The 123,675-nt window shown below is 38.5% G+C and overlaps 5 protein-coding genes across 7 annotated transcripts; 2 read left to right on the top strand and 3 right to left on the bottom strand.

Annotated features, from left to right (window-relative positions):
* Positions 1–2,465: 2,465 nt before the first annotated feature.
* On the bottom strand, positions 2,466–3,944 carry LOC129749475 (uncharacterized). The gene has a single exon (XM_055744449.1). The coding sequence runs from the start codon at positions 3,942–3,944 to the stop codon at positions 2,466–2,468; it is 1,479 nt and encodes a 492-aa protein (XP_055600424.1).
* A 12-nt stretch (positions 3,945–3,956) lies between these two features.
* Positions 3,957–6,557, bottom strand: LOC129749472 (uncharacterized). Its single transcript, XM_055744447.1, has one exon. The coding sequence runs from the start codon at positions 6,555–6,557 to the stop codon at positions 3,957–3,959; it is 2,601 nt and encodes an 866-aa protein (XP_055600422.1).
* Positions 6,558–26,323: 19,766 nt separating this feature from the next.
* LOC129749932 (odorant receptor Or2-like) lies at positions 26,324–29,168 on the top strand. Its single transcript, XM_055745064.1, has 7 exons — positions 26,324–26,777; positions 27,632–27,862; positions 27,923–28,326; positions 28,399–28,498; positions 28,561–28,662; positions 28,746–28,856; positions 28,916–29,168. Exons 1-7 carry the CDS (start codon positions 26,697–26,699, stop codon positions 29,015–29,017), a joined length of 1,131 nt encoding a protein of 376 aa, XP_055601039.1. The 5' UTR covers positions 26,324–26,696; the 3' UTR covers positions 29,018–29,168.
* Positions 29,169–34,861: 5,693 nt separating this feature from the next.
* On the top strand, positions 34,862–36,277 carry LOC129749931 (odorant receptor Or2-like). Its single transcript, XM_055745063.1, has 6 exons — positions 34,862–35,173; positions 35,232–35,635; positions 35,693–35,792; positions 35,853–35,954; positions 36,013–36,123; positions 36,176–36,277. Exons 1-6 carry the CDS (start codon positions 34,862–34,864, stop codon positions 36,275–36,277), a joined length of 1,131 nt encoding a protein of 376 aa, XP_055601038.1.
* A 341-nt stretch (positions 36,278–36,618) lies between these two features.
* LOC129749929 (uncharacterized) lies at positions 36,619–99,062 on the bottom strand. 3 transcript variants are annotated; one of them, XM_055745061.1, is made up of 2 exons: positions 99,043–99,062; positions 36,619–42,949 (listed from the first exon to the last, which is right to left on the bottom strand). In XM_055745061.1, the coding sequence occupies exon 2, from the start codon at positions 42,869–42,871 to the stop codon at positions 37,799–37,801; it is 5,073 nt and encodes a 1,690-aa protein (XP_055601036.1). In that variant the 5' UTR covers positions 42,872–42,949; positions 99,043–99,062; the 3' UTR covers positions 36,619–37,798. The 3 variants fall into 3 exon arrangements, with proteins under 3 accessions (XP_055601036.1, XP_055601035.1, XP_055601034.1); XM_055745060.1 differs by lacking the exon at positions 99,043–99,062 and adding an exon at positions 58,760–59,517; XM_055745059.1 differs by lacking the exon at positions 99,043–99,062 and adding an exon at positions 47,814–47,834.
* Positions 99,063–123,675: the final 24,613 nt, after the last annotated feature.

Raw genomic sequence — 123,675 nt, 5'->3', positions numbered from 1 at the left:
CTTATTATGTAACTTTTCATTTATTTGCAGAAATTTTTTTAATTCAATTTAAAAATCATTCAAATGTATTTTTAAAATAAAATTGCTATCTTTTTTAATTTTGTTATCTTAATTTTATTTTTTTTAAAATCCGTGTTTAAATCGTTTTTATGATTCTATAACTTATGTCAAAATATTTCTTATAAATTAAATCTTCGGTGTCCCTTTTTAATGTGGAGAGGGTCTCAAACTATCATTGAAACATTTTTTGTAATAAAATAACGTCACGGCACACTTATTTTACCTATACATTTGTTCTAGAATTATAATATAAATTGTGAGAGTGACCTCCTCCCCCATTCTTATATCCCTAATGGAAGGAAGGGGGATCTCAAAACATCAGAAAAACATTTCTTGTATACTAATCCGATCCCATCTCATATATGGCTCCATTCTCGATAAGTTCTCGAGTTATTCAAAAAATGGGTGACTCTCTCTCCACTTTATACCTCCCCTGGTAAGAGAAGGAGGTCTCAAACTATCGAAGAAACATTGCCCGTACAAAAATATGCTCCCATGCTAATTTGATTCCATTAGTTATAGAAATCTTTTTAAAAAAAAGTGAATGCGCGACTCTCTTCCCACTTTTTATCGTTCCACTGAATGGATTGTGAAGTGCTAAACCACCGGAAAAACATTTCTTGTGCTCAAATACTCTGTCATGACAAATTCTATTCGAATTGCTCGATTGTATGGTTGTTCCCATGTCATATTTGGTTCCATTTGTTAGATAAGTTCATGGATTATGCAAAACAATCGTATGTGAGCTCCCATCTTCCCTAACTGTAGGAAGGAGAAAGAAGTCTCAAAAAAGCTAATAACCATTTCACGTATCTAAATGCTTTTCCATGCCGAAATTGTTTCCATTTGCTCTGTTAGGTCTTGAGTTATGCGAAAAAATTTTTAAGAGCCCCTCTCTCCTTCCTATCACCCCACTGAAAGAAGGCAGTAGTACCAAATATTTACAGAAACATTCCTTGTGCTCAAATACCCTGCCAAGCCAAATTTCGTTCCATTTGCTGGGTGAGTTCCCGAGTGATGAACGGAATATCAAAAAACACATTCTCGTAATCAAATACATTCCCATGCCAAATTTGGTGCCATTTGTTTGATTAGTTTTCCAGTAATGCTGAAAATTGTAAAAAAAGCCTCCTACCCACCTCTATCTTCTCACTGGAAGGAGGGAGGGGTACCAAATATTCATAAAACTATTTATCGTATCCCAATACCTTTCCAAGCCAAATTTGGTTCCATTTCATCGAATAATTTTCAAGTTATGCAATAGAAAAGGTATGAAAGCTCCCCTCCCTCTTTCCTGTGTATCCAATGGAAGGAGTAAGGGATCTAAAATGATCATAGAACAACTTCTCCTATTCTGTGATGGTCCCTTAGGCCCATTTGGGTGCTTCCTCCACCCCTTACGCATCTTTAGAAGTGGGAGGGACTGTTTATGTCGAAGCCCCGGGAGGGCAGTGGACAAAATCCGGAACCACTCAGATGAAGATTCGGTGTACCGAATCTGATTTCGTTGCACGAAATAAAAGGTCCGATTTATCACTTATCGCACGGTTTATTCTTCTACCGTTTTATTCACAAGTCCATTTTGCATGCTAAACACTATTAATAATTAAAGTCCAATTTGCATGCTGAACACTCTTTAAACTTAAAGAACTTTATTTGGACTTAATATTATATTTTGTTCTTAAACTATTAATACAGACTTAAAACTAGCACTTTAGAATGATGAAGCAAGTTCCAGGTTGATTTGGAAAACTTGCATGCGAATGAGATGTGCAGACGGCTGCGAACGAACGAAGACTGTCGGTTGTTAGTTTGTTCTCCCAGCGTGTGTAGAAAATCGTTCAGCACACAATCGACCGAAATTTTGTTGGTCTATTGTATGAAGCTACAAAACCTCACCGGCACGCCGGCCGGCGTTTATTGTTCTGCTGCAATCTCGGTCGAAATGATGACTGTTGATGATGGTTCAATAGGGTGTCTCATCATCACACGCCGATGGTTGAACCTTTGGTGCGAATAATTTTTCGATGCACATTGTGAATCGAACATCCTGCCCCTCGTAGAAATAACTATTTCTGGAACGTTGAATCGTTGACCATAAGTAGTTGTTGGATGATGCTGTCTTCGGGAGAGTTGACTACGTTGACGATGATGGTACCAGCGAAGCGTTGAACCCAGTTGTCGTCTCGATGTCATCTCCAGCGGTTTTTCGTCGATATGAAAAGAATATATAAGACCCGGTAGAGGGTTTCAAAAGAGTAAATTGATTGGAAAGGTCCTCACCTGGACCCTACAGTTTGTGGGCCTTGTATTTTAAATAAGCTGTGACGTTGATTGATCCGCCCATGCGGAAATCCGATGCTGACGTGGTTGATCCTAGTTGGAAACCGTTGAAGTCACAGTCCTTACTGTGATTCGGAAATTTTTGATGAATTTTGTTCTTCGGACGGCGATGGAATAGGAAGAACACATATTTTCGATGTTGAACGGGTTGTTTTTCCGGTGGGTGTCTGTAGTGATACGACTCGAACTACTCCATCGGAACCAGGATGTAAATCGACGATTCGTGCCATTGCCCAGCGCATTGGCGGTTGATTCTCGTCGATAAGGACAACGAGCTGGTCCTTTTTCAGCTCCACCGGAGGTTTGAACCATTTGGTACGAGATTGGAGCGTGTGTAGATACTCCAGATTCCAGCGACTCCATATCTCCTGCTGCATTTTCTGGATTTGCTGCCATTGTGGAAGCCGGTTGTATGGAATGTTGTGGCAATTTTCGTCGGGAACAGATTTCAGTTCCTCGCCGATCAAGAAATGGCCGGGCGTTAACGGCCGTAAATCCGTAGGATCGTTTGTGAGTTCGGTGAGCGGACGCGAGTTCAGGCAACACTCGATCTGAACTAACAGGGTCTCCATGTCGTCAAATTCTAATTTTCGGTCCCCCACAACTCGAACAAAATGTTTCTGGGCTGATGCAATGGCAGCCTCCCAAAGTCCGCCAAAGTGCGAAGCTCTGGGTGGGTTGAAATGCCAGCGAATTCCGTTGTCGGAGCATTCGCGGGCAACAGAATGTTGAAAGTCTTTGGTTTTTAGAAGGCGACGAATTTCATTATTAGCTCCAGTGAAATTCGTCCCATTATCGGAGAAAATATCAGAGCACAAGCCTCGACGCCCAACAAATCGACGGAGAGCTTGGAGAAATTTTGCTGTGCTAAGGTTCGTTACAATCTCGAGGTGGACGGCCTTAGTGCTAAAGCACACAAAAACGCACGCATAAGCCTTAATAGGTGCATCACGACGGTGACGAGGTTTTAGGTAAATTGGTCCCCAGAAATCTACACCGGTGATAGAAAATGGTCTTGATGGTTTTACGCGTGGCGATGGCAGATCAGCCATAAGCTGCTGTATGGCTTTCGGCTTGGCTCGAAAACAAACTACGCAGGAGTGAACTATGAGCCTTGGTGTGGTTCGACCACCGAGAATCCAGAAACGTAAACGAAGTGTGTTAGTGAGTAATTGGGTTGCGGCGTGCAATAAACGTTCATGATAAGATCGTACCAGAAGTGTGACGAAAGCGTGAGATTTTGGCAATATTATTTGGTGTTGCGATGCGTACGATTGAGCCGACTTTCCCAACCTACCGCCAATTCTAAGAACCTTATCTGTGGCAATAATTGGGTTGAACCAACGAAGTTGAGATTTGTTCGAAACTGGTCGTTGATTTTCCAAATCCTTCCATTCTTCGGGAAAACTATTTCGCTGAACAAGCTGAATCAAAACATTCTCAGCTCCAAGGATTTCTTCTGTTGTAAGTGGTTGAGATACGACCCTTTCAGACTTCGGCAAACGACGATTGGTGAAATACCTCCTCCAATAAGCAGTCATTCTCAACATGTGCTAATAGTTGGAGAAATTGGCGATGTACGTGTCCACAAATGTAGGTGCAAGTGCAGCTGACGTTAGCGCGCTTCTTTTGCGCTCATGAGCAGACTCTTCCGTAAGCTCAAATTGTGCAGCATTCACTGGCCAGAAACTCCTCTCCTGAGCGAGCCAATGCGGACCCTCCCACCATAGTCTGCTGTCGAGTAGTTTGTTTGCGGGAAGTCCTCTGGATATTATGTCCGCCGGGTTTTCAACTCCAGCTATGAAGTTCCAGTCGCATTTCTCTGTCGCTGTTTGTATTTTCGAAACCCTGTTCCCTACAAAGGTCGACCATGACGAAGGTGTTGCTGCCAACCAGCTCAAAACCGTTGTAGAGTCCACCCAGAAAAATGCCTTTGCTGGAACCCTGAGTGACTTCGAAACCTTGCTGTACAACTTAGCCGACGAGAGTGCTCCACAAAGCTCTAGACGTGCGATGCTCTGCTTCTTCAAGGGTGCCACCTTGGAAGACGATGTAAGTAGTGCTGTTTTGATTTCGCCCTTTGAGTTGGTTGACCGAACGTAAACGCAGGAACCGTATCCATTTTCCGACGCATCGGAGAAAAAGTGTAATTCGAAGTCGACAGTGCTCGAAAGCATAACGAATCGATCGATTCTAAGCTGATTCAGAAGCGAAAGCTCAGCGACAAATGATTTCCAGTAAATCTGCATATCTTCTGGGAGTTCACGATCCCAGTCCCAAAGTTTGTCGTCTTCCTTCAAACTCCAGAGAGCTTGCATAAAAAACTTGGCCGTTACCACTACGGGCCCTAGTAACCCTAGAGGGTCGAATAATTTTGCGATACAAGAAAGTGTTGTTCTTTTTGTAATCGTTGAGGTGATGTCAGTTTGTGAATCGAGAATAACATATTTCAAACGGTCGGTGTTGGTTTCCCAGTGCAGGCCTAACGTTTTTATTGTTTGATCCTTATCAAAATCTACTGTCGACTGGAGAGCTCTTTTCGATTCAGGCAACTGCTCCAGGACTTCCGGGTAATTGCTTGCATACTTGCGTAGCTCCATGCCTGCTGAGGAAAACATGCCTTCTAACTGCGTAATAAGCTCGATTGCTTCGTTGACTGTTGTCGTACCAGAAATAAGATCGTCCATATAAATGTCTCGACAAGTCGCCTTGGACGCGATTGGATAATTTTTACTCTCGTCGTGAGCCATCTGCTGCAAAACTCGAGTAGCGAGAAAAGGTGCTGCAGCAGTACCGTATGTTACGGTTTTTAATTCGAAGATTTTAACTTCTTGTTCGGGATCTGACCGCCAGAAAATTCTCTGAAGAGGTGTGTCGTTTGGATGGATTTCAATTTGCCGGAACATTTTGGCAACATCGGCAACAATCAAAATGGGATGAATTCGAGATCGCAAAATAATTGACCTAAGGTCATCCTGAATGGTCGGACCGACCAGCATAGCATCGTTCAAAGAAATACCTGATGAGCTCTTACAAGAGGCGTCGAATACGTCCATGAATTCACGATACTGAATTGCTAGTTGAGGACTTCGTTTGAGGCGACCTTCTAGAAGACGAAATCGATGCAAAGCAGTTCTCCGATTATCGCATAAATTTTTCAAAACATCTTGCTTCATAGGTAAGCGAACCATATAGCGACCGCTGGATGAACGTGAAACCGATTCGACGAATAATTTTTCGCATAAAATTTCATCGGGCGAATAAGCAGGAGAATCATCAGTTTCGAGGAGCCAAAATCGTTCCATATCTCGATGTAAATCAGCTGTAGTCGCTACATTGCAAATTAGAGGAGCGTTGACCTTCCTTTCAGGAACCTTTCCCGAGATTATCCATCCGAACACAGAGTTTACCAGATGTGGCATTGAATCACCCATAGAAATTCGTCCAGGAACGTTGAAGAGGTCAAAGAAGACATCAGCACCAAGCACCACATCGATTTTAGCTGATTCATAAAAGGCAGGGTCGGCTAGTTGAATTCCTGTAGGTATTTCCCATGCGGAAGCGTCTATGGAAATAGTCGGCAAGTCTACGGTAACCTTCGGCAAAACGAATAGATCAACGGTGGCCTTGAAGCTTGAAATCCGCGACTTGAACGTTGAACGGAGTTTTGAACGAACACATGTTGACGACTGTCCTATGCCTGCAATAGGAACATCCACTCTATTCCGCTGCACCTTCATACGCTGACTAACACGCTCGGCTATGAAGCAACATTCGCTTCCAGAATCCAATAATGCACGGACGGGGTATTCGTTTCCGGTATCATCAACCATTAAAATGACAGCAGTAGCAAGAAGCACTTTACGAGAGGTTGAACCATGCGAACTGCAACTAGTGACTCCAGAATGGGCAGCGGAAGTTTCAGATGCTGGGTTATCAGGTTTCGGAATGGGTGGACTAGGTTTGTTTGATCTAATGTTTTGAGCTGGTTTATTTTCGAACCTTTGAGGCGAACAGAGTTTGGTATGATGACGACTATTACAATTGCGACAACTAGACTCAGAGGAACAAGTTTTGGCTAAGTGCCCACGGCGCAAACAATTTCGACATAATTGATTACGGCGGACAACGTTTTCCCTTTCATCGACGGACATATTGTTGAATGAAGCACATTGATAAATGTTGTGCTGACCCTACCTACCTACCTAAGGGTCCAGCGCCGATTGTCCGGCGCATAGGGCTGAGATAAAAGATCTCCACTGCTGGCGATCCGGAGCCAGCGTCTTCACTTGCTGCCAGCCAAGGTTCTCGTCAACTGTGCGGATTTCAGCGGCTAGACTTCGCCGCCACGAGCTTTTGGGCCTGCCTCTTCTTCGATGCCCATCTGGATTCCAGTCAAGCGCCTCTCTGCAAATCTCGTTTTCATCTCTTCGCAGCGTGTGCCCAATCCATCTCCACTTACGTTCCCGAATCTCGATTTCTAGCGCCTTTTGATGACACCGGCGATGAAGTTCAACGTTTGAGATCCAGTTGCCAGGCCACCAAGCGCGGATGATGTTCCGCAGGCAGCGATTCACAAAAACTTGCAGTTTTCGCGTCGTCACCGCATATGTGCACCAAGTTTCACACCCGTACAGCAATACGGATTTGACGTTTGAGTTGAAGATTCGGATCTTAGTTCGTAGAGAGATCTGGCGTGACCGCCAGATGTTTCGGAGACTCGCAAACGCAAATCGGGCTTTTCTGATCCGGGTTTCGATGTCCTTCTTGGTACCACCATCAGGCGTAATCTGGCTACCAAGATACTGGAAGCACTCCACTGTCTCAACCTGTTGTCCAGCTACCACGAAATTGGAACGATTTTCTGTATTGATTTCCATCGACTTGGTCTTTCCGACATTGATTTTGAGACCTGCTGCCTTGGAGCTTTCGGTGAGGTCGTCGAGTTTGCTCTGCATGTCTTGTTGTGTTTGGGCGAGCAAAACAATATCGTCTGCCAGGTCAAGGTCGTTCAGTTGCTCCATGGTTGAAGGATTCCACGGCAATCCTCGGTTTGGTCTACAGTCAATCGATCCAGTCAAGATCTCATCCATTACGATGAGAAAAAGCAGCGGTGACAAAATACATCCTTGTCTCACTCCAGCAGTTACCGGGATTGGTTCGGACAAGACACCGTCGTGCAAGACCTTGCACGAAAATGCCTCGTATTGTGCTTCGATGAGATGGACTAGTTTCTCTGGGACCCCTCTTCGTCTAAGAGCAGCCCAGATGTTTTCGTGGTTCAGTCGGTCAAATGCTTTTTCGAAATCAACGAACACCAGCAGAAGAGAGTCCTGGAATTCGTTGATTTGTTCCAGTATTATTCGTAGCGTTGTGATGTGGTCCACACATGATCGTCCGGATCGGAATCCAGCTTGTTGCCGTCGGAGTGTAGCGTCGATTTTCTCCTGGATCCTGTTCAGGATCACTTTGCAGAGTACTTTAAGGGTTGTACAGATCAAAGTTATGCCACGCCAGTTACCGCACTCTGTTAGGTCTCCTTTCTTTGGGACCTTTACGAGGATACCCTGCATCCAGTCGGCCGGGAATGTTGCAGTATCCCAAATGTCAGCGAAAAGACGGTGCAACATTTGTGCTGACAAGGCAGGGTCGGCTTTGAGCATTTCAGCAGGAATGCAATCGATTCCAGGCGCTTTGTTGGATTTCATGTCCTTGATTGCCGCTTCTATTTCAGCCAGCGAGGGCGCTTCCGAGTTGACGCCATCAATGCGACTTACTGTGGGCGCCTCGAGCTGCGGGTTCTGTTGGCCATTGCTATTTGTAACTCGGAAAAGTTGATCAAAATGCTCAGTCCAACGCTTGAGCTGATCTGTTCGATCTGTCAGCAACTGACCTGCTCGGTTTTTCAGCGGCATTCTTGCATTAGTCCTTGCACCACTAAGGCGGCGAGAAATATCATATAATAATCGGATATCTCCAATGGCGGCGGCTCTTTCTCCCTCTTCGGCTAGGGAGTTTGTCCAGGCTCTCTTGTCTCGTCTACAAGCTCGTTTAACTGCCTTTTCCAGCTCCGCATATCGTAAGCGGGCGGCTGCTTTGGCTGACCCGGTACATGCCTGCTCAATTCCGACTTTCGCCTTTCTCCGATCATCGATCATCCTCCAGGTTTCATCCGACATCCATTCACTTCGTCTTCCACAAACTTTACCGAGAGTACCATGGCTCGTCGTGATAAAGGCATTCTTGATTCCACACCACTGTTCTTCGACTGTTCCGTCTGTCGGCAGTTCCGAGGCTCGGGATTCTAGCTGTTCAACGTATGCCCTTTTCACCTCTGGATTCTCCAACCGGCGGACGTCGTATCGACACCCGACTTTCTCCTCGCGCCGTTGGACACGCGCAACCCTCAGTCGTATCTCGCCAAGGACGAGGTGATGGTCGGATGCAATGTCTGCGCTTCGTTTGTTGCGGACATCAAGAAGGCTCCTTCTCCATTTTCGACTGATGCAGATGTGGTCAATTTGATTTTCTGTTCGGCCATCTCGGGATACCCAAGTGACCTTATGTGCTGGTCGATGGGGGAAGAGCGATCCACCGATCACCATGTTGTTGTTGCCACAAAATTCTACAAACAGCTCTCCGTTTTCGCTCATCTGTCCTAGGCCATGGCGCCCCATGATGCGCTCAAGGTCCTGATTATCGGAGCCAATCTTTGCGTTGAAGTCGCCTAAGTGAATTTGAATGTCACCCTTCGGAATTCTCTCAACCACGCTGTTCAATTGACTGTAAAACTGCTCTTTCTCCTGCAAATCGGCAACGTCAGTTGGCGCATAACACTGGACCATTGTAAGGTTTCTAACCCGTGTTCTGAATCTGGCTACGATTATTCTTTCGTTTATCGGTTCCCATCTTATGAGGGCCGCATGGGCCTGCGGGCTTAACAGGAAACCAACTCCTCGTTCCCGAGTAGCATGTTCTCCTCGTATGCCAGAGTAAAGCAGTACTTGCCCGGACTGTGTCTTGTGTTCTCCAGTGTTAGGCCAACGGACTTCGCTCAGTCCCAATATCTCTAGCTTGAGGCGGCTAGCTTCTCTAGCAAGTTGAGCCAGCTTTCCTGGCTGGGCAAGGGTCAAAACATTCCAAGTTCCAATTCTAGTCCGTGTTTTCATGCTAAAAGTCGTTGCCAAAGTTCCAATTCGGTTATTTCTTCTCTCAGTTTCTGTAACAATACAAGGTATCAGGAGCAGTAGGTTGTTAGCCTAAAGTCCCTATCCCGCGATGGGGCTGCCATCTTGGACTTAGCTGGCGGGAGCCGCATTTCATAAATTCAGCCGCTTGCTGCAAGACAGACGCTGTTTGAGCCGCCCCTGACCTGGAGAACAGACGCTCGGTTGTTGTTGCACGCCGCCCCTGACCTGGGGAACAGACGCGTGCGGCCACCTTCTCAGTCTGCATGCGACCAAAGCATCCACCGGGGTTGGGTACCCGATCTCCGCTTAGGTTACTCGCACCCCAGCCGGCACCGCGGGGAGGTAGAGATAGGAGTTGTGAATAAGAGGTGATATGACCACTATGGGGTCTCGTGTTGCACATTATCCACCGTTTACCAGCCAGTTGTGCTGACCAGAGCAGACGAAACAATTGCGTTGAAATCCACTATTCTGTACACTACCATAATTGCTAACTCGTGGAAAAGCTGGCTTCTTGGCTGGGAAACTAGGTTGTTGCGACGTAGAAGGCTTAGTGGAAACTGTTTGCAGGACGTTTACCCTACGTTGGAGAAACTCGACAAGCTTAGGGAATTGATCAATGTTTTCATTTTCCGCATATTCTTCCCAATCCCTTCTAGTAATCGGATCTAGCCGAACGCTAAGTAGATGGATAAGTAAGGCATCCCAATGTTCAGTTGTCTCGCCCAACTGTTTCAATATTTTTACATTTGCCTCAAAACCTTCGATAAGTGTGTGTAATTCTGCTGGAGACTCACGTTTCAGGCAAGGGAATTCAAATAGCGATTGTACATAAGTGCGTTTCAACCTTCTCGGATTCTGAAAATGGTCCACTAACATTTTCCATGCAACTTGGTATTGATCGTTGCTAATAGGTATAGTTTGTATAATTTTGAGCGCTTCGCCAGCTAAAGAAGAGCGCAAATAATAAAATTTTTGTATCGTTGATAAGCTCGTTGAAGAATGGATGAGCGAAACGAATAAATCGTGAAAATTTAGCCAATTATCAAAATTGCCATTGAAAATTGGGATTTTCACATCAGGTAGTTTAATGTTCATTTGGTGGGAGGGTTCCGCAGAACGACGAGTAGTGTCATGTAATTCAGGGGACGGCTTAGCATACAAAAGCAGAGTACCTTTGATCCGGTAGTAGTTCCTCTCAAAATCCGTGCGCTCCTTGAGATACTCCTGCAATGTTTTGTCGTCTCCAGAATCCTCCATTATCTCGAGCTCCTGCTGAACGGCATTGAACTCCTTCCATAGTTCAACAAGATTTTCCAGCCTGACTGGAACCTCGACTGCATCGCGTTCTTGTTGAAACTCGTTGACGAAGTTAACAATTCCAGCGAAGGAAGTCGTGATGCTGCGTTTGCGATTTTTGAGACCCCGCAATTTTCTTTCGGCGGCCGACATCTCGTTCACGGTGTGGATCTAAAATCAAAAGACCGCGTAGACTGCGCAAATCGGCGTATATAAAATGGAACCCTAATTACCTGGGCAAGGCTTTAAATATGCCTTGTATAAATATTGCCTCTGCACCAAGAAAGGGCCGTAAGTATCCAGGAGGAATTGTCGACTCTGGATAATGAGCTCGAAATGCACCAAATCGTCTTCAAAATGTCCGTTTTGTAATTTGGTTGTTAATTGGACCACGTGGTTGTTGTATCAGCTTTCGATTGGCCAGGTTGAAGAAATTGCCAGAAATTGATCTTCCACCTCGGCGTGTAAATATCTCTCGAAAGATATTTAGTATTGGTTGTAGTATCCCTTTCGATTGGCCAGGTTGAAGAAATTGCCATGAATTGATCTCCCACCTCGGCGCGGAAATATCACTCGGAAGATATTCAATTTCGAGCGATGATAGTTCGTTCGCAGGTCACGTATAGGAACCAGGATTCATGCAAAATAAAGATCCGGTAGAAAAATAACGAAAACGTAGGTATTTGGAACCGCACTCACCTATGTGAGGCATAAAATATGCCTTGGATATATTAAAATCAGCAAACAGCAACGTGGTTCCAAAATGGCGCAGCAGCCATTTTACAGATAGATTCCGGATCCAAAACGTGTTTTCCGGTCAGACGGATTCCTATCGACGTCTATCCGGCTCGAAGGACCATGTCGAAGCCCCGGGAGGGCAGTGGACAAAATCCGGAACCACTCAGATGAAGATTCGGTGTACCGAATCTGATTTCGTTGCACGAAATAAAAGGTCCGATTTATCACTTATCGCACGGTTTATTCTTCTACCGTTTTATTCACAAGTCCATTTTGCATGCTAAACACTATTAATAATTAAAGTCCAATTTGCATGCTGAACACTCTTTAAACTTAAAGAACTTTATTTGGACTTAATATTATATTTTGTTCTTAAACTATTAATACAGACTTAAAACTAGCACTTTAGAATGATGAAGCAAGTTCCAGGTTGATTTGGAAAACTTGCATGCGAATGAGATGTGCAGACGGCTGCGAACGAACGAAGACTGTCGGTTGTTAGTTTGTTCTCCCAGCGTGTGTAGAAAATCGTTCAGCACACAATCGACCGAAATTTTGTTGGTCTATTGTATGAAGCTACAAAACCTCACCGGCACGCCGGCCGGCGTTTATTGTTCTGCTGAAATCTCGGTCGAAATGATGACTGTTGATGATGGTTCAATAGGGTGTCTCATCATCACACGCCGATGGTTGAACCTTTGGTGCGAATAATTTTTCGATGCACATTGTGAATCGAACAGTTTATCCTATGGATAATTTTGTTTGCATTAGTATATTCAATTTCAGTACGACTAGTAGATAGGATGGTAACATTCCGCTCTTCATTTTATAAATAAAAATCAAACTGTTATATGCAATCCTCTGTTTGGCTGACAACCATTGGAGAATATCGAGCATTAGTGCACTTGGAGTATATCGGTAGCATCGTATCACTACTCGCATTATCTTATTTTGAGTTCTCTGTAGCCGTTTCGTTTGTGTATCTGATGCATGAAGTAATATTGTAGCACAGTAATCGAAGTGCGGCATAATAACAGATTTCACGTAGATTATTTTTGACCAGAAAGTCATATATCTGTTTATTCTACAAAGTACGCCACATTTCACAGCAATTTTCATGAGTATGTAGTCTATGTGGGCTATGAAGTTCAATTTTTCATCAACTTGTATTCCTAGGTACTTGACTTGACGAACTCTTTCGATCTCACATCCATCAATGAGCAACTTTGCACTAACTCCTATTTTGCGATTTCCAATAATCATCCAACAGGTTTTATCGAGATTCAGGCACAATTTTCTTTGTTTCAAAAAATCAGCAATATTTTTCAAATCTGCATTTGCTTCTTGAATAACGAGTCCTATGTCCTTTCCACTCCAATAGGAGACTGAATCATCTGCAAAAAGTTTTAGATGTCCGTGATGTAAACACCTTTTCATGTCATTGATGTATAAGATGAATAACAAAGGGCCTAATACGCTTCCTTGGGGAACTCCCAAATTGTTTTCACTGTATCGTGAGTACGATTAACCATGTTTTGTTCGTTGCATTCTGTTATCCAAATAATTCTTGAACTAATTTAGAACCGTCCCAAGCAACTAAAAGTCTCATTAAAAAGGTCGAACACAGCTTTATCAGCATAATCAATGTGCTGAAATTCGTTTTATTCAGCCCAAAATTTAAGTTCTTATTGAAACTTTGAAGTTGCATTACAGATTTGAACGGCCTTCTATTCAGTTTAATAAGCGAAAACAAAAAAATAATTTTCCTCTCCTCTCTCGCTTTGGGGGATCACCACCAGCCCATGTGGTGCTGCCGGTTTCTCAGCATCCATCTTTATTCCTCCCAATTGATCTTACTTAATTGCAGCTTTGTTTTTAACTTTGTTTGACACATGCCAGCACGTACGCTAGTTCTGCTACACAATTATTTGATTCGCTTACTCAAGCAATCAAACAACCTAATGGAAAAAAAATAGTCCTAGTACCAGATTTGAACCCGATCCTCCTAGATGATAGCCAAACACGCTGCCACGACGCCACCCCTAGATGATGCCTTAGTGGTTATAAGCTTCCTAGAATACCCGCACGGGCAGCCAGCAGCCAGCAGCAAAGACGCATGTTGATTATGACTATGAAACATTACGAAACGGCGTATAAATCAATCATCCGTTAAAATAATATCGGTTTAAAAAAATGGAATTCCATGTTTATAACTGTTAAGCCAAGATTTATACAAATTCTTGAGTTTATCTTGATATTTAATTGATGAATTGCTTCAACTGACTTTCAATGTGTGATAAATTCGTGGTAAATAAATACAGTTGGACGAAATTTTATAAAGTCAAAATATTTATTCTTTTCAAAAACAATCATTTGCGAGTTAGCTTTAAGTTGTTCTGAGTTGAAGTTTCAATATAAATTATACATTTCAACAATTTCCAAGCTCGAAAAAATGATTTATTTACTATATGCCCTTTTGTGATGTTCGTTCACATTTCATATTTTTGAAATGGCGGACATGTCTCAAAAAAGGCTATTTGGGGAACTTTTTGGAACTTCGAGTCCATAGAAGGCTATTTGAGACCCAATTTGAAACTTTTATTCTGAATAATGCAATTGACATGTCACAAAAAAGGCTATTTGAGGATATTCTTGGAACTTGAAGTTCACAGAAGGCTATTTGAGACCTAATTTGTAACTTTTATACTGTGTGGGTGCGATTGACATGTCACAAAAAAGGCTATTTGAGGAACTTTTTGAAACTTGAAGTCCACAAAAGGCTATTTGTGATCTAATTTGTAACTTTTATACTGCGTGGATACGATTGACATCACAAAAAGGCTCTTTGAGAACTTTTTGGAACTTCAAGTCCATAAAAGGCTTTTTGAGGAACCTTTTGTAACTTTCATGCTCACATTCGATAAAATTTGGTACCAAATCCCTTTGAAACCTTTGTTCAGCGAAATTCGAACTTTGGAGGCACGAGTTTAAGTAATATTGTAGCACAATATATGAGACTTTTGGTTGCTTGGGGTACCATTGATGCCAATTGTAACCAAGACTTCTAAGAGTTGTAGCCGATCAATTGTCTCAAATGCTCTCTTAAAGTCTAGAAACACAGAAACTGTGTAGTTCCCGTTCTCGATGTTTATCTTCCAATTCCGGAGTATAAAGTTCACTGCGGATTCTGTTGAATGCTGCTTTCTGAATCCATACTGTTCAGCAATCAATATGTTTTCAATTACCCTCCCATGCCAAATTTAGTTTCATTAGCATGATTAGTTCTCCAGCAATATAGTTCATATCAATCAGATTTCACAGTTAGATCATCATAATGAGTAAATTTTCTTCAAAAGGTATTAGTAGTAGAATCCAAAATTATGATATACAAATGATGAATGAGAACTATAATTTGAACTACAACTTCAAAACAGTTCGGAAAATAAATCAGAATCTTAATGCTACTTAAGACACTTAATGTGCACCACAAACCACTGGAAAAAAAAATTATTTTCGGATACATCGAACTCGCTTTAAGATCAAATGAAAAAGAAAAAGAATACTCAGCTTTCGTTTACTTGAGTTTTTCCAATTTTAAGAACAACACTTTGCCTCGCTAGACTCCCTCACTCGCTCTTCGTAATTCCGGGAAGAGCAGCATCGGAATACGATGGCCTTTAAGGTTGATCCATCTCCACTATAAGAGGAAACTGTCCTATGTAATTTTCTCCTTGTGATTGAATAACATGGAAATGAATTCTCCGACTACGATTTTGACACACGCGGAAAAAAGTATACGTCCGAACCTACCAACGCCTACTACACTCCCTAAGTTTGTTACTTTTTTGACGCAGTGGAAAAACTTTAGTATTGAAATTTCCTTCAACTTTTAAACATGAATATTTTTTTGAGAATTTAACAATAATTGAATAAACAAATTTAAGAAAAAAATGAAAACAGAAAAAAATCTACTAAGAAAGTTTGAATAAATCTTCTCAGTATTGCAGTTCGAAGCGGAAGTTCTAGGTCCCAATTCAGAGAAAAATTTTGAAATTTTTAATTTTACGTACTGATAAAAATATAAATAATTTTAAACGGTAATGCAAAGAACACCGGGACAGCTAGTAAAGTATAAAATTTGCTATGTATCACGAAAAAAATATTGAAGAAAATAAAAAAATCAACAATTTGACTGAAAGACCGGTTTGACAGAGAAATAATAAACGATTTTTTGTCTTTGCCGAATTGAAAAAAAACCTTAAAGTTATTCACGTTCATCGAACGTCATTCTAAGTCGAAACGCAAAAGAGAAGAACACACCAAAAGTTGCCAAAAACATCTAGATCGTTTCTCTCATTTCTCAACACTAAGGTCAAGCTTACTGGAGGGCTGTATCCGAATAAAGTCGAATTTCAAGTAGCTCAGTTTAAATTTGCACCGGGGCGCGATCAGATGTTGTACGTCGCCGTCGTCGATCGTCAAGCGCGGTGAATGTTCCGGTAGGGAAATTAAACGTTCATTGTTATGCGCAAAACGCAATTCTGTTAATGATGGATAATGAGCTTGTGGCCGGTCACGTGAAAGATGAGCTTTCGGACGATGCTTTCGTGAGATGTTACAATCGCCAGCTGGAGCTGGAGATCAAGGGCGTCGTGATACCGGATGATGAACGGGTCGCGCATCGGTACAACTTGACGCGATACTGTTTGCGTCGCCGATTTGTCCCAAGCAAAACAGCAAGGTCAACGACTGATTTTTGGACCGATTCGTTGGAGCGTTTTCGGGAATCTCTCAACCAGTTAAGGAAACAGGTCACTGTGGACGGACTGTTTGAGGTCAACGATGAATCATCACTTATGCTGCGCTGCATTGAAGGGAATTTGTTTGATTTGGTTCGAGGCTGCCCGTGGATTAAACGGATGAAGAAAGTTCCACTTAAGGAAATGCGATATTGTGCATCGGTTTACTGTAGAATAATGAAAGGAGAACTTTATTCTATGTATCGATTGCTATTAAATCCGATGAACATGTTTGGTTTCCTTAGTGCTATAGACGATGCTATGATAGCAGTTGAACTGGCTAAGCCATTTCTCAGACAGACAAAAAAGCGACTTAATGAGCTCAGATCCGTTTATCGACGGGTGCGAGATCTTTTCTACGTCGAAAAGCTGCGGAATTGCTCCCATGCCGTAGCCAATGATAAAGTGTGTCCCGGAACAGCGGCAGCTGCGTTAAGATGGATCGCGTGGGAAGTTCAGCAACGAAAACCTCCAGGTTTCAAAGACCCGTTACTAGATTTGCAGGATGTTAGGCTGGATGTATCGGAAAATGTTAACCTTGAAGTCCTATTCTTCCTGATTGTTAAAGTAATTGTTATAGAAAAGCTTTGCTGCTTAAGTTTATTTTGGAGAATACACAGTGCTTACGGTTATTACCTGAAAGAATTGCAAAAATGTCAAACGATTTCAAAAGTAGCTGTCTTATTGAGTAATTTGAACTTTGATGAAATAATCAACTATCAAGAAGAAGCTTGTCAGAGTGTGTTTGACTTTTACGATAAAAAATCGGCGAAGTTTACTGAAAAATCGAAAACACTTAAAACCTTAAGCTGCCTCAAGCTGGGCCGGAAACTTTTCAATGTTAGGAAAATGTTAATAATGCTATCTCACAGAGAAGATGGTACAAGTTTCAGAAAGCTAGTTAAGTACGAACTTTTTCAATTCAAAAATAATTGTATGAGCTTAAAATACTTAACGAAATGGACAGATATATCTGATGAAATTTTTATAGTTACAAGGAACCATCAGTTAGTGTTGAGTCAACCTATTGCTGATTTTGTCCACAGTGAAGTAAATGACCCATTGGAATGGTATCTATCGAATTTGAGACTAATCTTGCTTGAAAATGATTGCACCAGTTTGAAACAAATAGTTAAAAGGTTCAAATCGACTCCGATGTCGATCCTGATGGCCCTTCACTACTGGCAAAAGTTGACTTACGATTCAATTAATCAAAAATTCAACCTAGATTCGATTAAACTAGATCTCAAAGTTCTGTGTGCAGGTAGATTTCACAATCATTTGAACAATTGTAACGATCCGTTGTATGAAATTTTACCTTTGAATACTCTCATACATGCTCAGCTTATGACGGAAACTTTCCTAATTGATTTTGTCCCGCTCGAAACTTCGTTCCCTGAAGGATTGAAGAAAATGCAAATTGATGGCTGCGAATGGCTGGAGCTTCAAAATAAGCTAAAGGAAGCTGCATTAGAGCTGAATTGCGAGGGTGTGCAACAATGTCTCAAAGAGGGCGCTCTGTTGAGCTCATTCCCCTTGGATGGTTCTTCGGTAGTTAATCGAGTTTCTTTAGCACAACTCGTGGCACGGAAGTACTTCAATCAACTTAACAGTCCCGATGATTTGTTGGAGAAAACTTTAGATGCCATTAGCACTGAATGGCGTCAATTGTTTGTCACAAACAAATTTAAACTTTCGGTTGCACTCGAAACAAAACAGTTTGAGCAAGCTTTTGAGCTACTCGAATGCGAAAATGTTCGTAACTACCCGGATGAAATTTTCCAATGGTCTTATTTCGTTCAACAATGGAACGCAAAATGGAAGAATCTAAACAGTTTGCTTACCGATGAATTGATTTATGTGCGTAATTGTCTCGCATATTATGGGAACATACAATCGATTGATTACCTCTATCTGTCAGTCGATCAAAACTTCCCACCAGATGTCGTCACATTGCTGACAGTTATAGGTGCAGATGAGGAAAATATTTTCCTCCGCTTGATCAAACTTAACCCATCGATTGGCAGCGAAGTTTTTCCCGCCGCTGTTGGAATGCAATTTAAAAGTTCGATTGTGTCCTTGCTGCCACAGATGGATCGAACAACAGTTGAAGCCGTTTTAGTCAGCTCAGTGAGACATAATAATCTTTACGTGATTAATCGTGGAATCGCTTGCTTAAACTTAGCTAATAAGGAAGATTCTATAATGCTGGAGAAAGTTTTCAACTTATCTATCGAACTGGAACGATTGAGTATACTTCGAATATTCGCAAAACATTTCGGATCCAATTTTTTCCCAAAGTTGATCCGGCGAGCGATTCAAGCGAATAGATTGCATATTCTGAAACAATATCCCGGCATTGTTAACCAAATTTCAACTGTACCTGATGCTCTATCGCTAGCCGTAAAAATAAACTCAAAGGAAATTACAAAGTTTGTGTTGAAACACGGTCTTTTTCTGTCTAATGACCTTGAGGAAATTTATCAAGCAGCTGATTTGAATCGAATTGAAGTTCTCAAAACTCTTTTTGCAGAAATTAAGCTGGAATTTAAACCAAAGCACACTGAAATCCAACATTGGAAAAAATGGTTCGCACGTTGGCAGCACATCGAACTTTTGGAACAAATTCTGAAACGATGCATCAATGGAAGTGTTCAAACTCGCGAAATCGTTGAAACCAAACTGCAGGAACTGAAATGCAGTGTTGATAAGATGTGGTCCCTTTACACGATTCACTCGAATCTAGGAGAAGACGAAACGTGTTGCGTTTTCGAAAACGCAGCGTGCCTTGGAAATTTTGAACTTTTAAACACTGCCATCGTAATCCAAGCAATCGGTGAGCAGCTTGGACTTTTTGATGCCGATGCAGTGGAACGCCAATATTTGATTTACGCATTTGATGGCGGAAACGGTGGGAGCTACGCCTACTGTGACTTGAAAGTCTATTGCGAAACTATACCGGATGAAATGGGCGTAAAAGAAGCAACAATCGAGCCTAAAGTTTTGTGCATTGCTTCGCTACGAAAACAAATTGAATCATTCTTAGAAAAAGAGGGGCATCCGGTCAGATACAGTGGAAATGTAAATATTTTCACGGAAGACAGTACTGAGCTCAGATTTCAAGTGCTACAGCTTGAATCATTTGGCTGCGTGGTTGAATTAAAACCGAAAGATAAACCGCATCAAGATTATCAATCATTTGTCGTCAAAGAAGTGGAATCAGCTCTAGAAAATAGTTTGCAATCGAAATATGAATCTATTCTTTCGGAAGTATTCGGCAGATCTTGGTTGACTTTGGCCCTAGTGCAGCAACTTGTGTCAAGTGCCAATCTTAGCCCCAAAGTAAAGCTGCAAGTCGTTAAAACATTTTTAGATGCTGAACTCGATTTTTGGAATTCGTCTGAAGGATGGATCTTTTTCAGAACTGCCTGCGGCTCCAATATTCCAGATCTAATCAAGCTTCTTCTCAGCGATATCCGTTTAAAGTTTACTCAGCATCAAACCTTGGCACTACTTGCCCGATACGGTACCATCGAAGTCATTGAACAATTTTTGCAATCGGAAAACCTTTCCCCAGAAGATGAGTTTCATCTTATTTCGTCCGTCTGGTGGGAGTTTAATGTCAAACAAATTGTGATGCTTCGAGAATGCTATACGTTTCTTTTGTTCAAGCTGCAAAAGTACGGATTCGAAAGGTGCTGTGTTGACATTGACGTTCCCAAAAACCCACGGGATTGGATTGATTCCGTTGAGAAAATTGTGAAATGGGCTAAACAACTGCAAATCCGTTCCGACTACCTCAGCTATACGGCAATCGATAACGAGGTTTTTCTGTTGCTGCGACTAATCCATCGTCAGTTGTTTATCATCAAGGATAAACCACATCTAAAACAGTACAATATTCAAGAGTTTGTTTTTGTTCTGGCGAAATTTCTTTCGATCTTCACAGTGTTGCCGAGCGATGATCTAAACAGAAGCTCGCGGGAAGTTGTTTATAAGATGGTGCTGAACAAACCTCAGATTATGTCGTTTTTGGAAGGGATTGTCGAACAACTTGAATTCTATGTGCGAGAATTTCAATCATCCTTGAACAACTTGGAACAACTGCTCAGTAATGGAAATTTCAACGGCGATGTTTCAATATTGAAGACAAAGTGGGAATCTCTCGGCTATCAACTGCTGTTGACCGATCACCAGTGGAAACAACTTTCGTCAGGATCAGGTCAGTTGCGAGATCGCATCAGTAATGTTCTTCTACAGAATAGGAACAACTTGAACATAGTCCTTTCGAAGGAATTCGGAAGTAAAAAACATCAACTGAACGAGCTCTTCTCATTGATCAAGTCGATGCATTCGTTGAATAAACTCTACCGAATTCTCAAGAGCTTCTCTTTGGAGCATTGCTCGAAAGCCATTCTGGTAGCTTCGATGGAGCGATTCGTACAAGTATTTGGAGAAACCATCAAGGATACAGCCCAATCGCCGAATCTACCTGGCTTATTAGGGATCCTACTACGCAAAAAGATCACTCAGTTGTCAATTCACCAATGGACGCGTAACGTCACCTGTCATGGCTATCCGTTGGAGAGAAAATTGCAAACACTGCAGCAAAAGTTTAGATACTTTTCCAATGCTGAGGACTACCTCAAGAAAGCTAAAGCAACTGTCGGATTACTGCTGGCGGCTGCTTTATTGGAGTATACCAGCTTAATGTACCAAACCTTGCTACGGTTCAAAACTTTGAATGAGATGAGATCATTCATGACCTACCTGGGGGATCAGACAGACCCGCTGAAGGGAGCTAACCAACTTTTTAATGAAATTTTATCTTTTTTGAACTCAGTCGATGCCGAAATGAGTCGTTTTGATCCGCAAAAGTTAAGCGACGAGAAAAAGAATGCTTTGCAGAGGATACAATCGGAGCAGGAATACAGACAAAACTCGCTACACCTGTTCCAATTAGCAACTTCGCATGGGCAACTGTATAGTTTTCGAGAGCTCCAGGCCGTAGTTTTTGGAGCAACCTCCGTTGAAACTGTTCACCGAATGGTGGAGGCTCTTCTTGAGTATTTACCGTTGAAGATCATGAAGTCCTACCTACGTACCGGATGGTCTCCATTGGAAAGTGACAATTATTTTCTCGGGGAATCAACGCTTAGTCACGAGATGAAGATGCATTTTTCGTTGATGAACCTAATTTATTCACCGAAATCCGTTACGGATTATCTAGCGCTGCAAGAAACTCGTCGATCTATGAGTTATTTCTGTGGAGAAGATGAGTTAGACAGTCCAGAGAACACCAAGTTGTTGAACGACTTGTACAGTAGTTTAAACACCAGAAAGAAACGTGGAACAGACGAGCCTTATTACACTGATATATTTGATCTGTCTAAGAAGTTCGATAAAATCGATAAGGTATTACGAGCCAAGAAAGGATATGAACAGGCCAAGCGGGCTCTCCAGAAAGACGATGAAACAGAACTAACCGAGATATTCACTGGTATCCAACAATCGATCAGCGATGAGCTCTCCAAATGCAATTGTCAGACGATTAACTCCATAGCTAAAAACTTCCACTTGATTCCGATGTCAGTGGTTCTGGCGTTGGAAAATTGGCAGCTACAACTGAGTGAAATTCTCAAAACAACCAAACAATTTCGAGATAACTTTTACACGATCCGTTATGGACTGCCGATCATGTGTGGCACTAACTATCGTAATTACCTATCGCATGATAATCTGTCGTACGATCTATTGGCGGGAAGTTCTCGAACATCGAAGGTGATCATTAATGCTTTCTTAATGGCAGCTAAGGAATGGTGTCTGTTTGAGGTTCCCAGGAAAAGATCAGTAATAGACTTGAATAAAACCAACTTAGAAGTTGATGGCCCTCGATGGATCACTGAACAGCAAAGCTTCACAGGTAGGTTGTTAGGACACGATTGGAACACTTGCGGACTATACGAAACTGTTAGCTTGATTCCGGTTGAAGAGCTTCAAAAGGCAAAACTTACTAACAGCGATCGTTACGCCAAGCAATTAGAACAGTTTGAATCGGCTTTGGTTGGAATGGATTTTGAAGCTATCTACAGAAACTTTGCACGATTGCTTCTGAATTTCAAGTTCTTTGAATTAGGAAGTCTTGTTGCTCGCATGTTTCAGAAGCTCAACAAACAACAAGTAATCGATTTCGTAGCTTCCCACAGCAATACTTCCATCTTCACCATCATCAATTGCGCTGGATCTCTCAGATTGGATGAGGTCGTTTTGAAAAGAGAAGTGCCAACTGAAACCACCATAGTCGATACGATTGTAACCAACAACTTGGAGCTATTGCAGTATTTCATCGAAACATACGACAAACACATGGATGAAGAGATTATTGCGAGTATCGCTAGGCAGTGTGTGATGCGTGGTCGATGCGAAATGGTCGAATTTTTTCTCGTACGATTCCCGGAACTGTGGAATTTGATTGACGATATGCTGCTCGATGCAGGCACCTACCAAAAGTGGAATATGGTAGAATTTCTTATCGCGAAAGGTGCGACTGTTACAGTTGATTTGCTTCTGCTAGCTATAATGGAAGGGAACGTCTCGGTTTTGGAACAGGTTTACTCCAAATGTTCTGAGCATCCACATCAGCTGCTTACTGTATGTGCTGCTGAGGGAAATGAAGAAATGTTTCACTGGCTAATAGAAAGAGGTCTGGATCTCTGGGAAGCTCCTGGTGTTCTATCTCGAGCTATCGAATACTCTCACAGTAGCATCGCTCGAATAGTGATCGACCAACTTTTCGATATGGACGACTCCAACATTCCGTCAACGAGCAGTGGATTGTTACAACGATGGACTAGAATTCTTTTTGATTATCGTATTTACTTTTTCATCAAACTTTGTGGTGAGATGAATATTGAAATTTTGAGTGATCTATTGCGGTACAACGTTGACCTCGGGTTCATATTGCTTCGCAAGTTGGAACACATTGACAAATTTAGCGAAGATTGTTTTCTTAAGTTTGTAGAAGTCTTCAATATAGAAAACTCAGTAAAACGTGTAACAACCACCGCTGCTTTACTGCTCAAACTGAATATTGTCATCAATCATCTGAAGTCTTTACCCAAGAGCATCACTGAAAATATAATCCAAAAAGATATCATCTATTCAAATGGAAAGGCTTCAATCGAGCTTACCTTTTTCACAGAAAAAGAAAAGCTAAATGCAACAGAAAACGAACTTTCGAAGCAACTAGTTCAAATCGAGGAGTTTTCTCTTGAACAGTTGTGTAGCGACATCGAAAACCTAGCTCGTTCAAACAATCCGTTGTTCGCTTGCAACGTCACCATCGAACAAAACTCCACTGAGTCGAAATACGTATTCTTCAGCTTCAACTCTACCTACATAACATTCGAGACGAGCCGACTTCGAGGATCGCCTCCGTTGAAGAATCTTCTCAACAACGTCGACATGTCAGGCAAAACAATCCTGCATAGGATGCAAGAAATCAACAACGCCGAACTTTTTCTCTTTCTCATCGAGAACGGCGCAGATTTATGCAAACAAGACGTCTTGGGAAGGACCGGACTGATCGTGGCGACGGAACTTGAATTCAGCTGGAAGGAGATGGAACCGATTTTGCGATACTGTCAAAAGCACGACGTGCGAGATGCCGACGTCATTCATGTCTTCCATAAAACCGGAGTCAGAGGAGTTTCACTGCTGGTCAATGCTTTCATATTTGGCTGCAAAGAAACTATCGAATTCCTTCTTGACGTTGCAGGTGTCGATACGAACCTGACGAACACGAACGCCTTTCTTCCATTCGGATTGGCCATTCAAAATAAACGGTACGATGTTTTGGAGTTTCTCTTGAAGAAATATCCCGAACACATAAATTCTCAAGATCCGCCTATATTTACTGCTGTGAGCTACAATTACGCTCGAATGGTAGAACAATTTCTAGAGGCCGATGCAGACATCACGATTCGTGACAGTTCGGGTTACAGTATTTTCGAAGCGGCTATCTTGAACGAAAGCAACGAATCTTTGGAGGTGCTACTGAAGCACGCTGAAAATCGTTGCTTGAACGTTTCCACAGTTCATTTGCCTGTTAAGCTCGACAATGTAAAGGCGTTCAAGCTCATAGTGGAGCACATTGTTGGGTGCCCTATTGACGATAGGATAAAAACGCGTGATTTGCATGCTCTAAGAAAACTTATAAATGGTGACCATGAATTGGCTTATGGTAATTTAAGTAATCTAGCAGAACGATTCAAAAGCTTAAGTATCATTGGATTTTTAAAGGTTTGTGATTATCTGTTGTTGAGGTTAAACATAACAGATGACCAACTCGATTGCTAATATTGTTAAAATTTAAAAAAAAAAAATATGTTGATTTTAAGCAAATTTGTGCAAATCAAAATAAATTTGTAGTAATTCTACTCAACGAATAAGAAAGAAATGAAGATTTTTTCTCAAGTCTTATATGATGTAGAAATTGATAGCGCTTAAGTATTTTTTTAGTTATTCATTCCACATATATTTATATGTAAATTATTACCGAAATCCTTCTAGGATTGAATTAAAATTATAGGTACATTATATAACTGAGGTTAAGCTATGGTTAAAACATATGTAGGTCATTGAAATAAGATTAAATAAATACGAATTAAAAATTAAAATTTCCCACTCTATTCATTAGCGGTAAGTTTATCAAAAAAAAAATCAATTTCTTATCGACAAATCCAATAATGTTAAATAGTTTCTCGGCGATTTTAGTCTCAAAAAACTATAAAAGAATGTTGAAAACACTTGACAAAATTGAAAAAATTGACCAAATTGACAAAATTGACAAAATTGACAAAATTGACAAAATTGACAAAATTGACAAAATTGACAAAATTGACAAAATTGACAAAAATGACAAAATTGACAAAATTGACAAAATTGACAAAATTGACAAAATTGACAAAATTGACAAAATTGACAAAATTGACAAAATTGACAAAATTGACAAAATTGACAAAATTGACAAAATTGACAAAATTGACCAAATTGACAAAATTGACAAAATTGACAAAATTGACAAAATTGACAAAATTGACAAAATTGACAAAATTGACAAAATTGACAAAATTGACAAAATTGACAAAATTGACAAAATTGACAAAATTGACAAAATTGACAAAATTGACAAAATTGACAAAATTGACAAAATTGACAAAATTGACAAAATTGACAAAATTGACAAAATTGACAAAATTGACAAAATTGACAAAATTGACAAAATTGACAAAATTGACAAAATTGACAAAATTGACAAAATTGACAAAATTGACAAAATTGACAAAATTGACAAAATTGACAAAATTGACAAAATTGACAAAATTGACCAAATTGACCAAATTGACAAAATTGACAAAATTGACAAAATTGACAAAATTGACAAAATTGACAAAATTGACAAAATTGACAAAATTGACAAAATTGACAAAATTAACAAAATTGACAAAATTGACAAAATTGACAAAATTGACAAAATTGACAAAATTAACAAAATTGACAAAATTGACAAAATTGACAAAATTGACAAAATTGACAAAATTGACAAAATTGACAAAATTGACAAAATTGACAAAATTGACAAAATTGACAAAATTGACAAAATTGACAAAATTGACAAAATTGTCAAAATTGTCAAAATTGTCAAAATTGTCAAAATTGTCAAAATTGTCAAAATTGTCAAAATTGCCAAAATTGTCAAAATTGTCAAGTGTTTTAAAATTGTCTTAACAGCCGAAAATGACGAAATTATCGATATTGTTGAAACTATAAAACCTTTCAGTTGAAAGTTTCAGAAAAAAAAACTGTTTAATTTTCAAATCATCAACCTTGCAAGCATTTTCCACGCTTTTGGGGTGTGCTATAAAATTCCATCGCACGCGGCTTTTTAACCCTCAATTTTCCGCAGCATTTCACAATCGCAGCAAACCGGTCATTAATTGAAGTAGGAGTACCTTTGAGTGCAGTTCGAACATGTGCATCGCATCCCAGCCTACTTGGTTAGTTGTGGGCAGTTGTAAATTCAGCATAATCGAGGGTTTCCCTGTCTACATCTGGCTCGTGGCTCGGGATGGTCCCTCTCTCTCTATTGCCCGCCTAATCAATTTGGTTGATTACAGTGATTCCCGGAAGAGGGCGGGAATCGGGACCAATTCGGATAGTACAAAAGCATTGAGGCGACGAGGCCGTTCGCATAGAGTTCGACAAAATGTTGATGGAAAACTGTCCCATTATCAGTGTAAACGTTCGAGTTTGGCAATTCTGGGGCTATCTGCAGCGGCCTAAGTGGTAGGGGAAAAGTTCATATAACGCCCCATGTGGCTAATACGCGCCACTCTTGTTTTGAAGAATCTGAAACATTTTAAGCCAGCAAAATATTACCAATTTTTTTTAAATGCTGTGATTGGTCATGGCAAGTATGAATTTTTCCTTAAAATGCCCCTGTGTCGTGATAATTTCACAATTTAGATTTTTCTTCATTTGGATCTAAATTTTAAAACACTTTTAGTAAGGTGTCACCAAGCAGAGAAAAACGAATAAGACAATATTTTCTGACACATCGATAGAGGAGAATCTAAACTATGATTTTATGCTAAAAAATCATACTGAACTCGCTAAGCTATGCTTTTTATGGGTATGTTTTATCACGGCCCATGCGCTCTTTATAACGCGCCAATCGTAGTAGGCTGAAAATAGCATTAATTTTTCAAAATGGCCAATTTTCATTGAAAATGAACAAAAAGTCTAAAACCATATTTTGAGTGTAAATTCAGCCCAAAAAATCTATTTTCCTTTTTTTTTTAATTTTGATTAGTCCATTTTGATTTTCTTTTCAGTCAAAGTGTCTGTAAGTATTGGTGTGTTTTCGGTCTTCGGCTGCTCTCGGGTGTGTTCGGCTGCTAGGCGCATATTGAATACACAGCGGCGCGTATTTGCAACACAGTTTTGTTCTGTGGCTTTGAATATGGTTTTTAAAAATCAAGTTTTTGAAGCAACTATAGCAATTTGAGTAATGAAAAATCATAGGCATTTGTAGAAAATACTTTTCTTCAACGATTACACCCATTTTTAACACAATTAGTACGTGGAATACATAGAATATCAGCGATTCGCTTAGGTGGCGCATAATAGGGCATGTTCCCCTACATGTACTTGGTCGGATGCGTCCCGGTGACGGTCCTAAATGCGTTTATGTTCGCGAATTTGTTCAATGTTATTTTCTCTGGGCAAGGCGACATGAATACAATCATCATCGATGGCTATTTTACGGTGCTTTATTTCAACCTGGTGCTGAGGACCACTTTTCTGATGATCAATCGAGAGAAGTTCGAACAGTTCTTGGAGGAGATTGCTGATGAATACTCAGTCTTGGAGGTGCAGCTTAGCTGGCTGATTAGTTGATTACTCTTTTACATATCAGATTCTATCCAACAGAAACGGAACGACGTTCGGCTGCTGCTGGAACAGTTGACTCGGCGCGGCCAAATTTTATCGAAATCAAATCTTTGGCTCGGGGCGTTCATTAGTGCCTGTTTCGTGACCTACCCGCTGTTTTCGCCGGGCAACGGCCTGCCTTATGGGATGTTTGTGCCCGGGGTCGATGTCCATGCCAGTCCCATCTACGAGATTGTGTTCGCGCTCCAAATTTATCTCACAATTCCGGCGTGCTGTATGTATATCCCTTTTACCAGCTTCTACTGCACCAGCGCCCTATTCGGACTGGTCCGGATTTCCGCATTGAAACGGTCGCTGGAACGGATCCAACAGTTCAATGACTCCGAAAGTTCGCTGCTCGCCAAACTGAAAGAATGTTTCCGAAAGCATAAAGATGTCATCAAGTAGGCTTTGAATTTTTCTTTAGCTTTTAGTTCACTCAAAAAAAAAACAACATGGCTTCCGCTTACATTCAGATACGTTGCTGATTTAAACGGACTGGTAACCTACATTTTTCTGCTTGAATTTTTGTCCTTCGGGTTGATGCTTTGTGCTCTACTTTTTCTGCTCAGTATCGTAAGTATAAGTAGATATGCTTCAATGCCTAACTTATGTTTACTAATTCTCATGTTATCCAGAGCAATCAGCTGGCCCAGATGACAATGATTGGCTCGTACATATTCATGATTCTGTCGCAGATGTATGCTCTCTATTGGCATTCGAACGAGATTCGTGAACAGGTAAGCTTTTGAATAGATTTACAGTTGTTAAAATGATGTAAATTTACTTTTCAAATGACTTTTTGCGGCGGTTTAATTCGAAGAGTTTGGAAATCGGTGATGCGATGTACTACAACAGTGCCTGGCTCAACTTTAGCGTACCGTCTAAAAAATCAATTATGTTTATGATAGCTCGTGCTCAACAACCGTTGGCGGTATCATATTCACTTCTTCAGATCGTCAAATCAAACTTTACGCCTTCTTTTTCTTCCAGATCAAGGTGGGAAACGTTTTTCCGATGACTTTGGAGATGTTCCAGGCCCTGCTGAATGCATCGTACTCGTACTTTACTCTGCTAAGGCGTGTTTACAATTAGAGTGGACACATCTTATCTCAAACAAATACACTCACTCAACATATTTGTTGGTCTGCTTAAAGTTCAACAGATGTTTATGTCTGAGTCAGACTTTAAAGGTTTAGTTAAGCACGCCACAGTTATCTTACGCGATAAAATAAAATTCATTCTAGCTTGCACCGCAAAACGGATCGTTCCGAATTATTCCAATCGTGAAACACCTTACAAAGCTATGCCAGGAGAGGTCTCAAGCTAGCCTTTCAAGGGTAGGCTTGTTTTACAGGGTAGTTGGGATTAACTCTGCTCTACTCTAAGTACTATACTGAACTCCGTTCTTCTCAACCCTTCTTTTCTCTACTCTGCTCTACTCTACTCGACTCTAGTTTACTGTAGTCTAATCTACGCTACTCAACTCTACTCTACTTTACACTACTGTATTTTGCTCTCATCTACTCTTCTTAACTTTACTCTACTTTACTTTATTCTACTCTACTATTCTATTTTTTTTTCTCTCTATTCTGCTCTACTGTACTCTACCCTTCTCAACTCTACTGTACTTTGCTTTACGCTACTCTTTTCCATTCTATTCGACTCCACTTAAGTTTACTCTATTTCACTCTACTCTACCTCTCGGTGACCGAGTGGTTAGCGTGGTAAGACGGTAATCGCTGGGTCCACTGATGGCATGGGATCGATTTCCATCTCGGTACTGGGTGTTAAATTTAAGTCTTAAGTTGTCCACTTTTATTCAGTCTGTAAGGCCTCAATTGGCTAAGACGGTGTATGTCTTTTTAATCTACTCTACTCTACTCTATTCTGCTCTACTTCACTCTACTGTACTGTACTCTACTCTACCCGACTCTACTCGCTGAACTCTACTCTACCCTACTTTTCTACTTTACTCAGCTCTACTCTACTCAACTCTGCTCTACTCTACTGTACTCTACTCTACTCTACTCTAGTCTACTCAACTCTACTCTACTGTACTGTACTTTACTGTATTCTACTCTTCTCTTATCTACTACGCCCTACTCTTCCTAACTCTACTTTGCTCTATTCTACTCAACTCTACTCTAATCTACTCTACTTTGCTCTACTCTTTAAAAGTAAAGTATAGCAAAAATTCTCAAATTTCATGTAGGTACGTTATCCTGAAAACTCATGAAGAGGGTGATGGCAATTGTTCGTTGTCTTTCACTGCTTTTCTAATCTATCTTCTCTTCTTTTTCTACAAACCAGAGTTGCGACAGTTGCAAGTTTTTTCAATTGATTCCTACAACGAAAAATGATAAATGTTTTGGAATGAACCATCCAAATCCTTGCATTTTTTGTTTTGACTTTTGCGTAAATCATTTCATCATAAGGATGACTGTAAGATTTAAGCCTAGGGTGATTCGCCAATCGTTGCACAGCTAAGCACATTTTTTTGTTTAGATTATAATCGTTTTACCATCTTTGTGGCATTCGTGACTTTATCAACGTTGCAGTTGGCGGACAGTTATTGAAAAACTTATCCGGTACAACTGTGTTCGATGTTTACTCTTCGGCTCGAACTCGCGGACATCGGTTCAGAAGGCGATGGACTTGCCAACTGAGCTATATCACAAGCCAGCTAAGCACATGATTTTCGTTTTTGCGCAGTATTTTTGGTCATTTTAACCAAATTCGCCAATTTTTTTTTACGACTGTGCTTTTACAGGCCATCAAGTTCCAAAAGTTCAAGTGATCGAAAAAAAGTAAAATAAAAATATAATAAATAATTTAAAACAGGTTCTCTATGTCCAATAGTTGAACATGCAAATTTGATGTCGTGCCTAATGTTGTCCGATTTTTTTCCAATGGTTGCACATCTTAAAAGCCTTCCAAAGGCTCAGCCACCATGTAGTCTCAGAAGCTCATATTTGGTACGCAAGCTTAGCTTAGCTTAGCCTAGCTTGGTTGACTACTCATATCCACATTAAATCATTGAACTTGAAATGCTGTGAAAATATGATCTTTCTTCAAAAAAACTTAAACTTCAGTAACATATTTGATTAGGCTTTGCTTAACTTACGCATTTCGAATTCTATGATCGCTGGCTTGGCTAAGCAGAACAAGTTCTACCTCGCCAAGAGTTGCTACTTCGTGATTAATCGAGGCCATCAATTTTGTGCAAGGGCCTACAGAATTGTGCTTAGGATTAGCAATTCATTCACAATGCACAAAACTCATGCGATCTCTTTAAAGAAGATCAATAATGGTGCCGGCCACGTCCTAGTAGTCAATGGGGGAAACAAAGCTAGGTCAATATCACCAACTATGGAAATTGTGTGTACGTCTGCGCATCTATATTCAAATATCCAAGGAAAGGGATTCGTTAGTAGGGGAGAGGTTGTAGATCAAGATCCATTTTTGGTGAATGGTACGATCGAGTTTTCCTACACATCCTATGCTCCTAGATATTTCCTGAGGAAACACTTATTTCTATCTTTGAAGCAGTAATAAGAAGTTTAATAGCAAAGTTAAAAAGAAATTAAAATCTTCTATAAGCTAACTTGTTTCCCTAGCTGTTATTCCTTTTTCATCAATGTATTCTTAAAAACGACTTTTCAGGGTAAAAATACTTATATCTAACTTCAAAAAATATTTATAAGGGACGCATATTTGGTACGCAAGCTTATTTTTTTTTGTTTCGATTATAGTCGTTTTAGCATCTTTATGTCATTCGCGACTTATATCAACGATGTAACAGTAAAGGGACACCGGACAGTAACTTATCCGGTACAACTGTGATCGATGTTTACTCTTGGACTCGAATTCACGGACATCAGCTCAAGAAGCCACTGACTTACCAACTGAGCTATATCACAAGCCCACAAGCTTATTATGAAAATTTATAGTTGCAATGCAATCCAATTTGGAGACAACCCCTTTTGAAGGGGGTCGTCCATATAACCGTCCAATGCATTAAGGGAAAATTTGGACCCAACAACCCAAAAAATCAAAGCCGCCGAGTTCAGAGCATGGAGTACTTATTTTACGTGACATTTTCTCAGAATTTCAAATTTTACCGTCGGATTTGACGGGATCCATCTGTATAGGGTGTTGTTTGATCTTACTTACCTAGTAATCAGCTTTTTCTTTATATATCCTAGTGCAGCCAGTGCCCTTATTATTGCCTTTACCCATTAATTCTTAGCCATTTTTTTATTTTCGATCGCAGCAATCGCTGAGAAAATTTAAAAGCCGACGGCGTTTTGCTCGTTTGTGAGAATGCACGTGCGAGCATATTGGAAATGGATAAAGCAAGAGGCCCACCAAACATGCGATTCATCTTTTTTTTTAAATATAATAAAAAAAAAAGTTTTGGTAAGGAACTAGGAAACAAAATGGGCTTTCTTCTTACATTTAAGCCCAAATTTCAAATAATCCACCTGAATTTCAAAACCAAATATCTTTGTTGTAAATCTGTCTTCCTTTTTGATGATTTCTAAAGGTTTTCATACTTTCCACTTTTAATTGATTGTAAAACCTTAGACACGGATACCACAAGGATGACAAAGTGTCATATATCAAACTCAAAAAAAAAATCAACCGATTATTTATGTTTGAACGCATAAATAAGCGTTTTTAAAGGCGTTCGTGTATGTAAATATGCTGTCGAATTGAGGTTTTCAACCAAAAATTAAAGATTGTTAATTTTTGTCCAAAGTACACGAACTGAACCTATTGTTTTTCATTCATTTTTTTTCGACGAAAAAGAAAAAACAGATTACTAAGTCTCATCATCATCAATGTTGTATTTATTCAAATTCATGATTTTTTTTTCGATTTTCCTAGATAAAATTTAAAAAAAACATGGGTTTTTATCTGGTAGTATGTAACACTGCAAACATTTGGCTGAAGATTGCTGCATTTTTTGCTTTTCTATAGAATTTTATTTCCTTACTTCTATGAAAACAAAATTTATCATCATGTCATGAACAGAATTTTAAGTAGTTGCTTGAAATCCTTAAAATATTTCACAAAATAAAAAAATCGAGAAAATTTAGAACAAACAATTAAAAAAAAATTAAACAACAGGTGATATAACTACCATTATCTACAGTTTGGCTTTCGCTCTTTTAACTGTTTGAATTTTTGAAGAATGTATCAAAAATTGTTAAAAATTCCTTAAACTTTATTTATTCCCCACTTCGGGATCTATGAAAAAATCGGAGTGACAAAAATGAATTTGATATTTGTTCCGTAATAATAAAACCCCATAAATGCTCATCACTTCAGATAGTCCTGATGAAATTGATGTAAAAGATTGTTTTTTTAATGTAACTAAATCATTCTGAACATTTAAACACTCTACAATCAATAACTAAGCTCGTAGAATACTATTTCTGGTCTTGGTAGAAGTTTGATTAGATTTTCCAAATGAAATAATAATCACTCTGTTTGTGACATTCTAACTCTCTTTTCTCAATTTGTATCACTTTGATGTCTTCTACAAAGTTGTAGCCAGGGAAATTTCCTAATAAATCAATTCATTGACATATGGAGTTGGATTAACGCTAAAGGTAAAAAGAGCGTTTTCACAGTTTTTAGTATGATTTTGTCTTTGAAAAAACCATTAAAAAGGTTTAAAAATCTTCAAAAAAATAAGTTGTTCTAGACCCCCCGGTGGATTATTTCAAATTTAGGCTGAAATGAAAGCTGAAAGTCTCAACTTTCAAAGGGTGCAAAAATTAACGATGCTAATTTTCGAAAAATAAAATTGTTCCATCAGAGACACCGTGGCCTCCCAGGTCAGAACGATTTTCACAAACGAATCGATTGCTGTCAAAAAAAGGTTTTCAGTTGAAAACTAACTGATTTTTTTTCGTTTTGTCCATATTTTCATGCCATTTTCAAACTTTTAGATAACAGAAAACGAAATGAATATATAGCTAAGTTGCGTGCAAGTTTTTGTTCAAGCGTTTCACGCAACCTTGTGTATACATTTAGAAAGCTTTTGGTCTACTTGCGTAGAAGCTGAACTTTCTGGTAATACAAAGTATGATGCGTCTCCACCGAAACTTTTCGTGGTGAATATGGTAAATTTCTCCTTTTCCGGTGGTTACCGTTGCTATTCAACTATAAAAACACTTTCGGCCACAAACTTTTAACACCTGGGACAAATTTCTGATGGTTACCTGTGCTTATCCATTTTTTTTTGTTCTAATATTATTTAAATTTAAATATGCTTACCACTTGAAAAATAATATTGAAATTTTCGCAAACAGAGCAAAAAAATGCGTTCGATGTCAACGCATCATCGCCTTCTTCTTTCTCAATGAGGCACCAAAGCTTTTCATATGGAATAACTACAATTGAGAGATGAAAGTTACTCTTGCATTATCCAATGACTTCTTGCCGGACATTCAAAAGTTATGTAAATCAGATTTTTGAGGCTACAAAAAGTAGAAAACTTGAAAAGATTCTAGGTACATATTTGAATTCTCTTTCAGCAATCGCACTCGGACAAGAAGTTTTTTAAATAATTTTGTTTGAAACGGCAATATACTTTGTTAAAAAAAAGTGCTATTTATTTTGCTCCTGATATATAATTAATAACATAATCATACATATTTTTAAATCAAAGGACAGGCTAAATTCTATTCCATTGACTACTGGAATTTTCCTACAGGACAACAGGCTAATCTACCGAGCTTTCGTGTAATGTAGTCAACGCCCACTTTGTTAAACATACCTTCATTAGTAATTGAGCTGCCTACTTCGATTATTCTTCCAAGCTCCATATAATTTGGTTACATTTTTAATCAAACAATCAGTATAAAAGGATTTTGAACCGTTTAGAATGCTGGTCAAAAGCTTGTCCAAATAACTTGAGCGAACATGTTAATGGAAGACTGCCCCATAATCAGTATTAATGTTAGAGTTTGGCTGCTGTGGGCCTACGTCAAAAAGGTCAAATGGTACGTTTATCTAGTTGGATGTATACCAGTGGCGGCGTTGAATTTGTTCATGATTCTGAACCTTTTCGATGGAGTTTTGTCTGGGAAGGCGGATATCAATACGATCATCATAGATGGATTTTTTACGGTCTTGTACTTCAACCTGGTGCTGCGAGCCTCGTTTCTAATGGCCAACAGAGGAAAATTCGAAGCCTTTCTGAACGGAATAGCAACGGAATATGAAAACTTGGAGGTCGGTTAAATGGTTTCAAGATTTCAATTAACAAACGAATGATGAATGTTTCTTTCAGAGCGAACCAATAACGCGTCCAATAGTGGAGCTCTACACTCGCCGAGGAAGGATCCTTTCGAAATCTAACCTGTGGCTAGGCTTGATCATAAGTGTGTTCTACGTCATGTATCCGCTGTTCTCTCCGGGGAAGAAGCTCCCGTACGGAATCTACATTCCCGGGATCGACGTTTACCAGAGCCCTTGCTATGAAGTTGTCTACGTGGTACAGGTCTATCTGACCTTTCCCGCTTGCTGCATGTACATTCCCTTCACGAGCTTTTTCTGCACCAGTGCCCTCTTTGGGTTGGTTAGAATTTCTGCCCTCAAACTATCGCTCGAACGAATCCAGGAACACAATAGTTCGGAAAGATCTCTGCTGAACAAAATGAAGGAATGTTTTCAGTATCATAAAGATGTGATCAAGTAGGCGTCGAATCGTAGTTATGACAGTTTTTCAAATATCGTTTTATTTTATTGCAGATATGTTACAGATCTCAACGAGCTTGTTACCTATATATTTTTACTGGAATTCCTATCTTTTGGAACGATGTTGTGTATCCTACTGTTCTTGTTAAGTATAGTGAGTCAGTGACTAATTTTTCGCTGTAGGAATTGTAATAACATAAAATCAAATCGACAGAGTAAACAGCTAGCTCAAATGGGAATGATAGCCTCGTACGTTTTCATGATATTGTCCCAGATGTACGGTCTCTATTGGCATTCGAATGAAGTTCGGGAACAGGTAATCCTTTACCAACTAATTTCAAAATATTAACATGTTTAACTGTTTCACTTTTCAGAGTATGCAAATTCGTGATGCAATCTACTACAACGAGTCCTGGATTTCGTTTGCCAAATCTGTACAGAGGGAAATCATCATAATGGTGGCTAGGGCACAGCGCCCTCTTGCTGTATGTATGACTTTGTTTAGAAAATATCGATTAAAAAATGCTTTTTTTTCAGATTAAAGTTGGCAACGTTTACCCTATGACGCTGGAAATGTTCCAATCGCTGCTGAATGTTTCGTATTCCTACTTCACGCTGCTGAAGCGTGTGTATAATTGAAATATTGATTAAAGAAGGTTTTGCGTATCGAAAGGTAAAAGCACAATTGAATATTTCTGACCATTTCAAAACTAATTTAAGAATATTTGTGTAATTTGATTAGCAATGAAATAAGCTCCCGGCAGACTACAAATTAATGTTTAAAAAGAAATTATTTAAATTTCCAATTTAAGGAATTTTGGGATTCTCACTAATTGTTCAGATAAACTGCACATTTTCTTCTCAAAAACATTTCGAACATTGAAATTGACTAAATTCAACTTATTTAAAATTTTCGGATAAACAGAAAAAAAACTAAGCCTTATTTTCTCATTAAATACATTTTTATTTGTACCGTTGAAATTATAGTAATAATTATGATAATAATATCAAGTGAGTGGGATGACACGTGATAGCGCTTCGATTTTATGTTTCTTTTTTTTTGCTTGATGATACATCTTCGAAATGTTGAATTAACGCTTTTATTTCTCTCCCCTTTCCTTGTTCGATTATTCATGTATGAGCAACTGGTTGTTGATAATTATCATATGGCTTCATTTGTAGGTTTGTATGTACATTGTACAATGTAATGCATTGAAGTGAAGAGTGAGTTTATCTTATGTCGACTGTGGATAGCTATAATTTTTTTGTAGATTTTCCCCTAGTAAAGTAAGTGATTAGAGTTAAAAATAAAAGGTACTTCAGACCGTTGAATTTCTTCTCGGCGTGTTTGTGTGATTGTATGTGTGTTTTGTGATTTGTTCTTCTCATTAAACTATTTTGTACCGGGTATTAAGAAAAGAAGCTTAAACGAAATTGGCACGGTTTGCAAAACTATTTTGCTATGTCTATGAAAGAAAACTATTAAAATCACATTGTTAAAACTAGCACAATTTTCATTTTTTAATTGAGATTAAATCCAGCTGGCACAAAATTATCCTTCTTTCTAAGTAAAATAAATCTGTCTATGCATGTTTTTCGATTGAACGTTGAGTGGTATATTAGATTTTTTTCCAAAGAGATTATATTTTGTATTCGACGACTGGAATGTGCCGGACAAAATGATTGGATGGGTTTTCTATGTAGAGGCTCAAGGATGGGAAAATTACACCGATTGGATTTTCTATCATTACACCCTCTAAGACGAACTATTCTACGATTAAGCAGCTTGTTTTTTTACAGTGCACCTTGTACAAAAAAGTTACATCAAATCACAACTTTTAAGATCTTAAATTTATGATTTCTTTAAATTATCATTATCCTTATTATTTTGTGCATCCTACTCATTAGATGGGTTTAATTTTTGGATCATCTAGGATGATTATCTCACATTCGGGCTAAGGGTTGGATTGGCTAAAGATACGCGTAGAGCAGTTACGAACTAAGAAAACACTTCTATAAATATGGCACGTTTAAATCTATCGTGAATCGAGGGTAATAAATAAAAGAGCAGAGGCCCGATAAAACAAAGTTTCAATAAATAATTTTAACCAACTAGAGTCTAGAAAACAAACAAAAATAGCAACACAATCCTAAGGTAAGTTATTCTTCGCTAACGAGGGCCACTTTCGATTCCAGGAAGCTGAAGATCTCCTTGTACTCCTTCGCCCGGGCGATCATCAGCGGAGTCAGCTTTTTGTGGTTGATCGGATTAACCCGCACCTGGTATTTGTCCACCAGTAGCTTAACGATGTTGAAGTGATTGTGTTGGGTGGCCACATACAGGAGCGAGTTGCCGTAACTGTCCCGCTCGTTCGGATCAAAGTGATAATTCTGCAACAGGTAGTCCAGGATTTCCTCGTAGTTTTCCTGAACCAGATAAAGCAGGACCGAGGGTTCACTGTTGCGAAGTCGCTCAACGCTCGCACCGTTGTTGAGAAGAAGTTTAACTATTTCTAGATTATTGCACACAACTGCTTTGATAAGTGACGTTTCACCTTGATAATTGAGTTCATCTACCAAACACTGTCGACTGTCCAGCAGGAGCTGAACAAAGCGCGTGTTTCCCTTTGCCACGGCCAGATGGAGTGGCGTAGTTCCCGATCGATTCTTCACATTGATGTCGGCACCACAACGAATCAGTTCTCGTGCCACTTCCAGCTCATCTCGTTCTACGCTTAGATGCAGGGCCGTTTGGCAAAACTCGTCTTTGAAGTTAATGTTCTTCACAGTACCGTTTGCATTTGCCAGTATCCGGATCATATCCTTCGATCGTGCTTGGACAGCGTTGATGAAGCACATGGGCGCCCCTTCGATATCTACGCCACGTCGCAACAGAAACTTCAACATCGGTATGCTTCGGTTTTGAATGGCTATGTTAATCGGTTGAAAGTCCGAACTCAGAGGGTAACTTATTTTGGCACCATATCGGAAAAGCAATTTCATCAGCTTAAAACTGTTTGTGTACATGGCAAAGGCTAGGGCATTGAGTCCGTACTCGCCACAGATGTCCTTGTAAACACCTTGTTCGAGCAGTTTCTTAGCAGCTTCCATGTGACCTTCCTTACAGGCAATGTTGAGTGGGGTATTTTTGACCAGATTTGGGTTGTTCAACAATTTACGGATGCCTGGAATAGTTAGTAGATAGTCCAAGATTTGAGTCCGGTTGAAGCTCGCTGCAGCATGCAATAGATTATTACAATTGGAGTAAATTCTTGTTGGATCAACCTGATGGTATTCGATCAGATACTTTACCACATCCAAGTTGTCGAAATCAATGGCTTTGTGTAGCAAACAAAGCTCAGTCGAGAAGGAGGTAAGATCTGTTCTGGAATCTATTGCCATGCCAACTACGGTACTTGAATGCTGATATTGGATCAACCAAAATACCGGCAGCTTTTCGTCCTCACTCATGACATTTACGTCAACCCCCGAACCAGCCAGGATAACAACCATTTCCTGTAGGTTTAGTCTACAAGCTAAGTTCAGTGCAGTGTACTTCATAGGATTAGTTGCATTTAGATTCAATCCAGGTACGGTGATCAAAACCTTCAAAGCCTCTAGATTTCCCGACGTTACTACTTTGTGCAATAACGAAACGTCCAAAGCAGCCACTTCATTTTTGATGTGACGCATAATTTTCGTCACAAATTCGTGGTTATCTTCGTTTACAAACATGTGCAGATCGTGTCGGGCTTGGTACTTATCCACGTTCTTGAGAAAAAGATCAACGTCGCCATTAAACATCGCTAAAAACAAAACTAACATCCTACGATTTTCCGCCAGAAGGTCACAAAACTTCCCGGCCAAAAAGTGTGATTTCACCGTCCGAACCAGGAGGTATTCGAGGAACATTCTTCTCTTTTGTGGGATATTTTCAATGTCTTCATTCAACAGATCGATCATACAAGCTAGATTTTCTACGATCGCACAATCAACCGCATTGTAATGGCACAGTTCGTTTAGAAGTGGTCCAAAACGTTGACCGTTTAAATCGGCTCCCTCATCGATACATTCCTTAATCAGCTGCAAATCACCTTTTCGTGTCGACTCAAAAAGCATGTTCTGCATTTCCAGCCACTGCCACCTCTGCTGAAGCCTTTCGTTATACTTCGTCACCTTTTCCGTTGATCTTCCATCCGACAACTGAGAACACCTTTCATACAGCTTAACAGTGTGCTGCTTGAACACCAATGCATGCACTACAGTCACCGCACTCGAGTTGAATGTAAAAAGTTCCTGGTGTAAGGAATCTTCTCCAAAGTAGCTGAATAAGCTTTTTCCCGTCAGAGTGGGCGCATAATCATTCTTATCATCAATCGAATGCAAAACGTTCACCGACGTTAGGATTTCCATAACCTCCATCAAAGAGAACTCTAGCGCAATATTTACAAATGCAGGCAGCTCACCTCCGGCCACTTCCAGCAGTTGATCGACACTTCCGCAATCGAACTTCTCCAAAAGCTCCACCATATCGTTGATCTTCGAGTCATAAAGTTCTTGCAGCAGTTCTTCATCTCGCTCTCGATAACCTGCCAACACTTTCGCATCCACCGCAATGCCCTTCAGTCGGAAAAACTCCTGCATAACTCGGTAGCGATTCTGCAGCAGGAAGATATTTTCATAATATGTTTTCCTCATCTTCTCGTGCAGCTGGTGGTAATCTGCCGCTTCAAACTCCACTCCGTTCCCTTCCAACTCTTTCAGAATCTTTCGAGTAAATTGCTGATACTTGTCAGCACCTCCATTGCCGCTTATCTTTCTACGCACACGTACCGGATTGATCCCAAACAGTCGGTCCGGGTCCATCAGTTGCTGTAGCTGCTCGAGATGTTTCACCACCGCTGTCGTTTCTTCACTTTCGCCAATTCCACCACTGTACGGCCTTAACAATTCCTTCAGCGCCAGCGCCGAATCCGAAATCGAGATCGATTTCGATACGTCATATTTTTGATAGCTTTGTTTCAAATAAGACTGCAGTAAATTTCGAACAGCTTCGTAGCACCCATTCGATCGCAATGCTCGGTAGACAACGGAGAAGTTTCCTAGCGTGACCCGTAGCTGCGTTTGATGATACTGCATATGATAGAATCGAAAGTGAATGTTCTTTTCGATGAACGATAGCAGCTTTAGCTCGTTGGCCATTCCGGTGTACATACGTTTGAGTTCTGCAATCGTGGTTCCCGTTTCCCGTTCATCATAGAACTCGTGATCGAACCGGATGTGGGTGAGCGTGTGCAGATTATGGTCTCCTATGTACTTTGCGTACGATTTCATCTGCTGTATGTTGGTGAAACAATACGCCGTGCCGAGGAAGGTTTTGTAGGCCTCTATCAGCTGGATGTTGATTACGTACAGCAAGAATCGATACACCGAACGAAGGTTGTTCTGAATGATTTTGTACTGACTAACGTCGAGTGCCTTATTGATAAAGTACTTCGCTAAGGAATATTTTTGCGAGAAGAAGTCGCGGACGTCGTGATTTTTAATAGAATCTTCCACTGGGAAGAGAACATGATCGAGTATATTATCGAGCATCTTGGCAAAAGTAAATTGTTGATGATCGCTGCTACTGACAATCGATTCTTGAATCAGGTGCAGGACACGTTTGATTGCTAAAACACTAAGCGACTCATTTGCTACGTCATCCAGATCGATTACGATGACGTTTTCAATGTATTGGGCAATCTTTTTGATCGTGCACATTTGCCGAATCTGGCAGAAACTCTTTCGTATCCGTTGAAAGATAACACGATTTTTCCGTGCCGTACATTTGGCAAGAGATTGAAATTCTCGCGAGTTAATTTCCTTCTCGATTAGTTTCATTTTATTTTTACTAAGCTCTCGGATGGTGCGCGATCTGATTTTAGCCAGCTCTTTGCGTCCCATCACAAAGTGCACCTGTCGCTTCGAGAGGCGGAGCTTCGGATGTTGCTGTTGCCAAAGTTGTACGATTGTCTTTTGCTCGCATTTGCCAAGATAGCCGACAAATTTTTCCACACACCATTTGCTGTCATCAGGCCATTCCAACACGCCCTCTCGCAGCACTTGGAAATCCTTCCGTCCAATTTCATTCATTACCAGCTCCCGTTCGGCACACCCAAGATCACTTTCGGCGGCGGTCACTAGCCGTGTCAACTCCTTGTTCAGCCTCTTCCTCTTGGAAACATATCTGGCCAAGCGTTGCTCGCGAACACAGCCGATGAGATCCAACAACAGCTGGGCCGTCCATTGAAATTGTCTGCTTCCTCCTCCACTGCCATCCATGGCCAATCGAAGTTCGTCGCACACCGCCTCCAAGTACGACATAATCATCGCTTTATTAAGAACAAGCTTGTAAATTTCGAACCCAACGTGCCGCTTCAGAATGGCTAAAAATACTCCAATCAAATAGGTTATCTCTGCTAGGGGTATATGCTTGAACAGCTTTCGATCGCGTTTTTTCTCGGCCTCTTCCAAAAAATGACAACATTCACAAATCACTCGCAACCGCAGCACAAACTTATCATCCAGATCGTTCAAATCATTCGCATCGTAGTTCTCCTTCAAATATTTGGTATAGCACAATATCAGCTCAATGCGCCTCTTAGCCTCTTCATCACCCAACAAAGCAGCACCGCCATCTGACTTCTTCTTAGCCGCATAAGCCACGCCACCGCCGCCACCAGTCGATCCATATCGATAGCTGTATTCCACCAGCTGATACTCCAGAAAAACCTTCATACGATCCTTAATCACAACTCCTTTAAAGGTCAGCTCATCAACCACTCTGCGGATGACTTTCATTTTCGTGTGAATATCGAACGCTCGTTTCTCCAAGTAGATCTGCAACAGCTCGACGGATCCACGACGTATTAACCGATAAACGGCTCGATCGTCTGGAACTCCCTCAAACTCCTTCCTCATCATAAATTCGGCCACATTGCTGCTACCAGCTGCCAGCGCCATTTCCGAAGCCACCAAACCATCTCGATTAACCAAGTCACAATCGACGCCGGCTCCAATCAACAGCTCAATCAACTTGGTTCGATTCCGCTTGGCTCCGATGGCCACGTGCAACGGACCATTGCCCGTACGATCGTCTTGACTGTCCAACAAAAGACCATCAGGCTGCTGCTGTAAAGCCAATCGGACCGCTTCGTACTGCCCATTGTTAATCGCTTTGAGAAAATCCATCTGAACCGGGTTAGGGAATGCTTCCTCTTCTATTGGGGCAGGGCGCGTTACTACTGTTGAACCATTATTCTGTTGTACCTGCAACGAGAGGAATATTTCTATCATTAGATGGGACTCAAATGAAAATTATGTTGAGCTTGTTAAAACATAAAGCGTCTCCATGTGAACAAAAAAAACCTTAATAACACCCAAACCCATTCATAAATCTCGCTTGACGGAAAGTGCTACCGTTTTCATTCACGGTTCGGGATCCAGCTAAAATTATCCTTCATCGGATTCACTTTTAACATTTGGGTAGATACTTGCAAACAGCAAGTAGGACTTCGAACTCTTGAACGAAAATAACGCGCAGCGGCAACGAAAAACAAAAGCAAAACATCCAAAATTTCATAACACATACACGCAGCAAACGCGCTGCAACTGCAACTGCCAACAAAAATTGCACTGCCTCAGAGAAAATTGCAATGGATATCTACCGTAGTAGGCCTTCCTGCAATTGCCTCGAACAGGCCGCGATGTGATGATGCTCAACTAACTGTACCGGTTGTAAACGAAGCCAAGCCGAGAATGAGGAGAAAAAACATTAACAACAACAACAGCAAACATATCGTCCATGCATGGCCCCAACCGCCTTGCCGCCTTCGAACAGCTAGCCTACTATACAAGATCTTGATGAATGAAAACCGAATGAATTGCCAGCCAGCCAGCCAGCCATAGCCTACCGCGAATGGTTGTGTCCCTCCCAGAAAATTATGCTGCTTTGCTTGCTGCATTCATGAATTTATGTTGGGTGCTCTCACTCTGCTCTCGCACAGCATTGCATCGTTTATGCTGGTTGAACTGAAACTGAAACAGTGCAGTGCAGTGATGCAGCGATAGTGGTGCTCCCGGAACAGTCGAATATTGACTCTTTCCAAACCAGGTGCAACAGAGGAAAACGTTTGAAAGTTCATAACGTTTTTGTTCATTATATGTCCGTCCAAAATTTGGGGATCTTTTGTAAGCCATCATTTGAGTTCAAATATCTCGGAAACGTATTAATAATTTTGTATTATAATTTCTAAAGTTCATTTAGAGATGGGATAATTTCTTTTGCTGACAGCAAATTTCCTAGTTATCCAGCATACACAATTTTGACAGCATTTTGTTGTCTGAAAAAAAGTATTATCCGACCATTTTTGCTTTTTTTGAGATATTTACGATGCAAGAGAAAAAGAAAAAATATTGTTCACAGTTTCCTTCAAAAAACCGTCATTATCAATCGATAGCTGGGAAACCGTTTATTGTTCAAAAAATTCCAGTCATAGAAATGTTTGCAAACACTGTCAAAAATGTCCACAAAGCTCAAATCATGTTTTGGAGTGAAGCACATGATCGGCTACTACAGTAAAGGGTCATCATGGAAGTCAAGGCTCATACCAGAATTTTTATTTTTTGTTAAGCAAAAAACTTAGTGTAGGTCGCTAAAATGTCCCGCAAATTTTTTTCCGATTTGCTAACAGTGTTGCCTAGCTATGAGTTATTGAAACCTTGCCTTAAACAACAAATTTTTGTTTGTTTCAGAGCTCGTAAGCTGTATAGCCGGTACCGAGACCATGAGACAGATGATTTCTGATGGACGACAATACTTGAGACAACTCCTATTTAAAAAAAAAATCCAGCGGTTGAATTCTATAACATTTCTGCTCGCGATTCCCTTGAAGTTCAATCTCTTAATGGTTTTGATTCGTTTTCCAATCCAGTGAAAACGTTTTTAGTAGCACAAAAATAACCCAGTTTTCTTAATTTCGAAGCAGCAGAATCCACCAAATCACCCTCATTTTATTTCAAAAGACAAATATTGGGCCAAAAAGAAGCGGAAATTGAAGGAGGAGAATGCAGCTACCCGAAATACAGATTTGACGAAGTATAAGTGGGAAAAACTGATCAATATCATGAATGAAAAAGGTGTGCGCCGGCCCATTTTTATTGCAAAAATCCAATCAGATTTCGAAATTCTATCAACACTTTCAGTCTTAAACAATCACCATCATCTTCCTGCACCTAATGAACAATGTTTGGAAGTTTGTTAAACCGTTTTGGAAAAATTAACATCCTAAAAACTATTTTTGAACTGTTATAAGTTATAACTTTCATAAGAATCAAAATAACTTCAAATCTTGTATAGTGGATTATACAGAAATTTTGTATATTGCGTACCAACAATTTCGAACCGACAATTTGGCAAATGCATAATTGCGCTTTATATTTCCATTTTTCGTTCCTAACAATATTTTATTTAAATTATTATTCAACTTCAAATATGATAGATTTTATGATTACTATGAAAAACAATTTTATTGAAATCTGCATACCCTGTCGCAGTGGTTTTCAAACTTTTTCCACTCACATCTCATTTTTGCTCAATTTTTGACCTCGATGAATTTTTAAAATGTAATTCCCAAATAATTCCACCATTCCCTGAACAAATACTTAAACTCAGTTTGTTTAGAAAACAAAACAAATATCTTGAATTTTGTTGAATGAAATTGTTTATTTGCCATATATTTGTCATTATTGAATTAATGAAACTGTAATCAATGTCAATCGTATTTCTGAATATATTCATGAAATCTAAAATCAGAATTTGAATGCTGTTCAGAGATAAGCTGCGTTCAAAGATTTTAGACTTCAAAATAGATGGTCGGGGTTCGACCAGACCGAACTGAACGCCATCATCGTTTTTTCGACTCACTTGAGAATAATAGACAAATATTTTCATCTATAGACTAAGTCTTTAAAACTCATCAACCATAATCAATAGTTTTTAATCCAAGGAACAAATCCCATTGAATTATTTTAGATGTATCGGTTGTGCACAAGAATAACAGGAGTTTTAAAATGTGCAGATTAAATATTTTCTCGTGGCGTTCAGTTCGGTCTGGTCGAAGGCAGGCCAGATATTGATAACGGAACTGTGGCAGTGAGAATGTTGAGCATTCCAGATTGCTTGGTTTTAGGTTTGAGAACAAAATTTGAAAAGTCCGATTAATCCCGATTTCCCGGATATCGAGGGAAAAAATCCGGATTTATCCAAAAAATCAGAGAATCCAAACTAAAAAAAATAGGCGTTGACTAGATGGCAACGCACGCGATTTTTCCTCCGTCCGTGAAATTTTCAATTCTATGTTGATTTAAGTAGTGAATTTATTAATAAAAAAAAATGGAATTGTCATGGATGATGTTTACATTGGCGTGAATTGTTATGGTATAAAGTTTGGTCTCCGGGGAGTGAATTATTTTCGATATCTTTTTCGACCAAGGAAAGCTGGAATAGAACATGTGAGCCGTAGCGAGGTGTCTGAGTGAAGAAATGCCTTCAAGTAAATGATAAGTAATATATTTTAATTTATTCATCTAATTAAATAATTATACCATGAATTTCTTTGCTAACTGTTAGAAGTTGAATTTGAAAATTTAGCCAATTGAAATACATGGCACGAGGCACTAAATATTTAATCGACAAGTTGCATTAAACTTTAACACAAGTCAGGATATAAATCGAAAGATACTACCAAAGTTCAACAGAAACAAGCTTCCAATTTTCCCACGAGATTTCATTTGCTGAAAGGCTCGGCTGTGACTTTTCATTCCAAAATTTTCTGTTTGCCTCAAAACTGTTTTCTCTATATGAATGGAATGGATTGCACTCGGCTTAACGTTTTTAAAAGTAGGCGTGTACTGTTTAAATTTGCCTAATTGTTAGTGGTATTCTTCCAACAGTGACAGTTCAGTTGAAACCTGAAGCGTTGAAACATAGCAACTTATGTACAGAGTTGATGGATTTCAATTCAAGCATGTTCATTATGTTTACACAGTGAAAAAACAGTTTCTATTTCTTTCTTAAATCTTGAAAAAATATGAAGACTGTTAGTTACTTATATCGAGGTTCAAATTTTCCAGATTGTTCATACGATTTTTTTGGAATTCTAAATATTTTGCTACTAATTTTATCTCTGTTTCTTTTGAGTTTCTTTTCAAGAGCGAGTTAAGGTGCTATATCCAAAGTCATCGACCAGAAATGATGGTGCACAAAAATTCGAAACATGTAATTCCAGAAAACGTCCAATACAGATTTATTGCAGACTGTGAAAAATATTTGTGAACAGTTCCGTTCGGACTATCGTTGAGTGCGGTCGTGTGTACATATTTACTGGCGCATGCCAATCTAATTAAAGTGAAGTGAACGAAGCTTTCTATTGTGATAATTGTACATGATTTTGAAGAAAAAGGTAAGGGAAATTATAGTTAATGTGGAAGTGTACTGACCAGTTTGGATTTCAGTGATTTGTGGCTTTTAAAACATCATATTTTCATTCCATCAAGCGAGGAACGCCATTCCTTGGACGAAGGAGAAAATCGGTGAGAGCGTTCTTTTTCTCATATCATAGCCTTTTTCAATCCCTTTGATCTGTACACAAATACCATATAAGCTTTCCGTTGACACTTTATTTTTCTCTCAACACCCAGCAAGTGAGTGAGGGGAGCAATAAATAAACTTTACTCTCTTTTTCGGAAACGTTACCGTTCTATATTAAGATAGTTCTAACGTTACAAGTGCATAATATTTCTTCCTTCTGGTTAAAAATTTGATTTGTGCTCATATTTAGGTTATATTTATATCACATTATCGTTTACTATATTGCTATAATACTACATATTTTCCATATCATATTAGGTATTCCTTGCATTTCCAGATACAAATAATTATAGAAGAAATGCATCTGAGGATAACCTAAAAAAATTATTGCAAGCGGCACGGGAGCCGACCATTGTAGGTTTATGAGGGTTGGATGCCTTCCTTCGACGAACCATCGGACCGTGGAAGCCCTAGAAGCAATTCAAAGGCCAAGCCACACATACATAGGACCTTGCTACCGATGGGGGAACCATACATACTTACATACATACCTATGAATATCCTGAACCTGAATTCAAGATTAATCTGGTAAAAACTGATATTTTTCAAGCTAGCTCCCAGAGGATTGAATTTTATAATTTAGGGTGAAACGTCATATGCGAAGAGTGTTTGAAGCGGTCAAAAATGATTAATGTGAACCTAAACAATCCAGGTTTTCGGAAATCAAATTTTGTAACCTGAAAAATCCAAAAAAGAAAGTGTTAACCACTTTTATCCAGTCATAAGGAGTGTATTTGAAAAAATGCAACTCTTTGTTTTGTGAACCATTTTTGAATGCATGGATGGAGGGATGGATGGATGATGAAATTTTTTGCGAAGTTGCTTAGTAATGTGATGTTTACATGTGTAGATTTGTGTGACGTTCCATCAAGTGATTTTTGAAATAGCGTGTCAAGTTTTTCGGCTTTAATTTTTGGACATCGCGTGCGCCATCTATAGTGTATATTATGACCCACCATTTTTTTTTCAAATCAAGGTTATTTTTGATAACGTTATCTGTTTCATGTAGCTTAATCTTCAGAATAAGTCAAAATTTTGAATTTGGTAAGAGTTATGACAAATTTAGCCGTTTGTCCTCCTTTGGCACAAAAACAACATTTTTGACTTTTTATCAATCCACCACATCTTTTGCGTAATGGCACGATGCCAGGTCTAGCCGAAACAGAATTTAAACTTTGTGGGACATATTTGAGTGCTATGCAGGGAAAACTGTCGCATTCGGAGGCAGTTTTCTTTGTATATTTATCCATCCTTTGTGTCAATAGTTTTGAAACTCCGACTGAATTGCGGCTGGAATGGATCATCAGCCTCCTCAAGTACTAGACTTCAAATTTTTCAATTTTTTTTTATTGTTTATCTACGGAACACCCAGGTAAAATTTTCAAAGAAAAGTGTTTGGCTTCGAATATGGCTTTTTCAAAATTTCTCCACGCAAGCGTTCCAAATATTTTGAGCACGATTTGTGTACCGCATTTTGTTTATCTTACCGGTGGACCGTGGTTTAAACCTCAAAAAACGTGATCAAGTTTGTCTCAAAACTCGCTTCCAAATAAGTTATACGAATTTTTCGTTTTTTGAGGGTAGTTTTTGAAAAAAATGTCTTTTACACATGTTGTTTCAAAAGATAGAGCTTTGACATCTTCAACGAAGTTTCTTATAATTTGATGATCTACAACTTTTCTGAAGGGGTAATAGTGGAAAAATGATAAAAACAAAAAATAGAAAAATTATCTCACTTATATGTAGGTGATTTGATCAGGAAAAAATTTACAATAAAATATGCTCATTTCAAAATGATGAAACATTGTATAACATGCCATAAAGCTATTTTGACATTTAAGCATTCCAAAAGCCCATGATCACGTTTTTCGAGTTTTAAACAACTGTGCGAGGGCAGCTTTTTACCTTGTAGAAGTTAAGTCAGGCCATTTTATTACTGAGCTATACATGCAAACCAGTCAGAAAAAATGATCGTTTTTATCTTTTCCCTCAATTTTCGAACTGCGCTTGATGAAACCTCTCACATTCCTTAACTTCATGGAATCAATCATCTTCACTTTTATTCCAAATTCAGCTTTTGGTATTGGACGCTATCTCAAAAACCGCTTGACAGATTATCACCAAAATTTTTAATTCGTATACATTACATTACCAGGAAGCATAACTGAACGACCGTAATAGGTTAAATTCCTAAAAAAAAACAAATTATTTAAAAAATATATTAAAAAAGTAGCTACACTGAAAATTTTATCAATTTCCATCAATGTATTCAAAAGTTTATGACAAAACAGAATGTTGCATTTTTTCGAATCCACTCCTTTGTTGTTTAATGAAATGGGTGTTTTTACATCATCCATCAACGTGGATGACGTGCCTACTATGATCATCAGTCATTGAAAAGTTCTTATAAGAATCAAAACACTTAGGAAATTCAAAGGAAATTCAAACAAGGGAATGAGCAAACATTTTAAATTTTTTTCACAAACTTACCATACACTAATCAATCATTGGTACCCATGCATTCAGAGATGAAACTGTGCGAGATGCTTTCAGTTTTACCGCACGAGTCAGCGAAAGATCATATGTTTTGTTTCCCAATTGACGTAGAACAAACACGCATTTCCGACCTAAGTCACAAAAGAGTTCCCTGAGGATGAACCGAATCTCCTTCGCATTCCCAGCAGCGGACGAAAAGACAAGTCAGGAAACGCAAGAAACAAAGCGCGAAAGTGCAAAGATGCTAAACATGCAAGTCTCGAATAACAAACATCTGTTTTATTTATACTCATTCTTGTTGCCTCTTTGCCGAAAATCTTCGTTGTTCAGTAGTATCCCCAAGGAGTCAACAAAAGAGAGAGGCGGCGAGGGGGGAGGTTATTCTCAATATGTCAGTGCAAAGATCAGCTCTCTCGATCTGTGGTTTTTTGAAGTTGGGAGGCTGAGGAAGTGGGTGGTGGAACACGGCTAAACAAGCGCGACTGCGACTAACTGCGGCCCTGTCTTTCCACTGTGTTGCCGGTCGCTCAAACAACTGGCATACACTGCATTCTTTTGTCTTATTTTGCGCGCTGCCGCTGCTGTTGTCATCTCTATGAAAGGGGTACCGAGTGGAGTTGCTCCCTCGAGACACCCCAGCAGCACCCAGCTCCTCCTAAAGCAGCTTCCCACTTAGATATCTGCACGAACATTCGACTTCGACATTAGGAGGAGCAGCGGCATCGTTAGGAGGAACTTATCTTCTTTAATTTTGCAGCATCCGGGGCCGGGATGGATGTGGTCTGGACCGCGCTGCTTTTCTAGGTTTTTTTGTTGCCGTTTGGAAGTTAAAGCAGAACGTGTTCATTTTCGTGTTTTTCTGTGGTTGAAATAAGTCTACTTTGATTTAAATTTTCAATTGGTGGTAATAGTAACTCCGATCATGCATGGCTTACTTTGAAACACGAACGAAAAACATAAAAAAATAGTTTTCTTTTGGAGAGCCTGTTAAGAAATTTTAGATCAACCGAATAGAAAGAAAGATATTTAGACAGTTTGTTAAATGACTTTCGTGCCTTTTTTCAAAACTTGATGATCATCTGGAGACAATCGACACGCCCTCTGTGCGTTGGCGTCTTCTGTCGTGTCCCATCGGGGCATTTGTTCAACCTACCCACCTAAGGCTTTCGGCAGTCGGCGAATATTTGTTATTGTTATTGTAACTGTTACCGCTTGCAAAGTGTTTGTTTGACATTTTAAATATGTTTCTGTTGGCAGAAGAAGACAGGAGGCAGCCAGCAGTGGAAGATCTGAAAAGACCATGACAAAAGAAACAAGACAAAGCGCCAGCGTCGGAATGGAACATGTTCGGACATATATCAGCATGATTAAGTGCTAATTCGAGAGACGCGGCGCATTATGGGATTAGATGACCGAGATCAACTTTTCGCTGGGTCGGAGAACCGAAATTGGGAACTGAATTTTCATTAAAAATATTTAAAATGGGATTCACACATCATTGCTAGAGGATTCCATGAGTTACTGCGATCACGTTGGTTACCACCACCTGTATTCTTGGCCCAAACAGCCGGTTTAGGTTTAGACCCAAATCTGGACTAAAGCAACCGTCCATTATATCAGTATCAACTCAACTATTTTAGAACTGGTTGGAGAATTGATCTAAAACTGATGAAATTCGGATCCAATTTGACGGAGTTCCAAACCGTTTGACAGATAATGGAACACAAGTGGGGTTGCCAGTTTTTTCACTGGATTGGATCCAATTTCATTGGTCCAATTCTTGTATAAACTAGACCCAAAAATAGACCACGGATACAGGTGCTCTTACAGTACAGCAGGATTCACATTTCCATAGTCTTATCACAGCATTCTAAGATTCAAAGTTATTAAAAAATGGATGCGATTTTTCATCTTTTTTTACACAATTAATGAAACTTTAAGAGGTCTGTAATAGTTAAACCCTTTCTTTAGCAAAGTATCATTCCAAAAAATTTCATAAGGTTGTAATAAGAATTGGATTTTTAAGAAAACCTACATATACGGTATCTACTTAAGAAAGTTTCAAACCGAATTCAGCTGAACAAGATCATTCCTCATTGCAAAAGGTCAATTAATAAAAAAGAAAATTGCGGAAAAATACCTTTATTGTATACCTTTCTCCAATTACTAGTTTAGTTAAGTTTAGTTTTCAATGCTCCCGCTGCTAACTCAAGTATTCACTATTTAACACTTAAGAGCCCAAGGACGAAAAAGTCGGTAGGGGAAAGTAAAACCTTCAAATTAACATATTTATCTACATTTTGAGAAAAACACGCTTTTAACATGAAGCATGAAAGAATTTTTGTGAAACTACAAAGTTATTTTTTTCAATCAAAGCAATCGAAAACTTCACATATAATGGTACACACATAAAAAACCACCAAAATGAATCGAAAACTTCCCTTGAGGTCCCTTGAGAATTGAAGGGAATCTTTCGATTGCTTTGATTCAGTAGAATTTTTCTACCAAGAAGACTCACAATACATAAAAGAGCAAAATTTACTAACAGATCGTTGAAGGTTTTGATACTTTTTGCTAAAACATTTTCACATTTAAAAATTATGCGTACATGAGCTAAAAACAAAAACTTGTCTTTATTTGATTTCAAATTCAGTTGGATAAAAAAAAAATACACCAAATTTCAGTTTTAGAGTAGATAATGATGAGGAGGTGGAATAAGAGGTAAAGAAGAGAAATTTTACCAATGTTTTCCATTTCCACTTTGAATGTAAGCGTTAATCAACATTTAAGCACAAGAAGATTTGAAGATTTCAAAACAGATTTGATTGAGATTTTCTTATGAGTGAGCTCATTCCATAATATGACAACCCTAAATATTGTGTTGTCCATAAAATTAGAGAAAAAATTCCTTAAAATTACAGCTTTGTCGTTTGAAAGAGATCTGTTTCTTGTTTATTTTAAATGAAATTTTTCGAAAATATTGTCAGAGAAACAGAAGTTTTGCTAAAATCATCAAAATGCTCGTTAGCCCGCACGACAACTTTTATTATAAAATCGTTTTCTCATAAACGGAAAGCGATTTCAACATAAAATTACTCCAATTATTTGTCTGCTCATGTTTACATATTTGTTTGTCTGTTCTTGTTCACATATTTGTTGAAATATTTTACAACATCAGCATTCTTCTTAATAGGCTCATAGAGCCTGCGTTGAGCGACCAGATATTTACTATACATTACTATACGAACTTTTAAGCTATACCTTTTTAGGATGCCAGATTTTTTTTCCACACGTATTCGGGCCGTACAAATCCGGGATATTTTATCTTAAGTTACTCATCAAAAATATAAAAAAAAACTTGAAAAAAATGTGCATAAATATAAAATTGTTTTCATCACAATTTGTTTTTTTAAGTTTGATTTGAGAATGAGAATAAACCCAGGCAAAATTCGAGTTTTCCAATGAAATGCGAACAACCGGGTCAGACCGGACTTTTTCCGATTTTTTTAAATTTAATATCCGGGCAAACCCGGATAAAACCTATTTATACGGAAACCCGTCACTTCGACGGGAGGAAATAAAACAATACTATAGAATATAAGTATAATACAAAGAAGTTCAAGTTGACAATTTTGAATCAAGAATGAACTTTCTTGAAGACCGTTATTTAGTAGTTTTGATTTTTGCGAAAAAAGTTAGAGGAGGTTTTAATTTTTTTCTGCCGTTCTTTAGAGTTAGAGAATTTCGAAGCACTATATAAACTAAAAATATATTTCTTATAACTTTGAACCATAATTCAAAACGAATTGCGATATTCTGCAAAGTTTGCTGAAAAAGATAAGATCTTAACCATTGACGCCAGTTAGTTTTTCATCAACGCAATGTCTCCGAAATTGAAACAACTAATCCAAATCTTCAAAAGGTTGAAAATGGTTAACGAGGTGACGTTTTTTAAGCAATAGGTTTTTTTACTCATGTAAGACTTTTGAGACTTATTGGTTTCATAAAGTGAATCAAAGCAATCGGAAGATTCCCATTCATTCGACCACGGTAAAAGAAAAATTCAGATACCGGAAATTCGATAGCAACTTACTATCTTCTTCAGTTAGCGTTTTCGATTTGTGTTTGTGTTTTAATATTTAGTTAGGATAATGTATTCAGTTTAGAATTTTCGATTCAAATTATGATTAAAAATGGAAATGAAAAGCTGTTTATGCAATCGTCGTTTAAATTAGGGTTTAAAATTTGATTCAATATTTTTGAAACTCATACGCATTTTTTTACATTTATATAAAAAAAATTCCGAATATCAAAAAAAAAACTTTGAAATCATTATGAGTTTTTGTTTCATATTCAGATTCGATGTTCCAAATAAACGAATTTCAAATAAAAAATCATATTCGAAGTTCATAAACTTCATTAAAATGCAAAATTCAAACAAAATCAAGCTTAAAAAAGCGATATAGATTCATCGTTCAAAATTTTATTTTTAATTAAATTTGCAAATCGGATTAGAAATTCCTTATATCAAAAAAGAATATTCATTGAGACCCAAAACATCCGAATTATATTTATGGATTCATGATTGTGGGCTCTGAAACTGATTTCAATTCTAAGCTCATATTTCTGAGTTTAGAAACCGTTCGAACACACGATTCTTCTATATTTAACTTTGCTTTGATCACATCCCTTCCCAAAGGGAATCCAGATCTTATTTACCTTCCCCACTAACAAACCACCCTTCCTGTGACGACCGTGGAGATTTAGAGGTGTATTCGGTCTCTAGTAGCAACGGAAGTCGAACTAACTATCCTTCCTTTCCCCGATGAACCATAAGGACGTGGCCGGCGCCGTTATTGACCATATAAGATAAGGAACCTTCGGAACGTGTACACAGAAAATGGTAAGCTAATCCCAAGCCCCATTTATTTGGATCTATGTACAATTTTGATGGTTCTTGTTAATCACGGAGTAGCAACTACTGAAATGTACGGTTTATCTAAGCTCAAGCTAAGCTCAAGCTCGAACAGACGATTTCATTCTTTTTTGGACGGATGTTTGTTTGGAAAACATCGTGATCTATGTATTCTTGGTTTTTTCTTTCATAAAATCAAAATTTATCACAAAGAATGTTGTATATTGATAGTGCTTTTGATTTTGTGAAAGAAAAAACCAAGAAAACATTGACTACGATGTTTTGCATACAAACATCCGTCCAAAAAATAATGAAATCGTCGGATGGGCTAAAATGAACCTCATTTTCAAACCGGCACCATTTTTGATCGCGTTAGTCAGTTTAATAAAACTTAGCCAGGTAAGAAATCAGTTGAGGCCCTCAGGATCAGAGGGGTGCAAGTCAAAAATAATCAATTTTGAGTTAAGAATATTTAAAGATTCTTCTTGTTTCAATGTACATCTGGTGCAAAACTCGAATTTTTTTATAATTATTTGAACACTTTTTCGATTAAATTAAAACTAAGGCTATGATCATTTCCGGGCACTTTATTTCGGTGATAGCTACGTTAATAGAGCTTGGATATGTAAAACTTTAGCAGCATTATGTTGGTTATGATAAGGACTATCTTGCCTATTTTTGATAGATTTTTAAGTTAACGTGTGTTTGAGATATTTACGATGCAAAAAGACATAGTAAAAATAATTTTGCACAAATTTGCTCCTTTTACGCATTTTGCGCCTCGAAAATTCTTCATTGTTGACTTGAAAGCTCATGAACTATTGATTTTTTCTGATTTTTTTTTTCGAACCAAATGGTTAAGAAGTATAAGGAGCCACTTTAGGATCCACACGAAGTTCAAACCAACCATCGCATGCAACCCTTGATCTTAAATATGGCAAAAAGTCTATGGTTATATGGGAATAACTGAATGCAGAATCCTTAAATAATGCAAAAAATCCATTTCCGGCAGGCAAAAAGTGTTGCCTGACTAGTAGGCACCAAGTAAATAACTAATAATGATCAGTTCCAAAGGTCCCAATCTGTGCATCTGATTTTTACGCAATATGACAGATGTGTTCTGATGGACAAAAAAATTTATGTTAAAACCGGATTTAAGAGATCAAATTCTTCAAGATGCCTACTCATGAAAAGATTCTTACCAGATTTCAATTAGTTTTTCCAGTGGAGTTTGTGTAAAATATCATGATTTTGCAAAGGTTTTGCTTCGATGGTTAAAAAAAATAAATCAATACATGACTGGAAAAAGTGTGCAAAGATAAAAAAGAGATTTTATGAAGAGATTTCTTGAAATCATTGATCTTTTTTAAATATATTTTTAGTTTAAATGTCATACTAACACCTTCATTTCCTCCATAGAAAGTTTATCGATCAAATGAATAGATTTTAAAATACACACGTTTGTAACTGCCCGGATACTAAATGATCATAGCCTTAATTGCTTTTGTAATTCCAGATCGAAAGTGATATCCAAATCAATGATAATTTAATGCACTTTCTCAAATTTCGTCCATTACCTTTCGGATAACGGGGAACAAGCTTTTTTCTTGCTTTTTTCCTGCTTTTGTCCAAACACGCAAACTTTATTTGCGCTTGTAATCCAAATGCTTGTTGTTGTTGCATTTCATTTTTGTGCATCAATATTTCCTCGAGATTAGGCGCGAATCTCAAATGCTTTCAAAAAATGTTAATTTTTTTAAAACTTATAAACGATTATGAATCAGAGTAGGCTTTCCTCGCTGTCGCACTTTGGAGCTGTAAAATCTTTACTATCAAACAATTAGTTATAAGAACTTCCGATATATAATAAAACGCGCTTTTAGGATTGACTCCGTAATTGCTCACGGCTTCGATAAGACTGCTAGTCTATTTTATTCTTTTCTCTTGTTCAGTTTCGGATCGCAATCAATGCGATGTTATCAGCAGACAATCATACAGTGTCTCTCATAATTAGAGACACCTTAAGGATACTACAGGAGCAACACAGTTTTTCCGCAACCTTAAAAATAACATATATTTAATAATAGCCGGGTTTTAAAAGTATGAAAGATTGTGAAGTTGACTTTTTCTTACCTTATTATATAAATTAATATTGATTTATTTTCCATTTAAAACCGAAATATTGGAATATTCCTTTTGTTTTGGAAAAGTACTATGTGCTTTGGCGTTTAAATCCATAATATCGACTTTTTGATCACAGCGCCCCCTGAGAGTCGTTTCAAGCTGCGAAATGCCAGAATTTTTAAACACATACTTGTTGAAATATTAAATAACATCAGTATTCTTCTCAATGGGCGCATATACCCTGCTTCTCCTCAAACTCAAACATCCAAAAATTACTTCACATGGTTTAATGATACGTAGAAAAATACAAAGATAGAAATTTCATTACCTACCAAGCATTTTCAGCCTGCTTCAATTTTTCTGCGTACAAAAATATGAGTTGCTATGGTGCTCAATTTGTGTTTTGTTTTCTTGCGAGTGAAAAAAGGTCCCGATAATTGAAATGTACTAGATTCATTGAACTTTCAAATGTGAAACATACCTACAAACGAAAATCAACTTTTCATATTTAAAAAATGATTCCAATCATGAAGATAGTAAAATTTAAAAAATTATTTCATGATGGAATTGAAATTAAAATTTATTTTTCTTTTATGAATTTCCTTTAGCAAATGTATAAAAGTCATAGATTTGAAGGTTTTTAAAGCGAAAATATCGTTAATCTTATTAAGAAAAAAAAATCGCAGTTCTTTAAAAAAGGAACTTCTGGTAAACGATTTAAACTAGGCATTTTATTAGAGATTGTTTTTAGTTCATCTGGTTTTTTTTTTCAATTTTCTCCTTTGGATAAAATTTACAAATATTCTAAACACTCTTCTTAAAAAAATGGAATTGATCCGATACATTGAAACATAAATTAAGATTAACTGGAAGGAAGCTTTCGGGAATGAGCTAGTTGACGCCAGGAGCTCTGGGCGATCAAATATTTTCTCCTCAGCTTATCAGTGGAACAAATTCCACGTCACGAATGGTTGCTACATACTTAACCTGTGGTCGGAACAATTTTTTGTCTGTATTTTCAACAGCTGAAATTTCAGGACAGAAAAACCGCTCAGGAAAACAACTGTCAAACGAGCCTGTAGGATCGAAACGGGTTTCTCCTGTAATTTGCGGGAGTTTCGAAATATAAACACTGTCCTGAATTCACGGGTTTAGTTCGAGTTCTTGTGCACCCATAGCAATGTCATCCTAAACTACAGGAGAATGAAAATTAGCCCATGAGTGTTTTGAGCGATGAACAATCGATTCCAGGTATCAAATTTAGGGTCAGGAATCGGCGAAAGGGGTTACCTATATTAACTATTCTCAGAAAATAAGTCGCTTTTAAATACTGTTTTATATTTTAAGAATTTTTTTTCGTGAACATGCGTTCCAATTATCTTACAAAAACCCAAAAATTAAAGTTTGAAGCGAAAAAAAGTTCGTACGGAATCAGCTAGTATTAAACAAAAACTTCGTTCTGAATAGTTTTTAAAAGAACTAAATGCACTCATTTGTAATTCATTGTTCCAAAAATAATCTTCGAATACAATTTGTACCCTGTTAACCTGCGGCGGCAAAAGATATCACCTTAAATTCAGTTAAAAATTCCACCTGTGCACCAGAAATCAACTTTTTTTTCCTACTCAGTCACCAAACGGCGATCAAACGAAACACATCGATCATAAGCTTGCATTCTCCATTCATCATCGAGCTGAAGCTTGACTCGGCCCGGCTGGCACGCCTAATGAGTGGCATCAAATATTTAAACGATTCCAGCTATTCCCTCAACCGGTTAGCCGACATAAATCTGTTTTTTTTTCTTCCCCCGACTGCCGACAATCTTTTGCCAGTATCACATCACTTGTGCGGCCCATATTAGGATAAGAGAATACTTAAGCGAACATAGAATTACCGTCGGCAAAAATCAATTTCCTTTCCGGATGCCGGACCAATTCCGAATCACCGTCTTCCTATGGATAGCAACCTCCCGCAGCATCCAAAGTGCTTAGCTCAGCATTCGTCACTGATAATCCTTTTGAGGTTTGAATCACTCGAATCGTTCACTGTATTGCTTCTGTATCTTCTGGTGCTGGTCACGAATGACATGACTATCACTCAATCATGACGACCGATTCCGATTTCCTACTTCAATTTCACTTTTCAACGCCGGAAATCTCACCAGCAGCATGGCAAATCTTCAGTGCATCAAGCATTAAGTAGCACCATCAACATCACCACATAATCTATCATCAAGAAGCCGAAACGGACACTTCCTGCCTGCCGCCAAAAGGTTCGTTTAGTAGTTGGTTTGCCTCGTCCACCAGCAGATTCGATGAGACAACACCGCACCTCCCTGATCCCGATCGAAACGTTCAACCAGGACCAGTTGAACGAGCATATCGGAGCACAGCAAAGCACCCGTCCGTGCAACCGTTAGTTATGATTCATTGACGTGTACTAGATACTCACGAGCCACGACACACATGTAAGTGCGCATCATATCGATGGCCACCCCCTCACCCCAAGCGACAGGAAAATTCCCCGTGAATGAAGATCAACGCGCGATCGCGTGCGACGGATGCTGCAAAAGTCACTTGGCACGACGCGTCCAAATTTGCCGAATATCAACGCCTGGAGAGCACGCCGAACGATCCACCAAGTATATCTGTACGCGATCAACTCACCGAAACGAATGAGCGCTCAGCTCCCCACAGACAATACGCAAAGCAAAGCGGGCGCTAACCGACGGAAAATTAAAGGAAAAAACCGCCTTTTCCCCACTATTCTTTTATTTTTTACTTGCTTGCTTACTCTCAGACCCATTCAAGGCAGCAAACACGCCGAAAGTGGTGAGAGAAAGAGAGTAGGTACTCTAATGATCATTCCTGCCAGATGCCAACAAACCGAAACAACCACCCACTCACCCACCCATCGCGCCTCTCGATCGCTTGTTGCAATTCGAAAACAAACAACCGATCCTCACAGTCACAATGCTTGTGTGCAGTTGACAATGATGCACTTGCTGCTGCGATGCGATCGTGAGATGCGTTTGCTTTTCGCTCTTTGCTCTCCACCACATGCGGGGAAGCGAGCAAGAACCAGACCATTCAAGGAATCCATGAATCAACCCAATTGCTCTCACAAGAGCATTGAATCCTAATGGTAAGAAAACCTGGAAAACTCAGCAACCTCGCCAGATGCAGAAAAACAGTTGCTGAGGTAACGTCGTCATTCCTTTACTAGGCGGTTACTGTTCTACATTTGGCTTGTTAACTAAACATTAACTACGAAAAAATAGGTACTCAAATAGTTTTAAAGCGATTATCATCACATTGAGAAAACAAAAAATTTTAGGTATATCAGGATGAATTCAATTTAAATTTATTTATTTATCGTTATTGATTTGAATTGCAGTCAAACGAATTAACAGTGTTCTTAAAGGATAAGGGATAGAATAACTACACGGACCTCATTCACACTAGCTGGATGTAAAAATATTGTATTTTGTACATGTATCGAGATAAATGGTCAGAACCAGGGTCAATTGGAATCTTCTCAGCTAACCTTTTTCCAATAGTGGAAAAGTGCCATTCCAAACACTGGACCTTTTTTTAGATTAAAAAAATCATTTAAATAATACTTAAAGCACTTTGATGAATATTTTTGCTATAAAACAAAAGCCGCTTTTTGTTTACGTTGGAACACAAATGTTTTCAAAATTTTCTATCGATACGAGTGATGTATGAAATTCCCTGTAGGAATTTTTATAACATATGATTCAGCTGCCAAATGCATAAAAAAAAAATCCTTTTATAATCATGGTTGTACCACAGACAAACAGACGGGACACTCTTTTTTCATTCTTCGCAAAACTGTAATCACCAAGCTCCGAAGGTAGGCAATGTCGCCACCAGATAGCTCTGCCTCACTTTTGGAGAATTCAAAATTTTGCATCATGGTAGCCCTTGTGATTTTGTTTGTTTACTTTGACGATCCGAAACCACTTTAATACGCAACTCTATTTGAAAAATAGACATGAATCAAAAAGAATTTTGTGAATCCAGATGGCGGTATTGGGTGCCTCGAAAGAGCCTGTATTGAACGGAAAATTATCTGAGATCAATTATGAAACGCATAATTTATTTAAAGGAATCAGAAGTCACTTTTTTTCTTTCGTATGCAGAAAATATTGGCAGTATTTAAATCCGCAATTTCTAATAACTTTTATAAATTCTTTCAGAAAACTTCAAGAAATTGATTTGATTTTGAGTAGGACTATCGGAGATTGGCACGGAAAATTAAAGGAAGCATTACACATATTGTGCATTTTAGTTAGGACCTAGAAATTATCTGTTTCTTGATCATGATCACCCGTATTATACTGTTTCCTGAACGGAACGAACTACCGAAGTTAGTTTTCCTGTGCACAACGTAGGAGATACTCGAATCACGTTTAACCTGTCCTGATGCCCTTTTTATGTTCATGCAAATTGCTTTTTTGGCTTGTTTAAGAATAAAATAAACAGACCGTTTAAAAAAAATCACAACATGTCAATTAGTAAACATTTTAAAATTGGTTTTTCAAAAGATCTCAAACAAGAACAAGGTAAATTTTATACACTTTTACATGAGGCTACAACATTTTATTTTCAATTGAATTTTGAATTGTGGCACTGATTCACATCCGTAGCGTTTCTGAATGTATTTCGAGTTTCGGAAACTCTCCACTTCCGACGGACTAGTCGCTGACGAGCATCACAGTTATAATTGGTTCCACCAAAATAAATATTTATTAACCGTCAGTTTCTATTGTGTCTTCGAGCTCCGAGCTTTCTTGGAAATATTCTTACAGGATTACGAAAAATGATGTTGGTAAACCGTTCAGTTCGTGAATTTTCCAATTAATCTATCTGGAATACAAAATTGTGAGATAAATTTCAAATTACGATGCATTGATGCAGTAATAATAACAATCTACTATGCTGCTTACCTTCGGTCCCAACCAGGAAACTTCCTAATCCCAGGACACTCCTGAACGGTAATAAGGGTCATTTTGTCCATTTTCTTTAAAATGATTGTCAGATTTCTTGTTTTTATTTAAACTGTGTTGATCACGCTTCAAACAAGCAAATTGCAAAGCACAAATGGAAAATTTATTTGTTTACATTTTATGATAACATCACAATACCACGATAGGTGGCAGTGTAGTTTCTTGCGAAAATTCATATGAATTTTCTTCAAAGTGTCCTGTCTGTTTGTCTGTGGTTGTACTGTACACTGTTTTTAAACAAATGTTGTGTAAAGGGCCGTAGGAAGAACCGACTCATGGGGGGAGGGTGATGACCAATTTTCTTCTACGATTTTTTTTTTCTTGATCAGTTCACGAATAATAAAAATTAAAAAAAAAAATTCTATTTCATTATTCAATTTTAAGTTCTTCTAAACATAAACAAATTTTCGTATAAAGTAGAAATTTTTGAAAATATCCTTAAATCTTTGAAATGATAAGCTAAGGGATTCATTTAAGGAACGCTCTAGTAAAAAAAACTTTTTATTGGATAAAAAAACACTGGTGAACTTAGCTTCTCATTTGATTTCAGCATAGAACAGTTTTTTTTGTAAAGAAACCTTTCAAAATAAATAAAATTTCCAAAAGTTAAATAATAGATTAAAATTTTGTTGTTCAAATCTGATTCTTGTAAAATAATTCCCAGTTTTAGATTTAAGTTTGCAATTTGGCTTTTGAAAAAACTGCAACTGCAATGTTAAACAATACACAAAAATGCAATTTGTTTACAGGATGATAACAGAGAATATTTTTCATCGAAAATCAATCACACAACCCAAGTAACAATTTTAGCTTTATTATGGTCAGCAAAATTTCGTTTGGACTATAGCATTGACCTTCATAAAAAGCTAAAGCGCATTTTATTACATCACCTGGACTCTAATAAAGCCAAAATCAGGCTATTTGGCTCTACCCTAGAAACGTCATCAAGACATATCATTGTTGGTCATCAATGTTGGTCACCAAAGCTTTTAAAAAGCTATTATTAAACATGTTAGAAATTTTTTTTTTAGATTCTGTGAGTTCTCGGAGTTAATTTTTAATTTTTTCCAGCAACCACAATGGTTGATGAATGATGATTGTATTATTGAGATATGATTTGGTAAAATTTATAGCTAAAAAACCAATGTTTTAACCATATTATGAGCATCTTTTCTACTGCCAGTCAAGATTTTAGGTAAAATGTGTATGAAATAGTATCTTAAAATAAATGCGCCTCGTCAAATCTGACGGTCAATCATGATGGAATTGATGATAAAAAGGCCTGAAGAAATATTTTCCAATGCTTGCATTGTGAATCCATCAACATGGCGTCATTTTGTGCCCTTCGATTTTGCAACCAACATGGCGTGAGTCAATTCATAGTTTTATTATGGTTTAATGATGACCCCAAAAAAAGCTACGATGTGACGTTCCTCTCGCAAGCCAACCAATTACACGCTTAGGATGAGTTCCTCATTTCTGAGTTGTTAATCATTAGTACAGTAAATGAGGACAGACTTTTTTTTTAATAAAAAGGGATTGGTTGTGAATGATCCGTGGAATAAATCATGAGTTGAAGTCAAATTTCGTTGTCTAACGCCATTATGAAATCCAAGATGGCGGCTTCTGCTGAACTTTAAATTGTTGTAAATGACTTTAAATCGCATGAAACCCCAACAATATGGGTATTGGGTGAAAGGGCTCAACGAGTAGAAGTCGAATTTCACTTTCAGACGCCATCTTGAAATTCAAGATGGCGGCATACGCTCATCTTTTAATGCTGTAAATGACAAAAAGTCGCATTAAACCACCTCTATACGGGTATTAGGTGAAAGAGCTAAACTAGAAGAAGTCGATTTTTTTTCTTTCCGACGCCATCTTGAAATCCAAGATGGCGGCTTCCGATAAACTTTGAAATGCTGTTAATCACTGGAAATCGTACCCACAATATTGGTATTTGGTGAAAGGGCTAGACTAGAAGTCGTATTTTGCTATCGGACGTCATCTTGAAATCCAAGATGGCGGCTTCCACTGAACTTTAAAATGCTGTTAATCACTGAAAATCGCTTGAAACTCCCACAATATGAATATAAATTGAAAAGGATCAACGAGTAGAATACAAATATCGATATCAGGCGTCATCTTGAAATCCAAGATGGTGGCTTCCACTGAACATTAAAATGATTGAAATCACTGAAAGTCACTTGGAATTCCCTCAATATGGTCATTGGGTATGATGGCTTAACCAGTTTAAGAGGAATTTCTCTATCAGACGACATCTTGAAATCCAAGATGACGACTTTTGTTGAACCTTAAAATGCTAGAATAACTGAAAATCGCATGGAACCCACAATATGGGTATTATCTAAAGGGCTTAACTAGAAAAGTAAAATTTCGCTATCAGGTGCATCTCTAAATCTAAGATGATGGCTTCCACTGAATTTGAAAATGTTCACTAAAAATAGCATGAAGCTCCCACAGTATGGGTATTGGGTTAAAGGACCAAACGAGTAGAAGTCGAAGTTTCGTACCAAACGCCATCTTGAAATCCAATATGGCGGCTTCCACTGAGCTTGAAAATGATTCAAATCACTGAAAACCGCATGAAATCGCCATATTATGGGTATTGAATGAAAGGCTTAAACTAGGAGAAGTCGAATTTTGATATCTGACGCCATCATCAATCCAAGATGGTGGCATTCGCTATTCTTTTCAAAGCTATAAATAACTGAAAATCTAGTGATACATCCACAATACGGGGTATTGGGTGAAAGGGCAACACTTACAGCATTTCAGAGAAACGCGAAAAGAGATATTTGACTTCTATTGTTTAGCCTTATTACCCAATACAATATATTTTGGGGGTTTCATACATTTTTCATTAATTTACAGTATTTTTAAGTTCTGCTGAAGCCCCCATCTTGGATTTCAAGATAGCGCCAGAAAGCAAAAATTAACTTCTTATAGCTTATCCCAATTAAGAAATATCCATATTTTGGAGGTTTCATGCGATATTCAATGATTTATAGCATTTTAAAAGTTTATCGTAAGCCGCCATCTTGGATTTCAAGATGGCGTCGGATAGCGAAATTTGACTTCTACTCGTTTATCCCTTTTACCCAATACCAATATCGTTGGGTTTCATATCATTTAAAATCATTTACTACATTTCAAAGTGCAGCGGAAGCCGCCATCTTGGATTTTAAGATGGCGTCAGACAACGAAATTCGACTTCTATCGGTTGATCTCTTTCAACTTATACCCATATTGTAAGGGTTTTATGCAATTTCCAGTAATATACAGTATGTTCAAGTTGAGTGGTAGCCGCCATCTTGGAATTTAAGATGGCGACAGACAACGAAAATCGACTTCTACCTTTAATCATTTTCACCTAATTACCATATTGTGAAGGTTTCATGATATTTTCAGTAATTTACAGCTTTGAAAATAAAAACGGAAGCCGCCATCTTGGATTAATGATGGCGTCAAGCAACAAATTTTCTTCCAACTATTTAAGCCCTTTCACTCAATACTCATATTGTAAAGATATTCATAAAACTTCCGATAATTTATTATATTTTATTTTAATATTTTAATTTCAACTCAAAACCAACACACATTACTTTTTAAAAAATGTGTAAAAATGGGAGTTCCAATTCAAATATGTGCTATCTAGCCTGAGCGTGTCCTGTTTTGACATCTTGATCGAAAACTGTCACTAGGTTATATGGCGGTTTAATAATCATGCACTGAGTGCTATTATAGAACATGCAAAAGAAAGCTTGGAGCAAACTTCAAAGTTTGTGTTTTTTTTATAGTTTAATCAGAGCATTCATAACTCTTTCAAAATAACTAAAACAGTATGTTTATTACAAGTTTTATTAGCACTTTCAAAACTATCTGAAAGTATATGATCGAAAAAAAAGTATAAACATTTTTCATGACCTTAATTAAACCGTCAAAAAAACTAGCTGCACAAAAAAATGTCATAATTAAACCATAATAAAATTTCCTAATGCTAGTTGGCTGAATCTGTGTTACTTGGGAAATAAAATCCTGTAGATCACCTTAAAAAAAAATAAAACCGCATTTTCCTTATCAAATGACAAAACTAACTCGAATTTTACATTCAATTTGTAATTTTTAGCTGAATTATGTTTTCAAAATGACTTTTGAATTCGAACTAACAATCAAAACTATAAGTATTCGATCTCTTTATGAATTCCCTAACGAAAAAGTCATTTTGATAATTTTATTTTGAATATGAAACTCATTAAGGATATTAAATCTAAATTTTCACTCTGCACCTGTACTCAGAACTTGATTTTTAAAATTGTTTTCGTATTTCAATGCGAATTCTGAATTATAAAATAACTATTCCTGAATTTTGATTCCAAATCGGAACTTCCATTCCAAGTCCGGAATTTGTTTAAGACTCTCAACCATGAACCTATAATTTTAATTCTGATGATTTGGGTTTCAATCAGAATTTATTATTTTTATTATAACTTCCATACGACTTGTAAATTTAAAAAAAAAATTAATATTTATTATTCAAGTTATCAATTCTGGATCGCCAGTTTGAACCTTTATAATGTTTGAATTTTGCAATAATATTTAATTTTTTTTAAAATTAGTTATAAAGGAATTGAGTTTAAAAATTTTGATGAAAAATCAAACAAAACATAAGATGGTTTCTAATTTTATTTGTTTTTGAAAATTTGGAAAATTATCATCTGAATATTGTAAACGCATGTGAGTTTAGAAAATCACGTATTAAAATTTTAAATTAATTGCAAAACCAAATTTGATCGATTACAAAACAGATTTTGATTTCAATTTTTAATGATGATTCGAACCGAAAATAAAAAATCCCAAACTGGATTTTAATGATATGGAACTAGAACCTCTGGAATGAGTATAATCCTATTTAAAATTCAATTTTAAGAAATAAACAAACAAGAAAATTTTGAACAACTGAAGCAGAACTCTTAACTTAGAATTAGTTTTCGAGATTTTGGCATTGTCTCTAAGTTAAGTTTGTTACAAAGAAATAACCTTACTCAATGATCTAAATTTGATTAAGAATTTATTTTGAGTGTAGAGTAGAATACTTCGCTTGTTTTTTTTGGACCCTCATAGGGGGGTTAATCCCCAACCCCTCCCCTCCCCTCCCCCCTTTCCTACGGCCTTGGTTGTGTACGTTTATTAACGTAGTGGTCTTAAAAAACGAGAAACCCATGCGAAAAAAAATGTTTAATCTAGCAAAATAGCCCAGTTAGCACATTTTCCTTCAACGGTTGTTCCGAATCTTTTGTAAGGGGTCCTAGTTACTGTTCCGGTCCAAATAGTCAAGTAATTTTTTATCGAAAAGTTCAATAAAATAAAGGATATAAAAGTTTATATGACTCCCATCTTCCATAATTTGTTTTGAGCCCATGCAATCTTTTGGATATTTAATAAATTTTCCGAAATTTCAATAAAATACTTTAAACTTCATTTATTTCCCTCTTCCGGATGTTGGAAATTTTGAAGGGGGGGGGGGGGGAGGGGGGGTGACAAAAGAAGAAATTGATTTTTGTTCCCCGCCCTAAATCATGGAAACAATGAGGATTAAAGTTTCTGGCTGAAAGTCCTCGTTTAATAAATGCATTACAACACTTTGGAAGCAACTAAGAATTTGACAATCCGAAAAAAATATTTAGGTTTATCAAGTGTATTGACACAGCGAAGAAGTCTTAACCGGAAAACTCCGAAATTCGGTGTTACACTGCTACAGCCTTTAGCCACAACTGCGGAACGACCATGCACCCAAGGTGACCACCATAAATACATACATCTTCGCTGGTCGTCTGACGATTGGCCGCTGATTATTTTCATCCAGCTTTGTCTTGTGGTGGGATATGGAGATACGAGAAAATGTTTTATTTGGTTTCTTTCATGCCAATTTGCACAGCATCTTATGACAATTTTCCACATCCCAACAATGCCATGATTTGAGTAGGGTTTGATCTGTGGGTGTATGCACTTATGAAACCAAATCATAATATGTCAATATTAAAACCTGCACTTTGTTTCCATAAAATCATAATTTAACAAAACTTTGAGGGCCTGAAGCTTGACTGTGTTGCTGCTGTTCCAGAATGGCTATTGGAAAATCCCACCACCATTATTGAGTGCTGTCACCGTTTGCCATTATTGAGAAGCAATTTTTCTTCACCCCACTTGACGATGCAGAAGAAGAAAGGAAAACTAACGGCACTCGGGCAACCTGACTGTATGTAACCATGGGCAACAATTGCCGCGTCGCCGCCGCCGCTCGGGTTTTGTTTCCAGTTACGGACCTTTTTTCCAATTATGGCGCTCTCAGTAGGTCGACTGTGTGTAACTGCAACACAACAGCAGCAGCAACAATCGATCCTTTAGGGAATTTGTTAGACAAACAACAGCGGAAAATTTACAATGAAATTAAAAACGACCCGCGAGAGTCGCAGTTCAATCGCTCTCGAAACCTGTCTTGGCTAGCTGGCTGGCTGGCTATGCTGAAACAATTTCGTGCCCCATGCGCAGTAGGCTTCGCTGGATTTACGACCATAGCTCGCGACCGCATCTCGCCTCGACTGGCTTGGACGATCGATCGACGGACGGGTTAATTTTCTCGCACTGCATTTGGTGCAAAGTGCATTTTCAGCCAGTCGCAGGAGGCACTTGTTTTTCGTTTCTATGCTGTGTACAGCTCTATAGGCAGAGCGTATGGACGCAGCGAAGGACCTCTTATGTTACTAAACGCCATTTTTGCGTCGCCCTGCACTATGCAGCAGCAGCAGCCAACTGCGATGGGGCGACGATTTCGACACAGCAACGCAAACTCAGCAGATAAGATCTAGATTTGTATTATGTTTTTTTTCGCTCTCTCTCTCTGCTCCGTTTGGTCTTGCCTGCATGTTCCGGGAGTCGCGTGAATGTCGCTGCAAGAGGACTGGCCCAAGAAACAGAGGGTGGGAAGGGAGAAAGTGCGTTTGTAATATTTTTCCTTCTTCACCTGTATCTTCACTTCTTTCTTCTCGAGTTTGTTGTTGTTCAGGAAGAGGACGACGACGACGAAGACGCGATATTAGATTAGATATTGCAAACCTGCGAAAAGCTGCAATTGACCGAAAGAAAGGCCGCGCAGTGCGTATCCGTTTGTATGGGTGTCTGTGCAATTCCTCCAGCCCGGTGCAATGCAATTCGATGCATGTTGCGGAGATTGTTTTCTGCCGTCGAGATGTTGTTTGGGATGCTGTGTTACAACCAGCACGACATAGCTCTTCTATGATCTAGTAGAGAGTTGGCCAGAAACCGGACCACAATCGCCATGAATAGTTGCAAATCTTTCAGCAAGTGATGCTCTCCGGATTCATAGGGGCAAGATAAGCTAGCGGCCTTGTTGTGTTGTTCATGTTGCTGTTGTTTTTGTCGTTTGATGATGTTAACCAACAACTGAAACAATCATCATTTACTGCAGCCATCGTCATCGGCATTAAAGAAAAAAGGAAAAAATAAACATCAACATACCTATTGGAATGAAGACTCAACAGACCGGTAACGGGCAGCTTATAACGACGTGATGCATCTTGATGATTTGCCGTTAAAGTCATAGTAATAATCATAAGATGAAAAATTATGGGCATAGTCGTTACCGCCACAGAGAATTGTGATTGTTTTTCCTTTTTCACTCTTGGTCCTCAATTGGAAGGCTTAACTGAATTGGCAAGGATTCTACTTCTGGAAAAACGAATGAGCCTTTTTATAAAAAAAAGTATTTTTCGTAAGGATGTAATAAATTTTTAACATAGATCTTTTCTATTATATGTATGTATATATGGGAATGGTTTTTTAACGTTGGAATCATTTGTCACCAAATTTGGCACATACACTTATTCCAATTTGATCAAGAATGGAATGGTCGAAGGACACTTTTCAATACGAATGTCCTTTTTTCAACACTTTTTCTTCTAATTAACCGAATTTGTTTTTCGTCTTCATGGTGTGTTGGGGCTTGTGATATAGCTCAATTGGCAAGTCAGTTGTCTCCTGAGCCGATGTCCGCGAGTTCGAGCCCAAGAGCAAACATCGAACAAAGTTGTTGTACCGGATAAGTTCCTCAATAACTATCCGCCAACTGCAACGTTGATAAAGTCGCGAATGCCATAAAGATGGTGAAACGACTATAATCGAAACAAAAAAAAAGTCTTCATGGGGTAGGTATCACGCCGTGAAAATGACGTTTATTTCGTAATATCGGTTCCGAATATCGCTGATTTACGAATGTGCAAGTTTATTTTCGGATTTACACGGCTGAGCAATATACGGTTCGAAAGATCTTGACGCGACAAGAAAAAGTTACTATGAGGTCAAGAAACTCTACTATGGGAGAAAAAAGTTACGGATTTAAGAAGTTATACTATTTCGAAGGAAAGAGGCCATGAGGCTGAACTAGCGGTGGCAATGGCGGGCATGCAGGAATGTGTTAGAAAGAAGTCTAACATCCGCAACGAGGTCCGTGAAGAACTCGCCAACGTGATTGCGATGTTCGTCAAGGCGGCGAACCGAGCGGTGGTGAGCCTGCTCACTGTATCGGACAGTAAGAGGAAGAGACGCGGGAAGAGGAAGTGGTTACTCTTCTGCGTGCGGAAACGATTAGGCCTTAAGGTCAAGGCCTTATTTGTACAGAGCAACGGCGAAGCGGAGTTTGCCGGAAACGGCAAAATAAAAAGAGGTTCTCCAAGGTAGACGAGACCTAGAGCCCCAAAAAGCGATCCTAAGGTTCGGCAAGATCCGGGTGATAAAGGAGGTAAAGGAGGGAGGCCAAGTTCCCGAAGCGCCAACTGAGTGGCAGACAGTTGAGCGCAAAAGGAAAAACGCCACAGCCAAAGCCAAACCCAAGTCCAAGCCCAAACCCAACCGGTTCAGGGACAAGGGGGAGGGGTTGGTGGTAAAGGCACCTGAAGGTATAGGATAGGATAGGCTGGTGGGCCTAAGAGGGGGCGTGAGGAGACGCTGCTGGACACGCTGGACAGACGGGCTGGGCACGCTCAGCGAGATGATCCTTGGGCTCCGACGTGGCTTAACCGTCATAAGCGCGGGTTATAGCGAGCTCACCCAGGAGATAGTTGGTGAGACGGCGGAAATCCGTGCCCTGAGCACCATGGTTACGGTTAGGATCAAGAATCTCGACGAGATAGCCACGGATGTAGATGTCAAGATGCGCTGAAAGATCTGTTTAAATCGGACCAGATTTCGGTCAGGATGCGGGGAGGTCCACCCAAAGCCGGAACACAGGTGGCGTTCGTAAAACTTCCGGTTGCGGCAGCAAATGCAGCACTTAAGTGTGGACGGGCACAAATCGTTTGCTTGTAAGATGCGCTCCAAGAGCTTGTGTCTGGCTCACCACAAGACCGAGATGGTGCTGATCATCAGCCTGATTTCAGAACAATCAGGGACGATTGCAGCTGGAACGTGCGCAATCGAATCCAAGCGTGCGATTAAGTTCCTGGGTGAGTGATGATCGACGACCGGCTTTACGGCCCACATCGACTACGCCTGCAAAAGAGCAGCAATGGCGACAGCAGCCCTCACGAGGGCCATGTCGAACAACTCAGCGATCCGCTGCAGCAGAAGGAGGGTCCTGGCGAGTGTGACCTCGTCTATTATGCGGTACGGAGCGGCAGCCTTGAGCTGGCAGTGTAATCTGCAAAAGCTCTGCAACGTGCAGCAACTGATAAACCTGCGAGTCATCAGCGCATACCGAACGGTGTCCTTGGAAGCTCGGATTTCTGCATGACGCAGTGACTGGTCACGGATGCTTCATGCAGTACCACCATCGGTTTGGACACGTGGCCTCGCCATTTCTCCCAACCTGCGGTGACACAGTTGAGACACCAGAGCACGTCGTGTTGTACTGTCCGAGGTTCGAAGGGGTACGCACTAACATGCTTGCCGCCTGCGGACCAGACACGACAGCCGACAACATCGTGCGGAGGATGTATGAGGATGCCAATACTTTGCGCGTGGTCAGCGATGGGTTCACCCGAATCATGACTGCCCTACAGAGGAGTTGGAACCAGCACCAGCCCGCGACCAGTGTAGGGTGACTCGTTCGTCGGTTAGCATCTGAGTATTTTGCGTCCGAACCTAGCAGTCGAGCATACAATGATAAGACATTACCTTCTGCGTTCGCCGAGCTGCCTAATACGTCACGTACGTGTGTAAGATATCTCCATCGTTACCGTCGCGGAAAATCCGAGTGGATCGTGCCCTCTGCGACGGACGCTGCGGGGATAAGACGTGACCTTCCCCGCAGTCGAACTCGTGGGGAGAAGAGTATTCACGCCGCGGAGTATTCTCGGAAAGAGTGGTCTCACGTCACCGTCGGATGAGCCACTCGAGCCGGAAGGATGACATCACCGTCGGGATTCATCTGAGTCGCAATCGTAAAAGATCCGTACGTGTGCTGTGACAGGCATGAGTCTAGGATAAGCTGCTCTCGATCCGACACACGGTGAGCAAAAAGCCCTAAAGTTGCCAGCCAAAAAATGGAGGAAGACCGGATCACGGTCAAAGAAGAATGCCTTTTTGGCGGGAGGCCTTCGAGTAGTGTACGTCCGATCGTAGCAGTAAAGCATACAAAGATAAGACTCTACCTTCTGCGTATGCCGAGAACGTTGTGTAGGATATTTCCACCGCCGGGGAGTATCCGAGTAGAACGCGCTAAGAACGACGGAAGCTTCGGGATAAGATTTTACCCCCTTCACAGTCGAACTCGTTGGGGGAAGAGTATTCACGCTGCGGAATACTCTCGGGTAAAAAAGTCTCACGTTATCGGTGGGTGAGTCAATCGAACCGGGAATCATCCGAGTAGTTTCGTAAAGCCGTGCTTTGAAAGGTGCGTCTCCAGGATAAGCTGCTCTCGATTGGCACACGGACGGGCAAAGAGGAGAGGGCCTCTCGCCAAGCCAAGCGGAGCCAAGCTCTCGAGTCGTCAGAGGAGAGGTCATTGGTCTCTTGCAGTGGTCTCGAACAGAGGCGGAGCGCGCGATATTCGTGAAAACTAAGCGGGTCTCGAGTTACGAGTAAAGGCCGGACCGCGAGTCGCCAGAGGAGAGGTCCTTAGTCTTGAATCGTAACAAGGAGCAGGGTATATATGCTGGGTTACTACGTATAAACGAGTATTGCCGCTATTAAGCCTACTCCCATTCTGATACCTGATGGTCCCCCCCCCTCCCCCTTTGTTACAGGTCCCGATGGGAATTATGGCTTTATGGCGTAGGGGTATATAGTATCATAAGTCACCAATTGCACCCTTGGACCCAGAGTAGCAAACTGGGGGGACGCGGTGGCTTGCCGTGCCTTGGAATGCGATCCGTAAACAAGATTTACCACCTGGTTGATAAACATATAAAAAGATATCTTTATGATAGCATAAGAACCATCAATGGTTCATATTTTACTTTGAAATTGTAAACATCTTTCCATTCAATTTCATATCGAAGAAAGATGTATTCAGTTTCGAAAATTGCAAAAATGCATAATCAGATGAAAACTGCAGATGTTGAACAAAACATATTCTTCACAGAAAACTTGCAAACTGTCCATAATTAGCTTATTGTTGGTTGCAAACTGTCCATAATTAGGTTATTGTTGGTATGGTTCCACAGAACGCTTAATTTACCCAATGAGCTGCGAATAATTTAGAATAAGGTTTTGAGAAAATCTTCAAATCAACCCTTATTAATATTTTTTCATGACACTTTTTAAAATTTAAACTCATATTATGAAATCAGAGTTATTTTATTATAGTTATCATATTTGAACAATCGGGTCACTTTTTTCCATCAAGAGAAAACCAAATAAATTGTACACCATAGCAACATACATAATTACACGCAGAAAAGATCAAAAAGGTTTAAATTACTATGCCGAAAATGTAATTTTGAAATATTTTCTGCGTGTTTTGAAAGTTAAGAAGTAACTTTTATAGCTAAGACACGAATCTCGAGTTGATGAAAACGGTATCCAGTGTTAAATCAGTTCATCTCTAATTAAAGTCTTATCCGTGATTATTTTTTTTTACGCTAGTGTGTTGTCCCTCAAAATTGTCGATAGCCAGTATGGACTTAAAAAATCAATACCAAGGGATGATTGGATCATACTCATCACTGTTACTAAGGCCACAGAGAACTAAGGCGTCAAAAAGTTCGACCGACCGGAACACTCGATTTGAAATGCATGCCATTGTCGTAACATCATCATTCATATAACTGATCACAGAGACTAGCACTCTGGATTCGTTTTCTTCAAATATATTTCGTAATTAGGTCGAGACTATCACCCGACCCAAACAAGGATTTCAAAATAAATTTTGCGTTCGAGACTAGCACTCGACGTTGACTTTTCATGATCAGATCTCAGAGACTTGCACTCTGGTTTCATTTTTTTTTTTTCATAATTCAATTGTACCTTTCGAGACTATCACTCGACCAAACAATTATTCTTTTAGTTCACTTTCGAGACTAGCACTCGACGCTGAGTTTTGCCACGCCTTAATAGTAGCATCGTAATACGGCGCACCATTTGCCACAGCCGATTTCAAATTCACCTAGCCAACCTTATTGGCGTAATATTTTTCGTCCATCCAGATTTTGATAAAAGTAAACTAAATCTCTTCACTTACCAAACAGGAGCTTGCACTGCGCCATTGTCGTAACCCGCGATGTCACTTTCGAAGAAACACCACCAAAACTTCACCGAGAATAATCGTTCCGAAAAAACCGAACGTCTTTCCGTTCCAAAATTAATCAACAGAATAATCATTTTTTCTTCTTTTTTTTAAACGTTTCATGCACGCTAACTTTTGGCTACCCTTTAAAGGCGTAAAATTGACCCGTTATTGAGAAGCTCCATTATCTGTCAAATAAAGGGTCATTATAACGGATCAATATTACCCTTTATTTCGAACAAGTAGCGAACGCTTCAAAAAGGGTAACTTTGGAACTTGTCATTTGATACGTTACTTTTTCCATCGAACTGTTTTTGCAGAAAGATTGTGGTAAGATTTTTTTGAATTACAAATTCATATTTCTTAAATATTTTGCTTATTTCATTTTCATTTCAAGCATAACATAAGCACGCCGCAATGGAGGACCGGTCAAATTCAAATGAAAAAAATGGATTCAACATGAATTGACGTGGTTAAGAAAGTTTTCGGTAAGTTTATTGATTTTTGTTTTTTATTTCAAATTTTGTCTTTAATCATCTCTCATCTTATTTTAGGGACATTACACACGATGGAGGAACAGCAGTATCGGCCTAAAAAGCCCCTGAAAAACATCAACATACACACAACCCAACACAAAAAAAACAATCCGGTGCCAACAAGTTATTAATAGAAAAAATTGACTGTCATCAAGATTAATTAAAATTATAGTCTTCAATTATCGGTATTTGAATAAACAAAATAAAATATTATTCATTTGGTTTGATTTTTTCCCTGCGAACGAAATTGCTTTTAGCTAATACACAAACCTCCACCAAACGCAAGCTTTTCAAATAAGGGGTAATTTTCATCCGCTACAAGCGTTATCATGCTGAGTACCCCTTAAAGGGTAAAGTGACTTTATCCGTAAAAAGGAGTTCTCCCAGTCTTATCGAATAACGGGTCAAAAGTATTCGTTAAGGGGTAGCCAAAAGTTAGCGTGTGTGACCCTTGCACGCTAACGATTTTTCCAGTTCATGTTTGTGTTTGTGTAACGCTTGCACGCTACAGAATTTTCAACTATTTTTCTAATTGAAATAAACTTTAAATTTAAACTTGGGTAAACAAGTTGCCAACAAGAAATGTTTTAATGTTTACTTCGTTTCTAACTTCATAGTAAAGCGTTCAACTGTATCTATTTGCTCAGTTCTATTCTCTACAGCCATTTAGTCAAATAATAAACGATTTTAACCATTTTTGTTGTGTCAGATTGCAAAATCTTTTTTTTTTTCTTCAAATGTTTGATTGTAGAATATATTCACATGATGGTAAGAGGAAGTAGTCCAAGCGAAACTGTCGGGGAAAGTTGGATTGCTTGATTCCCTTTTCCTGTTTTCATAATTTAACCCCATTTTTTTGGTTGCAAAACTCTCTGAAGCTTAGTTTTTTGACTATAAATAATTTTTGTTCAACAGAAAACTTTATCGCTGAAAAAGATGTTTTGACATTTTTTTCACAACATGAATAACCACGGAGGCTAAGAAACATGACTTTTAGTAATTTTATGATTGTAGTTTTTACACACTTCATCATTTTTGTTCTGAGTATGTCTTAAAATGTTTCCAAATTTAAAGAAAAAATTACAAACGAAAAATATTGAAAGTCATATTTCTTAGTCCCTGTGGTAATGTTATTTGTGAAAAAAAGAAGAAAAAAATCCTTCAACCATAAAATTTTCTGTTGTATAAAAGCTTTATTTTTAATCTCAAAATAAGCTTCTGTTTTTTTTTCAGCGAAAAAAATGGGGTTTTCCCCAACAGTTTTCCTATAGATACGATAAAAACAGGAAAAGGGAATATAGTAATCACACACTCCCCTACAGATTTGCCTGGATAATTCTCTATCTATCATTTGAATGATATCTTCAATCAATTATTTAAAAATATAAGGATTTTGCAATCTAAAGCAACAAAAGTGGGTAAAATCGGTTATTATTTGAAGAAATGGCATGCATTTCAAATTGAAATTTCCAGTCGAACTTTTTGACGCCTCATTAATAACGGGTGTTAAATAAAAAATGAGAATGTTTTTAATACCTTTCAGTTACTCAAATAAAGAGCGTAAAATTTTCTTTCTCCAAGAAAATGGCTCTTTGGGCTCCCTAGAAACAGTAGGCATGTTTGGTTTTGCTAGTTTGAATTTAGTCAAAGCAAAGATGGCGTCGAAGCAGCACGTGCTCCGCGAACGCATTGTACGGTTCTACGAAACGCATTTCCAGCAAGAAAAAAATTTAACGGTGCAACATTTTAAGGAAGAAAATGTACCTGTCAGTACGGTATATCGTATCCTGGGTTCCCTGAACGTAGAGCGGAAGGTCGGTTTATCTCACGGAAGATTTTTTTGGCCCAATAATGTTTTTTCTCAGCTCATCAAGATCTTTCGAACCATATATTGCACATCCTTATACACCGGAATAGCAAGTTTCAAATATTTTTACCCAGTCTCTTTTTTTAAGTGTTTTGATTTTTTATGCACCTTTTAGGTCAGTGATTCTCCAAATGGAATTACTAATTTTTGTTTTATTTCTATACAAACTTGTTCAAAAACACTCCTATGGGAGACGGTGACCTTCAAAATACCAAAACAGGGGGCGGTGGCAGCACGACCCCGCTGGCAAAGCAAATCTTCAGCATATCTATTTCGTTTTCCGATAGTAGTTTTGTTCAAATTCATGTTGAAGAGAGCTTTTCTTGATCTGCATAACCCCAACAGCACAAGAGAATTTCACCGTCAAAAGTTTTATCTTTCGATTCAAAAGTAAATCATCTAACAACATTCAATAACCAAATAATTCTTCGTTTAATTTTATTCCATTATTGTGATCTTTGTATTTTACACCTGCTAACGCCAATCACTTCCTAGAATAAGCTATCAGCAGGCTTCTAAAAATGCGTTCAACATGCGCCGACCTTTTCTTTAAAAACTCCCGGATTTGATTTGATAGCGCACTGCATGAGGCAATCGTTGTCATAGGTTCTCCCGTCACTTCCACAAACGGGCGAGTTTTCGTTAGAACACCCACAGTTAGCATTGGCAAATGCTCCTCCAAGGATCAAAAGCACCACTAAAAGAGCTAAGTATTTCATGGTGTTGTTAAAGTTTCGTTGTCACACCAATTCGACTACTGTCTGAAGCACGTGCAATCGGCGGTTATTTAGTACGACGTCGATTTTAATCGGTCGATTGTTATCGGGCTCCGTTGAAAATGTGTACGAGCCAAAGCGAATCTATTTAGAAGAGGCTTGTTGAAAAATTTAGGTTTGAAGTGTGACAAAACTTGGTATCTAATCGATATACAAACATTCTAGTTCAATTTTGGAATTTTCCATTGGATTTGTCGAAATAGTGATTCTATATGTGAACTACTGATCGTTGACCAGGATTAACAGAAATTTATTAAAAGTTGAATAATGTTGAATTCTTCATACACAACTTTCTACTAAAAAGTGCTCATGGAGTTTAGGCTGATAACAATTATGTATTTGTTGCGAAGTAAGTATCAAAATTAATTCAGAAATGCTTAAATTCGGTTTTTCTGTACCTATAGCTAGGAAAGGGCAGCTTATTTCGCTTTGTTCGGACTAACCTCGTGGAAAAGAGTAACAATGTGGCTATGTAGGTCATGGCATACTACGATTGGTTGATTCTAATCAAAGGATTTATTGCATTATTCCATCGTGTCATACACTTTCCAAGCTCATCAACTTTCCAAGCTCATCCCGCACGTTTAAAAAAATTTAGTAAACTTTTTTTATACTTAACCGTCAACATTTACTTCTAGAAGCATCAAACTAGACTGCAAGAGCAATCTTTTCTAAAATACAGAAAGGTGTCCGAAACACCTACCAGCCAACAAAACCTGCCAAGGTACCGTTTCTCGGGGAGAACATTCATTTCTCATTAAAACATTTCAACTATGCATTTCTAAGGCCATTATTCTTCCCGCTGTAGAGGACTTTAAACGCGAAAAGTGGCGCATCGCTTAACGAGGCTTCTTTCGATTGCAGGAATAAAATGCAAAAAAATAAGCCCAGCCGAGCCAATAAACAAGTTCTCATTAGCCCGTTCGGGAACAGCCAGTCGGATCGTGGTGGTGCTGGACTCATCCTCCTCGTTTTCCAGTTGTTAAAGTTGGAATGAGAAAAAAATATACACACACATGAGCCTACCTCCTCTTCCACTTAACCCTTGCCTGCGACTCATAAGCAGAGAAGAAGCGCCCAGCAACAATTGCGAACTGCATTCCTGGGCCCTTTTCCGTCACCTCTGCATCTCGTTTCCGTTCCATGCCACCCTGCTTGTAGGATGATTCGAATTTTTAATGTTTCTAAAAACCGCTTAAAGCATTTGTTTTAAAGTCGTCACCTAACTAACTTTCATATCGATGGAATGAAATCGAAGACACGAAATATCGATTTCACAACGTAGCAATCATTGATTTTGAACGAAGTTATTCTGCTTTGTCAAAAAGATCTGTAGTTCAATGAGTACTAGATTGAATAATGAATACAGGATCAGATTGAACCACCCTAACACGCTCCAGCTAGTCAGTGGCGTCCTCGCACACACTTCCTCGTCAATTTAAATGTTGCGCGCGTGAAATGAGTTCAACGAAATCTGCATGCTGGCCGCTCCATTAGGCAGTACAACATTTGAAGAACATTCCCGGCTAACCAACATAAGTAAGTGAGCGAGGTGTTGTGGACGAGGTAGAGAAAAACCTGCCTCAACCAGATCGCCAATGCGACAGAGCGGCCACTTGCCATGAAGGAGCAACAGCGGCGGCCCCGCGTTTATCCAGGGCCAGGATCTAATCCATCGTCTTGTCATGAAATAATCCCGTTCGCAGCCCGAGCGAAATGATTATCTATTTATAAAAGCAGAAAAATGCATTTTTCTGATCTGTTGTTATGTTTCCTCGTTTCCCTCGTACTTCTTCGATGACCCACTCACCCCTTCGTAGGGGAACTGGTTCGGGAAATCCCTTCCCCGAGCGTCCTCGAAATAGATGGTCAGCAAAAGCCGCGGACAACGCCGCCCGGAACGGATCGTTCATAAAACGACGCCGTACCATCAGCAGGTCGCGTTCAAGGGATGCACTCTTCACCTGTTCGGAGTTGGCTCATTTGTTTTTATGTTAGCTGCAATTTGTGGCTTGGAAAAGTTTTCTTCAGTAAGCCTTTGACAAGTGTCTGAATTCCAGAGAGAAACGGGTTTAAATTAGCCTAAATCAAAACTGAAATTTCCCTTAATCAAAAATGTACTTAGGAAAAGCAGTTTATAAATTTTATAAACCGATTTAATATGCTTCACTTTGAAAAAATGACAACTTTATAAATATTGTCAACTTTAAGGAAAGGAGTAGGCGTTGGTTTGAATACAACGCACGCGTTTTTTTTTTCGTCCGTGGAAATTTTGATTAAAGACTGCCATCCGACGGAACGAGAAATAGAACGCATCATGGCGGAAAACTTATGCTTTTAGAATTTCATCCACAAAATCAAATATCCCACAGATCCTCCGAGGATCATCCTCGAAAAATTGTGGAAGTGGGCAAGTGTTGGAGAGGTTGGGTGTGTTGAAAGTGTTGAAAAATAAAAATGCATTTTAAGGTTCATGCCTGAAATATTGTACATCGCGTAACTTTTGATCTCATCGATAGAACTTTTCAAAAACTTCAGATATGTTAACTTTATATTTCAACAATCACTCGGCAAAATTTCAATAAAAAATGCTACGTATTTTCAGAGATATTGCAGTTTGAATGGTAAAAGTCCAAAAAGTTCGATTTTTGTAGAATTACTCTATCTCTGGCCACACATTCTTTATGAAACTCAAATTTCGTGATATGATAGTGTGATAGTTGATCTATCTTACGCAGAAAATTTGATCAAAGAATATCATCAAAGTAAAAAGTTATGGGAGTTCAAAGTCAAAATGGCAGAGCGCGAGCTTCCAATTTCTATATGATTATGAACGGTACTGTATGCATATGAGGATGATGATTTTTTTTTTAATAAAATCTTTTGGAAAATTTTTGAAGCATTTTATGGAGCTTCAATGTTTCTTTTTAAGAGTGATCAATGGCGCTATATCAAAGGTCAATGGCCAGAGTTAAGGTACTAAGTTGAGTAAATTTAAGCCAAGAATTTAAATATTTCGAGAAAAACCCGATAAAAATTATGGAAACGTATGATACTGTTGTCCACGTTTCTTTCTCCCTGTTTTCCTGTTGTCTTTGCGTCTAATACTGCACATAGGGCCCGACCGAGTTAAGATGGGTCGACAATGTACTTTTACTGCTCAACGAAATGTTGACAAAATCTGGCTGTGTATCTATCATAAGCATAACAACTTAAAAAAACGAACATACACATATAGGATCTCAGTGAAACTTCAGTTTCTTTGAAGAGATCTCATCTACATTACTCTAAGGCGTACATCTTTCAAGGATAAGATGGCTAGCATCTTACAAATGCTAAAACCACCGACCCACAGACAGTGTACTATGTATGCCGTGACCGGGATTTGATCTCAAGACCTCTGGCTTGGAACACTTGAACGCTATCCTCTAGGCCACGGTTGAAGGCAACTTCATACTGTAGACTGTTAAAACAATGAGATAAAGAATAATGTTGTAGTAACCTAACGCTAAGCAAAATAAGAGTCTTTCATCACAACATACTTTTATGTATCTTTTATTACTGAGTGATCTTCGACTAAGCGAGTAGTCGAATATTGCCAACGCCCGAATAATACGAAGAGATGTGGTCCTAAGTGACTACCATGGGGTACCAATTTTGTGATGGTTCCATTCGCCCATTTGGGTCCTTCCTCCACCCCATACGTTTTTCAAGGAGTGGGAGGGACTTTTTATCCTCTGGAACCCGGCCAATTATGTTAACATTATTAGCTCAGTTTCTGTACGACTTGTTCGTCTTACTCCCGCGTATGTCCATCGCCGCACAATTTTCTCTCTGATACTTCGTCAGAGCTTCATCACATTGGTATGATCCTTTTTAAGATTAGTCTTTTTATTGAATTGGCTGTTTCACATATGGTACTGTCAGTTTCTTAAAAACATTCAAGTTTGAACTGTCTTTGATGTTCATCAATAGATCCACCTATACATATTCAATCCGTTGTAGGAAATATTTCGTTTGGTCATCTCTTTTTTCGTGTTTGGCAATCTAAAATCTTGAGCTCTCCTTGTACTGTGTCTGTGGATACAGATTCCGTACTGCAAGCCATCCAATTAATAAGTTAGTGACATTCCTTTCTTTATTTTGAATATAAAAATTAAACTGTTTCATGTAATCCTCTGCTTAACTAACAATGATTGCTGCATATCAAGCATTAAAGCACTAGGAGTATATCGGATGTATCGTATTACCACTCTCATTATCTTGTTTTTAATTCTTCTGTGTATCTGATGCATGGAGCAATATTGTAGCGCAATAATCAAATTGTGGCGTAATATGTAACTGATTAGACGTAGATTTTTTTACCAGAATGTCATGTATCTACTAATTCGTCAAAGTACTCCGTATTTTATAGCAATCTTCATAATAGTATAGTCGATGTGAGCTACAAAATTTACATCGATTTGTACTCCCTGGTATTTGACTTGACGTACTCTTTCGATTGCACAACCATTAATAGATAGGTTTGAACAGACTTCGACATTTGCTTCTTGTATGACGTGCTCCAAATCGTTGCCACTCCAAGAAGAGACTGAATCATACGCAAATAGCTTTAGACGTCCTTACTGGAAACGTTTTTTTATGTCACTGATGTAAAGTATGAATGACAAAGGACCCAACACACTACCTTATGGGACACCTGAGTTATTTTCTCTGCATCGCGAGTAAGATGAACCAAATTTGGTTCTGGTTAACACATCAATCAGAATTGCTTGATCAACCGTTTCAAATACTCTTTTGAAGTTTTCCAAGGTTTCCAAAACTATACAAGTTGTACAAATAGGTCTGAAAACAAGAGAAACCTTTAGCGACGCTGCGCGTTCGAACTTGAAAGACATCTTGTCCTTCACGCTGTCGCGTGGCGAACAGAGCTAAGGGATTACCCCTAGCTTTCCCGCAGACTTAGGAAGCCTCGGCAGACCTAGGCCAATGTATTATGGCCGCCGCTTCAGATGGCGCGTCGGCGGCCACCTCGGATTTGGGAGCTTAGGCGGCTTTGTGCCGTATCGGCCCCTCCATCCTCGTTGGTTGTGGCTTTGCCGCAAGAATGAAATATTATAAAAACCCAATTTTTGTGGAAAAAAAATCTTCATTTTTTCAAATTCCCGTTTGGGAAAATATATGAAAAACAAACAAACGAAAAGCTATAACAAATGTCCGCATTCACTCTAGTTCAATTAAATTGCAGGTTCGGGGAAATCGCAGCAAGCCTTTGTCAATCATTTTAATCAACTTACTACCATCGTTATCATCATAATAATACGGCCTCTCTTCATCTGACGTTGGTAGAGCTCCACGTTTGGTATTATAAGATAGGTTAGGTAGGTGGTTGCGTACACATCGTCCAACCTTATCCGTGCCGCAGAGGGTCCAGTCCATATTTGAACAAACGCGGTAAAAATCAACCAGAAACAACGCAATCTAACGCAACGCAACAAACAAGTGTCTCCGCGCGCACTATCCTCGGCATCTGCAGCTCGATAGTTGGTGAAATAATAGAGACACCCCAGCCTGAGTGCCCGCAGCATGGCCTGCTTGTCTTGTCAAATCCCCTTCTTTCCAATGTTAGGGAGGCTTTGGGGACGGACTGCCTAATGCGATTCGCGTGATGCAGGACAATCCGATCCGAAAAAGGGCGATGGGGAACAGGCCGGAGGGGGTGGTAATAACAAATGGCAAAAAGAAACCTATTCATTTCGCAATTGTACTTACTGACCAGACCTGCTGCTGCTCGCTAGTTGGCCAGCCAGCACTAACTTTATCGTGCTAAAATGGTGACGACGAATAGCGACCGTCCAAAAGAAGCCCCTCGGCCAAGCAAGCAAGGCGAAAAAATCGTGGCAACTTTCTCTTTCACGCAATAATTTTTGTTGTTTAGATCTTTGCTATTCATATGTAATTATAAGCTTAATTGAGCGCGTATCTTTCAAGGAAACTTTAGCCACCACTAGGAATTTGCGACACAATCTAAAGTCTTTCCCATCACCTTTCCAACCGGAGCCCAGTTTGCATTCCACGCCTGCTTAGATACCGGGACGAGGACGGACAACTTTAACTAACGACAAACAAAGTAAGGAAAGACAGTCGACTGATTATGGTCTATTACAAGGTAAAAATATTACATCAGGATGGTCGGCTCAAGTAAGTGCATACGTTGAGCCTACGGTGAAGGTCTTAGAAATGTCCATTATTCACCACTAGCTGGCAGCACTGACCGATAGGCGGAAAACCAAGTTGTTCTCATCCTCGCGCTTACTTTACCAATGTGTGTGTGTGTCGGTCAACCTGTCAATCGAGAGGTTTATCTTAACCTCACCTGTCAATGGAGGCTAAGTGGCGATAAAAGGTTTCCAATTTCTCTCCGTAGATCTGAATGTGTAAATTTCCAAAGCTGCTCCGATGCACGGTGTAAATGGTTTTTAATTAAACCTTTGTTCCAGCCCCTTCGTCACTCTTCTTGGCAATGAAATTCAATGATCATCGTCATCATCCTGGCCTGCGCTTTGCTCCGCTGAGTCCAACAGAGTCGCTAGAGCTGATTGTCGTTTTTCCAACTTCTTTCGCTGATTTTTTATGGCATCGATTTGTCGGTTCGCTGTGCGGATTCGCCGTTGTTTTTTTTTGCATATCCTACTGCTGACCCATCCAGATCGCTGCTGATATGTTGAATGTTGTTTTATTTTATTCTCTACTCATCTCCAAAAGGAGTCATAATGCAAAATACACGTGAGAATTCAACCCCTCGTCAAACCTCAACTCCGGATCTCATTCCAGAAGCGTTCCAGATACGAAAGCCGGTTCGAAGGACCGCAACGACGATGAACTGCCCTCGAGCCGGGGCCAGCAGCCGTTTTTATTTTTCATTAGCTGTCTTTATTTTTATTATTCGCCATTCTTTCTCTTTTATTATTACTGCCCTGGCAAGACCGCGCGCCAGAGCGGTCAACCGATCAGATTCGCGTGAATGTCCCGGCGTAAGACAATATCTGGTCGTATAACAAAGAAATAATCTGGTTTCGATTCTTCTTTTGTCTCACCTTCCCTGCTCCAACACTTCTTGGATTGAAATCGAACTAACAATACTTCTCCCTTCCGCTGTGTTGGTTGTTTGAGGGGTTCAACCAACAACTAATTCGCCCAGAGTCCAAATGGAGCGGTGAGGGAGGCAGCAGATTGCAAATTATTTGCATTTGTGTGTGCCCTCTTCTGATAAAGGTGGCACCTTTCTGTGGTTTCGTTGAAAGGAATTTTATCCCTTCGACGTTGAAGAAACGCTTACAGTTGCAAAGTTATTGAACTCTCGTTTGAAATGATGCAGGCAAGGTAAACTTGGAATTGAAATTTAAGACAGATAGATACCAAGTTTCCCAATAGTATAGGTATTGAATTTTTCGAAGAAATGTCGAAGAAAATATTTTCAATCATAAAAATTCAGTTTAAAAAATGCTGCTGTCGGTAGAAAAATTTAACCCCTAATATCTGAAAATGATCGGCACAAGAGGATTTGATCAATGAATGGCGGAAGTATCATTGTTTTTCTGCAATATTTTTGTTCGTGTTATCATAAAATGTCGGCAAAAGTGATTAAAATTCAAATTATTTTAGATAGATTTTTAAACTTTTATATAGTTGGGGCCAGACCAGAGTGAAGTGATCAACAGAACAGACTTTTTTATCATTTAATAAAAAACTTCAATTTATTTGTTGAATACGACGAAGAGAAATAGTTGAACTCATAGCCGTCGATGCTCATGTTACAAAACCTACTAATGATCTCTTGTTCAAAAAATCACTACCCATGTTCCACAACAGCCTATGTTTAACTAAAATAAAACAGTTTGATTCAGTGACAATATAATCAAAATTGTTGACCAAATTTGGTATCGGTGAAAGAACAACCGCCCAACGTGTCGCATCTCCCATGATAAACAAAGTAGACTAGTCAAATTAGGCAAAGAAAACTCCGACTTAAGCCGAACGCAGTATCTTCTGTGTTCCTTCAGCATGATTGGTCGGCAAAACATGAAACGGGATTGTTTCTCTTTCATTGGCAATTATAAGTGTTTAAAAATTAATCCTATCAATTCCATTCTTCTTGTCGGTTAAACCAATTGCATAAAGCTGATGCAAAATGCCGCTTAAGAGCAGGGACACAGGAGAGGTAGAAGTGCAGAATGATCAATTCGTTCCGCTTCATTTGCTCACATCCAACTTGTGATCAGCTTCGATCGGAAGAGAAGAGTGAGGTGGATTTCCTTCTCTAACAGAAAGCACAAAGGATGCCGCCCTCCGCGAGGTACCGCAAATTGTCAACTTGCATCGATTCTTGGCTCTTCAAGAAGTTTCCCGTAGATGAGTACCGTGCCGTGTCCTTTCACTCCCATCACCCTTACGTGAACCGACCCTAGACGGACGAAGAAATAAACAAAAACAATGCACTAAATCCCTTAAAGTCTGCAAAATTCCCCCCAAGCGTGTAGGTATTTGTGACGTCATGTGAAAGATTCCTCGTACAAATGATAACAATAATTCAACCCTTTGTCATACCAAAAAATACTCCGCCCGAGCACAATCGAAGTAGGCGAAAGTCACGCTCCATCCAACGTCAGCGGAAGAAACAGGCAGGCAGACGAGATTTGCCGCCTCGCTCAAGAGTTCGACAAAAAAGGGAGCCGCCATCGAGTGATCCTTCGCGGCTTTGTTCCGCGGGGGTGTGGACGGATCAAACGGACCGGATCAGCTCGAAGCAGAATCGAAATCGTACACAGAGACCCTTTTTGTGTAATAATAGCAGCCGCCTAATGGACATGTGTATGGCCGTAAAACATTGATACATCATGTTTCCAATTATACAAAAAGGTAAATTATAATAAAAACACACAATACAATGCATTCATCATTCAATAATTGAATTGAATTTAATTGAAGTAAATAAAAATCTACTGCCACCATCACTTGCGGCCCTGATGGCAGCCGCCCGTTTGTTTCGTCAGGGAAGAAGCCGGAAGATTCACGGTCAACCTGGTTCCAAACAAAAGATGTGAGTACCGATTTGGCTGTTGAAGAAGCAGGAGGAAACGAAGAGAAAAAATCTCGTTGACGAAAGAACTCGCGTGCGAGAATACCCAATCCGCGATATCGCGATGCTGAAAAAAGAAAACATCAAAGCAATTGGCCGCCCATCGGAAGCCGCCCAATATGCTTTCCATTTATCCCTCTTCCTCCGCCTCATTGCTGGCAAGTTTTCCTACACTGCCCAATGGAAACAACCGTGCGATCTCGTGGATATTACACGCGGTTTGATATGCAAATAAATAACGATCACATGCGCGCACCCACACAAACACCACCGAAACGCAGCTACTTTTTGGATCTGGCGGGCGGGTGACGAATGAATTGACGATGTCCGACTTCTCGAAATCCCACCTTTCTGTCGTCTAGCCCTCAAAAGAGGAGGAAAACAATTTCAAAACAAAAACAACAACAGGAGTCAGCCTGCTTTGATGCTCCGATGCAAAAGGGAAGAGTTCGGGAGGACTTTGTGAAGAATGCATCTCAGTAGACCAGATGGCAGCTCGCAGATTGCAACTTTCGATAGCAATAGAGTCGTCTGGTTCGAGTTGCACAATCCGGGTGACCTTTCACAGTAGGCCTAGGTATAATTACAAATCAGGACCACTGTAGAGCTAACTATTTTCCGCCAATCAGTGTGTTCCAAATTGGCTTCTTCTTTTTCTTCCTTTCTCCAACCGAATAGCGTGATGGGTTTTGGTTTGGTATTCAGCTTCTCAATTGTATTGTGGTGAGCACAATTTTCGTGTATTGAAAGGCTTTTGAGCAAGAGGACAGGCCGACATCAACTCGATGACGATCTATGGCCGCGCGGAAACGACTTTGCGCTTCCTATTTTCTCTTCTATTCAACCAATGTTGTCAGGGGACCCGATAGGACTGCAGTCACAGACATGTCTCTCACAACAGCTGTAGATAATGTGTAGGCTCTAGTTAGGGTCTTAGAGCGGGGAAACCCCTTCTTGGGTGTAATTTCGCGGAAAAGCGTTCCACAACCATTTACTACGATCATTGTTTCAAACGGAAGCGATAGCACTGACAGTTGAATGATTCCACCCATCCATTTTGACTGCAGATTTAAGGCTTTTATCGTGCCACTTAAAATATCCGATTTCGGATAGCTAAAATCATTGTACAAAACGTGAAAATTTTATTGACTATACTTGTAGGTCAATTTTTATGGATGTCTTTATTACCAAAACTTCCTCAACTTAAAAAAAATGCCGAACCAAATAAGTAAATATATAGAACAATAGACTTAGCCACCCTTTTATGTGTTATGAGCCTACTTGGTTGAATAATTCTACTGAATCGAAATATTCCCTTTAATTCAACCACACGGTATAAAGTTCAGATATCGGTCATCAATCGAAAACGCTCACTGTAGAAAATAGTAAGTTTCTATTGAAATACAGGCATATGAACTATTCTTATACCGTAGTTGAATTTAAGGGAATCTTTTGATTGCTTTGATTCAGTAGACTGAGCCAATTTAGGATCAATTGCGAGTTTCTAAAAAGTTTTTTTTTAGTTCAAAACTCATCGATGATTTTTGAAGAATATGAAAGTATCGTTACTTCAGAAGTATATCCGAACTAAACCAATGTGTTTATGGAAGTACGTCAACTCCAAACGAAAGTCGAGCCTGATCCCGAAAACACGTTTTTCCAAAACAGCAGTTTCGTTAGAAGGTTAAGCTTGAGATAAAGCTCAGTTGAAAAGTCAGTTGCCTCTTGATCCGATGTCCGCGAGTTCGAGCCCAGAAGTAAACATCGAACACAGTTGTACCGGATAAGTTTTTCAATTACTGCCCGCCAACTGCAATATTGATAAGCATGCGAATGCCATAAAAATAGTAGAATGACTAACGGGTGACTTAAATTTTGGATTTTTTTCCGAGATAATATAGCTCAGATAAAAATGAGAGAGTGTATTTGTTAGCTTCCACTGTTTACTATATCTTAAAATCCCCAACAACTATTCACAAACAAGGTAGTTACAGACCACCGAAAATTATGGACGCAAAAAAACTTCGTTCTCTTTCTCGTGCCTTCAACAACATGGATTCACTGAGGCAACGGGATACCGCCAAATAGTTCAATTATGCTTACCAGTACATTGGCAAGACATTGAAAAAAGTTGGTGTTAAGTACCGAAAGAAAGCAAGGGCCCCAGAATACACCGAGAATCAGATTTCTACTCTTAAATCTCAATGCCGCTGGATGATAAAAATTTATTCCGGAAAATGTTTTGTTTTGGACGACGAAAGTTACTTCCCTCTTTCGAAGTCGCACATCCCCGAAAACGATCGATACTATCACACTTCCATCTGTACCGTTGAGCCGTCAACACGTACGCCGGAGCATCGTATCGTTGCTGTGTACCTGCAGGAACATTTTACATTATTTATTTTTTCCTTACCTGTATTTCAATCAGCACTTTTCAGTGCTAAGATTATTTTCATTTTCTTTTATTCATATTTTCTCTTTTCTTTCCAGCATGGGGAAGTCATCGGCTGGCTCAAGGGCCGGTAGGAAACGAATTGCCGAGCCTAATTCAGGTCCATCGCCCAAAAAAGTTGAAATTTCCAACTCATTCGATGTCCTTCATAACATCGGTGATGAGGAAATATTCATATTTAATTCTGATAAGAGTACTAAGAAACCTTCTTCTTCTAATACTCTTAAAAACGAAAAGATTCCACCAATAACGGTCACGATTCCTGACTTCAATGCCTTTCGAAAAGAAATCGTCACTTCCGTTAAGGATGTGAAGATTTCTTTTCAGATCGGTCGAAGGGGAACTGCTCGTATATTGGCGGAATCTTTTAATGATTTTCAAAAAAATTTAAATTATTTGAATAATGAAAAACACCAATTTTTTACGTACGACACTAGAAGTGATCGTCCATTTAAAGTTGTTCTTCGTGGTCTCACCGGCGATCAGACACCGGATGAGATCACAGCTGAATTAAATTCTTTGTTAGGTTTTTCTCCAATTCAAGTAATTCAAATGAGGAAGGGAACCAACACGAATAATACCAGTAGTGTTGGTTTTGCTCCTGAACTTTATTTGATCCATTTTAAAAAGGATCAGGTCAATAATTTGCAAATTTTGGAAAAGGCTCGTCTTATGTTTCATTGTCGAGTAAAATTTGAACCTTTTCGTAAATCCCATACCAATTTTTTACAAAATATTACGCAATGTCGTCGTTGTCAAGCTTTTTGTCATGGCACTAAAAATTGTAGAATGAATGCCAGATGCATGTTTTGCGGCTCATTCGATCATGAAAAATCTAAATGCCTTTTTGGTGGTGATAAGCCAAAAACAGAATTTTTTAAGTGTGCGAATTGCGCAGGTAATCATTCCTCGAATTCTCTAGAATGTCCCGTTAGGGCAAAAATTGTTGCTTCTAGGAAAAATCCCAAAGTTTCCAGAAAAGTTTCTTCTCCTCCTTCCTCTTTTTCGTCTTCACACGTCAGACCGGCAAACAACCTGCCTGTTCGCGGTCAGCCTCGGTCTACATTGGAATCACGGCTGGGTAATACCCGAAGTGATTTTAATGTTACCTGGGCTGATTCTGCGCCACAGACTCGTTGTTTATCGTTCTCAGAGGTGGTTGAAAATGGGTTGCCCTCTTCAGGTTTAACTAATAAAAATGGGAAAAAACCAAGTCTCAACGTTCACGCGAAGGCTTGGGAAAATCCCCGAAATTCAAATACTTTTTCTTCTCCTTCATTTTCTGATCCTAACAATTTTGTTGATTTGGGTGAGATTACTGAGGAAAAATTAAAATTTTTGCATCAAAATTTAATGGAAATGATGCAACTTATGTTGAAAGCAAATTCAATGTTTGAAGCTTTCCAAACTTCTTTTAATTATGCTAACAAAATTATTATGACTTTACGATTCCCTCATGGATCCAAATAGATGTTTAAATATTATGAATTGGAACGCTAGATCTTTGCTGGCTAACCAAGATGAATTCTTTTTATTTTTGAAAACTCAAAACATACATATTGCTGCTATCACTGAAACTTTTTTAAAGCCAGACAATAACTTGAAAAGCAATGCTTTCTTTAAAATTTTACGAAATGATCGACTTGATCGACAAGGTGGGGGTGTAGCTATTGTCATCAATAGTCGTCTCAAATTTAGACTTCTTCCTTCTTTCAATACAAAAGTCTTAGAAACAATTGGAATTGAATTAGAAACTTCTATGGGGAAAATTATAATTGTTGCCGCATACTTGCCTTTTCAATGCAGCGGTGAACAGAAAAATTTTTTGAAGGGAGATTTACAAAAACTCACCAGAAATAAATCTATTTTTTTTATTATTGGTGACTTTAATGCAAAACACCGATCTTGGAATAATATTTCATCAAATTCTAATGGGAATATTTTGTTTAATGATTGTTCTGCAGGTTATTATACTGTTGAATATCCTAATGGGCATACTTGTTTTTCTTCAATTAGAAATCCTTCCACAATTGATTTGGTTCTAACGGATTTAGGCGAGCATTGTAGTCAATTAGTTACTCATGCGGACCTCGATTCAGACCACCTTCCTGTAACATTTTCTTTATCCCAAAGTCCCATTGAAAACCCTTTAAAATCAACTTTTAACTTTCAAAAGGCTAACTGGGAGCGATATATGAATTTTATTGAACGTAATTTAGATGTAAACGTTCCACTGAATTCAATAGAAGATATTGATTTGGCTGTAGAAAATTTGACAACTTCAATAGTCAATGCTAAAGCCGCTTCAATACCTAAAGTTAAACATAAATTTAATCAACCTTTAATTGATGATGATCTTCAGTTTTTGATACGACTGAAAAACATTCGTCGACGCCAATATCAACGTACTAGGGATCCTTATTTAAAATTTATTTATTGCGACCTTCAAAAAGAGATCAAACGTCGTTTAAATTTCATTCGTAATGAAAATTTTGCTAAAGCAGTAGAGGACATAAAACCCTACTCAAAGCCATTTTGGAAATTAACAAAAATTCTGAAAAAGCCCCAGAAGCCAATTCCTACTTTGAAAGATGGGGATAAACTTCTTTTAACTAATTCAGAAAAAGCTCAAAAATTAGCCCAACAATTTGAGTCTGCTCATGATTTTAATTTAAACGTTGTTAGTCCTATTGACGCTCAAATTTCCCTAGAATTTGATGATATCCTTTCAAAGCAAAATGTGTTTGAAAGTTCTTGTGAGACAAATATTGATGAACTTAAATTGATTTTCAAAAAATTTAAAAATATGAAAGCTCCGGGGGAAGATGGGATTTTTTATATTCTTATTAAAAAGTTGCCTCAAAGCACTTTAAATTTTTTAGTTAAAATTTTCAACAAATGGTTTCACTTGGCCTATTTTCCCAATAAATGGAAAAATGCCAAAGTAACTCCAATTTTGAAACCTGGAAAAAGTGCTTCAGAGCCTTCAAGTTATCGACCAATTAGTTTGCTCCCTTCTTTAAGTAAACTATTTGAGAGAGTTATTTTGAATAGAATGATGATTCACATTAATCAGAATTCTATTTTCCCTGATGAACAATTTGGTTTTCGTCATGGACATTCTACTACACATCAACTTTTGAGTGTAACTAATATGATTAACGCTAGCAAATCTGAAGGTTATTCAACTGGTGTTGCTCTTCTTGATATTGAAAAAGCTTTTGACTGTTTGGCACAAAGGTTTAGTAGCTAAATTAGCTCGATTTGATTTTCCTGTATATCTCACCAAAATTATTCAAAATTATTTGACTAGCCGAACCTTACAAGTAAGCTATCAAAATTCATGCTCTGAAAGGACACCCATTAGAGCTGGTGTCCCTCAGGGTAGTATACTTGGGCCAATTTTATACAATATTTTTACTTCTGATCTTCCTGATGTACCAGAAGGAAAAGGTAGAAGATTATTTGCTGATGATACTTTGCTTTCAGCCAAAGGTCGAAATTTACGGGTGGTACGCAGTAGATTGCAACAAAATTTAAATTCCTTTTTGAATTACTTGAAAATGTGGAAAATTTCTCCTAACGCTTCCAAAACTCAACTTATTTTATTTCCCCATAAGCCAAGAGCAAATTTTTTAAAACCTAATGAAAATCATTCCATAATTTTAAATGGGGTTTCATTAGAATGGTCTGATCACGTGAAGTACTTGGGACTTACACTTGATCGGAATCTTACTTTTAAAAATCACATTGAAGATATTCAATCTAAATGTAATAAATACACTAAATCTCTTTATTCTCTCATCAACAGGAAATCCAGGTTGTGTCTGCGAAATAAGATGTTAATCTACAAACAGGTCTTTCGACCAGCGATAATGTATGCAGTTCCGATTTGGTCTAGTTGCTGCGCGACGAGGAAGAAAGCCATCCAGAGGATTCAGAACAAGGTTCTGAAAATGATTTTGCGGCTTCCACCTTGGCACAGCACCGAAGATCTTCATCGGATTGCAGGCATAGAATCGATCGGAGAGATGGCCAACAAAATCATCTCCAACTTCAGAGGCAAATCGATGCAGTCTTCCATCGCAGAGATTCGTTCTCTCTACAATTAAGTTAGTTTTTAGGATTTAGGATTAAGTTTATACATTTTTTTTTTTTTTGCTCAACAGGATATTCTCCTATAAATCAAATTATTGATTGCTTAAGCAAATTTAAATCAAATAAACAATGTTTAAAATTAACTGTATCAAAGAGTTGAACTGATCATAATTGATCTGAACACTTTAATTTAACTTTAATAATGTAACTTAAATGTAATGATTAAAAGACTAATAAAGACATATTTAAAAAAAAAAAAAAAAAAAAAAATCGATACTATCCTCCCCACATTGAATACAAGTTCAAACATAAGTACATCGCCATTTCCTAGGAAGATATTTCTAAGCCATGGTTAAAGCTGTCTGGTTGGTTAAATAAAAAACGAACAGACACTTAAGACTAAAGTGTACATCCTTCAAGGATATAATGGCTAGCATCTTACTAATGCTAACACCACAAGCCCACAAAGACTACTATGTGTGCCGTGACCGAGTCTCGATCTCATGGCCTCTGGCTTAGAAAACTTAAACGTAATCCCCTAGGTCACGGTCGGCGACCCAAGAACCGCAACCCAACAATTCGGCCTCAGTGTCGCCCATCGAAGATTTTTTTTCGAAACTTTGAGCTTATTGGTTTTCCGACATTGTGCCTTTAATTCCAATAAATCGATCTTCTTCAAGTACACTTGACTTTTTTTCACAACTTCAAATTAAATTTTTTTATTGCCACCCGTTATAATCGAAACAAAAAAAAATGTTAGAAGATGCTTCTGATTGGGATTAAGAACTTCTCATTTTGAACAAAAAAACGGTCAAAATTCAATCTAAAATTGATCCTTTTTTTTCTTTTATTGTTATAGATTACAATGTGCTCAGAAAAACTAAGTTTATTGCATCTCTAGCTGAAAAGACTTTTCCTAGTGCTTGGAAAGTTGCTACTATCACTCCGATACATAAATCGGGTTACGCTCACTGTTACAACCATCCGGAGTGAAGCACCTTTACTTTGATAGCCACCTTGCCATTTGCTGTCATTCAGAATTCGAATCACGAAAAATGATCAAAGTAACCGCAGGTCTTTGCACACGAAAAATCAGAAGCAGAGCAAGTGTGCTAGTGAATTGTGTGCCAAAGTTAAATTGTAAATCGTTAGAACGAATATTGTTTGTAAATCTAAATTAATTTAGTGAGTTAGTTTAGCTGTAAGTTGTAAGTGGTAGGAACATTCGTTAAACCGTAATTTTTATATGTACTACCATTCAGGTAAATTTATGCAATAGCATTGATAAATTATAACCAAACGTAAACAAATCTTCCCAGCTCACGTGCTGCGAAAGCATCCATACTTTGATAACTCTTTTTGAAAGAATACAGTACACGTGCTACTAACCGTAAGTCATCCATTTTACAAAACTAATTTATAAAAAAAAACGTATTTAACTAAATGAAACCCTAAACAATGTGGCAGTTGATGTAGGAGCGTTTCTTTGCTATTCTATCATTTAAGGAATTTATTAACGCCACCGAATAAACGTACATATTGCTGAATAAAGGTCTTTTCAACTAATCGGAAAATTCTGTTCTTCTGTCTTTCGCTCAAGCAACACTCACTGTGTAGAAAATTATCGCCCCATCTCAATTTAAAACTCAATCTCGAAAATTTTTGAGTTCTGATGCAGGAACGATTGTATGCTGCTGTAAAATCGTTGATTTCGGAATCCCTACATGGATTCGTGAAGAAACAGTCGACTGTTACTAATTTGATGCGTCACGTTAGTTTCCTTAGTAATAGCTTAGAGAAAGGTTGCCAAGTGGATGGAATCCTCATTACAAAAAATGGATCGACTAGATTCTCAGCTTGGTCACTCTATTGGATTGCATCATACCTCACTCATCGTCATACTTTCACAAAAAATAAACACGCTCGATCAAGAACATTCGCAACGTCATCATCTGGTGTACCGCAAGGAAGTCACTTTGGACCTCTTCTGTTCGTAATTTTCGTGAATGACTTGTGTCAAACGCTTCAGTCCGACACACTGCTCTGTGCCGACGATCTAAAGCTTTTCAGAAAGATTGTCAGTGCCGTTGACTTACCTACAAACTGATATCGGACGATTAGTAAAATGGTGCCTCTCCAGTGGAATGACGGCAAGAGTAAAACGGTGTAAGTCAACTTTACACGTGCATTCAATGCTGTGAATTTTGACTATCAACTCCCTGGATCTGCTTTGGAGAATGTGAAATCTATCGATAATAGACTAACATTAGCTGAACATATCGCGCTTACGTCCCATCAACTTTGTAGATGTGAATTCGACTATATATGTGTGAATTTTTATTAAAAATTAACCAACTTTATTGAATCTTTTGACAAGGAACTTTCGAGAACCCACCGAAATTTTTACATTTATTTAGATTATAATCAATCCTCGAAAAATGAGGAACGCCAAACTTTTTCATGTTTTTTTTCAATTATTCAATTTGATTCAATTGGCCGGAAAAAACCCATCGACAAATGTTGTGAACTTTTTAACTCAGTGTCCATGTTTTTAATTTTGATAAGTGTATGCGTAAATTCAATTAAGTGTTATAGGTAGTTTTCCTTAGTTTTAAGTTAAAGTCTGTACGGTTATCTAACCAAAAACGAACCCAATAAAAAAAAACTTAATTTTCGATTCAGAAAATTAAACACCGAAGCCAATTGAAAAAGGATTAGAATAAACAATAAAAACTCATTTTCTTCAAAAACACTTTCCGTGTACGGCATTTACCATTGCCTGCTACGATCCTGCCATTGAAAGCAACTTGTCGAGCGTTCGGAGTGCGTGCGTTTCAAAATCAACGTGTAATGTTGCTCACCCTTTTCTCGAAACTCTGACCGATCGAAGATTCCTCTTAATTTCCCTATGTCCACCCCATCAACGGACGCAACTCTTACGGTTAGACACCCAGCTTAACTTTACCCGACGAAGGCTCCAGCGAAAAGTGCACCCGGCCAGGCAACAAATAAAATAAAGCAAAAATTAAAACCAATGCGAACAACAAACGCAACTGACTTGAGCCATCCATCGCAACCAGTCGCGGCAGCTTATTTGTGCGGTTGCAATCGCCAGGAGGTGACTTCGTCTCCTTCTCCGCATCTTCATCTTCGTGCGAGTTGCCTGCATAGGTTGCAGCGATCGCGAGAGAAGGTTGATTTTGATATGCGCGCTAATAAAAATTACCACTATCGCCGCGCAGTTTACCGGTCAAGTCCATAAGCAAAGCCTACTCCGTTTGGACTATTGCTTGCTAGAAATTGCGCTTCTGGCATAAGGCAGAAAAATTATTATTAAAAGCTCAAGAAATGCATTTAACGCGAAATGAGGCGTATTATTGTGGACTTTATTTGCACTACCGTGTGCGTGCTTTTGCCAGGGAGCCATCTCAGTGGACGGTGGCCGGCCATTCTCGTTCATTGGACGCAGGATGGCTGCGAGCGATTTCTGCAATCTACAGCAGCAGTGAACCGTTTCTGGTTTCGGTACGTACAGGCAACTTGCGAAACTGTCCGTTGCTCTGATAGCTTAACCACCAGGTTTAGGCCGAGGCTCAGCGCTTTGTTAGGGAGCTCTGGGCGACTGATGGAAATCTTCCTGCTACTGCTGCGGAAGACAAAATCTTCAATCCAAGTAATCCGATGAAACTGCCCAAGGCTTTTGGTACCGTATCGTTTAGCCATCACAGGAGGCCACACAGCCCTACAATAGCTCCCGAAAGATTGATGGAAAATTTACTCTGCCAAGCACAGAAAAACGATTTTCAATCAATCTTCACCAACGTGGTCGATTTCGAAATTGTGAAATGATAACATAACCATAAAATAGAACGGCTTGCTAAAGAGTTGATTCAGACCAACAACCAATGGATGGCCTCCTTTTTCGCGCCAAACGCCATTATTGCCATCATCATCATCCACTGGCAGTCGCCAAATTGCACAATTCTATTCATAAAGCTGTCTTCGCGCAATCGTTTTAACTACTGATTATTTGCAACTGTCTCGTTTGGACTTTGGCGACGTCGACGTTTTTTGAATAAACGCTAAAAAGGCGCATTTAATTCACCAACTCTATACGATCATACACAAACGCGAGATGGTTAGTTAGTGTTTACGAGCTAATGCACTTCTTGTGATTCGGTGTGTCTGGCAAGTTTATTGCAGATATAGGTAGAAACACTGTGAGGCGTCGTTGGGGGAAAAAACTAGCCCCAACTTGCCACCACAATATCACACAGGTCTGGTGGGTCTGATGCAATTGTCACTCTTTTGGAGACGAAATAATCTGCTTACGGTGTTTTGATTGCGACGGATGAAAAAAAAAGTTATCAATACCTAACCAACTTAGACACCAATGATAGTTCAATTCAAAATAACCTGAACGATTTGTTTTATTTGACAAAATAAAACTAATCGGAAAAACTACTGAACTCTTAACGGTCGCACACCTGTGAGCGGTTATCGTGGTTCTTATGTTAATTGGTCTCAGAGACCTAAAATCTCGTTTGGTTTCAATTTACCCCCAGACCAAGTTGAATTTCCTCCGCGGGTCCTAGGAGGAAACGAAATACCAAAAGCCGAAGCCTACTATATAGGTACTGCGAGAACCTGTATCAAACCAGAATATTAACGCAGCAAGCGGGGGCAGCTTTCTTCCTATATCTAGGGAAGATTAATTTCGACCGGGCAGCTCACGGCCTGCTGTTCCGTTGTAATGTAATGTAGGTACATGTAGGTAATGGACTTGCTTTTGTTTTATGGCCTGCTGTTACTATCGCCATTGAGCAGCGTCCGAAACTAACCGGAATGGAATTTTTATCTCTTTCAATAAAATATAAAACCCTTTGTCGATTGTTGGGCTAAGGTGACGGGCAAAAACAAGTGAAGAGAAAAACATCTTCACCGGTGTTGCTAGACAACATTTTCTTCCTAAGGACTCTTTTTCATTGGAGGTCTCTGGAAGAGCCCCTAATAAAATACCACGGTCAATGACAATAATATGAATCTGCGAGAGTATAAAAGCCGTGTAGAGCCTAAAAAGACGAATGAAACAAAATGACCAAATATCAAAAATTAACAATACTTACAAAGTGTTTAACAATTTGGCAAAAATTCAAAAACATGTAAAATGTCAAAATTGAAAAATTTAAAAAATTGCCAACATGTCCAAATTTTTAAAATTTTCATAATTATCAAAATTTTTCTAAATTGTCAAAGTAGTCAAACTTTTCAAACGTGTCAGAATTGTTAAAACTGTTTAAATATTCAGAATTACAAAATTTTCTAAATTGAATATGAATAATAATTTAAATATAGATTTCAAAAAATTATCTGGTTCAATTATTCACATGATTAACTAAGTTTAATTACTTTAAAAAACATGACGAAAAAACGGAAAAAACAACATCAAAGCTTAAACTGAAGAAAAAATCGTATATAACATAAACTTAAGCCTTTCAAAACGTCCATCTTACATACCGTATGTTTCGTAATCAGCAGTGAATATCCGCGCTGAAAAGATAAAAGAGAAAAAAAAAGAACACATTATTAGAAATGCTTACAATGTAACCCAAGTGATGTACTGTGAGAAACCCGTCCCAAAGTCCCAATGCTTGATGCGTAGAAAACCGAACAGATTAAGTGCCTCACATCCATTAATCAAGAGGCTGGTTGATCCGCGCGAGATGCCTGGCTATGGGGCTTGCCATCATCATTCACCATACAATTTGAATACATTATTCCGCAGCAAATCCTAGATAAAGCCATTGCGGAAAAAGTAGATTTAGCCGTCCTTCCTCGTCCAATCCGACAACTAGTAGGTATTGTATGGAGTGACCACGAAATGAGATGGGAAAGGAAAAACAAAGAAGAGCTAGGAAAAAGCTCACTTTACACGGTCCCGTCTCCTGCCACTACATGCCTTCTCTTTAGAAATACCCGAGGAACCAGATCACGGAAAATCAGTCGGGGCATAGCCTGCAGCATCCACAAAAGAAATGGCTTCACCGAAGATAAAAGAAGAAAATCATCAAGCGCCCAATGGACTGCAGCAAGTCGTTGTCCACCGCTGCTGTTAAGTTCGCTTATCTATGCGTGTCTTCAATTTCTCAACAAACGACCAACGCAACTGAGTACCCGATCAGGAGAGCATATCAAAATAATAACTCAAACGTATCTCACCAAGATATTTACATCTGATTCAGTTATAATTAAGTACTCCAAAATTTCGATTTTAAGTTTTTCTAATCTGGATTATATCTTATTCTGATTGACAAACTTGAATGGGGTTGAGCTCCCGATCAGGAGGGGAAAACAAAATTATATCAAGATGAGATATTTTGAAACTAATTTATTTTCTATCTAAACAAGTTATAATTCAGTACTCGTAGGATGTTAAAATATCTCAAATTATATCAGAAAATCTATACGATCATAGCTAAATTATATCAGTTTTTGATATGCTCCTATCAAGATTATATCTCGTTCAGATAGCATAGTTTGATATTAGGCAGAACAAAACCTATCAGAATTATAACTTATCTAGATATGCATGCTTCGAGAAACTTTTTAGTGGAATGTCAATAACCCACATTATTTGCTGAAACCATGTTCCATTTATGGTTTCCTAAAAATAGGATTCTATTTCAAGAATCTGTTAAGCGAATTTCATTAAAGTACGGTTTGGGCCGTTAACTTCGATGTCCGTGTTTCAGAAAAAGTTGTTCGTATATCAAAATAAGATATAATCATTTTATTTAAGGACAATCCGCAAAAAAATTTTATCATTGAAAATGAGCTCAACCCCATTCAAGTCTGTCAATCAGAATAAGATATAATTCAAATTGGAGAAACTTAAAATCGAAAATTTAGACTACTTAATTATAACTGAATCAGATATAAATATCTTGGTGAGATACATTTGAGTTATTATTTTGATATGGTCTCCTGATCGGGCTCATATTCAATGATCAAGATTTTTTTCGGATTGTCCTAAAATAAAATGATTATATCTTATTTTGTTATTCGTACAACTTTTTCTGAAACACGGACATCGAAGTCAACGGCTCAAACCTTACATTAACGAGTTTCGCTCAACAGATTCATAAAATTGAATCAAATTTTTGGGAAACCAAAAATGGGGCATGGTTTTATCAAATAAAGTGGTTTATTCACCTTCCACTAGAAAATTTTCTCGAAGCACTCATATCTCGATGAGTTATAATTTTGATATAATTTGTTCTGTCCAATATCAAACTTTGCTATCTGAACGAGATATAATCTTGATAGGAGCATATCAAAAACTGATATAATTTAGCTATGACCGTATAGATTTTTTGATATAATTTGAGATATTTTAACATCCTACGAGTACTGAATTATAACTCATTTAGAAAGAAAAAAAATTAGTATCAAAATATCTCATCTTGATATAATTTTGTTTTTCCCTCCTGATCGGGTAGTGCCTTAATCGAGTTGCGCAGTAGGCCCTGGTTTTCCCAACACGCACACATACACAATCGCCTTAGCCGTTCATTCATTTGTATCACAACATAGGCAGATGTCAATTACTGGGTTGAGGGGGAGAGAAAAGTAGGCTCTGTGGGGTGCTGCTGATGGCAAAAAGTGCCACTCTTCCTAACACGCACGATCCTAATCTTGGGGGATGTGGAGTGGCACCGTTTCCCTCACCCATCTTTGCCCCCTTCTAAAAACTTGTGTTGATTGTCAGGTAAATTTTAACCAGGCATCGGCCGCCCGGCAGCAGCACTTTCGAAGTTAGAAAGGGACAAATCACGCAAACCTGTAACCCCTCCGTCTCGGTTTGTCCTTGCTCGAGCACGCGATGGAGAAAATTGGAGAAAACTACACTCTCAAATAATAGTAATTACAATTGCCATTGTTAGACATTATTGAACGTCCGTACACTTGTTTTTGTTTCTTGGGGTCTTTATTTCCAGGCAGCGATGTTCCTATGTAGGTCCGCGTCTCCGGGAACCGTTGAACTAATAACAGTCCGTGAAAGGTGATTCCAGCGTTTCCGCTATTTGTGGAACCATTGAATGACCAAGCCGAAGGGAGATGTGGACCGGTTTCTAGTGCTCAATGTATGGCGGCAAAAAATCAACAACGAACCTTTGAATTTTCACTGAACAATCAAAGTAACCTGTGTTTTGTTTGTTGGTTCACATAGGACAATAATTTTTTTTTCACACAAATAAATTGAAATAATGATAATTTTCATTGAACAACCTTTGTAAAAAATGGAAATTTGAAAACGGATTTGTCATTTCTAAAAAAAGGGCATTCTTACTCCTGGATAATAAATTCTACAGTAGTTTGCATTTTGTTCTACCTTCGCACAGTAGGAAAATTTTGATCCGAATTCTCAAAAAATTACTCTAAGGAGTGTATTCGAAAAAATACAACACTTTGATTGAATGCATGGATGGAAATTGATGAAATTTTCATTGAAGCTGCCTAGTAATGTAATGTTTACATGTGCAAATTGTTTTGGTTTTCGAGATAGCGTCCTCTAAAAATTTTAATTTTAAGACACAACTCGCGCCATCTATAATGAATAATATGCATCACCCTTTTTCCAAATCAAGGCTATTTTTGATTACGATTCTATTTCCTGGAGCTTTACTTCTAAAATAACTCAAAGCTTTTAATTTTCGTCGAAGTTATGACAAATTTGGCCGATTGTCCTCCATCGGCTAAAAAACAACATATTGGACTTCCTATCACTCCACAACAAGTTTTGCGTAATGGCATGATTTCTGATCCAACCGAAATAGATTATAAACTTAGTGGAACCTTTTAAAGTGTTATGCAGGGAAAACGGTTGCATTTGGGGGAAGTCTTCTTTATACATTTGGCTATTCTTCATTTCAATCGTTATAAAACATTGACTCATTTGCTTCCACAGATTTACAGACTCCTCGAGTCCTAGACATCGTTTTTCTTTCTTCTTGTTTAGCTCCAGAAAATACAGGCGAAACTTGTCAATGAAATGTTTCTTGATGAAAATCTGCCAGGTGCTTGCTAACGAGTTAGTTTTGTTATACATTACAATTTTTTTATATATATCTCCTTACTAGCGAGCGGTCCAAATATTTTGAGCACGGTATTTTGTTTATTTTTCCGGTGGGCTGCTTTTCCACCTTTTAGAAATGTTTATCAGTCAGCCGAAAATTTTACATATTTTTTCACTTCGCCTATTGATATTTGCGGATGGCACATTATGAAACCGCTCACATTCCTAACTTCATGGAATCAATCATCTGCACTTTTATTCAAATTTTAACTCACTATTAGATCCTCTAGGACTCCTTGAACGATTTACTATATGAAATTTTGATCGAATAGCTGATTTCCAGCTGTTTTTGGGTCTCCCACAGGGACTTTTCTTAACTTTTTTCGATGCCGATTGTCAATAAGTTTCTGTACTGAAAGCTATCTCAAAAACCTCTAAGATGAGTAGGCGTGTGCTGAACCGACGGCAAGCGTTTTTTTCGGCAGCAAATATAATTCCAAAATTTTAAGAAATTGCATCGATTTCACGATTTTTATTATTAAATTCGATTTAATTGACGTGCGTGAGTTAGTGAAACCGTTTGTTTAAAATTTGAATGTCAGAGATTGTATGAAAAAAGTGCTGTTATTCAAGAGTCATCCGCTACTTTCAACATTGGATTGTTGAACGAAAGAGAAGAGTGGGATGCATGGACGCTTGGAATGTGAAAAAACGTTAGTGCGTATAACATTTATTGGTAAAATTCAGGGAAGACGAACATAACATGTTGATAAGTTTCTGTATCAGATCTCCATCTGATCTGATTCAAATCGTGGGATGAGTACCTAATTTTTATTAGCTGATGCGGATTTTGCTGCTTAGATTTTGATGAGCTTGTTCCTTGTACTATTCTTGATTACCATCTGCAATTTGGATTCCAAATGAATCTTTGTGAAGTGAAAATTATGTTGTGAAATTTTGTAAGAAAGTGATAAAAGAATCGATATAAATTGAAAATGGGAAGCAAAGGTAAATAGTAGCAATCGCCAGTATTGAAATTTTTTTTCTTATCTTATTAATATAGTAATGCCATACTGCAGTCTGGTAACGCTAAGCTTGCTACGACCTTATCAGTTCGCAATTCTATGCGGTATAGTGGTTGAAGCCTCCGATAAATTTATTAGAATACTTCATTTTTTGGCGATGCAATTTAAATTTGAAAGAAGAAAGAATTACGATTAATATACATTTAGACATGCTTGACATGTTTTCTGTTTTTTTTTTTTAAATTTATTATTATGTTGATTTATCGGCCTAGCGGTGAAAAGTGATGTCCTTTTTAGTAGGGACATCTAAAGATTATGAAATTTTTATATAGATGGATAGAAGGTTAGAAGAAATGAAAGATGGTGAAAATGAGCGGGTAGAATTTGTCTAGAAGCATTACCATCACATACCAAATAGATGGTATGTGATCGCTCAGATAAGCTCCCTTTAACTCAGAAACGCATCTATCGATGTTTAAGTCTTCTCAGTTTGTTATCTTCGCATTCGTTACATGCGGGGTTTGCATGCGAAACGGTACGGTCGATAGTCTGATAGTGACCAACCACCGATGCTATGATGTCGTGTTTTTTTATTTCTTTTTGGCCAAAGTTATTTAATTTTATGAAGAGATTAACCACCGTAATTTTTATTTGTTACTTTGATTTATCGATGGTAATGCTTCTAGACAAATTCTACCCGCTCATTTTCACCATCTTTCATTTCTTCTAACCTTCTATCCATCTATATAGAAATTTCATAATCTTTAGATGTCCCTACTAAAAAAGGACATCACTTTTCACCGCTAGGCCGATAAATCAAAGTAACAAATAAAAATTACGGTGGTTAATCTCTTCATAAAATTTATTATTATGTTTTATTGTTGTATCATATAGTCAATGGTCAACCAAGAACTCTTATTGTTAATATTCACTGGGATGCTGACAAAATCTGGCTGTGCACGTATCAAAAGCATAAGCATAAGCAAGTATGAAAGCTGTATCAAAAACCTCTTAACAGATTGTCACCAAATTTTTCACACGTATATATTACATTACTTACTCTAGATCTTGGAAGTGAGAATCGATCAAACTGCTTGAGGACATGTTCAATGAAACTATGTCATTTGATGGGTCAAATATAATATATGCAGCCATATTCTTCAACTTTTTCAATTGCGTTTAAAGTAAAACCCCGATTTTGTCACCCCCATCCTGCATTTTGGAGGGGAATCGGTGAGAGTGATCAAATCGAAGTGATCGTTCAAATTAATTCCCATTAGGTAATCAAAATACCGAAAAAATACCAGTAAGATAACACTAACTTGGCTTAGAGGTTAGAGCGTAAGTCTGCTAAGCAAGAGGTCATGAGATTAGTGGCATCCACAGTTTTTTTTTTCTGAAGGTTAATGATTTTAGCATTTAAAGCATACACTAATATTCTTATTCGCTTTCCAGTAAAAGAATTGGCTGGAAATTTTTTTCAATTCTGGTTATTCCAGCAATTGATCCGTATTGCTGAAAAATCAGCAATCGAGCTGTCAAAATAGGAACATTTGTTTATTTCCGAAAATTCAATTTGAATGTTTAAATAAAACTGGAGTTGAAATTGTTTGATGTTTCTAGTGGTTTAATTAATTGTGTATGGTGAGTTGATCATTTCAATATTCATAACACAGACTAACAATTTCTCGTTTTACAGTTCGGTTTGAGTTGCCTGGATGAAGATTTCTTCAAAGTTTATCGACGAAGTGAATAAACTGCAGTTTAATATAGTATTCTAGCGTGTAAACAACCAAACCAAAAAAAAACTTTGGATTTTTTTCTCGAGTTAAAAAAATAACTTCTTTGAGATAATTCCAGAAGTAATAGATTGATATGCTGTCTTTGTAAATTTTATTTATTTATCTCAATCTGAGATATGGCAGTTTGAAAAATACGTCTTTTTGATAGAAAAAGCCTTTAAACTAACGAATGCGACATAGTAGACATTTGCTGCAGCAAATGTCTAAATCAAATTTGATAAAAGTAGTTAGAAGACACCGCTTACGTATAAATTCATTCAATAGAGTAAGAGCTGAAAAACTGTTTTTTAGACACGCTCTAGCATTTTAACATTTGAAAAATCATATCGTGTTTCCTAAACGTCATATGGATTTGATGTCTTCAACAAAATTGCTTCAAAAGATATAGGCTGCAACTTGGTAGAAGACAATTTTACTCTATATTTTCAATAAAAAAAATTGTGTGTCAAAATCATGGAAAAAATGACACGTCCCATATGTACATATCTGATATCAATGTGGTACAAAGAAGGTGATGAACAAACACGCACACTATTGCAGAACTCGTTATTTAAAAAGTAAAAAGGTAAACAAAGCCTACGTCACTTGCCAGGATGTTTATGTATCCTAGGCGAGAATCGTAAACAGCAGTTGGCAATGATTTTTCTCTCTAGTTTTCGCTGTTGGTTGTTTGTTTGAAAATGCAACTGACGTCACGAATTGTCATGGTTACAATGTTTACAAAAAAAAAAACTTTTACTAACACTTAGCACGGGATTTCCACCGCCACCTGAGATATATATATATATATACAGGTTGATCTGATACTGCATAATAAAAGCGTATAATTTGCAGATCCCGGCAACGTTATACAATCCGTGTGGAGCACATCTTTCAGATTTAAGTTTTTTCCTTAGATTTAAGCTTTTTTCTTCAGATTTGAGCTTTCATCTCCTATGCTCTCAAGGCAAAAAAAAAGCTTAAATCTGAGGAAAAAAAAGCTTAAAACGAGATTCACCAGCACTTATTTAAAATATGTTGGTCACACGATACATCGACTACCCAGCAAACATAACATCGTATTAGAAATGTCAGTTTAACTCGTTAACAATGTTAAAGCGAATCGTAATTCCTACCAAACCAAGTAAATGATCGTAAAAATGGTTAGTTAAAGTCTACCGACTCGGATATGACAAAATTGCGCCATGTTTGCAAATTTGTCTCCCGCGTGCGGGATTCAAGTGAGAAAACAACCTTGTTGTTCTCTCTGCGGTTAGCAGTGCAACCAGATTTCTAAAAATCAGAGGGTCCATTTGGTTAAACTGTCCAATGAGAGAAGCAGCAAATATTGTCGCTGGCAACGGTTTGCATGCATTGAGAGCAGAACTTGCGCTCTCTCGCATACTGTCAGGATGTACGGTAAAAGGTGTTGTATATCGTTCAATTTTTACAACATTTATCGCATAAGCCAGAAGTTAAAAATATGTATGTATATTGCCTCCACTTTAGTACGTAAATGCTGTTTTTTCGAGTTATATAAGATGATTTTATAATGTATATGAAACGTATAGCAAAGTTTGTTGAGAAATATACCTACAAAAATGTTTGCTGGGTAATCGTGTAAAGTTGCCGGGATCTGATAATTTGATGAGCAATCAGATTTTCGCAAGTGTCTTAAAATTCGGGCAATTGACAATATCCAAGAACATAAATGCTCTCAACGTACCAGAACTAAGACCCATTTTAAAATACTGTGCTATTTTCAAGCAAGCACTCAGTGAACGCTTTGCGCAAAATATTTTGAGTAGTGTTGGGCCAAATCTATGACTATATGAATATAGATTTGAACTGGAATGATGTACAAATACTTACTGCTTCATTGTGTAGGAAAAGAGAATTTGTTTATATTTAATGGAGTTGTTTTAAAATGCGATCAAGGTAGTCGCAAATGAGTGAATTGACGTGAAAATTGTTTTTTTTTTAACTAAGGGAAATATGCTCTGAAAGCTGTTTTGAACCTCCAGATGGTCGAATTTTTACAAACCGAAAATAACTTGATACATTTAAAAACTTTAAATAATGAGAAAAAATAGAAAAAAAATTTTTTTTTTGTTTATATTGTGAGAAACAGTAATAATTTTAACGCACTATGTTGCTGTGTAAGTGCGAATCAAAATAAGGCAAAAGTTAAAAAAAATCTTTAAAGTGGTTCAATAGACACAAAATTTGAAGCCTGTAAAGAATGGTTCAGAACAGCTTAAAATGTTGTGACGTGAATTCAGTTTGCAACCCTGTTGTTTTCACACGGATAAAAAACTCAAAAAGTTGTTATCAAAATTCGTATGGTTGGCTCTTCCATATCGCAGATTTTTGGTTAAACCCATAATTTTGCTAAATCAACATCGATACTTACGAACAAACTAGCGTTTGTGTGAAGTTAATTCGGCTGTAGAAGATTACCCAACTATTTATCGCCAAAGCTGGTAGATTTGGCAATTTTTTCTAGTCTACTCCAACATCCTGATAATTAGTTTTTTAATGTACACTGATGCTTACCTCGTAGACCTCGAATTTAGTTCAGCCAACATTGAAATTTGATGGTGAACTAGCAAAAAAAAAACTTTTTCATTCAGGAAATAGTAGAAAGATGTGTTTATATTTTTATTTTAGGAAAATGTCGAAACTTAGCAGAGCGAGCGGAAAGGTAAACCTAATTTCTTTCTTAAGTTGATTTTTATGTGTGAAAACAGCCTAAGAACAATACTAAATTAACTAACTTAAAATTCCTGTTGGACTCTTAGCATTGATGATACCGCTACTTCATGGCATTGCATAATCTGATGGTTGGCTTGATTGAATTTTCAGGTCAGAACCAAACAACCATATTTACTTTCCTGAAGACGCGTAATATAGCTGATGAATTTATATATTTTTCTTCGTGTAAACTGATCGAATTCACGTCACTTTAAAGCGGCCAAATTTTGTAAATAAAACATTAAATTAAATTAAATTAACATTAAATTTTTGTTTAAAGACCAAAACATACTCAATTCGAAGAAAATGTAATTTGCGACCGTTTGCTACTTTTTTTTTTCATTCTACAGTTAATTGGTTGACTTCTAGAATGATGACAGTTCAGAAAAGTCTGGAAAAGTTAATTCACGTCACAGTGGAATTTGCCAATAGAACAATTATTGTGTAGTGGGTACAACTTCATTATATTCCGGATTCAAAACCTTGGAGGATGAAATCGTTCCTTACCAGAAGGCCCTATTCCAAATTTTAGCTCAATTGGTTGACTCTAATAAATTTCTCAACGACCGCAAAAAACTAAAGTTGAAACTTGTACAGTTTTTTTTATAATTCCTGAAGTGGATAAAATGGCCACAAAAAAAAAAAGAAATTTGACCCTTAAACATTCAAATTAACCTAACATTATTCAAAACACCTCATACGTTTAGATTTTGAAAAGAAAATCGATAGGAAGATATTACAATAAAACTTATTATAGACGAAGATCAGTCAAGGAATATTAAATTGAGGTAGTTCCCAATGCGAACTTTGAAATTTTTTTAAATTTTAAACAAATTTCAAACGATTTTAAGATTTAAATAATCATTTTCTTGTTTCCAAGTTTTTCAATAGCGCTGATAAGCATCTTTTCTAATGACAACTTCTTTCAGTGAAAACTGCTGGCGTTTGCCGGAGAGCAAGTGTTATTTCCATGGCATTGCGACCAGGTTGCTGCGATCCGTTGTAAAATAGTGTCACAACTAGCTAGCTACCCAGACCGAAGTCACAACGGCCTGCTGCAGTACTATCCTGATAGTGGTTTGCTACAGACAGTGAACAAACTTAACTACCAACATGTTGCGGGGAAGCCAAGAAGCCAACCAATTTTGCATTCGCCCGGTACATGGCGCACCATAAAACATAAGAAAAGCAATGCAAAGGAGGCATTAAAAGAGAGACCAGAACTGATAATTTTGAAATAACCACTCAACTCCTCGCATTAATTAGCAGCAATAACAATTTCAACAGAAGAAAGAAAAATGTTAGGCTTCACTTCGTTTAATTTATATTTTAACGACACACTTGCAGCGGATGGGACGATTGGACTAGTTTTCGGTTTCGGGAGAAGCGGGCGGGGTGAAGTGAAAAATAAAACTAGTTTTTCATTAGCCAACGCAATTGAAGTGGTGAAGAAGCCAAAGTAAGTAGTAAGGTGGAAATTACCACCGGAGCCATTTAAATACGCATTATAAGGTGAGTTTAAACGACTGGAAAAGAGAAAAATGAGCTCGCCCAGAAAACGCATATCTTTTTCCTGCACAATTAAATATTGCTCGGCGTCGTCCTCGTCGCTCGTCTTTGACTGAAGCCATGCCAGGCGTCCGTCGTCGTCTTTGGTCTTTGGTCTTTACAGCATCAGAAATAGCTGTACATACAATTCCGTCCCTCCCCCTTCTTTCCTAGGGCTTTGGGTTTGCGCAACCCAGAAATTGCACCCAGTAGAGATTACAAAAGGACGGACGAATGGACCTTCTCCAACCATCAGGAGGCAGCACCATCAATAGATAAAACTCATTTGCCTAGCTAGCCTACTATTCCTTTGGCGTTGCATCATCGAAAGAAAACTGCAATAATTAAAATATTTCCCTGGAAGCCAGAAGGATGCTTCTGTCGTTAGGAAAACAATATAATGGTAATTTAAGAGAGATAAGTTTTCCTTTATGATTGAAACAATTTTTTTTCTATTAAAAACATCTTCAAAAGTATGTACTATATTTCTCTAAAAGTGAGTCTATTTTTTAAGACTTATTGCACAAGAAGTTAAACACGAAACATTCATAAAAAAATATGTGGAATCAAAAAAGCGTTACATAAGAAACATCTCATCAAAATTATAATAATATTTTTGTGAGTAATATGCTTAAATTCTGAAAATAATTTGCAATTCAGTCAAATCACATACAATGTATCAACTAGAAGTTGAGATAGTCCTTAAATTAAACATTTGGAAAAGGAAACATTCCAAATAGTTATGTAGGCATCTATACATTTTTTTCATTTTATTTTAAGAGATCCAGTTATAATAATTAAGAATCAATAGTAGCAAATATATATTTTCATCACACATTCAATGAATTGCGTACTTTTGGTTCAAACAAAGCGGGTGTTTTGTATATAGACAAGTAGAGCAGGTTTAAGGTACCCCTCAAAGTACACTATCTGTGGAATGTAAAGCTCTACCTTGCCATCCAGACCTTGCCGAGACCATCATCGTCAAACACAGCAGCATGCAAGCAAGGGGAAGATGTCGCCAGCATTGTGCTTTAGCCGTGTGGTGGCACATGATAAGCCGCAGAAGGAGTAAAATGAAAAACTATAAAATAAAATGAAATGAGAAGGAGAAAAAACGTCGAAACGACCAGCTCCAGAAGACGATCGCGCGCGGATCGAGCATTACATAAATAATGTAAACATACACATTAATCAATTAAAAACCGAAGCAAATGTTCGCGAGACTCTAGCAGCGGGTCTGGCTGGAAGCGTCGTCGCAGTAGGCTATGGTCGGTCGGGGGATTGCAGAATGTGAATATCGTGCGCACATTTTCTGAAAGACGAGCCATGGGATGCTGGGATCGGGGGGTTGAAAGTGGTATGTAGTAGATAGTAGGCGGTGGTAGGACACGAAAGATGCATCGAAGCAGGCTCAGGTAGGCGCAAGAAATAAATTATTTCCTTTTCAAAACAGGCGAAAATTAAAAGCGAAGCTTAGATGGAACCTTTACATCGTTGAATAGTTTGTCCGACAATATAAATTTTAATCTTTACTGCTTTCAAGGCTTGCTTTGATTTGACAAACAGACTGAGTGTGGATAACACTCATTGAGTAAGGAAGCAATAATAGTAAGGGTTACTTGGATTCACTCTCGATAATGGAAATCGTGCAGCAAAGGTTGATACTTCTTTAAGCGGAAGAGAGCGTTTGAGGATGATAGCAAAGTTTAAAGACGTTTCTCAGCTTTAAATTCGTAGTCACAAATCAATTCATAAAGTACAGTTGTACAATTTCACAAAACAGGGAACAGAACGAGTAAAATGGTCTCTTGAAATTGTCATCATAAACGTTTCCGTTCAAAACATCGAAGCGATCCCGAAACAACATCAGCTAAACGGCCTTGCCAAGGTAGAGCATTGTGGCAGGCGGTTGTCTCTCTGTTTTGCTCTGCATTCGACAAACTTTACCGGGTCAAAGCTCCATGCTTGCCCCTAAGCATTCCCCCAGGAATTCAACCCACCGAGCAAGCCGTACACTGCCGGAAAGCAATGTCTGATTTTCCATTTCCCTCTTTTGCCCATCCCCAGATTGCAACCGAAAAACTTCCAAGACTCTCCATCCAACCTAGCTGCTATTTCGATGTTTTGCTTCCTTCCTTGACTGAGCCCTTGCAGTCGCTCCGAGACGATCTCGCTCACAGCCCTTGTTACACCTGTTTTTTTTTGTGCAGCTTTCTTTCCCTACCGTCCGACCGATGGAGCTCTCCTGAAAGCGCGCGGTCTTCAAAGCTAGTGCTGGTCCTCATTCCAGAGTTCAGCACCCTTTTTCTCACCTCTCATATCCTCCCAATGCAATGGTGGTATCCAGCACTCAAGTGCCAGCCAGCAGCAGCGGCGCACTCGTAGCGGGAAACACGTTTGCTCTGCATTATATGGTAATGTGTTCGATGTATGGTGCAATCTAGATGGGAGTCCCGAGCAGCAGATTGTAATCTTAAGGTTAAAAATAAAAGTTTGAGTTTTCCCAAGCGTATAATACAGTTTTATCATAAACTGTAAGGAAAACGTTAAGAACCACGAATTTATAAAACGCCTCTTAAAATTAGTCCCTATTGATTGGCCAAAAAAAAAGTTAAGTATGTGGTGTTTTTATAAGTCTTTAAAATGAAGGTTTATGGAATTCTTGTCGAGCATTTTCCTTTAAAAAAATAAGCAAATGATGGAGATACAATGACATTTGTGGTGAGCTCAGACAGATGCTACTTCAAATCAGACTGCAAAACTGCAATCTCCCAGTACGCGGGACATCCCGAAGCACAGCAGGCTACGAATAACAGTTTTGCCCACAGAGTGGTGAAACAAGGCGCCCAGCCTGCTTGGAGCGATATACAATTGCTCAACCCATCATCCCATACAACTTTACGAGTTTAGCTGTTTGTTACTAGAGCTTAAACTGCAGGGCACCCCACATGCACTTGGTTGGGTACTTTCGCTCACTCACGTAGTGTAATGTGCGATCCCAGAATCCTCAAAACGCTCGACGATTGTTGGTTTTGTTATCCACCTGTTTTTCCCGATAAAACCCCCCGTCATCGGATGAGCGCGAGAATGCTTACGATGACACTCTCACGCTCACTCACCATCAGAGAATCGAACCAGTTGGGGAAAATCTAAGAGCGGCGAATAGATTTTCAGGTAGGGGAGTTTGCTCTCAGGGCAACAGTCTTTCTCACTCTAGCTCGTTGTGCTGCTCCAAACAACCGCCGATCTGGTGGGGGGCCAGCCCATTGTAAACAACAACAAAACAACCACCAAGCCAGGCTGTTGATCGCAGTAGGCAAATTTATCAGCTGGCAGAGGATGTTTTTTTTTTTCTCTATCCGATCGTTGAGAGGGTGGAAACGAACAATGTTTTCAATTCTTCGATCAGGACGGAGGAGAGTTGCGAGCATATTTTTGAGGAGAAATTTTTCTCCCCCCACTCGTCGGGCAACGAACTTTTGCCAGCGTAAAATCGGCTTTGTTTACATACATAGAATTGTGTGTATTTGGGACCATTATTTGCCACACTCCAAGACACGAAAATCCGACCCCGAGCAGGATGGAAAGCTAGCTCCGATTTTCCATTCTCGCACAACTACCACAATGCGAACGAGAATGTTCCGGGGAGCACATTTTCCCATTCTTCCTTTGTATATCGAAGATCCTTTATTCTATCCGACCGTGACGGTTTTTTGCTGTCGGACTGGGACTGGGTAGGAGACCGAAACAAGAAAGGGGGGATGAATGGAAAAAGCATTTCTTTGTATGGATGAAAAGACGAAACCCACCATCCCCCTCTTGTTGTATTTTGTTCATTCATCCGGGATGCCAGCGATGGAAAAGTGGAGAACATTAGGTTCGAGAAACTTTATTCTATACAGACTTTCAGCAACATGCTAGTGGAGGCCCAGTCTTCTTTCAAACCAAACAACTTCTCATCCCCCACCCAACAACTACAACAAAAACCACCCAGCGTCTGATGATGTTGATGATATTTCGGGAGGCGAAGATGCTTTTTACATCATGCTTCGCTTTTCCGTTGTCGTGAGTGAGTGGTGCTGTTGTTGGTCCTTCGTTTCGGAAGCTGGCGAACTTTTTTTTTGTTCTGTACATGGATGCGACCTGGTTTGCGATGTGCAGATGCATGTGGGAAAAATCGATGCTTTTCCTGTGCCGTTCAAGCTTCACGTGGGAAAACAATTTTACTCTTTAGATTCTAGGTTCGATGGCGTTTCTTGAGAAAAAAAATATCCTTCAATTCAATGAATAGCTTTTTGTCGTATACATTTTTGCAGAATAGTTTATTTTCATTTTACAATTCAATAAAGATGTAGGTGATCGGCAAACGTCTCAATTTACAGTTGATTAAATCCGGCTCGAAGGATTGACTTTGACCGTAAAAACAGTGAAGGATTTTAAAATTGAGTCGACCTTTTTCTCGTTCCCAATTTATTTTTTGAGTAGGGCCTCGCGAAGGTTTCATCCAAAGTAGTCATGAATTCAATTGAATTTTTAGTTTATCAATGCCAAAAGACTTGCCCTGTCAGCACAAATGTTGCACTGTCTTTTCGCTGACATCTGGGATACTGCAACATTCCCGGCCGACTGGGTATCGTCGGAAAGGTCCCGAAGAAAGGAGACCTGGAGTGCGGTAACTGGCGAGGCATAACGTTGATCTGTACAACCCTCAAAGTACTCTGCACAGTGATCCTGAACAGGATCCAGGAGAAAATCGACGATACGCTCCGACGGCAACAAGCTGGATTCCGATCCGGACGATCATGTGTGGACCACATCACAACGCTTCGAATCATACTGGAACAAATCAACGAATTCCAGGACTCTCTTCTGCTGGTTTTCGTTGATTTCGAAAAAGCATTCTCCGGACTTAACCTTGAAATCATCTGGGCGGCTCTAAGGCGTCGAGGGGTCCCAGAGAAACTAGTCCATCTCATCGAAGCACAATACGAGGCATTTTCGTGCAAGGTCTTGTACGATGGTGTCTTGTCCGAACAAATCCCGGTAACTGCTGGAGTGAGACAGGGATGTATCTTATCACCGCTACTTTTTCTCATCGTAATCGAGTAGATTCTGACTTGATCGATCGACTGTGCACCGAACAGAGGCCTGCCGTGGAATCCTTCAACAATGAAGTAACTGAACGACCTTGACCTGGCTGACGATATTGTTTTGCTCGCCCAAACACAACCGGATATGCAGAGTAAACTGACCTCACCGAAATTTCCAAGGCAACAGATCTCAAAGTCAATGTCGGAAAGACCAAGTCGATGGAGATCAACACAGGAAATCCCTCCAGTTTCATGGTAGCTGGGCAACAAGTTGAGAAAGTGGAGTGCTTACAGTATCTTGGTAGCCAGATAACGCCTGATGGTGGTACCAGGAAAAACATTCAACTCAAACGTCAAATCCGTATTGCTGTACGGGTGCGAAACTTGGTGCACATATGCGGTAACGACGCGAAAACTGCAAATATTTGTAAACCGCTGCCTGCGGAATATCATCCGCGCTTGGTGGCCTGGCAACTGGATCTCAAATGAGGAACTACATCGCCGGTCTCATCAAAGGACGCTAGAAATAGAGATTCGGGAACGTAAGTAGAGATGGATTGGGCACACGCTGTGAAGAGATTAGAACGAGATTGGCAGAGAGGCGCTAGATTGGAACCCAGAAGGACATCGAAGAAGAGGCAGACCCAGATCGTCAACACTGGAGGTCTTTTACAACGGCCCTATGCACCGGAGGATCGGTGCGGAACCATTAAGTAAGTAAGTAAAAGACTTGCCCCTATTAAACATCCAATATCTTTTTTGCCTAATATGATACAAAGTAACGGTCTTGGACAAAGTTGTTTTGCTGTAAATTTCCTTTAGAGAATTTATAAATTGGCACCAAAATCATAAGCAGATGATTTTCCAGTACAAAATATTACAAAGTTTTTTAGACCCCAGGGTTTGACAAATTTAAAAATGACCCCAAATCGACTCAGGGTTATGTACAGTTTTTTTTTGCAAAATCTGTAATTTAAAGCATTTTTTTGTATTACTGACTTTTCCGTTACCTTCAAAAGTTGTTGTGTCAATATGAACCAAAACGCGCACATTCAAGTATAGGTACAAAAAAACTGAATTTTGGAGACAAAAAACTAAAATTCGAGTTCAGAGGATCGATTCTTTTAAAATAAGATACAGCTAGGTAATCGAAGTCGAATCTGTCTTGAAGTAAGAAATAAATTTGAACGAATATTTTGCAAACAATTTTGGAATGTTAAGTTTCTGTTACGTGAAAACATTATTTGTTTTACTTCAAAATTTTAGAGATGGCATTTAATTGAAGTTTTCACAATTACACAAACAATAGGATTGAGAGTTATTAAATATGTGACAGTACAAAATGGTTCCACTCAAGATCAAAATTCTTTCTTCAGTAAAACAGCTCTAGAGCTATTAAGATTTATTTTTAAAAAAATCTACAAATCATCAGTTTAATCATCCTTCAGAAGCCTCAATTTTGTTCTCACATTATTTATTAGAAAGAGCTCGTAAAGACATTGCCCAGTAAACATCAAATCGTATCAGAAATTATGACTTAAATCGTTTACAATGGTGTTGCAAACCACAATTCCAACTGCATAACAAAACGTATAGAATGTCGTCTGAAGTCAGCTTAAATCGGATATGATAGAAAATCCGCCATGTTTGTGAATTTTGAAATGATTTTTGCTCCCGCGCGGGTTTCAAGTGAGAAAATCATCGTCATGTTCTTTCTACAATCATCAGTGCATCCAGATGGCTAAAAATCATATGGTAATTTAGTAATATTGACTAATGAGAGAACTGAAAACTATCGTCACAGGCAACGATTTCAAGCAAGGGATTGAAATCAAGAGAGATTTCTTTGTATTTGGAGTGGTAATGATCAAAATTACACAACTGTTTCACAAATTCAACAATGAGCACATTTTCACTCTCTCTCTGAGCACTGGGTTCTCTCATTTGAACTCAAACCTTCTAATTTTCTCTAACAAATTGCCACAAATTACCAAAAATTCGATCATTGGCTGCACAATTTGTGTGATCATTGACGAATTTTCTCCCTTCATTTCAGTTCCCCGATTTGAAGGCTATGAGAGCAAAATCGTGCGCTCTCTTGCATTCTTCCGATAGGTACGAATAAGGTATCGGGTCGGTGTAGTTTTTGTCGCTTTAGAACAGGGGTCGGGCAACTTTTTGAACCATTACCCCAAAACATGTTTATTTAAGTTGATATTACCCCATGACGAAGAGCAAATTTTTTTCAGCATTTTCATTAGACTGAGTCGATTTGGGGTAATTTTTGAATTTCTCAAACCCTGGGGTCTAAAAAGCTTCGTTTTGGTTCAAAACTCATCCATGATTTTTTGCAGAATTTTCAAGTAACGTTTACATGAGTAAATTTGAACTTTTAGGTTTGTATGGGAAAATTGAATATTTTGTACTGAAAAATCAACATCATTTTAGTTTCTTCTGTGGAGCCGAGCCTTCTTATGGTTTTTATGCCAATGTATAAAATCTCCTAGGAAAATTTTCCGCTGAACAACTTTGCCGAAGATCTTAACTTTGTATCTAATCAGGCAAAAAAGTTATAAGGTGATTAACATGGGTATGTCTTTTGGCATTGATAAACAATAAATTCAATTTGCATCACTGCTTGTGCCTTACAAAGCATTGCATGTAAAGTAGTAATGCATTGCCTCGTTAGGCACCCAGCAGTGGTGTCAATTGAATTTATAGTTTATCAGTACCAAAAGACATACCCCTGTTAAACAACTAATAACTTTTTTGACTAACAAGATACAAAGTTAAGGTCTTCGACAAAGTTGTTCAGTTGAAAATTTCCCATGGAGATTTTTCAAATTGGCTCAAAATCCATAAGAAGGCTCGGCTCCACAGAAGAAACAAAAACTATGTTGATTTTTCTGTACAAAATATTCAATTTTCCCATACAAACATAAAAGTTCAAATTAGCTCATGTAAACGTTACTTAAAAATTCTGCAATAATTCATGGATGAGTTTTGAACCAAAAAGACGCTTTTAAGACCCCATGGTTTAAGAAATTCAAAAATGACCCCAAATCGACTCAGTCTAATCTTCATATTATGCACCAACAAATTCATAAAATTGCAAAATGAAAAAAATACACTTTTCACTCAAAAAATATTCACAAGAATTTCACTTTTACCCCATTTGGGGTAATTTACCCCGGTTCCCCGACCGCTGCTTTAGAAAGAAATTAAATTGATGTATGTATATTGCCTCCACTTTGGTAGGTAAATACTTTTTTAAATTTTCATACGATCATTGTAAAATGTGTATGGAGCGTATATCAAAACAGCATAAGAATTCAAGAATACTGTTTACAATATTCCTTTAAAAGAATATTGGTTTTATTATTATTAAAGCTCTATTTAGCAATTTTTTTTTATTTATTTTCTGTATTGTGATGGCTAAGAGCAATTTTTTTGTTAATTTATTCAAAAAAAACTCGCTTTTCTAGAATTTAAGAAGGAAACAGCAAAAAGAGAGGAAGAGAAAGCTTCTCATTTCGGTTTCTTTTTCTCTTTTTCCATCCAGATTTCGGTAGATCTTCTAGAAAATAAATTTCTCCAAACACCTTAATTTTTAAAACACCAAAAACATCGCATTCATTTATGAAATAAAAGCTTTTTCGCACTTCAGTTGTGTAGAATTGATTCGCCCAAGATGGGTTAACTCCACCTTTGCCAGCGTCAATCCAAATTTTTCAATATTTTTTCATGTGGGTTGTTCAAAGTCATCATAATTTTCACAGTTCATAAGTCATTATTGTGATTTTTGTCAGTAAGTTGATTTTTGGCCAAAAATTTGTTTTTGAGATAACACAAGATCTTGGCATAAGTTTTAAGTCAATCAGAAAAATTTGATTTCCTCGATATCTTTTGATTCTCCCTGGGGTGATTTTTAAAGGGGAAAAATATCTAAATTAAAACCAATTAATCTTAAATTTTGCACAGGTCAGTTTTTTTGGGCCAATAAGGGCCAAACTCACCATATACGAGCATGACGATGAAATTTTTGCCGTGTGTCCATTGTATTTCCCTACCTAGTGTATGTAGTGTATGGGCTTCACCGCTGTTTTGCAACGTATGTGCTTGCATGCATTTTTTCAACAAATCTCCAATAATGCATCTCTTCACATATCCGACACCAAGGCTCCATTCGATTGATTGAATATGTAATAAATAGGTTTTTACAACATTTACAGGGGGTCTAAATTAGACTTACCGGCTCGCTCTTAATCTCGGGGGCTCCTACGCTCTTTGGATGCTGGGGTTGGAGTTTTGTTGAGCTGGTGGCGTTTGGGGAGCGGCGATTTGGCCACTTCGATTCGGACTACGGTCCTAACACCCGCGGGTAGTTTTCTTTTAGGGTTCGATTTATGAGCCCTGGTCACTTTATGGTTAGAGACGAATCTTTTACGGGAATATTAGCAATTTAGTCGTCCACGTGCACCTTTTCTCTGGTACGGATCTCAATATAACACCAGAGCCATTTCACACCCTACAAGGTCCGTTCTTTTTCTCTTCGGATCTCCGAAAGCACTGGAGACCGTTTTACAACCTGTAAGGTCCTTTTCGCACTTCGCTTTTCCGGCGGACAACTTTGGGTTAACGACCGACGAATCTTAGTCTTTTTTCGACCGTTTTAGCTTAGACTGACACGACTGCACCGAACGACGGCTATCAAGCAAGAGACCGTACCGACGCTTGCTGTGCTCCCTTGTACTTCCGGGATTTTTCCTCTCTGCCGTTCGCACACCCCACGGGGAACGCAAACTCTCCCCGGTTACACCATTGCGCGCACCCGATAGTGGTTCTCAACCTTTGTTCGCCGCCCCTTATTTTCCCCCAGCCCTACACTAAGCTCTTATGACTTTATTTAAAGTTAATGGGACATGATATGTTACAAATATTACACAGACACCAAAAACTACCCACTTTTGAATACTTTTGACGTAAATCGCCACCTCAGTGTAGGAACTCACTAGTGACTTAAAGCGCAACAATTCAAAAGTAGGTAGTTGCGCTTTAAGGTCCCAGTGGGTTAAAATTATTTATTTGGTAAATTTTGAGAAAAAAGGCTCGTGTTCGCCGGTTTCATCATGTTCACCGTGGTGAAATTGGCTAACGCGCCGTTGTACTGAAGCGGAGATTGCAAGTTCAAGTCCTGCCGGTGAGCCGTTGTATCTTTTTCGAAAATTTCATGATATTTACGGCTTATGTTTTTTCGTTCTTCGATAGCTCATGTTTCCCTAATTCTTTCCATCACCTACGAAAATGTGATTATTTTCAGGTACAAAGATGTACCAAGCGATTTCATAACATTAGTGTTGAGCTCAAAATTTAAAAAAATATGCTGTAAATTTTCTGTTTTAACGCGGTTCTTGTCATTCTTCATGCTTTTTGAGTAAAGAGTTCATATAATAATACTTATTTGTCATTTCAATAGCAAATTTATTTAATGTTCACCATTTCTTATGAAGATTTTCTTTTTTTTTTGTTTCTTACTTGAAGTTTTCAATCAAAGTTAACATACTTAGTTAATTATAAACCGTATAGGTTATAATTTTCGTTAAATGAATATATTATAAGTATGGGAGAGTGGGGAATCATGGGCCCCTTTTTTCGTTGTTCCATAACTTCTTCATTATAAAAGAAAAAATGAAAATAAATAATGGAATGGTTATTTCAAGTTATTATCAAGGTATCATAAGGTATTTTTTTATAATTTTCAACAAGTTATTTTCCCCAAATTCTGACTGTTTGAAAAAAAGCAATATTTTTTGGATTTTGAAAAATGGTGGGGAATCGTGGGCCATCAAATCCAAATTGATCAAATTACATGCAAAGTTTATGAGTTGACCCAAAACTGTGATTTTCTAATTCATTTCGTTATTTTAAAGCAATTCCAGATGATGGAATAAAAAAGAGAGCTGTGTATGATCGCATGGATTCCAAAACCTGGCTCGCGAACGTTTTGGTAAAATTTCTTATATAGGATGGACAAAATATTTTTCATAACTCTTCATTTGGCATAAGAAAACTTTACAGATAGGGAAAACGTATTTTAAGTTCAGAATGTGTATAAAAACATAAAAATATAGGTGATTCAAGATGTGTGGCCCACGATTCCCCACAAGCTATGATTTGCAAATTGATTGCGTTTGTGTGACTTATTGATGTTTCATCAAAAATTCCTTTTCCACGTGAAAGATCATGACAAAACTAAGATCATAAGCGTATGAGCATATTTTTGCTATGCACTTTAGGTTCCCCATCGATGAAATTAGCGGGTGTTTTTTTAATTATGTAAGTAAATTTTTCTAACTTTTTTTAGCTTGATAAATAAAAGAAACATATGATGCGTATTTCAGTCAACAACATATAAAAATATATACTCATGCAAAGCGACGACGATGACAGTTGGTTTGAGATTTTTATCTCAACATACATCTTAGATATTAAAAGTGGCCCACGTTCCCCTATGGCCCACGATACCCCACTCTCCCCTACAAATTTGTGTTAGTTAAAGTGAATTATTGATACTTTTTATACAGCATTGTTAATTTGAACATTTTATTATTGTTTATTTTGGAAGAAGTTTTTTTATATTAGTTTTTATTATATTTTAAGCCGTCAAATGTTTATAAGTGGGTACTTTTAACTAAGTTTGAGTTGTTGTCTAAAAACCTACCCAGTACGTTGAAACTACCCACCCAAAACTATTCACTTTGGGCTTAAAGCTAAATAACCCAGCAGTGGGTAGTACAGTGGGTAGTTTTATTTTGTACGTGTAGGCTTTTCCTGAAGTCAGACAATCTAAAATGACCAAATATCCCAATCCCAAGAGGTTTTTGATTTGTTGTAACTCAATTTTATTTGCAATCAATTAACATAATCCGTAAAGAAGAGTATCAACAACAAACTCCACCTCATTAAACTACAATTACAATCGTTCCCGAACACAACAGAATGCTCCCTGGTCGCATTCTGTTCCCTCTTTTTGCATCACCAATGCGCCCCTGGGCTGCTGCGAATCTGGATCCGGAGTGGATCTTTTTATGTACTGAATAATGACCGTCCACTTACGATTTGATCGTTATCGATGACTCTCGTGAGTGAACCCGACACAAGGAATAAATCTTCCCTGCACGAAACATTTTATCCCGAGATATCCCATGTCAAGGTCCGTCGTCGTCCAGCGAGAAACGTCAACAAGACCAAAACCAAGCTGAACCAAAGGCAAACAATATAAAACATTTTTACGGTGCTTTTCCAGCATTATTTGCCAGTCCCAGAGAAGTCGGAAGAACAAAAACAAAAAAAAAATAAACACAAACGCTGCCCATCAGTAATTTATTATGAACTCGTTTTTAATCACTCGTATCTGTATTCGTTCGCAGTTTTTAATCCCCCGTATACTTTTGCTCTCATCACACCCTTATCCAAACGTTATGTTGTTTTTACCGAGCACCGCACCCCGCCACACCCCATCGCTTGATCCCATCAACCGACATCCTGCAGCAAGTGCTTGTGGTCCTTTCTTGTCGGTTTATTAGCGAGCGTATCCTCGCTCGCCAAACAATATTCATTCCGGTTTGACGAAAGAGCAGAGGGCACGAGAAGATGGGTGGAAAATGCAAACAAACGGATGGCAGTAGGCTTTTCACAAAAGCTGACTGAGATGAAAAATATTTAATGAGACTGTTCTACAATGGGTGTCTCGCCTACTGTTGCTGCGATTGTTACTGTACCTTTACTTGTTTGTTATGTTGTGGGTCGGATGACGATAGAAAAACCTCATGAGTATGCAACAACAACAGTAGGCTTAGTATGCCAAGTGGGACACAAATCACTAGATGAGGAGAAGATAATCCGAGTCGAGTCTAGGTATGTGTGGCTGGGTGACCTGATAATAAAGGGGCGATGAAGCTTGTGCGGCCTTTTTTTTCATTAGGCGGTGACGGTTCGAAGGACCACAGAATTCCAGACCAGGCATGACGAAAGTCTAGCAAGATGACGAAGATTGCCTGGAGGGAAACCAACCGCGGTACGATGACGATGACGGCGAATGTCAACATAATTAAATTCTTTGTTTTAAGTACCCTTGCGCCTCGGTTGAGATGGTACAAAAAAGGAAATTGAGATGTGGAAACAGCGCGCACTGGTAGCGGAGATAAAAAAAAAGTGAAACACTTGACCGTGCGCGCGGAACAAAAAAAAGGAGAAACTAAAACGATAATAGTTAAGCGAACTCGATGGTGGCCTCGAGATGAGGGCGAAAAAATAACGAGAATTCCAAGACTGTTTAGTGCATACATTTATTCATTCGATTCATCGGAATCAAAGAACTTCTTCAGAAGAACTTGTACCTTCACTATAATTTATAACAAAGCTGGCAACGCATGGATGCAATCAATCGGTACTTAGGAATACTAGCATACTTGTGTATATCTCTACTGATGTGATTCAAGTCTTAACATCAAAATTCAGTTTTTTTTAGATGACACCAGATTTCGACGTTGCACGTACATATGTGTAAGTCATTTGGCATTAAAATTAAAATTTTGATTATCCGAATTTCCTTTGGTCCCTGCTTTGGTGTTTTTTTGAAATTAATTTAGTCGATCTTTAACAATAATTATTTTGAGATAACACCAGATATGGACGTTTTTACATTTTTAAGTCATTTGGCCTCAAATTAAAGTTTAGATTTTTCCGATTTCCTTTGGCCTCCTCTTTGGTGATTCTGAGGGTCAAAAAACCAAAACTTTGAGCGCTTTAAGACACTCCTCAATCAAGTCCGATTGAGAACAAATTTTGCACAGATCAGTTTTTTGGACCAA

This window comes from Uranotaenia lowii, chromosome 2 (genome assembly GCF_029784155.1).
Source record: "Uranotaenia lowii strain MFRU-FL chromosome 2, ASM2978415v1, whole genome shotgun sequence".
Lineage (NCBI taxonomy): Eukaryota > Metazoa > Arthropoda > Insecta > Diptera > Culicidae > Uranotaenia > Uranotaenia lowii.
The sequence above is the reverse complement of the archived record's forward strand: the minus strand, read 5'-3'. Positions and strand labels throughout refer to the sequence as shown.

What these genes read in the sequence shown, in the direction of transcription:
- LOC129749475 (XM_055744449.1), bottom strand. Translation starts at nt 3,944, where the DNA reads ATGACTGCTTATTGGAGGAGGTATTTCACCAATCGTCGTTTGCCGAAG.
- LOC129749472 (XM_055744447.1), bottom strand. Translation starts at nt 6,557, where the DNA reads ATGTCCGTCGATGAAAGGGAAAACGTTGTCCGCCGTAATCAATTATGT.
- LOC129749932 (XM_055745064.1), top strand. Translation starts at nt 26,697, where the DNA reads ATGTTGATGGAAAACTGTCCCATTATCAGTGTAAACGTTCGAGTTTGG. An exon ending in ATCTGCAGCGGCCTAAGTGG is followed by an intron (nt 26,778 to 27,631) that starts TAGGGGAAAAGT and finishes GGCATGTTCCCC; the next exon opens with TACATGTACTTGGTCGGATG. An exon ending in TACTTTTTCTGCTCAGTATC is followed by an intron (nt 28,499 to 28,560) that starts GTAAGTATAAGT and finishes CATGTTATCCAG; the next exon opens with AGCAATCAGCTGGCCCAGAT.
- LOC129749931 (XM_055745063.1), top strand. Translation starts at nt 34,862, where the DNA reads ATGTTAATGGAAGACTGCCCCATAATCAGTATTAATGTTAGAGTTTGG. An exon ending in CGGAATATGAAAACTTGGAG is followed by an intron (nt 35,174 to 35,231) that starts GTCGGTTAAATG and finishes TGTTTCTTTCAG; the next exon opens with AGCGAACCAATAACGCGTCC. An exon ending in CGAATGAAGTTCGGGAACAG is followed by an intron (nt 35,955 to 36,012) that starts GTAATCCTTTAC and finishes TTCACTTTTCAG; the next exon opens with AGTATGCAAATTCGTGATGC.